Source organism: Lonchura striata, chromosome 10, assembly GCF_050655825.1.
Source record: "Lonchura striata isolate lonStrDom1 chromosome 10, ASM5065582v1, whole genome shotgun sequence".
Taxonomy (NCBI): domain Eukaryota; kingdom Metazoa; phylum Chordata; class Aves; order Passeriformes; family Estrildidae; genus Lonchura; species Lonchura striata.
In genome coordinates, this window is record NC_140712.1 from 14,820,100 (window position 1) to 14,936,235 (window position 116,136).

Sequence of the window (116,136 nt, forward strand, 5' to 3'; positions counted from 1 at the left end):
ACTTGACACCAAAGAAAACTGGAGAAGGCAACAAGGGGAGACCACTGAGTTCACTTAGTGCTAATGTTGGGTAGTTTTTAAAACATTTTTCCTATTCTTTAAATGAATGTCATTCCTATAGCAAGTACAAGTTCAAGAACCCTGGGGAAAACAACTGAGTAAGCACATGCTGGGCAGTGGCACTTCTTTCCTGCAGTGCCTGGTGCAAGTGCCTCCTTTGTTTGAAGGTCACCTCTAGACACTTCTAGTCAGTTTGGGGCATGTCAGCTCAGGAAAATTTACCCTGATTAAATCTAGTTTAGCTAGATTTACTTTGGAACTATGCTAATCAAGATAATTGAAAATCTGTATTGGTAGTTAACAAAGGCTTACTGCAAATTTACCTAATTTATATCAAGTTTAAACTTTTGTTTGCAAGAGTCAGGAGCAGACAAACAACAGCCTGGATATCAGTTGTTGCCATTCACAGAGGTTGAGCGTGGTGCCAGTTGATACGGGTAAGATAACTCACCTTGTTTGCAGCTTCCCTAAGAAAACAGAAATTACAAGCAGTTGTTGTATGTTAGTAGTTCCCCCCCTTGACTTGAGCTTGAACTGGCAGCCTCAGAATACAGTGGTCATCTTCTGTTTTATTTAACTGGCTTTTCATAATAAATTAAAGCATACCTCAGTGTTTTAATTGCAGACTGAAAATGTGTCTTCTGATGTGTTATGCTCTTTGACAAGCCCAGTATCTGCCAAAGTTCAGTGGTTTTGAAGAAGTTTCTGGAAATTCCTGGAGCAGATAAAGAAGTCATAACTCATTTAAAATCATGTACAATTGAAAGCCCTCAGAAGCTTCACAAACCTATGTAAGATGACTTCTTTGTCTCTTTGAAATTTTCCACATGGAGGATTTATTAAATTTTCAGCTATAAGTGATAATGGAATTAGTATAAATAAAAAAGACCTTTGGCAACATAAGTGTATTCAGCAGCTGTCTGTGGAAGCTCTGTCTTGTTCTGTGCCTAATAATACTCCATGCCTGATCATGCCTGAGGTTTCACACATGTGTTGCCATTTAGTGGGATGTAAACTAACTTTTTTTCTTTCAAATGCTTAGGTGCTTTGTTTACAAAAACTATGAATGGAGTTTAAAATTTTATATAAATAGTAGGTTAGTATTGACTACTGAAATGAGGTTTTTTAAGTTCAGTAGAACTGATTGCAACACTTCTAGCAATTTTGAATGTTTTTAATATTAAATTTGGTTGAGCTAAACACTGTTAAAAGCCTTGTTAGTCATACTTTAATAGAAAAATCTTACTACCTTTTCATTGTATGTTTACTGACAACAGCCCCCTTCCTTATGACTCTTAAGTTATCACCTTAAAAATGTTATTAATAAATGTTACTTGGAAAAAAATAGTTGTGTAATTGCTTTGTTCTAACTCATCCTTTTCCTACTGTGAATGTTCATGGTAAAACAACACTTCATAATATCAAGTAAATTAAAAATCCATAATGTGCCCCCATGAAGATGTAGTTGCAGTTTTTCTCAATGTATCAAAGTTATTATGCCACTTGCAAGTACCTGTGTGATGAGTTTGGTATATTACTTTCCTCTGTTTTTTTTTCTCCTGGTATGAAGAGGGTGGAACTGAAGTGAATTGAGCTACATCATTTTTCCTGGTGTGACTCAGGAAATGCTTGTTTTACAGCTGCTAGTGCTGAGGGTCTGTGCAAGTACACCTGAGAAACAGTGAGCTGGAAACTTCACAGCTGCAAACTTCCTGCTGGGAACAAGCTTCCTGCAGTCAGCCAGGAAATGTGCTGCAGAGGCCTCGTTCAGCTGAAGGTGCTTAGCCATGAGAGCAGGAAACGGCCAAGCCCCAAACTTGAAACCCAGGCTGGGTTGAAGTGTTGGCAGGTAAAAGAAAAAATCACTGAACCTGAGTGCACTTGATAGGTGATCCTTGAGCATCCCTACAGCCCTGTGATACAGTGTTTTGGATGTAACATGTTCTTAGGTATTTTAAGTCCATTTTGCTTCTACACTGGAGGTTCCAGTAACTTTGAGTCACAGTAATGGAGTGCTTAATGGGGAGAGAACCCTCCAAAATGCTCTTTGGATTTACTTATTTTAAAGAGTAGAAGTTAAGGACACAGCTGTAATCAGCCAACTTGTTTTCACTCTCTGTTCCCCATGGCATCTATTATTAAGGCTGCTCCATTTGACACACTGGCTAAACTGTAAATCTCAAAATTGCAAGTAAAAGAGGCAGTTTCTTCTAAGGAAGGGAATGCTTGACACTTTAGATCAGTCTAATCTTTACAATACAATTCCATTTAGACACAAAAATAAGTTTTTCCCTGTGAGTTTGGTCAAGCAGTGGCACAGGTTGCACACAGAGGTGGTAGAGTCTCCATCCTTGGAGAAAGACAAAATACAAGTGGCCACAGGCCAGGCAATCTGCCCTGAGTAGGGGGGCTGGAACTGGGCAACCTACAGAGGAGCATTCTACCTTCACTGGTCTGGTTATGAAACTGGGTTTTTTTGCTTGTTTTCCAGCTCAAATGATCTGCATTTTTTTTTTTTTGTTAATGAAAAAATTCAAATTTTATCACTCCAACATGAGTTTGATTTTTATTTCATTTGGAATAATTTCAGATGAAATTTGGAATAATGTCAGATTGAAATATATTTAAAAGCTGAGTTTGGATTTCTAATGCTTTCAGAAGCTGAAGCACTGTTTTGTTTTCTAGTAGCCCATACAGCACATTTTCTGGGTGAATGCTTTATCTCTACGGTTTTTGAGGAAAGAAGAAGGGCAACTCAGACTGTTATCCTTTTTGTCAGTGGTGAGAAAAGTTCAAGGTTTTGTGTTCTTGAGAGAGGTGGATGGTGGAAGCTCAGGTATCTCTGGAATTCCTGTTACTGATAAAGAATGTGCAAGATCCTGTTTCCCTGAATACTGAGGACATCAAATAGCTGAGAATAGGTTTTTGCTTGCAGCTCAAAGACTTTTTAACCAAGAAGGTGCTTAGATCAAAGAGCTTTTAGCTTTTTGTAGGGGTGTGTTCAGGAGTACTCTGCTGTCTGGTTTCTGTTCTCTCTCCTTGTCCATGAACATAGAACCTCCTTTCTTTCCTCTTTTCTATTTGGAGCAGTACCAGCTGGATTGGAAGTGACTTTGCACATTATCTTGGACAATAATATGTTCCTCTGTTCCAGTATGGAGACCATTATTGAGGAGGTTTAATCTTCTGGACTCTATGAAAACAAACACAGCCATCATGCCCACCAGCTCAAGCCACCAGCAACAGGAACTTTAAACAAGCTGATCTTCTTCATCCTTGTCTGTGTGATGGTCCCACTGACTTTCTGGGCTTGCATTAATGGTGGTGTAACTGCCAGGCTTAGATTTGGAAACAAAAAAAGTTAAGGTTTTTGCAGTTTCAGCAGAGGCTGAAATGTGCTCATGCTGGTTCTCTCCATGTTTTGCAGAAAGGCTGCCAGAATTTGTGAACTTGGGTATTGTACACACTTCGAAATACAAGGAAATTTGACAGGATTGGTACATTTAAAAGTTCAACAGTAGTTCAGTTAATTTCATTTCCACCTTTGTCAAAGCTACAAGAAAAATGGTCTCCTTTTGATTAAATATTTCTTTCAAAAGGTAGTGGAAACTTATGCTGGAGAATTGATCCTCGTGGATTTAAAGCAACTCACTACAGAAAGTTACCAAATAGATACTTATCTAGTAGATTAGTATTTCTGTGGTAGCTGACTTAAAAAGTAAATTTAAGTAAATTTACATTATAATAACAATGGAACCAAGAGCAGATGCATGCCTACTGGTACCTCCTTCTCTAAGAAATGGAGGAGCAAGCTTCTGCAGGACAAAGTGACATTTTTGTCATGGTCACTATCACGTAAGAATTTTGAACTGTACAATTAAGACCTGTCCCATATATAGAGTCACCTAAAATTTTATGGTTTGATTATAAGTTACCTACCCCTGGATTTTAAAAAAAAACCCAAACCATCAAGATGCAGAGCTCTGTGAACTTTCTCTGGTTGGTAAAATTCAGGTACCTTCAGCTGCTGTTTCAAGCTGGTTCAAGCAGCACAGTCCTGGAAGGAGATGCTGCACCTCAGTTTCGTGCACCTGGATCATCTCTGTGCAAAGACCACATCACTGCCTGACCATCTGCTCAGCTGCCAACAAATGAAAACAAATGAAAAGACTTTGTGGCCCCAAAGACTGCAGCAGAAACAGTTTTCACAGGGAAGCTTTTTTAAAAAGCTAGAGGGAGGAGAAAGTTCAGAAGGAACGAACCTGAGATAAAGTCATTTTAGTTATATTTTTAAAGACAGGCACTGATAAAATCTTGCAAAGGGTCACCATTATGTTGTAAATGCACCCATACAGTTCCTGGTAGCTACTGATTTTACACATCTAAATAGAGATGTGTGGAGACACACCCTTGGCAGTTTTGTGCAAGACTGTGGCCTGTGTTGGTTAAGCTCTCACTGTTTTCTGAGCAGGAAGTAACATATCATATTCCCAAATACAGGATATGCTTACATTCTTCTTTAGATGATGGGTTGGGTAATGTATCTCTTTTTGTGCACTCATGGAGCACATAAAAGAACATTCTGAATTGCATGTGCTCAATTACCTCATTAACTTGATATCCCTTGCTATTACCATGGAATATCTTTAATGCAGATTGTAAAACTGGAAAACCCACACTCTCTCTTTCCTAATTTGGATGTGATGAGTCCTAGCACAAAGTTGAACTGGAGTTACTGGTTTTGCACTCTGGGCTTGGTGTGCTTGGTCATTGAGCCCTTTGTGCTGCATCAGAAAGCCACCCTCTAGTCCCTTCCTAGCATTTGGGGATTTGCCATTCCCAGCAAAGCACTGAAAAACTGAGAAGCCTCACATGCCATTCCCTGCATCTGTGTTTTTAAGTCAATGGCTGACTTTGCTTTATACTCTGACACTTAGTTAACACTTAAATGCAGTTGTTAGAGAGGAGCTGAATTGTACTGGTGGCCTTCAGGTGATAGCAGATCAGCTCTCTTATCTCCAAAGCCATGCCCCCCTCTCTGGGGCTGTGTGGTACAGAGATGCCAAAGTTATTTCATCGATTTTAATACCTGAGCAGTTTTGTTACCTGAATTTAAAGACATCCATTGTCTGTGAGATTGGAATCTAAATCAGTCACAGGGAATAATTTGTTTCATGACTGCTAAATATGCAAAATTAACTTTCTGTACATTATTCTCCTGGCATATCTTGAATTTACCATAGGATTTTATGACCTATTTCTGTATGCTTGTTTCTTTTGAGCGAATACATCTCAGCTGTTAAGCTAATACATTGCTTAGCCTAACTACTTTTTGCCTTTAAGGAACCTTGATATAATGTAAAAAGATTATCAAAACTTTGGGACCTCTTCAGAAGATTTGTGACTCTGAGTTGTACCACAAACCAACAAAGTAACCAAAATTACTAAACCATTTAAAAATTGTGAAGTTACAAGTTACAAATTTTCTAAGTTTTATTTTCCCTAGTTTCAATGGCAAGAAGCCTCGTCCTAGCTGTTTCTACTTAATCTCATTCTGAAACAGTGTATTTTGAATTGGTGCCAAGTTATGTGATTGTAATTTTATTTGGCATGTTATATGAAAGGTATTGGACAAATGTTGTCACAAAAATTCAGCAACATCAGCATTAGAAAATCTTCCACAAATAATAGAGGGGACTTAAAGATCCCATTAACCAGTGTCATTGTATATTTTTTGCCTTACCTGACAAATTTTAAACTTCCATGTGTAAAAAAAAAAGCTATCTTCAGTTTTTAGGAGTAGCAGGCTGAATGTAAACTGCTGAGGTGCCACTACAGCTGTAGCTGGAGAAATTATTTACTTGAGTAAATCAGAAAAGAACCAACCTGTGGCCAAAGAAAAAATAAGGCATTTGGGAGAATTCACCCCCGTTTCAAAAATAAGAAAAATGAACAAATAATAACTCTTTTTTTGCCACACATTACTTCACTGTGGGACAAAAAAAAAAAATGTTTTTCTACAGATAATCTGTTTGGCTTTGAGTGGGACATTAACTAGATTTTCTTATCAGTTAGCATTTGCAACTTATTTAGCTACTTGAACTCTAGCACTTATTTTGAACTGCTGCAGAATAACAGCACATATTTGGTAAAACTTTTTATAGTGTCAAACAAAACCAAAACCAGGTCACTTTCATTTAATGGTAACTCACTCAGTTTCTCCTCAAGAGGAATGCTGTGGGTTTTTTTCCTAAGCATGAGTCAGTGCATCCTGAGCATCAGTCAGCTCATCCATGTGAGGGTGAGCAATCAAACAGCAGCATCTTGGCTACTGGATATTGCAATATTGAGAGAAGACCTTCCTAAGAAAGGTTTCTTATCCTTTAGCACTTACATTGAGATCAAGTTACAGTTGGTTTAATGGAATGTAAAACCTATTGGGGTTGACATCACTGACTTTAATAGGTCTAGTGATGATTATATAATAAATGTGTCAAAGACAGACTGATAGCTTGATTTGAAATATAAAAATGAGATATGGGAACCACATAACAAATGGAGTTTTTTTAAAAACCAGTTATATTCAATCTGAGATAGTAGGAGCTTGCTTCAGGTTAAAGGTCCTTAAATGCCATAAGGTATAAAATAATGCTTCCTTATTTCATTGTCATTCACAGCTGACAGGTGTTAATTTGGAAGGAGATAGCAGAGGAATTTTGAGTTGACTTTTGGTGTGAATGAAAGGTAACAGCATGACAAGTAGCAAATATTTATCCTACAGTGCAGTAATTGACTAAATTTAACATCTGAATGTACAAGAATTCACCTTTTGGATGACTAACTGCTAGTTTAGGGTCAAATCATGCCATGTTCAGGGAGTAGGAGCTGATCAAGGTAGTAAGAGGATATAAGGTGACTTCCTTAGGCATGTGCCTCCCTGCCAGGTCCCAGGGATGTTTCACTCTGGTGCTGGGTCCGTGCCTCCACTACATGACACGGAAGGTTCATGCTCCCCCAGACAGCACGAAGCAGAGGATGTTGATGACTCATTTTCCTTTCATTTTCATCCCAAGCTGGTCCTGAAACAATATGCTCTTTTCAACTAAGCTTATCACAGCTGAACTCTGAAACAGTTTGATGTTGATCTCTACAGTTTTGCAGGATCAATAGGAAAACAAGGTATGGATATTCCTCACCTTATACACATTCTCCTAAACTAATAGCTTGTACCAGGGAAGAAGACTCATGCCCAGGTTGATACTTTTCCCTAATTTCCTTGCTTCTTATAGCTCTTGGATTTACAAATATGAAACTTTGAGGCCAACATGATAATCATGAGAATCAAGTCAGTATAGCCCAAGTATTGCTGTGAGATGAGGTGAAGGATCTAGTTGCAGAAGAACTGACTCATTAATCTAATGTGGGATATGAGCTTTAGGTCAATTAATTAGAAAGGGAAGAAGAGGGAGAAAGGAAGAAGGAATGAGATAATTTCTGAGATATGCTTTATGGTGTCACCTGAAGAATTCAAAAATTCCCCATTTTCTCTACTTTGGAAGGTTCTTGAAGCATTTCCCAAAAAATTCTACTGGGCTTCCGCTGCTCCTTCTGTTCCTGCTCCCTAAGCCAAGAACTAGCACATGGGAATCTGGGCAGGAACAAGTAGGGCAGATCAGCAGGCTCGGGGTTTCTACACAGTACAGAATTAATGGAACCTCTTTGTTGTGTGATGTTGTGCTCAAAACTCATTTAAGTTTTTCCTGGAAAAGCCTAATTTTCCATTTCTATGGAAATTGAGAGTCCCAAGAGCCTAATTTTCCTATCTATGTAAGCTAGCAGGAATTCTTCTGAAGTTAACTTAAAGCAATCATTAGGAGCTCCCCTGCAGCTGAGGAACTCCCTTGAACTCTCTAATTCAAGCTGGATGCCTCAGTTGCTGGGTCTTCCCAAATTTGCACCTATTGTCCGCAGCAAAGGTGTTCTGACAGAATTTACAACTGGATGTGACCTGCTAAATGGCTTTTAATGAAAGAACGTTTTGTTTCTTGTTATCTACAGTTCTGTTAAAAACAAGAAAAGAAAAACACAAAAGTGGCTGCTGCAAGTTAATGCTTGATTTGATTTCTGATGGTGCCTGTCTGATCATTGGACTGGACTCTGTTACCCTGTGATGCACCAGCCCAGGATCCAGGTGTCAGCTCAGCCTAACACTAATACTGGCATTTTGCAGTAAGGCAAGAGATGATAAACTCACAACAGCTGACAAGTTTTAAATTACTTTGAATAAGTTTGGATTGAGTTTATATATAATTACTGCTCTTGTATGGCCATGGTATTGAGATTTTTCTTGATCTCTTTTTCTAATTTAAGGAACACAAATAATTTAAGCCAAACCAAATCTCTCATTCTTCCCTTACAAACGCTGTTTACTGTAGCACAGAGGTTGTTGCAAAAGCTATATAATGACATATGTAATAGAAATTATTGTATGAGGCTTTCCATTTGTGGTACTGATTCTCCAAGTTTGCAGATTGCATACAGGGACAAAAGAAGACAACGTTCCTCCTCTGGGCAGCTCCTAATCTAAACTGTAAACTGAGTTGACTGAAGTGGAAGAAATGCATCCTCGTTTTTTCCTCCAAAACGAAATTTCCTCCAGTTTGTCTCAGGCCTGTTAGAAGATGCCTCCGACGCGGTGCTAATGGCGGCACTGCCATGTGCGAGCAGGGCTGGCAAGAAAACCGCGAACTAATCCGAGCTACGGCTGCTGGCTGCCCCGAGGCTCTAACAGGGAGCGGGGCCGGTCCCTGTGCGGGGCAGGAGCCGGCTCGGGTGGAGCCGGGCTGAGCCGGCCCCGCGCCCTCGGGGACGCCGCGGGGCCCTCTCGAACCGCGCCTTCCTGCAGCCGGGCTTCTCTCCCGGGGAGCTCCATCTGTAACACCTCCGCCTTCCCCTCCCCGGCAGCCACTGACGCGTTCTGCGGGTATCGGAACTCGTGAGGAGAGGCCAGGCAGCCCCTCAGGGCCCGCCCCGAGGGGAGCCGGGCGGCAGCCCCGCCCCGGCCGCCCCCTCCCCTCCCCTCGTCCGGGGGCGGTGCGCGCTGACGCGGCAGCGCCGCGGCTCCTCCGCCGGCCGAGTCGCACAATTATGAGAAAGAGGCGCCGGGCCGAGACCGCCGCCAGCCCTGAGTCCCGGTGCGGAGCCGAACCAGCGCCGTCCTCCGCGTCCCGCGCCTCCCTTCGTCCCCGGAGCGTCGTCCTCGCCCGGCCGCTCCCCACCCAGCCCTCCGCTGCCGCCGAGCCCAGCCCCGATAGATGGAGACAGGCCCCGCCACCGCCGACGCCGAACCACGAGCAGGAGCTGCCCGGCGGGAGGAGAACCAGAGTCGGCGCCGAGACCCAGCCCGGCCCTGAGGAGAATGGTGAGAGCCGCGGGGCGCGGGGGTGGCGGGGCCGGGCGCGCCCGGCGGGGAGGGGGCAGGGACGGGGCCGCCGGATCAGACCTGTCCCAGCCGGCCGCCGCGGGTCCCGGCCGCCCGCGCCGCCGGGGCCGCCTCCCGCCGCGGCTCGGGCTCCGCGCTGCCGGCGCCGCTCGCTCCGGGCCGCCCCGAGCTGCCGGCCGGGAGTGCCCCGCGCCTCGGGGCCGCCTCCCGCCGCGGCCCGGGCTCCGCGCTGCCGGCGCCGCTCGCCCCGGGCCGCTCCGAGCTGCCGGCCGGGAGTGCCCCGCGCCGCCGGGCGCGCTCTGCGCGGCCCCTCCGCGCCCCGCGGACACACGGCTCCCCGCGAGTGCTGCTCGTGCGGCACGGCGGTCCGCTCTGAAACCGCAATTCGCACGGCGTAGTGCTCAAGGCTGCAGCAGTTCTTCCCTTCTGGTCTTGACACCTATGCGATTTTTGCAGTTTCAACGTGTTGTGCATGAGGGAGCATATGTATACCTAGACTTGTATGAGTGTCCGCAAAGAAAACACTGTTTCAAATCCGGCTCTATATTCTGACCGTTAAACGGTTCTTCATCCGGATAAGTTTATTCCTTAATATTTAAAGAATTTAGGGTGACTTATCGCATCAAGTGCTTTCAAGTAATTTTGCAAGTATAAGTGTAAAGTCTGAATATATGGATTTCTACAGTCTGTTTGAACTTCTAGTAAAATGCTTTGTTTTATTTCACGGTGTTTTCTTAAAAAACACGGGAATTGGTGCCCATGAATCTTTGATTTCTGAGTACATCTGTGAGCAGTGTGGAAATGTGGGCTGTGTTGTTCTAGAAACTGCAAATCCAGCACTCCTCTAGGAATAAGCTGAAAATACAACCTTGCATTCTGACTTGAGTGCTTGGCATCTGCCACTTGCGTGGTACTTGCTCTTCTCACCTGAAGTGGTTTGGTGTTGGGTTTAGTTTTGAGGAGTGTGGGATTTGCGTTCTTTTATTTAATTTTTTTAAATTTAGCTCTGGTGGGTGGTTTTCTTGGTGCTGACATAGCCTAGAAACGTAGATTGGTTTTAACCATCATAGTTCTGTAAATCTGAGACTCAACAGCCTTTCTGGCAGTATAGTGTGTTTGCAGTGTTTTATATTTGCTGTGTGTTTATCAAATGTTTTGAAACCTCTGTTAAACAGGTCTTTTGGTTGAGATGAATATAGGACATTTTATGCGAGCTCATTTTGCTAAAAATTTCCCTGCTGCTCCATGACTATTTAGCAACTTTGAATAATTGCTGGATGGTGTCCAATATTAAATCAGGAATTATTCTAAGGAGTGAGTTGTTCAATGTGGCAATTCCGGCTGTTCAGTCTTTTTTTAAAAATGTGTCTGTGTGGGTGAGATAAGTGTCTGCTAGATCATCCTTCATACCTTCTGGTAGGAGGCCATTCTTGACTTTGCTATTTCAAGGCAGGATGGGGGAAACCTTTGTACATGTGGAGCATTTTAGGCTGAATTTGGACTGTTTGTACTTTAGTTTCCTGATGTTGTACTTTGATACTTTTTTGCTTGCTTGAGCTCAGCAGTGGAAGGGTAATGTTCACTTGTCATACAAAGGCACCTTGAAACATCACCTTGCAGTGACAGTTATCTCACACTATCTTTATCAGATCATCTATCTCCCCACGTGGATTATCTTGGAGAGAGTTACTTCATTGTGTTTTAAACTTTCATTTATTTTCTTGTCCCTTGAGGCTTTGCCTAACTAGTCTTGCTGCATTACCATTTTGTCTTGCCCCATCAGCCCAGCTTTCCCGCTCTGCTGGTGATAGACTGCAGCATCCAAAGTCCTTTCTTTTTCTCATCGTTATCTTTGCCACTTGCTGTGCTTCCCTTTCCTGGAAACGTTGGACCAACACCCAAATTTTTCATGCTTCTGTTTCACGGCCCATTCAGGAGGTGCATTTCTGTTAACCATTCAATCCTCGTGGACAGTCATGACAGATGAGCTGTTTCTGAACAGAACAGTATTTTTTGAACTTCAATAACTGACTCTGACACCATAGAGTTCAGCTATACTGGTTTGTGCTTTGACATCAGAAATGTTGCAAATAAATCTTTAAGAGGACTTGTCAAAAATCGTGTGTGAAGAGAGATACTTGATAGAATTTTTCAGTCTTGAAAGACTTGAGAATGAATTTCTATGTTGTAAGGTTTTGAAATACCAAGACAATATGAAATGGTACTTTTCATGCCAAAATATTTAACCTGAAAAACATGTCTGTTTCTTTAACCGATATTTCTTTCTTTTGGAATTCCAAGTTTCTTTCAGCAGTGTCTATGTTGGCTGTGATATTTACATGCCCTGTTTATTTCCTGAAATAAACAACATTAGTTCTGTTTATTTTCCCCACTTTTTTAAGGGCAGACTGATAGTAAAATCAGTGTGTGTGTTTTTCAGAAATGAAGTTTTGGTTTTGAGATGATGTTTCTTGTGTCTCTAAGTAATTCTGTCTTGGTGCATTTTACCTTTAGTGGTTGAAATTTCAGCAGCTGACTTTTCATCAGATAAATTACTGAATAATCTCATTCTCTCTGTGTATTTGGGCAAGATACTTACATAATTATTATAGCCATGTCATCACTTTTTAGCTCTGATACTGACAAATAGCGGTGGCCCCTGACGAGTGAATCTGTGCTTCATTGGTTCTACAAGAAATAGTCCACTTGACCTGTGGTAAACTTGAACTTTTGTTGCACACTTTCTTTGTATTCTCTGGCCTGAAGCCCTCTTTCCTCTATTGTAGTCTCTGCAGTCTTGTTATTGTCTTTTTTTTTTTTTTAATTTAATCCCTTTGCTTTCCTCACATAATGAGAACGTTCAGGTGATGGTGTCATATATCGTGATACAGCCAGCACTGAAAGTGGTCTACCTAGTCTTTGGTTTCTGTTATTTTTATTATGAGAAGCTTGGCTTTTCTCATGCTTAAATGATGGGTGTTTTTGTGTTTTAAGTAATAGAAAACTAATCTAACAAAAGAACAGAAAAAGTAAACTCCCAAAACCTTAGTGTTGGCCAGCTTTGCTCCCAGTCCTGGCTCAGCACAGGATTAGCTGGGCATCCCTGCTGCTGTGCAGGAGGGCAGGGAGGATGTGCAGGAGGGGATTTGTCTTTTTGGTAGCAGCCGACCAGCTGCACCTTAACTGGGTGGGACCTGAGCAGCAGTGGGGATTCCAAGAGCAATCTCCATCACAGCTGTTCACTGATGGAAGGAGCTCTAGTTTTCTTGATGAGTGGTGAGTGTATTTCAGCCTTTACACTTGTATTTTGCTTAGCATGTAGAATGTGAGCCACTTTTAGTGCCAGGTGTGCTGGACCCACAGAACAGCCTGAGTTTGGTTTTTTTCTCCCCAGCTATTATAACTTCTGCACAGAAGAAAGGACCACGCAGGTCTAACTGCTGTTAGGTGAGCAGAGGACAGTTCTTACTCCTGTGGTCTTTCCAAGAAGGAAATGCCAGTGAGCTTCTGATGGGACAATGAAATGCAAAAAAACAAGAGAGAAACTGTATATGACTTTTTTTTTCCTTCCCAAAAATTGGGTGAAGTGTGTCCGGAATACAGGGAATAAAATAACTGTATTGCTAATCGTGGTGCTGCTAGTTCTGAAAAGCTGCTTTATGGAAGGGCAGAATATTTAACTGTGGCAAGTGGTTTGACAGCATATGGTATAAGGATGTTGCAGGATTAGTCTGTAAGATAGATGTGATTGATTGCCAAGGAGAACTTAAAGTATGGTATCAAACTGACAGCACATTAAAGCTTGATTTTTTAACTTACGCGTTTTTTGCCCCCTAAACTAAAGCAAAGTTCCAATGCTACTGAAATGGTAGGCTTGGATAGAACCTTAATTATGGGGATTTATGTGTTTTGTAAATGCTAAGAGTTGCATTACAGTTAGTTTATTTAATCTTTATATTATTTAGAGCAGTATAAGTTTTTTTTTCCCTGAAGATTTGTACAAACTCATTCTAACTTAAGCTAGTTCATGCATTTGTTGTCACATTTTCTGAAATGTTGGAACACTTTGTATTGCAAATGTGCAATTGCTGAGTTAATATACGTCAATGTTTCATTTGTTCTCAGCTCAAAAAGAATGGAATAAGATTTGTGTGATAACATATCTGTTGATTTTTCTACAGCTGCAAAATCAGAATTGTAGAGGCTGAATCAGTAATCCAGGTAGTACACTGCTGCATGTAGTTGGACAACTGATGTTTTTAGGTCATCCAACTCCAGAAACAGCTATTGTAAATCCTCTGTGAAGCTTTTATGGGACTTCAGCCTGTCTGTGGAGAGCCCTAATTTACATCATATACAGTCCAACACCAAGTGCTTATTTTGTTTAAATGCACATCATGTGTTTTGCAATGAGCATGCACCAGGCCAATACACAGTTTCAATGAGTGCAGTTGTGTGCTTATGGTTTGTGAAAATTATACACATGTGAGTCTTACCAAAGTGTACACTTACTGATAGTAATTCAATAGCAAGAATTTGAGGCCTCTTTTTGATTTGGAGAGCATTGGACCTCTTTTTCAAGATCTGTAACAGCCTGGTCAAGCTTTTTGTTTCTTTGTCATGATTCCCAAAGCCTGGTCTGGATGACTCCCAGTGCTATTGGATTCTGCCTTTAATTGTTTACTGCTAAACTGAGCAGATGTAAGGAAAAAAAATAAAAATGGAAAGAAGTTGTAATTTTGAGAATTGGCATATTAAGTTCTGGTTTGCTGATTTTAATTTTTTGGTTTGATTTTTTTACTGACAACCTTTTGGTTGATTGATGAAGTATATTTTTGCTGTGTTACACTAAATCATTCTTGCTCGAAAATACTTTCTCAGTTACAACTCTAAATGAGATTCATCTAGGTGTTCAGCCTTTCACCATAACTCTGTAATCCTCAAAGCCTGGGAAGGTGTCTGTTACAGCTTAGTCGGTGGTAGCACAATGGTTTTTGTAATTGAATCCCAGCTTTTCTTCCCTGCTTTGTTTCCACTTACCTCTACTTATTTTCTTTACCTTATCTACTTGATTCTTGTCACCTCTGTTAAGAATTTTCACTTTGTAGTCCTAGTCCCCTGACTTATGCTGGGTTGAATTTTGCAAGGTGTCCTTGGTTTATGGTTCTTATCCAAATGTCTGCTAATTTTTTGTCTAATGCTGCAGTTTTTGTGAGACATGGACTTGAAAAACTTGGCTCTAAAAGTTTAAGTTTATTAAATAAATCTACATTTATGCCTTCTGCAAATGGATTTCCAGATGCTTTGTTAGGAGAACTTAATTTCACAAGCACATATTACTTAAAAATTTCTAGGGTTGTGCTCTCTTAGAGGTAGTGTTATTTAGCAGTCCAGTCCTTCCCACTCTTACTCATTTTATTGACAATAACTTTTCTGACTGACCTGGAGTGCTTGAGATGTGTTGCAGGGTAATTACCTCAGGTTAAGGGTTGCTGTTCAAGCCCTTTGCTAGCTGTTCCGAAAGCTCTTCTTAAAGGTGTGTTGTAATCCACTCAAAACTCCTATAAAAACCTGGCTGTCTCCCTTTCAGCTGTCCCTTTGTGCTTCCTTGTGCTCAGTCACTGGGGTTCTGAATTGAGTAAACTTCCCTTCACCTCCTGTTTTTTTTTTTTGGGGCGGGGGGATTATTTTGTTGGTCATTTCCCTGAACCAGCTTCCACGTGACTGCATAAATGCTGGTGCTGGTATGAGATAGGTTGGGATCATGTGCAGAGGCTTAGGAAAATGGGATTGTGGCACCCTGGACTTGACAGGAGCTGTGAAGCTGGATTGGAAGCTTGCTCCAAGGTGCCCGAGGTTTGGTTTGTGCTATTGCATTAGGAAGTATTCCGTTACTCTGTGCATCACCCATGGACCATGAATGTTTTCTGGCTCTCACAGGCATGGATGGAGCTGTGCCAACACAAGTCAGGTTCCATGGCCTTTCAAAGTATAAAGCAAATTGCTTTGTAGCCTTGTCTAATTGTACTGCAAGCACATGGTGACTATTCTTGAATACTCCTGTATCTAAATTCTTCTTCACAGAGGATGTTTTTCTTGACCTGCTTTTCTGAATGTGTGCTAACAGATTCAAGATCACTTGTTTTTACCAGATGTGCTGTTCTCCAGTCTGTCTCAGAACTGAGCTGCACAAAGATGAGTTTGATCCCTCCCATTAGGTTTTTTCTGTTGGCAAGTGATTCACTGCTGGTAACTTGTCTCATGTAACAGAATATTGCTGGGATTTTTTTTCCTCAGTGTTCTTAGCATGCAGCATATTTGCTTTTTAGTGCTGTTCCCATTCTTGTTTGACTTTCTCAGGAAGCTGAACCTGTTTCTTTGAGTTAGGAGAAACCAAAGCTGCATTCTACTAATGTATGTGCCAGAGCTCAGCACAGCAGCCATGTGGACAGGTTCAAAGACAGGCATGCTGCTGTACAGCATTGCTAAAATTGCATGTAGATTGGCTTTGTGCTTTTAGTGTAATGCAGGATTCTAGTTAGTTAAACAGTTTCCTTTCAAAGCCTGTCCCTGGTGCTGCTGCAGGCCATGCAAGTCTTTAGGCATAACTTCAGTCACCTGGATAGGTTAAATTATGCATGTGCTTAAGTGACACATGATTAGAGCCTAAAAATACCAGTTGTGTAATTACAGAATTGTTAATTAGCTTTCTCTTCAATTATAAAAATCAGTTAATCTGCAAGAGTAGGTGCAGTTAATGATGTTTTAAATGTCAAAATCTTACCAGTTTCACCTGTGTTCTCTGGCTGCATTATTGTCTGTAGTTTGCAGAAACCTGTTAAACAGAAAGTTTAATAAAACTGCATCTGAAGGCATTAGAACAGTTATGTGGCTGAAGATGATCTTCTGGATGAAGAGTTTGAGAGAGATTCATGTTGAAGGAACTCCTGCTCACGGTAGTAACCTTGCATTAGGGAGAGAATAATAAATCCCTGGTACCTTAGCTGACAAATATCCCAGAGAACTGTCTAGGAATGGGGCATTGTCTGGTGTGGCAGTGGCTCTGGCTGCAGAGCTGCTTGGAAGAGGCTCAGTCCTGCTTTCACAGGCTCCACTGCTGACCCCGCTGCTGCTGCTGAGGGTGCTCCTGGCTTTGCTGTGGTCCTGGGGACAGCCCTGTGAGCACTCACCTGGCCCCAGCCAGGGCCACTAAGCACAGATGTGGAGGTTGGGATGGACTTTTACCTCTTAAACTGGCATCAGCTGGCTTTGCAGCCAGAGGCATTGAAAAACAGAAATAACCACTTAAATAACCTTTGCCCTTCTAATTTGTGCAACTTCAGAAATGCTCTTGGTGAGGATTTGTGCCTTTGCCTCATTAAGCAATTGTTCTTAGTCTTGGATTCTTTTATAAAAGTCTTATGGAGAAAAATGATTGTTTAATTTTCAGCTGTAGAAAACCCACGGTTTGTCTGCATGCCGTTTTCAGTATAAATTTTATTTTACTGCTCCATGTGCAACTCTGTGACTCTTCAACATTAATTTCTCTGTAATTGTTTCAAATGCTTTAGTGAAACAACGTAGCCTTTTATGCTGCTTATATAGGGAAAGAGGGCAGAAACCTCTCATCACCCTTGTCCTGGTTTGGGCTGCCAGCTTGTGTTACAGGTGAGGGCTGCTAACAAACGAGTCCTTGTGTGAATGAATGTATCCTCTGGTTGTGCTTGGTGCTTCCTGGCCCTCAAGAGAAATATTTGGTACTGGTATAATCACAGCACTCTGCTGGACAGCATGGTGCACTAAACTTTGGGCTGTGCTTTCTTCCTGATGTAGAAAATGTGCAAGACCAAAGCTTTTCTGCCTTCAGAGAAATCCTGCTCTCAGGCTGTAGAAGGATGTTTTCTGGTCATGGGCAAGCTGCAGAATACAGGTAGACTTTGCAGAGGGGGGCAGGATTATTCACTGGAGCTAATTAGGCAAAGTCCCCAGGCTTGCTCAGTGGAGACCAAGGGGGTTTCAGAACAGCTCTTTTCTCTCTGCAAAGAGGATGTAGAAAAATTAGCACAACTGAGATAAGGTTAATCATTTTGACTATCCTCTTGGGTGTCATTACTGAGTTTTTGGGAGTTTTCTGGCAAATATAAAGATCTTGCATGTAGGACAAGAAAAATCTTTGGTAATTAATGTATTAGGAGTTGAATGTTAATTATACCATGAATTAGAACAATTCTTGAGTGCCAGATGAGAATGGTATTCTTAAACACAGGGTATCTGCCCCTCCAAAATGTGACCTTAGGCAATATGGTCTTGCTTCACTGGCAGCTCTCTGAGAAATAAAGAAATACATTCTCAACTTCCTTTCCTTCCTGAATATCAGGATGTGTGTGCATTGAAAAAAATAAGTCGTTTTGTGTGATAGATCTGTAGTCTTTCCCTGGGTGCCTAGAGCCTGTGTGCTTTTGGGGATTATTTTGATGTACCTTGGCAATATGCTTAGATCAGCTCAGCTCTTCTGCTAACCCAGTATCTTTCTGCTTCCAAAGGGGATGTCCTACTTCCCTTCTTCCCACCCTGATCATGGCCATGTGATTCTTTCTTGTGCTTTAGCTTTCTGTCCAGTTTACATCAGAATCTGTTCATTCTGATACTAAAGTTGCCTACTTTTATTTTTTCCCTGAGGGTAATTTGCTGGTTTAGGGAGCTCAGTCAGTTTCCCAGAGGGCAAATGGACAACTGCAGGTGGAGGAGAAATAGCAGCACAATGGGTGGGAGGACAGAATAGGAACTTGTCTTCTCTGACTGCACCCTCGCTTTATCATTTGAAGAACTGCATCTCTGAAAGCCAATATTTCTCCTGTGTTTCTTGGCTTTGCCAGGACCTCCACCTCCCTGCTGGTGTCTTTTGTTTCTCCAGGATGATTGTCTTCACTCTTCTCCCAGCAGGCCAGGGAGGAGCCTGTCCCAGGTATTAGTGCAGTACAGCTCAGACAGGCCTTTGTGCCACATACCACTCAGCACTGGTTTTAGTATGCTGGAAGAAATTACCATAAATAGAAAACATTTTCCATGTGAAATCATGTTGTGGTCTGTCAATATTATTTAATTAGTTGTTTCCCCTGCTCTGAGAAAAAAAACCCAAAACCAACACAAAATCAAAAAAACCCAACAAACAAACAAAAAAAAAGAGGGTACTTTATTTCTAAAAATAATATATTTAGTTTCTGAGTAATTATTTAGACTTGTGGTATTTAACATAGAAGAGCCTCTGAAAGCATAGAAAGCTCAAACAACCCTCAAAAACAGGGTGGAAATTTTTAAAAGTGCCTAAATAAACATTGTATATTATTTCAGACAGTAATTAGCTGCTGCTTTCACATTTCCTTAACAAACCCAGTTAAGTTTCTTCTTTGCACTTATTCTAGTACAGAAAGCACAAAGTACTTGAATAGTTTTAGTGGAAAACTTTATCTTCTGGTAAGAGTTGAGGTACACGGATGTCTCCTGAATGCTGTCAGGGTTCTTGTACCCCGAGGTGGGGCTGTAGTCAGCCCTGAGCAGCTGCAGGCTGAGCTGGCTGTGAGGAGAGCTGCTGCTTTGTCTTGACAGACACTGCAAGTGTAACTGAATCCAGTAGCTCTTTTTTATGAGCTGTAGTTAAAAATGCTTAAGTCTTTGTAATTTGGCAGTAGGTGAACTATAGCAAATTCTTGTTTTGGCTTGCTTTTATGCCAGCTCATCCTACTTTCTCCAGTCTGTTCTAGTTGCTCAAGAAGTTTGATCACTCTAGAGCTGAACAAAACGTTTGCTTCCCCTGCTGTGCCTAACAAATACTGGCACATTGGTGTGCACATGTGTACAGGCAGGGAGAATCCAAACTTCCAGATCTGTTTCAGTGGGTCTTTGGTTGTGTGTTTGGAGATGGGCCTCTTTCCTTGTTTCAGTAGTTTTGATTATAAAAATAAAGTTGTTTTCCCAGATACTCTGTCTAAACACATGTTCTGTGAAATTTCATCATCCTTAGCAGTGATCTGGTGCTGTCTCCTATTTCATGTGCCCAATAGTGTGTTCTGTTGCTCTTCCTTCTCACTCATGCTATTCAGAGCAATATTATTGATCTGCCATAATTAATATGGGCAAAGGCTTTCTTGGGTTTTTTTTAAATATATATTCAAAGAGTTGTCTGAGGCCAGCTATGTCAAAAATTCCTTTGTGATAAAAAGTTTCCTTTGCTCTAGTGAGTTAATAATAGCCTGCTTAAGTCAGGAGGCACCAGAATCTTTGCTGTGATGATAGAGAAGTGTCTTTCTTTGTACGACATGAAAAATAAGTTAGATCTGTAAATTGAACAGGCTAAGAAAGTGGTAGAGCAGGACAAACAGCATCCACCCTTCCAGTTTGCTTTTGTAGTTGTAATGTGCTTCAGCACATACTGAATTAATCAGATGTTCATGCACTTCATGAACTAGAAAGGGAGGACTTCCCTTAAATCTGCAGCTCAAATATTGCTGCAGTCCATCCTTGCACGAGGTGAGGGGTTTGCAGCCTGTGAAGCTGTCTAGGAACAGTGGCTGCCAGGGCTGAGGTTTCTCATCAGGGAACAAAGCGGAAACAAATTGAGGGCAGGATTAATTATTTGGCTGGTCACATGCACCCTTTCCCACTGCTTTATTTCCAGAGGTGGCCACCACTGCCTCCTTTCTTGCATCTGTGACTTGTATTCCCTGTGTGAATGTGGAAGGGACTGGAGGTTTCTTGAGGAGGACAGCAACCACGTGCCAACTGTGTGAGTTGCTTTACTGCTGAAACCATGCCCCAGGCCTCATTCCTTCCAAAAATAAATCCAGAGTTTATAGGATTGTCTGTTCATACACCCTCTGTGGCACGTGCAAGGTAAGCCCAGCACTTGCCAGAAATGTGAGGTATGAGCTGAAGGAATCCTTTCATGTAGATCTGGTGAGCCAGGAAGCTCAGGGCTTTCAGCAGCCAGCACAGTGTGTCCCATCTGTCCCTGCAGAAAGGACCAGGGAGAGGCAGCAGCCCTCATAGCCACAGAGATGTTTTGACCGACTTAAAAAGACTTGGCATCATTCTGTGTGTGTGGTGAGTAGGAATGCTGACTCTACCTTCCTGCTGGTCCTATTTAAGAGAATGTGTAGGCTTGCAGTCTGCATCTGGTAGGATCAGAATGGCCAGAGACTGCAGCAAAATCTCTGGTGCTGCGGGAGTTGCAGAGGATGCAGGCTGTACAATTGTATCACTGTGGATAAGGAAGGGAAGGGAGGCTGGATGGTTGAAAATGCAAGAGATTTGAGGTTGGTTTATACGGGTCATTCAACATAATTAAAAGTGGATTTCAGGTGAGGAACCCTATGAGAAAAAAGCAAAGACTGTATGACAGGCTTGCAGACATTCCGAAGTACTTTGCCACGATTTTTTTGTTTGGCTTTTATTTTGTTTTAATCTCATTTGAACAAAGTGAATATTAAGAGTGAAAATGTTGGCTGAAAAGTTGTAGCTATATTTCTTCTAGTTACAACTACACACTCTTTCTCTATCCTTTTCTTTCATCCATGGAGCTAAGTTTTAAAGAATAAAGAATTATTTTCATCTCCTTTGAAAACACACTAGTTGGTTGCTTCTAGGTCATAACTTCACTATATGCTTTGAAATACTTTATGGAATGCATCAAAATGCACTTGGTCTGTGAACTCAGAGGAAGTAATTTATAGATTCTTTAGCAGGGGTAAAATTTTCTAGCGTGGTATTTCATTGGTTGGGAAGACTGTGAATGTGAACTATTTCAAAATCAATTGATTTCAGCTCACAAAAATGAAACTGGTTTATCTTCTGCAGTATTTTTTTTTTCCTACCAATATTCAAAATTCTGTCAATGAAAGTTGGAAAATAAAAATTAAAATGCATTTCTCTCCTTACTTCCCCTCAGCTTTTCTGAAGGCATGTTCAGGAACAGCTTGCCATCTGCTGTGCTGACACAGTCTCAGGGAGTCTCTGGTTTTGGCAAGTTTAATTACTGTATCTGGTATAGCTGGGCACTTAACTCGGAAGGTGTTTATTGTTATATCAGCTGAGAAAAGCCAGTTTGAAATTACACCAGTGGGTGATTGTCTTCTGAAATCAATTGATGGTTCATTCCATAGTGACCTGAGCTATCTCATACTGTAGAATCAGTTGTGAAATATTTTCTAGGTGCATATTAATATTTATGCCTTTTGGGGATGGTGTATGCATTTTCAAATGTAATACTTTCTGAAAAAGAGGAGTAGTTTTATGGCTGGTCTAATTGCAGAACAGCAGAGACCTTAACCTATTAATTAAATTTTTTTTTTCAAAATATGCTGCATTTACTCTGAATTTTCCACTGAAGGACCTGCATTGAAGTTAGAAGTTAACTTTCCCAATGATATGGATGAAGTAGATTGAGTTTGAATGTAATAAAAATATACCAAAAATATTAGGTCTGTGGATTCTATTCTGGTGCATCAGGGTTAAAAGTCACCACTTCATAATGCTAAATTCTGTTCATTAATTTAGGGTATTCTTAATTAAATGAATCTGCAGAAAAAAAAAAATCCCTAAACAACTGAATTATGTGCTTTGTAGTTGTACAGTGAAATAATTCTCTCAAAACCAGCCTGTTCTCCAAATAGCAGATTGGAATGATTTTCATCAAGTTTGAGAGAGCTGTAAAAATCCCTTTTGACAAATCCTGATTACCCTTTGCATCCAAAACTGCACGTGGATTCAGGGACTTCTGTGGTGGCTTCATTACATCAGAGAAGAGCTTGATAAAACAATAGCTGCTCTGTTACAGACCTGGATTGCTGTGAAATCTGTTCAGAGCAAATCTCCTGAACTGTTTAATAAAAACTAGGATTGTTGAAGGTTTGTTTTCAGCACTAAGGGAGCCATTGAGAGGAAGATTCTTATCTTTGCTCTCTGGCTCACTTGAGATCTGCTTCCCATGTGCAGAATTGACAGAGGGTTTTCTCTGACTGCCCATCTTTTCTTACTTGCTTCAACAGTTTTTATTTAATGCGAACCCAGTAATTTTTTTGCTGTCAGACAATCTATTTTCAGGACTTCAGCAATATTTTCACTAGAAAAGAACCAACTTCTTGTCGATGAAGCTGGTTGTTGTTTTAGACTAATAAGTAATCCTGATGCAGCAGGTAAAATATCCTCGAAAAAATTTTCATTTGTAGTGGATTAAACAACAATTAAGATTAAAGCACAGTCCTTGTCATTTAGAGTGACATTCTTCACAGGGATGCATTAAAGCACTGCATAAATATCTTCTGGCTTTGGGATAATGTCTGAGCCTCTGTCTTTTGAGTATTGCACATATGTGTACTTCCTATGGAAGTCAGTACAAAAAACGGAGGTTGACTGATATTATAGATACTGATTCAATCACAAGTTTTGTAGGTGCTCTGTGTGTGTTATCTGGACAGACAGCACTGTTATTCTGTGTCAAAGAGTCTTTTAAATATAGTTCATAATACTAGCTGGCTAAATGCTTTGTTTTCCCTCCCTCTTTTAAAAAAGAAAACAAAACCCCCCAAACTAGAATTATAGAAGTATGTAACTTGAAATTGAAGGGAAAACTAGTAAATTAAATGCCTGGGGTTTGACAGAGCCAAGAGTTTAAAACAAATGGTAGCAAATATATGGCATTAAACTACCTAACTTTTTTATCCCTTCCATCTGCTTACTTAGCTGAAGTTTTGAAAAGTTTCCTTGAATGATAAGTATTTCCTTGAGGAATTGAGGTGTGCTCTGCTGGTATTTTTAATACGAAATTTTAAGTGTTTTCTTTGGTAGATAGATGTAACTTTCTTTCAGCCAGCTCTCAACCCCATGCACAATGGCTTAGTTACTCAGCTCATCCTGGGGTGCACATTTACAGTATAATTCAGTTAATTTGTCCTAAAACCAAGTCCAGGTGTTTTACTTTGAGTGTGGTTCTTACTGCCTTAAAGATTTGAAGCACTTTCTAGAAATCTTTTCAGTCACCTATTGATGTAGAGGGGGCCCTGTAACATTATTAAAACATACTTAAAACTTTTCATTTAGTGCATTTTATTTATGTCTCCTCTTCCCACAAGAAGCTTTGTGAATTCTAAACTACTTGGTATGCATTAATCTAATTGGATATTGTATTTATCACAGTTGTTTGGCTTTATTCAATGTATGTAGCATAAAAGCAATAAGATAGAGGTTTGTCTGGGATTTCTGCCTTTCAGCTATAGCTGCAGGAGCCCAGTGCCTGGCTAGGGCTGGTTGTCTGGGCAGGGATCACAGGTCAGTCCCATGGTGTAGCACGTGTTTGGATAATGGAGCGGGTTTCTCAGATAAGAGATCCTCTGGTAAGTCACGAAGAGTGTGTGGGGTATGTATAGTTACATAAGAAGCAGTAACTTCAAGTTGGAACAATGTCATTGGACAATTCCTTGAATAGACAAGCTAAAGGACATTGTTAGTACACTATGTCTCTTAGAAATGTTTTGAATTTATCTTGTTGGCTCTAAGTGACCCAGACAGATAGGAGTGCTCTGCGGCAGCGCTAGCATGACTATTCCTGCTGCATGTAGTTTCCACTCTGTCTTCTTGTTTTCAGGCTTGCTGAAGCTTTCCTGTATTTTCTTCTGTCCAGATGGAAAATAAATGTTTTGGAAAATTTAAGGCAGTGGAGAAAGAATATAGAGTCTGTATTAATTTTTAAATAAAGGACAGATAAAATTGGCAGATCTTTTCCTTGAGAAAGTATTGCATGTATTGAATTGCCATATGGTGTAAGTAGAGATTTGAAAGATGAAATATGAGACTGTGTAGAAAGTGATATGATTTCTAAATTTGAAGCTCAGTCTATGCTGTCACTAACTGAAATCCCCATTATCAGCCCTCCACAAAGGTCACAGTTTAGCAAATTATTTATTAATTCAGGTCAGTTTTCTGATTCAGTGGGGAGCTTTGTTGAAAAATTGTCGGGAGAGATGTTGGGTTGGTGTGCACTGTTGCAGGCTCCAGGTCAATATAGTTGGGAAAAAGGCAAATTTTAGTTTTGTAACAAATGTTGTTACAATATTGTAAATTATTATCTTACAACAGTATACAGTATCACAAAAGAGTTGACAAAATAAACTGGGATCCCTTTGTGCATGAAGAAGTTCAGGATTGACAGCTACAAATATTATTTATACCTGCTGTATTTAAGTTATTTGGAAGTCATGAAAATAATTTTGAGATCTTGCCAAACAGGCAGGCTTACTTTCTATAGAGAAAATAATTCAGACTAAACTTGTTTAATAAACTTAGAGAATTTCACAATTGCTTGATAAGGCTTTGCCATATTGCTGTGCATCAGTTGCTAGAACTTAATTGTCTTCTTTTTTAAATATGTTGAATGAGAGGCTCTTAAAATACGTGGGCTAAGGGGGGAGAGTAGTAGGGGGTTGTTTTTTATTTCTGAGACTTGATCTCGTACTGTACTTTGGTGATGGTTTCTTTTTTTAAGTTTTCTTTTTTCACCTGCTATATACAAAACCTGAAATGATAATTTGTGATAAAAACTTTAATTCTGCAAAGAGACTTGCTGAAGTTATCCAGTGTGAATTTCAATAAAGATAACATATAAATCTTGAGTAGGTACATTTAAATGATCTCATTATTGGAGCTTTGGAGTGCTAATGTTATTGCTGAGTCAAACATAGTTAATATTAAAATGGCTATGGAAAAACTTCCACCTGTTACAAAAGGCCATTGGATTATCTTGGCATTTAGATGCTTCCAGAAGTCAGCAATAATTGGGCATGTTCTCTTGAGTTTGTAGTTCAGCAAGTACTTGTGTAAGTTTTGTTTCAAATAGCAATTAGAATTATTTTAGCATTGGTGAAACTGTTGGGAGAGGACATAGTTATTTAAAGTAGTGTGAAGTATTTATTTTAATCATGATCCCAGAGTGAATCATCTCTTCTAGATGACTGAATCAAATCTATGTGCTTTCTGCTTCTTCATGTTCTTCCAGAAGTACTGGAAGACACAGTCGACTTTGCTCAGAAATCAGTACAACCAGAATGAGGTATCTTGTGAAACCTACAGTTTAAAGTCTGTGCAAAAACCTTGTTGGCCTCTTTGGGATGAGGAGTTAGTAGTTACTGTAGCAGCTCTTCCAAAAAGGTAAAAATTAAGAATTTTTATCTCAATAGACAGTATCCGCCCAGCTGAGAGGTCTTAATGTAGTGAAACTTTCATAGACTCACCTGAAGAGAAAAATGAAGATAGTTCAGGAATAATATAAATTGTATTACAATTTTTCTTCTAAGTCTTAAATTTTATTTAGCTTGAGAGATTGAGAATACATAGGAAAGAATATGGGAAACAAAGTTTTTTTTCTTCCACAATTTTGAAAAGAAAGAAAGTAAACAGTTGAAAAGTAGATCTCTATATGTTGGTGCTGCTTGTGCCTTTTGCTAAAAGGCTCCTGACCCGTGTTACCCATAACCATGGTGTAAAGTGCATCTTCTAAAAATACACTGGGAAAACAGAGCACTTGGAGCAGCAGGAGCTGCCTGTTACTGGAAACAGAGTTTAGGGGGTGGAGCTGTGTATCCTGTTCAGATGATGAAAAAGCTTTAATGAGAGTAGGCAATTTTTCTTAAACAGTCTGATAATTTGCCTATTGATTTTTGACTTCTGACTGAACCTCCTATATTAACTTGATCTTTAGCTGATGAAGGAGTATTTCTTGGAGGTAACTGCTATGACTGATTTATACTCAACAGCTCTTCCTCATAGCTTCTTCCTTTTTCTGGTCTTCACAGGAACATTATGCAATAATTCTTCTTATTTACATGGAATACATCCTTCATTTTTAATGTGATTTTTTTACCCATTTATGGGAATTGTCTTTCACTCGGTTCTCTTCTCTTCTTGGTTTGTATTTTTTTTTTTTTCCTTTTTTTTTCTTTTCCCCTCTCAAAAGAAAACCAAACTCTGGAATTAGCAAATTCTTTATAAAATCTTCTGCAGTAAAGATTGTTTAGCATACAGGCATGCTTCTAGAGAGGGTCTAATTTTACTAAGAACTTCCAAGTATGTTTTAGTAACATTACAGAACTGCTTCTGCGTAAATAACTGGCTTGGGATGACTGATAAAATGTGGTGATATGTGCTGAAAATATTTGCACTGTTGAAAAATTGAGAGAAATCCTTGATAAGGGGTTAAAACTACATTCTTTAAGAGAAAAAAATGATGAATGGTTAGTTGTTTTGTTTTAGGGGCTTTTTTTTTTCTTCTTTTTTTTTCTGTTAATGGGATGTGTTTATTATGAAAAGTGCTGTTGCACATTGTGAGCCAGTGTTCCTTGTCCCCAGCTTTGATCACCACTTAATAATAAAACAATATTGCGTGGAGCAATTGACGCAATTGCTTGTGGTTTATATTCTTTGGATTTTAACATCTAGTGTGTTATGCCTGTGATCTCTTGCTTCAAGGTGTGGTTTTAGCCAGCTGGCTGAAACATCTAAGTATTAAATTACTGTTCTGTATCTTTTTATATTCTACAGGATCTGCAGAGTTAAGCTTAAACTACTGTAGTGTTAAAGTAATGCTCAGTTTTAAGAAATTAATTATAAAAATTCTCATGTAAACAGTGGGGACTCAGGCAGGAGAAAGTAGCTTCCAGAACTGGGATTTGTCTCACAAAGGCTAAAGCTTAATAGTGCTTAAAAAAACCTTAACAAGGAGCTAAAATTTTGACTACTTACTATACGTAAAATACACATTTAGTATGATATAGGTATAAATGTACATATAAACATATATCAAGTTTATTTTTGTAACAGTGCTAATCATCTGGTAAAGGTAGAGAAGAGAGAGAGCTGTTTTATGCCCAGCTCTTGTAAGGCAAAGGTGTCCTAGGAAATACTCAGCTCCTTTGTGGTGGATGGTGCACTTTCCTTGCTAAGGAACTGAGGAGATGCTGCTAAAAGATGAATTCTGAGGACAGCAGAGGAAGAGATCTCTTTCTTTCACATGCCTCTTAGGGGACAGTTACTTGGTTCTGCTTCAAAGGAGAATGAAAAGAAAACACACCAAAAAAATCCCCAATGAACAAAAGAAAAAAAAAAAAGGAAAAGGACCATAAATGGAATGGTGTATTGGAATCCTCCATAACACTGTATTTGCATATAATGTTTAATATCCTGCTTTTCCCTTGCCAGGCCTTCCTTCTCCTTTGCTACAGCATGCATTCCTATCTGTAGGGGAAGGAGCTAGGACAGTAGCAAATGGTGACCTTGGCTATTTAATTTATTCCAGGTGTGTAAAGGATTAGTTTAAATGTGAAATGCACAGTGTGAGTGCTCATTCTGTTGTCCTGCTTTTCCTTCCATGATTCTTTGCTGTGGATTGTGCATCTTTTCTCCTTCTTTCTATCTCCAGAAGTGCCTTTGCTCTGCAATTTTCCTTACTCCTGGGAAGAGTAAAGGCCTCCTTAATGTGGAGACAGACTCTGAAGCAGCAGTTTGTTGCTGTCTTGATAAATTCATCATCAAAGTTCACTAAAGCAACATATTGGAAGGTGATAATGATGAATAATGTAGGAAAGAGCTGCTGAGTCTGGGAAATGTTTTGAAAGAGGGTGAGCAGTTCAGGAGCAGTTTGTTGAGGGTCTTTATTAAAATTAGCTGCTACATTCTTAGTTGTAATAATGTCTCCATATTATCTTAAATGGATGTTGAAGTTGCAGTGAGTGAAAAATGCATCCATCCTAAACTTCTCTTATAATCTAAAAAAAACAAAAAAAAAAATCTCAATTTCTTCATCACTTTTGCAGACCTCTGATTAGATACCTGTGAATAATATCCATCAGTCTTTTTTTCCCCTTCTTGTAAAATAAAACAGTGTAAAATTTATGAAATTTTTCTAAAGGTAAAATGTAAATGTAGCACATTGCTGTTAGCAATGAAGTAATTTTAATGTAATCTCAGTGAAGATTTAAAATAATGTTGCATAAGATGCAAATTAACATTCCAAGATTTTTGTCATGTTTTTAATTTCTAAAAGCCCTGTCTGAATTTCTTTCCCAATGTGTTGCTGAAACATGACATAGGTGTTATGCATTGTGATGTTGTTCAACAACTAACTTAAGATTATTATGTAAGATAATGTTCATGTGGTTGTTTAAAGCAACTGAACGAAATTATGTCCAGTGATTAGAATAGGAAGCATTTGAAGTAGTGAGCATCCTTAATTTCATGTTTCAGAACATGTTTCAAATTTAACCTTAGAACACAGTTCAGAGATCCCAATTAATTTTATTTACTGAAAAGTATCTTGATGAAGAACAAAGGTTATGACCTATTTATTGCTAGTTGAAAAGCTTGCCAGTGTTGTTAGAAAGCTTCCTTACTCACAATTCCAAGATGAAAATTTTACTTAATTAAAGAGGGAAACAGATGAAATTAGTATAATCTCAGTTTAGTGTGGGTAATTAAAAAAAAAATTACATTATATTTTTTCTTAACAAGATATGGTAATAGTATATCTTAAAATTGTTTATGGGGTGTTTTTTGGGTACATATTTTCGTACATATTAAAATTTTTGCTATTGGAATGTTAGCTTTGAAAAATATTACTTCTATTTTTAAGTGATTTTTATATAAATTACATAATGATTCTGGTTAGCTCAACCTTTGGAGAGATGTATGAGACTCTTTTATAAGGTCATACACGGTTTTGTTAGTTTTTGAGAGAGCAAACTCCTCATATTCTAACTCTTCTTTCCTTAAAAATATTTTTTCATTGCGAAGGTATGTGATTTTGTATTTTATAATACTATTAATTTTTTTGTTTTTCAGTCCCAGAAATCCTGGATAGAAAATACTTTCACGAAGAGGGAGTGTGTGTATATTATACCCAGTTCAAAAGACCCCCACAGGTAAATGAGAAATTATGCAAAACTTCATTGCTGCTCTTTAATGTTAAAAAAAGTCAGTATTCTCATGAGTGTTAGACTGGCTTTTTGTATGAAATACTGTCTTGGGTTTGTGCTTTGGTGACTGGACATTGTTGCTCTGTGAATTTGTTAGAGATTTCTGCAATGCCAAAGTACTTTCAGAAAAAGAAAAAGAAAATCCAAATGTTCCCCTGTTCTCTTTACTGCTTCTTACCACTCCTCCTACTGATGGCTATGATCTGTTTATAGTGAGGGGGGTGTGAAAAAGAAATTTCTGAAGTCAGAAAGTCTCATAGAAATGACCTCTACTGGAATTTAAAAAGCATTGTAAGTGTAGGGTGAAGTGTGAAAATCAACCTGACAGTGTAGAAAAAAGGGGTGAAGAATTCATAGAAGAATAAACAAAACCAAGAACTGGTGTGGGGAAAAATATTACAAAAAAACCCCCCAAAAACCAAAAAAAAACAGCTGAAGAAGTACTTGCTTCTAGGGAAAACAGATAAATGGGAACTGTGCAGATTTCATGCTATGTGTAATAATATTTCATCCTTAAGTTCTGAAAGTTAAAAAAAAAACCTAGGCTGAAAAATGGGGAAATGTTTCTAGAGGGGAGGCTGAGGCCAAGAATATTTAGCATATCTCACAGGCTGTTTTTACCTTGTCTTAAATTAGAGGTGTGAAATCAAGCAAGTTAATGGTAACTAGTGTATATTTAGCTGACTTTCAGCGAGTGTTGCAGGTATAATTTAAGAGTTCCTACAATGATTGAGTTTGATGTATATTATCATGACATTTCTGTCACAGATAAAATAAAGTTGAACTGGAAATAGATTTAAAATTGGTATTTTTAAGGCAGTTTTGTCTCCCCATAATATTTACTATTATAATTATGGATTTTAGATCACCATTTTTTTCTTAAGCTTCATATATGTGACAGCAGCTGAGAAACCTTTTCTTCTGAGGTTGAGAAAACTTCTATTTCACTCTTTTCCTTAAAAAACACTTATAAATCTCTTTTGTTATACTGGGACAGTTTACTGTTTTTCATTTAAGTACTTTGTTTTTAAACAGAAAAAGAACTAAAGGCTGTAGAATTTTCAAATGATTGTAAATAATTCACCACATTCCGTGAAGTCATGTGACATGAGAAGCTTTTAGAATTTATAGCCACAATTGCAGCACATGGAAAATTTGCAAATGCAAATGAAGTAATTAGAAAGCTGTTAAAATTTCCAGAGCATTTAACAAGGAACAGAATGGTCTTCAACACTTGCCCTTTCAGTTTAAGCTATTTGTAGTTACAGTGGACTTTACAACTTTCCCACCACAATTTGTCCTTCAGTTTCTAAGAATGGCCTCTGGTTGTTTGGTTTTTTTTTTTTTTTGTTTTTTTTTTTTTTAATTGCTCACTGCTGTGTGTGAATTGTGTGAGAAGTTTAATCATAACTTTAAATATTTCTTACAGATGCCTTCCAGGATGTCAGATTTGTCAGCAACTTGTCAGGTAAAAGTTCTTTGTAATTACAATATTTATGAATACTTTCTCATTAAGCGCTTTCATAATAGGGTTTTCAAAAGTTTTGCTCAATATTATGAGTGACAAGTTGGTGAAAGGTTAGATATAAAATAAATATAGCTAATGTTTAAAGAACTGTCTGCAATAAGTAGGTCATGGAGTTATAAATGTTATATAAATTACTTGGCTTCAAAGAAGCAATTTCTCCTGGCCTCCAGCTTGCTGCCTTAGTTAGCTTCAGTATTTTGCATAATAATATGTATTGTATTCGACTATTGCTGTAAATATTTATGACAACAAGGCTTGCTCTGGAAAAGATGTTTTTGTAATATCTAGAATCTTTGCTTTCTAAATCTATTCTGTTTCTGTTATGGATAAAGGCAGTTCTTTTCTCTTCCAATGGTAGTATTTACCAAAGCATTCTCGCTGCTCTGGGTGCAGGTGCTGCTGTGGCCGCTTGGTCAGACAACATGCTTGTTTCACTGCCAGTCTGGCTATGAAATACTCCGATGTGAAGCTGGGTGAAAACTGCAATCAGGAAACAGAAGAATGGTCAGTGGAAAAACACACAGAACAGACCTCTACTGATGCTTATGGTGTCATCAACTTTCAAGGTGGCTCTCATTCTTACAGGGCTAAGGCATGTATGATGTTTTGTTGTTTCTTTTTTTCTTACTCTCACCATGTTGGTGCTGATTACTTCATTCAAATTCTGAAATTGAAAGCTGAAAATATTAGCACCTCTACTGTGACAAGCCAGTGCCCTCTTCTGTTCTAGCATTTTTGTTGTGATTCGAATTATTTCTAATTTCTATTTGTAGAAGATTTTAAATTATGGTAGAAATAATTTAAAGCTTATGCAGTTACAGGCTACAGGGGGTGCTTGTACAGTGTGACTTCTGTGGTCAAACCAAAGTGCTTGAGTGAGGGAGCTGTGTTCTTTATGCTGCTGGCAGAAGCCCTAAGGCCAGTCCAGTATTCCAGGTCAGATCATCTCTGTGAGAGAAGGGCCCTTGGCACAGTTCTTTCATGTTCTTAATAGCAGTGTGTGGGTTCCTTTGTACTTAGTGTAGCTTAAAATTGCTGAACCCTTTTCTGGGAGCACAGAAGCACCAGGCTGCCCACTTGTTTCTGCTTCCTTCTTCAGAGTGCAAGTGGGGTTGTTCAAACCTGTTTAATGGAGTAGTGTTGTTTTGTTATTTAGAACTGTATTCAGAAAGGGTTCAATTTCTGCCTACTGTCCCCTCTATTCAGTAGCTCATTCTGAAGGTGTGGCAGCATTGTAGCTGATCAACCATCTACCTAATCTTATGCTGTTAAACATAGAGTGTTGAAAAGCTGCCAGTTTTGAAGTTTTCTGTTGAAAAATGTAGGTTTCCTTCCCACCAGGAACAGGGAAGGAAAACCAAGCAATTGTAAAACTCTTTGCAGGGGACACAACACCAAATGACAGAGCTTTTACAGATACTTCTGAATTTCATCTAATTTAGAGATCATTGAGTGCTTTCATAGAGTCATTTTCTAGCTCGCTATGCCAGTAGGATGGAATACCATGATCTTTCTGTAGTTTCCTTTCCAAAACTTGCTTTCAGAACTGTCGTATCTGGGCTATAGAGGATATAAAGGAAGCTTGTTCATTTATTGCATCTGCTGTGTTTTGAGAAAGTGAATTACAGTTTCCATAGCTGGGAGTAGGATAATATATCCTGAAATACATCCTAGTTCTTCTTTTGACACATTTGAACCTTTTAACTCTGTTCTTGTGCCTGCAGTATGTGCGACTGTCATATGACACTAAGCCTGAAGCTATTCTGCAACTTATGCTCAAAGAATGGCAGATGGAGTTGCCAAAGCTTGTTATATCTGTCCATGGGGGCATGCAGAAATTTGAACTTCACCCACGCATCAAACAATTGCTTGGCAAAGGTCTTATCAAAGCTGCAGTGACCACAGGAGCCTGGATTATAACTGGAGGAGTGAACACAGGTAAGGAGCTAGCAAAGAATGTGCACAATTAACTGGATTGCAATTTTACAAGAGCCAAAAGATTTAATGTATGGATGCATTGCTGCATCCTAAAACAAAGACATTTGAATGAGTTGGGTCAAATGAAATTAAAATAATGCATTTTGAACATATGTATTTGAAAGCGAGCTACTGTTTTGTATTGAAAAGAGAAATAACATATAATGGGGTTGGATTTTGGGCTTTGTTTTGTTTGGGTGGTTGTTTTCTGGGTTTTGTTTTTGAAACAAGGAAGAGCGTAATGTGATTAAAAAGAAGTACAGTAATGTGCTGGAAAGTCTTTAGTTCTTGCTAGCCAATATTTATTTTGTTGAATGATTTTGTTTCTTCCTAGTAGATGTAGCACAGTGCCTTTTCTTTGGTTGTGTGTAAGTTTCCAGCTCCTTAAAGGCCTGGCTATCTAAATAAAACAGTTAAAGACCTAAATAAATGTTTGTATTCTTAGTAATATGTAGCATTCAATGCACTGGAATCTTTTTTATGTGTGAACAGGTGTTGCAAAACATGTTGGTGATGCTCTAAGAGAACACGCTTCCAGATCATCTCGAAAGATTTGCACTATTGGGATTGCTCCATGGGGAGTGATTGAAAACAGAAACGACCTTGTTGGAAGAGATGTAAGGATGAATTACCTAACTGAAATAATGATTTACCTCATTTACTTTTGACACATCTGCTCAAGCATGTTTTCCCCTTGCTTTGCATCATTGGAATACTTGCTTTACTGTGAAGATACACTCACATCTGTGACTTATGCAAGATCATTACTGTAAACAAGTTGCAAAATGCAAATGTGCTACAGGAGGAGCTTGTTCTGACGTACAATCCTTTTTCCTCCCTCACTGATGCCATTGAATCAAATAACAAAAATGCTGAAGTATTACAGAGAATTGACATTTAGAAAGGATTATAAGTTGAAAAATTTCAATGTGGAGTCTTCAGTGCTGCTGTTTACCAGAGAAAACGCAATTTTTCCCCAAAGACACCTTTTCAAAGGATCTTTGTTACCCTTCAGAACAGCATCCTTTAGTGATACAATTATCTTCTTCCCTGTACAAAGTTCAGAGCTGCAGCTGTTGGTGTATCCTGATCCAACGCATGCTTATATGTGTCAGTGCTTCTTGTTGAGCCACCAGTTCTTGTGTCTAGTTAAATTTCACAGAAACAAGTGTGAATCATTGCAAGTAAAAGACATTGTTGTGTGCTTGCATTTAGGTGGTTGCTCCATATCAGACCTTGTTAAATCCATTAAGTAAATTAAACGTCCTAAATAACCTCCATTCCCATTTCATTCTGGTGGATGATGGAACAGTTGGGAAGTATGGAGCAGAAGTTAAACTGCGAAGAGAACTGGAAAAAACTATTAATTTGCAACGGATCCATGCAAGTAAGTATTTCTGGTGCCTGAGGGCTGTTACTATGGGTTCATGAGAAAGGTGTTTGCACCAAACATCTGAGTGACAAAATAAAGTAAATAAAACCTTTTGTTTATACTTCAAGTCTAAAATTGCAAATTTAAGCAGCTGCTCTGGACCCTAGTTATTGCTGGTAGATTTATGATATCTCTAGGACTCAGAGGAATCCTTTACGAATAAAGTTGTCTATTTACTTTGTAAGAACAAATCTAAATCACTTCAGGTCTTGGTCTGTTGTCACCACGTCCTGATTGGTGTGATTAATTAATGGTTTTGGCACGGATCACTGGCAGTTTCACAGTTTGCAGTATGGTGTTTTTCCAGTTGTGGAGCAACACATGTATTTTGACCCTTACAGGAATGTTCTTGCAATATTTCTAATCAGTGGAGAGTTCCTATGTACCTATGTTCAAACTGTGTATGTGCTGTCACGTTTGGAAACTACTGGGGGAAGTTAAAAGAGGAGATTCAAAAAGAAAAATTCTTCAGTTTTCTGCGCTAGTTCTTCAATGTTTCCTTGAGGAATCTTTTCTGTTTTGTAGACTGTATCCTGTTGTATTGACCAGCTTGGCAGTGTCCCAGCCCAGAATGTAAAGTGCTTGAAACTGTGCTTTACCAACAGTTAATGTCTGGCAGACAGTTTTTAATGTTGATTTTAATGTTGATTCAATAGAAAGAACAAACCTGATTTTTTTAATTATGTAAAACTGGCCTTAGCATTCAATATACACTTACAGCATTGTCTAGATTTTATCTTTGTTTGCCATTTTCCAGGAATTGGCCAAGGTGTGCCTGTGGTGGCACTTGTGTTTGAAGGTGGCCCCAATGTCATCCTCACAGTTCTAGACTTCCTTCAGGAGAGCCCTCCGGTGCCTGTGGTGGTGTGTGAAGGAACTGGCAGAGCTGCAGACATCCTGGCCTATGTTCACAAGCAAACAGAGGAGGGGGGGTAAGTGCCAGCAGTGCCAGACTGTGGCAGAGCCACTGAATGGGTCAGGTTGGAAGGGGCCACAGTGGGTCATCCCGGAGCACATGGCACAGGTTGTGTCCAGACAGTTCTTGTCATACACAGATAAATGACAAGATGTACAGATGTGTGGCATCCATGTATGTCTGTCACCCACAGATGAGCTTTGAGACCATTTCTTCATGAATCTATACAAAAGCTTTTTCTGTTTAGTGCAGAAGACACTTGCCTGTTTTAAGTGTACCTTCAAATAATAAAAGGGATGTGCTTGGGCTCCACAGGATTTGGTGATTGTCAGTTGTCCCTGTTGCAGGGGCTGCCTCTGAGCCTTGGGAGGCAGGGATTTAATGTAGCTGTAAACCAAACAGTTTTGTCTGGGCTAAGATTACAAATGTGTCTTACTCAGAGGAGAGACTGCTTATTATTTTGTGTCAAAACCTTCTGGTTGAGAATATCTCAGAACTCCGTATGGGAAGGAAAGGGAGAGAGAGTTGAGTTGCTTTTAGGAGGCAGTAGTATTGAATTGTAGGTTAAGTAACATGTAGTTCTTTCTAAAGGTTACCCAAGGTTTTGCCACAGCAACAGTAAGAAGCTTATAGATAGCAGGACTTTGAATGGACATGTTGAAACTAATTAAATGCATTGTTGTTATTACTGTTCATCTAAAACAATTGTTTTCCTGTTTGTTTGTTTCAATCTCAGGAATGTTCCTGAGGGTGCTGAGCCTGAAATCATTTCAACCATCAAAAAGACATTTAACTTTGGTCAAAGTGAAGCAGTTCATTTGTTTCAGACACTGCTGGAATGCATGAAAAAAAAAGAACTTGTAAGTAGATCTTGCCATAATATTTTCTATGCAACATGCATGTATTTATGGAAATACATGTTTTTTTTTTCTTTTTTCTTGGATCTTTTAGTTATGACTACTAATAAGGGTATAGTATCACTGCATGCTTAAAGCAAAACTACTTCATAGAGGTTATGTGTAGCCCGAGTTCAGGGACTGGTGTCTCATTTGGACATCTCATTTTGCTCTTCTGAGATACAAAATTGCCTTATTCAGCTAACCATGTTTGCTGGCAGGTTAATCTCATCATCTTTAATGGGCTGGAGAGGTAAACAGGATACTGTGTTACAGAGAACAGTGAATTGTAATCATAGGAGGAAAAGAAGTTAAAATGAATTGAAAATTCCCACTTAGGACAAAACAGAATGCACACTAAAAGTTTGAATTGAGCAGACAGGCTTCCGGTTGCATTGACGACGAGGTGTCTTTTATGTCAGGAATTGAAAAAGATTTAAAAGCCAATAACCTTTGCCTGAAAATAACTTTTATATATGTTTTCCCCGTTTTGCCATTTTGGACAGATTACGGTTTTTCATATTGGATCAGATGAACATCAGGACATTGATGTTGCAATACTTACAGCATTGTTAAAAGGTGAGACTTAATTTTTTAAGAATGTTTGGAACCTATTATTGATTAGTGTTTATATGATGAATTATTTATAAAATACCAACAGGAATTGTAAGTTTTTAAACAAATAGGTATTTGTGTTCTCATTGTATAATGCTATAACATGACATAAATGATGACCTATACAGCATAATTCTGTGGTGGATTGCTTAATTTGGCCCTTTCAGGAAGCAAGAATATTTATTATCCTGTATTACAATTAATTTTTCATTTTCTTCATTGTGTTTGCTTCTTAAGGCACGAATGCATCCGCATTTGACCAGCTTGTTCTTACACTTGCGTGGGACAGGGTTGACATAGCCAAAAATCATGTTTTTGTTTATGGGCAACAATGGCTGGTATGTATGTAATGGTCTGGGTTAAGCAGAATGATAATTCCCAATAGAGAGAAGCACAATTTACTGTAAAGGATGAATCTTGACTTTTGTAGGGAGAGACTTTGGAATATTGACACATTTATTTTGAGACAGTAATTTGGGTGTATGGCATAACCTTAAAGCTGTTCTGTTATTATGTATTTGAAAATGGTCGAAAAATTTTAGAAATGTGCTAACTGTTCTGAATAACTAGCAGAGAAAACACATTACAAAGGTGAAAGCTGAATTCATGTTAGTCAGATGCTCTTTCTTTGTTACAGTTGCATGACCCTAGAAAGTTCTTTAGAAGCATCTGGTAAAATGCACTGTTGGCAGCACTGCAGTGTCTTTTGAGGGAGGGACAAAATGTCTGGTTTTTGTAGTTTGAAAATCAGTTTAAGAACTACCTGGTGGCTCTTGCCTTTTCTGCCTAGTAGTATAAAAATAAAACATTACCTTATTGCGTGTGTAAGGCTTGTTGATTGCCATGGTGGTTCTGACATCTTTGAAACAAACTGTGCTTTAGATATTTTAAATCTTTTTTTGTGTTATCCAACAGCAACTTATGAGAACACCTCAATTAGTTAAACCAAATGTCTCCTTAGTCCCACTGTCTCAGTAGGCAGGACCTACAGAGCAGTTCAAGTCTTCAGGGTATTCTGCCATCCTGTAACTGTGTGAAGCTCAGGGGATATTCTGAACAGAGGGAGACATCTTTATAGACATGTAAGGTTTTTCCAGCCCTCTAAATGAAGGAGGTTGATACAGTATCTAAGTTCACTTTTTTGCTGGCTCTCTCTAGGCTCCACCTTTTTGCTTATTTGTTGTAGGTTGGCTCTCTGGAACAGGCTATGCTGGATGCCCTTGTGATGGACAGAGTTGCATTTGTCAAACTTCTGATTGAAAATGGAGTAAGCATGCACAAATTTCTTACAATTCCCAGGCTGGAAGAACTTTATAACACAGTAAGTAAATGATTGCTTTTTCAGCTGCTTTTAGAACAGTTTTTTAGTTGCTCAGCCTGTTGTGTCCTAGCTGGTGTGCAGCAGTCTGGGGGTTGTGGGGTGTTGGTAGGGAAGGCTCCTGGGCGTGAGGTTGGAGTTGGGAAGTGGATGCTGTTGGCTGCTGTGCACAGCCCCACCAGTACCAAAATTGTGTGTCAGTAGGGTGTTCATCTGTGTGTGATGGTGGGGTTTGAGACTAAAGGGAAAATTGCAGCTCTGTGGACACACAAAGTGTGCAAAGCACAGTGGAAAAGAGAATGAGAGAAAGTCACATGGGTGAAGCTTGTGCCCAGAATCTGAGATCTATAGGGCTTCATAGGACGGATTCTGTCTGTAGCAGTTAACATCATAGTAGTTTTAGGAAGAATTTAATTTGTCAACCTGTATGGTTATAATTATTACTTAGAAAAATTTTGTTGCTGTAGGTGTTGATCTTAGAATTCCAAGGTGATTTTGATAACAGTATCCAAAGACAGAACAAAGAACCTTCCACCAAAAATTAGCTGATGTGAGTAGTACACAAATATGGCTTAGGTTTGTGTTAACAGTCTCAGTATCTGCTTTTGACAAAAAAAGAAAAAAGAATTAATTCTTTAGCTAATAAAGCCGTGTAGAGAAGCCTTCTTGAGAAGTTTATTTATTGTATTTATTTATATTTTAATATATTTTTATATTCTAAATTAGTTTTTAAAATTAACCTTTTATGGTGCTGCTGTTGCATGCTAACTTCTCATTCCAAGTTTTCCTTCTCTTCTGTTGTAAAGAAACAAGGCCCAACTAACCCAACACTCTTTCATCTTGTTCGGGACGTCAAACAGGTATGCTGTCCAAGTAAAAATCTGTCAAACTAGCAGTTGTTTTTTTGTTAATTTCTTGTATTTGACTATCAGTTTGATCCGCAATTAATTAATTTAATTTTATTTTAAGTATTAAGCTACCTCTGTAGACATTTTGGTAGCTTTCAATATTTCTGTTGTATGCTTGGTGCCCTGTTGCATAAAAGATGTTTAAACTGTTATAATTAAACTGTTGTATTTCATTTTTCTTTTGATTGTTTTCCTTCTTGGGGGCATTGGAAGCTGATGCTTCCAGCATGGAGAAATTTTGGTTGTTAAAACAATGGACAAAAACCCTCTGGTGCCTCCCCCACCAATGGAATGAGTATCTGTTCTGTTAGGAGAGTTCATGTAGACCTGGTTATTCTTTAAAATTAATAACTTGAGTAATGTAGATGCTATTTGGGTTTTGTGTTGGAGGGTTTTTTATTGTGAAAGCTTTTTTTTTTAAATTGTCATTTAGAGTTGTGATAAAACATGTAGAAACACTCTAATACCTTTTGTATTCCTAGGGAAATCTTCCTCCAGGATATAAAATCAACCTGATTGATGTGGGCCTGGTTATTGAATATCTGATGGGAGGAACCTACAGATGCACCTATACAAGGAAACGCTTCAGAGCAATATACAACAGTCTCAGCGGGAACAATCGGGTACGTGCACTTGGGTAACAGCCCCTTTGTTCTCAGCTGGAAAAACCCAAACCTTTGTGTTTTGTACAATGATGGAATCCATGTTGGTTTGTTGTTCTTGTCAATGGACTGGTTATTTTAAATGCAGTAGTAAGGACTATGAGGACAGCTGAGAGCTGTCCTGGGATTGAGGGCCAACAACAGGTTTTGTTCTCCTCAACCTTATTCTAGCATATCCTAATTCCTTCTCTGTGGTTCCCTCTTTTCTTACTCATAGGGGAAGAAAGGACACTACACATGCAGATTCACCAGGGCTTGGGATGCAGATATTTTAGCTTCTTGTGCAAGCTACACTAACCAACAAGTGCAACTGCCCATTTAGTGACTTCTTAAAAACAACGGAAACAAACAGTTTGTTAAATATCCAGTGAGAATTCTGGTTTTGCTGTTTGAGTTCATTCATGTTTCAGTAACCAAACCCTTTTTCCTTGTTGCAGAGATCTGGGCGAAATCCTTCAAGTACCACTCCTCAGATGTGTAAAAGCCATGAGTCTTTTGGTAACAGGGCAGACAAGAAAGAAAAAATGCGCCATAATCATTTCATCAAAACAGCGCAGCCGTACAAACCAAAGGTGAGGCTGCGAGGGGAACGTGATGAGGTTTATTTCAGGTAGCTGAGTGTGAGTAGCAGCAATTGCATTGACTTTGGTAAAGCTGGAATTTTAACCTTGCTTTTGTACTCGTTTCTAAACTGCAGCTTTTTAATAGGATTCTGTAAAGAGTGTTTCTATTTCTGTATACTAGTCTTGTGGATAGGCTTTAATATGTTAGGGACCAAAAAGTTTCTTTGACAGAGTTCTGGTAATGAAGGTAGGACTCACATGGCTTGGTAGATGGAGCAAGATTTGGCCATGTGTTACTACTATAAGCAGTTTCCATTATTTTTTTTTTATTTGTATGTATATATATTAGTTACAGCTGTTCTTTGATCTATAATTCAAATTAATTCAGTCTCAGAGTTATTAAAATGAATTGTACACAACTGAAGTTTTTGAAAAAAATTTTCTGCCGCTTTTCAAATCCTCAAAATTTTTCTTTTTATAATTATTTATAACCTGGTATTGGATCACTCAGCATTTTATTTAAATTTACATAATGACCAAATACAGCGACTTAAAATGTGACTTTGCGATTTTATCTTACAGATTGACACTGGTGCAGAAGAGGGAAGAAAGAAAAGAACCAAAGATGAAATAGTTGATATAGATGATCCTGAAACGAGACGTTTTGCTTATCCTCTGAACGAGCTGTTGCTGTGGGCAGTGCTGATGAAGAGGCAGAAGATGGCCCTTTTCTTCTGGCAGCACGGCGAGGAGTCCATGGCCAAAGCTTTGGTGGCTTGCAAAGTCTATCGGTCCATGGCGTATGAGGCGAAACAAAGTGACCTTGTTGATGATACTTCAGAAGAACTGAAACAGTATTCCAAGTAAATTACATTCCTATTGTTCAAAATATTTTCTTGACCTCTGCAATAAACGTAGTGGGCTACTATGAACAAAACACAAATTGTGTTAGCACGCTTGGAAACAATTATGTTTTGCAAAAAGGTTTAAGTGGAACTCTAGTAGAAGCTTTATATTAGATATTGCTCTTTCTTGAGGTCTGTTAAAAGTCATAATTTATAGTCAAATTAAAAGGAGACTCGGTGTGCCATTTTCTTCTGTGTAATTTCTGTGTGTTTTTCATAGCTGTTTTAGCATGCATACGTTTTTAACACAGATTAAGTGTTAAGTCACAGATTGGTGCATTGTGGTTATAAATTACAGTGTATCTGTACAGAAGGGGCAAATAATAGTCACTTCAAGTTATGCAAGCTGGGAATTTGTGCAGCAAAATCCTTGCTAAACTCATGGCCATTTCTATAGATACTATATTTTGTTTTGTTTTTTCTTCATTTTAGTGAGTTTGGTCAGCTGGCAGTTGAGCTGTTAGAGCAGTCCTTCCGACAAGATGAAACTATGGCCATGAAATTACTGACTTATGAACTTAAAAACTGGAGCAACTCCACTTGTCTGAAGCTGGCAGTGTCATCCAGGCTCCGTCCATTTGTAGCTCACACTTGCACACAGATGTTGTTATCAGATATGTGGATGGGAAGGCTGAACATGAGGAAGAATTCATGGTACAAAGTAAGCACTGTTGCAGTTCATTAATGTAAAAAGGGTCAATGGAGTTTATGTTTAAAGGGAATCAAAGTGTGTGTTTTAATGCTGTTAATGTAAAGCTTTCACAACTATAGCTTTTATTAATAAATCCTGAAAACCAGTCTCCTGTAACATAATCAAAACTGGAATATTTGTTGTAAACGCTTCTTTTGACACTCTATTATCTTTTCAAATAAGGTACAGAAATATAGGAGGCCAAAACCAGGCAAGTAGCCTTTAATCAGAGGCTTAAAGAGATCATGTGAATACTAATCCACTACTAAAAACATAGTAGTAACAATCCTTAACAGATGGAAAACCTGTTGCAAGACTGTAGTTTCGTGCATTTTGGCTTTTTACAGGTAGCACATAAAACTTGATGTAAAAAAGCTTTGTGGATATCCTATTTTGGAGGAACTGAGCAAAAGCAGGGCACAGAATGAAACAAGGGTAGGCAAATTTGGGACAGGTTTTCCAGTGGTGCCCTTTGTGTGATATAGATCAGTTATGATCTAGACAGAGATAATTGATGTAGATCAGTTGAACCAAAATGGGAGTTGCCTATTTCTGTGAGAAATTAGGTATCAAAACCTAATTGTTGCTAGAAATAAAATGAAATAAAACTTTCCTACAAAATACCTACAAGCATCATTTAACTTGTGACCTACTAAAATCCTCTTTGATAACTGATTAACTGTTTGCTTGCTTACTTTGTAGTAGATTAATGACAGTAAATAGCTTTCACTTACTCTCTTCATCTATACCTTAGCTCATTTTTTTACCATAAGTTGAAGAAAAAAGAACCCAAACAAAACATACACCACTCCCACCCTCCCCCCACAAACCACAACCTCGTATATGCTTTTAAAATACACTAACAATACACAGTTCCAAAGCTTCTGGGAGCAGACTAAATAGCAGAATGTGAACAGAACATCTCTACGTGCTTGGAGCACATTCTTTCTAGTAGCTTTGAATTTTGGAATTTGTTGGTTTTTCCCATTTCCTATGTCTTGGAGTCAAGAAACAGTCTGTATATGTGATCCTAAGCTCTTAAGTGTATATACAAGTAATAACAACTAATTATTTTCCCCCTCAATAGCAAGCAATTGAAATTTAGATAATATCTTTTCAAAGTCTATTCTGTGTGTTGGTGTATTCTGATGCTTTGATGTAGTTGTGAACTATTTACACTTAGTCTTCATCTTTTCCAGGTGATACTGAGTATTCTACTCCCTCCGGCTATACTGCTGTTGGAATATAAGACCAAGGCTGAAATGTCACATATTCCTCAGTCTCAAGATGCACATCAAATGGCAATGGATGACAGTGAGAACAACTTCCAGACTGCAGCAGATGAAATACCTATGGTAATGTGGGGCAGAGGGAGATGTTAAAAACAATATTCCTCACGTAAATAATTTCATTTTTAAGTTAAAGAAGTGAAATTTAGTGCCAGAAAGCATATACTTTTGCGGGGGAAGTTAACAGTTTTTTTTATTTTAGGAGGTTTTTAAAGAAGTGAGGATCTTGGACAGTCCTTTTGAAAAGCATGACATGGAGACTCCAGCAAAACCTAAAAGACTCCCAATTACACAGAAGTTTTATGCGTTTTATCATGCTCCAATTGTGAAGTTTTGGTTTAATACGGTGAGGTTTTTTTCTGTGTAGTGTGTATTTTATTTGGAAATGTAGGACAGATTTTTGGGGTATGTTCCCAACATGTATCTCTGATTGAATCAAAGTTAAGCACTATCCAAAAAGCAGACAGAAAACCCCTTGCCTTTCTGAGCTGGAAATGAGAAATACTTCATTTCATAAAACTACATAAGCACATGCTGTGCCCTGTGGTTTGGGTTTTTTTTCAGTCTGTTCTAAGTAATTCTCTTCATCAGTTGCTAGTAGGGGTTCTATAAGCATGTATTAATCTCAAGTGCATGCACAGCTTCATTTCAATCACTATAATAGAAATACCAGAATTTTGTACTAAAGAAAAATAGCTGTAATAAGAGCAAAGCTTTACTAACAAAAAATAGATTATTACAGCTGTCTATTTAAAATGGTAAATGTAGTCTTGTAATCCTACTTGAAGCTTTTATTGTATACCACATCAAAAGATTCCATGTATGTCTTTAAAGGAACCTTCAGTAATTGTATGTATATGTTTTATTTGTTTTTTTAGTTGGCATACTTAGGATTCCTCATGCTCTACACATTTGTGGTTCTTGTAAAAATGGAAGAATTACCATCTGTTCAGGAGTGGATTGTTATTGCTTACATTTTCACATCAGCAATTGAGAAAATTCGTGAGGTATGCCTGTAACAATCTGGGATTTTAGCCTTTTTTTTTGTCAGTTAAAACAGTATGCATTAAACGATTATTCTGTAAACAAGAAAAGTGAAGACACTTCAAGCATCAGAGTACATTATTGAATATCTTCATCTTAAAGCTTGGTATAGGTTGCTGGATGGAGGCCTTGTAAAATGTGTATTTATTTGTCAGGCAGGCTGTGCCACTGTGCTACGACCAAGATATCAAAAAACAAAAGCTTTAGTGACACAGAAGAGCCATCATAACTACAGTGTTCCTGGAGTTCTTTAATAATTTTTAAATGGGAAAGATGAAGTTGGTCTCTTAACCTGGTACATGAGGCTCAACTGAAGGGCAGATAGGATTATTTTTTGTCAAAGTAACTGCCTCAAAAGAAATAAAAACATCACCAAAACCCACTAATTCCAAAATGCCTTAATGGATTGTTTAGACAATCCTCCTTTCCTTGTTGTGAAGCTGACACAGTTAAAACTGGTTTTGATTGCTCAGCATTTAAAGATTCTTCATTTTAATCGCTATTATATTTTTACAAGTATAAAAATGCTAGTGATTCACATATATTACTGTTGGTCCCTGTGCAATAAATATGAGCTGTTTTGACCTTAATGTCTTTTACAGATTTTTATGTCAGAGGCTGGGAAGATTAATCAGAAGATCAAAGTGTGGTTCAGTGATTACTTCAATATCAGTGACACAGTTGCCATTGTCACTTTCTTCATCGGATTTGCATTAAGATTTGGAGCCAAGGGGAATTTTGGAGAAAACACTTACAGGGAGAATTATGTCTTTGTTGCTGGAAGAATAACATACTGTCTCAATATAATTTTTTGGTATGTGCGATTACTGGATTTTCTAGCTGTAAATCAACAGGCTGGCCCTTATGTTATGATGATTGGGAAAATGGTAAGTACTATGTTTGTTACTGATTTTTTTTTTCCCCCAACTGCATCCTTTTACAACTTCTCTCAATAGTTTTATTTAGTTAGAAGTTTTTTATCCTGCTGTAAAAGGAAAGTTGGTGTACCAAAATAGCTAGCTGGAATATAACTTAAAGGATTTCAAAAGAAGCACTGATTAGAAGGCTTCCTTTATGGAACTATTTCTGTTACATAAATGTAAAAAAATGGCAGAACTTCCTTCTCTGGCCTATTTTGTTCTCAGATGTCAGAGACCTAAATGAATTTGATGAAGCCTTTGTCTTGATTCAGCTTTCCATTTAGGTCTGAAATTTATAGCCTTTTTGTGTTCTTTAGTCAAAACTTTTAACTTGTTTAGTGTCCTGAAGCACCTTTGTGGTTTTGTGCTATGGAAACAAAATCTATGGGAATAGATTATGCTTCTTGTCATCTCACACAAAAAATACTAAAATTGTTTAAACTTAAAATTAAATAACCTATCTCTACTATCAGTAGCTATTCTAAATGTTAAAAAACATTTTAAGGCGTGATAGCTGTATGTATGAATATGGAAGAGGCTTTTGTGTTTCTTCCCTCTATAAAATGGTTCTTAGAAAATTTAACCTTGTCATTCCTTAAAAAAAAGGGCATAAAGTTGCTCATTTCTCACTTTGATTTCTTTCAAGAGGCATAGGTTCTGTGTTCCTGCCCTTGGAAAACTACCTCTATTTTGTGCAGCTATTGAGTACCTTTAGGAAGGAATATTTCTCTTTGTCAGCTGCTCTTTGTGTACCTAATTGTATTCAAGTTGAAAGGGAAATACGCTCAGTTGCCTTTGGCCAAGGGTACTAAATACATTCTAAGAAAGGACAGGGAAAATTTGGGGTTTTTTATAGGGCTTGTTATTTAACAGAATTTGCTGAGTGAAATATTTGTGTCCTGGACTCTTTTCCTTGTATAATACATAGAATTTCTCAAGTGTACACTGTCACTGTAGAAGTTTTTAGAGTTGTGAGATCACATTTATGACCTTGTGAGTTAACTGACTTTTTTGTGTTAATAGGTGGCCAACATGTTTTACATTGTGGTGATTATGGCGCTTGTACTACTTAGTTTTGGTGTTCCCAGGAAGGCAATACTTTATCCTGATGAGGCACCCTCTTGGACTCTTGCTAGAGATATTGTGTTTCATCCATACTGGATGATTTTTGGTGAAGTCTATGCCTATGAAATTGATGGTAAGATACTGCTAGTATATAGCAAGTAAAGAGAAAACTTACTCTGATAAGGTCTTACCAAAATCTTATGAAATTCCAATTTTATGGAAGTCCCAGTACTATTGGCATTGATCCCTTTTGTGGGTTGCAGCTGTAAAACAATGGGACCTGATTCTTCATTTTCTTTTCTAAAACTTGTTTGGCTTAGAATGGAAACTACATAATTACAATTTCTCTCATGGCTATTCCTAGCAAGATTTGGGAATTCTGCCCCACAGCTATCATGACAAAATTTTGGCCGTGGTGATGTACTATGCTTTTTTTTAAAAGCCAAAAATATGATTACAGCACAGTATCAGCCAGAAACATTGTCTCTGGTATTTTTCTACCATGTTCCTAAATGCATGGAGAGTATTTGAAACTGCAGAACCAGTGCATCATAGGTGGTTGTTGCAAACTGTAAGTGACTTTTTTTTTCGGGGGGGGGGGGGGGGGGGGTGTTTAAATTGTGTCTGTACCTGCTGGGAGTTCTAAAAGATGTACATGTCCTCTCTGTATCTCTTTTTTCCCCACCACAGTTTGTGCAAATAATTCTGATGAAAAGGTTGCTCATCTCTGTGGCCCAGGAACATGGTTGACCCCGTTTCTTCAAGCTGTCTACCTCTTTGTACAGTACATAATCATGGTTAATCTCCTGATTGCATTTTTCAAGTAAGTATGTAGGTATAAGGTAGTTTTTGCTAATAATTGGACAAGTGTTTATTCATTGCAATAAGATGACAAGATAAGAACTGATGCCAGATCAAAGCAATCCCATTTTCTGGAAGTTTTTTCAGGTTCTAAGGCAGTTCTAAGGTCTTTATTTCTTCCTCACTGCAAGGCCATGACTAAGTTAGAGAAGTGTGTGATGTGACTGGTTCACATCACATCTGTGAGGTCAGGGAATCAAAAGTTCAAGGAAAACTACTCTTTGTCAGAAAACAAGCAAACCAAAATTATTTCTTTGTCTTTATTGACTGTTGTTCCTAAATTCATTTAATGTTTTTCAGTTGGTTGGGTTCAGTTGTAGTAAGTTCTCTGCAAGTATTTGATTTATGGGCATAAACAGCTCACGAACACTGAAGAAGGCAAACTGCAAGATTAATGTGGTGTGATATAAAATTCTGGGTTTAGTTAGAAACAATTAAATTTTATGTTCAGCAAACTTGAAATTTGATCTCAGTGTAATTTATTTCTGAGTAAAAATACTGATAGGAGATAGTTACCTGATAGGAGAATTTCTTTAGCCCTCTCCTTGCTCTGGATCATGGTGTTCTCTTGAATGCGTTTCCAACTTCCACAAAAATAATTTTGTAGCAGAAAACAAATCTATGCTTCGTCTCTTACTTAACTGGCTTCAGAATTCAAGATTGTTATCAAAGTGCTAAAAACCAAACAATCTAACAACAACTAAAAAACACCAACAACTCCCCACCACCCCAAAAAACACCTTGATGTGTTAATATTGTTCTGTTCCCTTTCAGCAACGTGTATTTACAAGTCAAGGCAATTTCCAACATCGTGTGGAAGTATCAGCGCTATCATTTCATTATGGCCTACCATGAAAAACCTGTTCTGCCTCCACCACTGATCATTCTTAGCCACATGGCTTCCCTCTTCTGCTGTATATGTAAAAGAAGAAAGACAGACAAGACTTCAGATGGGCCAAGTATGAAGTTATCAAAAAAAATTGCAGTAATGTTTTTGATATGGTTGAAGCAAACTGTCAGACAAGCGCCATGTTCTTGGTTATAATGTGTATTGTGAAGAAAGTCAAAGTGGGTCCTACTTTTATGTGTTTTCAATATTCATAATTCTTTTGAAAATCACCATGCTTTTCTCAAGAGTTTAATGGCAGCCCCTAGAAAACCTCCAGTAAAATAACCTATCACACAAATGAATATATTAAATTTATTGTTATTGCTAATGGAGAGGATTTTTTTTTCTTTCTGTAAGACTTCTTTGAAACTTTAAACAAAATCAAATCCAGCTAAGAAATCTAGCTTCTGCCTCAAAGGAATTAAAGAGTAGGATTGCAAGGAATGATAATATTGTGTGCAGATCCTCTCAGAATTACTATTTTAATTTTATTGTCCGTCTTATTAAACTTTTTTTTTTGCAATGAGAAAGGAAGGGTCTTGAGTGGCCCTCTGATAGGATTTTTTGTTTGTTTTTGTTTTTATTGTAGTGTTTTATTGTTAACATTCTTTATAGACTTATGACTATTAGTTTTCAGCACCTGTACCACTTCACTACATGTGTCATCTTAAATGTTGATCTCTCTTTAGAACTCTTCCTGACAGAAGAAGATCAGAAGAAACTTCATGATTTTGAAGAGCTGTGTGTTGAGATGTACTTCAATGAAAAGGATGATAAATTTCATTCTGGAAGTGAGGAGAGGATTCGAGTCACATTCGAACGGTAGAATATTTACAATTAAAATTTCTGAATAGAAAATTAGAACTTTTACAGGTTATTTAAAATGTACTTTAAAGGGGGAGAAATGCAGCTCGAGAACATGAAGTATTTATGCAAATTTTATATGGTATCTTTCCATTACTGTGTGGAAACTGATAATGTGATTGATGCTTCTTGATCTATAGGAGCACTCAGTAAACTGAGTTAATCATATTATTTAGTTTCCCATTATGTTTTAAGAAGCTGATAGATTTCAGAAGTATGTACAAATGTTGCATTACAAAACAGTCCAATGCTATTGTATTACTGTGACATTTCAAATTTGTTTTTCCCCCTGATTAAATGGACAGAAAGGTTATAATCTAGGGTTTTTTGCATATTGAGAAAAATACCTTTCATATCTACTTCATAATTTGATTTTTCTTAGGGTGGAGCAAATGTGCATTCAGATAAAGGAAGTTGGTGATCGTGTCAACTACATTAAAAGGTCATTACAGTCTTTAGATTCACAGATTGGCCACCTCCAGGATCTGTCTGCTCTAACTGTGGATACTCTGAAAACACTGACTGCGCAGAAAGCTTCAGAAGCCAGCAAGGTTCATAATGAAATCACCCGGGAGTTGAGCATTTCAAAACATTTGGCACAAAATCTCATTGAAGATGGCTCTCTCAGATCATCTGTGTGGAAAAAGCACAGCATTGGAAATGTCTTTGGTTCTTTTCCACAAGGAGGCCTTGAGAGTAACAGCCCTTTGCTCTGTAACATTTCTCTCCGTGATGACAAAGAAGTCCAGCATAGGACAATTGGTCAGGAGTTGGCTCTGGTTCCTCGAAGAGAAGAAAAAAACTTCCAAGAGGCAGGTTCCTCAGGCAGTGCCTTATTTTCAAATGCTGTTTCCCCTCCAGAACTTCGCCAACGAATACATGCTGCAGAGATCTCAAAATCCACTAGTAAAAGTAAAAAATTAGGCAACTCATCCAACAGCATGCCACATGTAACATCCTCAACAACAAAGTTTTTTGTTAGCACTCCATCTCGACCCAGTTGCAAAAGTCAGCTGGATTCTTCAGCAAAGCACGAAGAGACTGTTTTCTCTAAGGCTACAGAAGGAGATAATAATGTAGAATTTGGTGCATTTGTGGGTAAGTATAACAAAGTAGATTCTGAATGTCCTGAAGTCATTATTAGCTGCTCTTATCCTCTTGCTTCTGGCTCTGCTTGCCTTGCTTTCACCCAACCTTGTGTTGAAAATGGAGGATACGTTAATTGTGGTTTTATTCATGATGAGAGTGACACTAATGATAACTACAGCTGCAGAGTTGACAAATGTGCTCACCAGTCCCCTCTCAAGTTAGTGAAGAACAAGCCCCAAACGAAGTTCTCTTTGTCAACGGGCAACTTGATGTCAACACTCAACTGTGGCGGCTCGCATGGAAAATTGAGTGTTAAAGATGAACTTTCCAAAAGTCAGCATGTCCATGCAATGGAACTGCAAACCCGAGATTTATGTTCTAACATCCTTATGGGACTACTTCATAAACTGTGGACCAAATCTAAGCCACAAGGTTTGACTTATCAAGAATTGTATGGTATTTTGGGTGTATTCCGGTTGCAGGTGACTTTATTCTACCATTTTGCTCTGCTTTTTTTGCATTTAACATCTCTAATTTCCCTTTGTTGCTTGAATGTTTTTTTAACTGAAATGATAATTTCTCCATAATTCTGTCACATAGACAATATTTTTCTGAAAAACATTATGCAGTTGTTGAGTATAGCAGTTTTGGGCAATTAGCAACTGTACAACTTGGTATGGGCACTGTAGACAAACCTTTTGTGGCTCATTATAAAGCTCCTACTTTCTGATTGCATAAATCAAAAATATTGTCTATTTCTTGACGTAATTACAGAACACTACTCAGGCTGATGGAGTCCTGGACAAATATCTTCATGGTATCTGTGTCAAGCTGAGGGTTCCTCCTATACTATATCTCTAAACACTGTTACAGCTGGGATCTTCCACTGTTGCCTAGGCTAACTTGTGTTGGGGCTCTCATTTTGGAAGCTTCCAAAGTCCTTTAATTCAATACAACATTTTGCCTCCCCTCAAATTCTGCTTAACAGTAAAAAGGTGGATGGTTTTGGTTAGTTACCTACGTATTTGAATGATAAAACAGTGGCAGATTCATTGCAAAACACAGGTGTGGGTTTACTAACTGATCCCAGTAAAGTCGATAATGCTTTAAGTATGCTTCGTGTTTAGTAGAAGATTGTAATCTGGAATTGTCGGGTTGCCTGCAGAGGTGTTGTCTTGCTATAGTTGTTTAGGGATATCTCAGTGTTTTCCAGAGATTTGCTGAGGTTGTATAAATTTAAATCTCTAGAGAAGAGTTTATCCTTACTGCTGTGAAACTTGGAGTTCTAAGAAGTTACCTATGTTAGCTATTAATGTATAAGTGCCTCATGGTTGAAAAAAGAAAGCAAGGCTAAAGAAAAATTATGGACAGTGATTGTACAACTCTTATCTAATCTTTAAATGTACTTCACCACTAATAACTTTGAATACTAACTATACTTATTTACTGAAGCCAGATTTTTTTTGTATATGGTTCTCTGACATCTCTAGCATTTAGAACATACCCTTCATTCTTACTGTCCACAGTTTACACCACTTGTGATTCCATGCAGGTTTCAATTGTGAAGCCAAGTAGGTTTTCATTCATTATAAAGCCACATGATTGGGAACATTCTGGAAAGTATTTCTGGCAACTGGGAGGATGAAGGGTATATTGTAAAAGCTACCTCCAGGAAACTGTCTACTTTCCCTTCATTTGTCAAGCATACATAAAAGTACTGTAGTCCAGGCCTTGTTCCTTTCCTGTGAGGAGCATACACTTGAGTAAAAATTTAAAATATTAGATTTACTTTTTGAATCGTGGTGCTCCACACCTCAGTGCGGGAAAGACAATAGTTTGATATTGTTACACTGATCTTCACTTTAGCATGTTTGTGATGTCTTTCCTAGTGCAAACAGGCACACAGACCCTTAGGAGGTTTGTAACCCTTTGCTATGGTGATGCAGACTATTGGCATGGTCAGAGCATTGGAGGTTGCCTTTGATTTTGAATACTCTTTTTGAATTCACTGTGTCAAAGGTCACAGAGACAGCATGGACCTACAGCGGTTCAAAGAGGCAGCCAGCAAAATGAGGGAAAGAAGTGCTGATATTGAGGTGAGCATGAAGGCCTTTGTCAAATATGTTAATGGGGATCATTTTCTTTTAAACTCTAACCTCACAGTTTGGAAAAAGTCTAAGACCAAATATAATAAACAAACATACACATTCATTGTAGACTGCAATTTGCATTTGTTTCATAATTAAAAAATCCGGTGAAAACTCACGTAACCTTAACTGCCATCAAGTCCTGTTGCTTCATAATAAGATACTAATGAAATAAACAAGCTCTGAGGTTATGAAAGCTAAGATGACTACAACTGTGAATCGAGATAAAATTAAGTATCCCATAATCAGTGTTAAACTAAATATTTTACACTTATAAATTTCATGATCAGCCTTTAGGAAGACGAGGGTAATTTGCATTATAATTTATAGAGCAAGATGACAGTATATATCATTTTCAAAAGTGACAAAATTTGTTCATTATGCTTCCAAGAAGAAAAAGCTTTTTAATAAACTTGTCATAAAGTAAAATGAATAATTTCAATTTCCTTAAAGAAATTTCCTTAGAGAATAATAAAAATTAGTAAAATTAAAAAGTGATTAATCATAAACCTGCGTTCCAAATATTATAATGTGTGTATATGCGAGTGTATGTATTTATGTATATGAATACTAGTTTTTTCCATGTAGCTGTTGAATTAGCACATTCAAATTACTGTTTGCAGTTATCATGCATTCAGGGGTGAATACACCTCAGAATTGCATTATGACCATTTGCAATGCTTCTGTTCTGCTGAGTTGCATGTTCTGAAACTTTTGATGAGTATAATGTGTGACCAAAAATATTTTTGTATGTGTTTTTGACACAGTTTTTTTGGTGTTATTGTCAGCAATTTACTTTGTTTCTTTGATAGGAGCAGCAGGAAGACTTCAAAAAAGCTATATTGGAGGGTATAGAGACAACCAGACTTCAAGTAAGTAAAGAAAGTTTTCATTTATTAGGAATGTTATTTTCAAAAGTTACTAAAAGTATTCTTTTCAGTAAAGACCTGGGTCTCTATTCTTATCTCATTATCTGTAAACTGGCTGTCTCCTTGACCTAGGTCTAAAACATTCTAGTGTTTAGGGATGTAAAGAAATAGGTTTTTATGCACACAGCCACACATCAGATAGACATTTTGGACACACACACAGGCCTGGGTATGTTTATGTGTCTGGGGTGTATTCTGTAAGAGGGAAGGGTGAAAAAGGGTGTTAACTGTAACAATTTTAGGAATCAAAAGCAGGTCACAATGAATTTTTGCATTTTATTCAGGTAACCACTGGAGTTAATAAGTAAGCCCTATTCCACTCTACACATAGTCCTAGTTTGAGATGAAACCACCTTTCTCCTTTTTTACAAAAGAAATATTTTGTTGTCAAAAGTTGACCAGCTCAGTACATATTCCAACAATGTGTAATTGCTTTGAAGGAGTATGTCCATATGGAAATTGCTGTCATAACCAACCCATAGATTTTTACATGACAGGAGTTTACTACATTTTATTGCTATTTTAAGTGGATGCAAATTGAAATTTAGTTTCTGCCAGACCCACATTCTTATATAAAAACTGATAGCCAACAAAGGCATGAAACAGATGAGCTGAACATGGTGCTTGTGGGATCCAGTGTAATCCTCTTGTAACAGTCCCTTGCAAGGAACTCTTGGTGTGGGTCAGGAGTCTTAATGTTTGCATGAAAATGATACAGCTGGTGGCTACTGTGAGAAGAGCATTTTAATTGTGCATGCACAATTAAGTTAATGTACTCAACCTGTACATTTCAATGCAGTGAGGTATTTGAAGTACATCCAGAAATTTTGAAGAGTCCTGGCCAGTCCTAAAATGAAAACTGGGCAGATTGTGTTCCAAGAGTAGTAGTTGAAAGCAATAATGGTAATGATAACTGATGGTAAATGTAATTTTTTTTTTTTTTGTAGGCTCTTCAAACTGACAGTGATCTACAACAATCCAGTTCTTGTGGTGGGTTCACTGACCCTCTGACAGCCCACTCAGGGCAGCGTGAGTCTGGGCTCTGTTCAGGTGCCCTAATGTTGTCTCTAACTTGCCTTGCTAGTTGGTATCCTAAGAAGATGAAAAGGAAACACAAATGGTTAAATAATCTTGGATTATTTTCATGTTTTGTAGTACTTGAATCTTGTGGTTCTTTTAGCCATGCCAGGTCAGTTTTGTTACATTGGATTTGCCACAGACAGCCAGAGTTGTAAAAAGTGAAGTGATCTGGTTAGGACTGCAAACTTCTTTTAAAGTTGTGGGTCAGGCTTGTTTCATGAGAGCTATGTTAAGCTGTCTGTTTGTTCACTATTAGGAAACAGGTGACAGTGACAGCTGCCATTCTTTGTCCAGTTACAAATCTCCTTCATTTGTAGTGTACAGCAAGAGCAGAAGAGCATCGAGTGAAGACATGCAGCCAGTCGACTCTAAAGCAGCCTTGCTGACGGTTTGTATCAACCTTTTGTGACATTCTTGAGCAGAAGTAGAAGCTGAACAAATAAAGGAGAATAAACAGATAAAGAGTAATACTGATTTGTGGACTTGCTTGTTCTAGGAGGCAACAGGAGACCCGTTTTCACTAAGGGAAGAAGTTGTGTATGTTCTCACTATGAAAATCTGTGCTGTTTTCTGTTTGTAGAAATAAAATCAAAATTCTTTAAGGAAAATAATGACTTTTATAATCCATAAACAGTAGTGAATATAGACCCTTATTTATTCTTTTAATTGTAGTTACCATTTCTCAGTGGTATTTGAGACTCTCCATTCAACTGCAGTTCAGTACAGCCTGGTTTATTTCCAATAAACAGACTGTACTCCAAGAGCTTAAAGCACGTTACCACCCCACCTCCAACTGAATAAACTGTGCTTTCCTTACAAAACTGAAGCCCTCTTTGTTTTCCATCTCCTTTGTTTTAAAGGATTGGCTACAAGGCAGACCTTCAAATAGCAGTCAAATGTAAGTAAGCTTTCTATTAATGGAGCAAGCTTATTGCTCTGTATTTTGATCGGTTTTTCTTTTTGGTTGCCTTTGGCTATAGTTGTATTAGTTGCATTTAATGAGGAAAAAAACCCCAAAAACATGAAGTTTGATTTTTTTTTTTCTTCTAATAAATAAGTAAATGTATTCACTAGAATCATGGAATTGTCATAGAATGGTTTGGGTTGAAAGGCTCCAGCCTGTCTCTGGAGCAGAGGGGTTCCAGCCCTCTGAGTATCTTTGTGGCCTCCTGGGTTCTCTCCAGCAGGTCCTTCTTACCTTGGGGGCCCAGAGATGGCCACAGTGCTCCAGCTGGGGTCTCTTGCAGAATCACCCCTCAGCCTGTGGTCACTCCTCCTGGGACGCAGCCAGGACTGGGGTGGGTGCTCATGGTGGGTCAGGTTGAGCTCTCACCGTGCTTTTACAGTTCTGTTTAGATTAATGGTGTCACACGTTGGAGGGCAAAACATGAAAATGTGTTGGCACATAGTGGTAAAGGTCTTTGCCCAGCCTTTCAAACTGTAACCACCTCTGAAATTATGCAGACATTGCTCTTGTTAGCAATTACCCCTGAGCTAACTGTTAAAGCCATTACCTTATTTATCTGATAACAGAAGGCTAAGCTGTTGTGAACAAGTTTTAATTAAAGCACCTCTGTGGGAACGAGCTCTTGTGATGCAAACTTTACATAATGTTGTGCATGACTTGGAGGTATTTAAAGCGTAGCTCTAAAAACATGAGATTACTTAACAGCTTTCCATTAGTATTTTGTAATTAAGAAACCTGTACTGCCCTTGAAAAATAGGATAACAGGATAAAAGTGGTACTGTGAGGTTAACAAGGTGACCTAGGATGATGTGTCAAAATCAGGGAATAACAGTAAGTTTTGAAGGTGACTGTTGTTTTTGTGGCATTTGACAGGCCATCAGAAGAAGATGCATTAAATGGTAAGTTTTCTTTCTGCTCTGGAGGTGAGAGATTTTTATATGTAACCAACTGTTTGGGTCTTGTATAGGAACTTAATTGATGACAATTTGGAATTTACTAGACACACAACACTGTGATTTTTAAAAATATTTAAAAAATCTTTTAAATAAACAACTAATCATTAAGCTCTACATTTTTTTTTCCCTGAGGTACTAAAGACTTAAGTGCAATATTTAATTATCTTCACAGCAGATCCTTTTCAAACTGTAGTATTTGGCAGTGGATCTTAGTGTGTGGTATTTTAGTACATAAATTAGTAGCTTAGAGTAGCTCTTTTTTTCTTCTTTTTTCTCCTTAATCTCTTTTCAGGTATTGCTTCTCCTTTCAAGCCCATCATGGATATCAATTACTATTACTCAGGTCAGTCCCTCTTATGAACTAATGCTTATTTTTTAATTGACATTTATAAGATCCTTAAACTTCAACAAATGCTGTAATTTTCCTCTAGCTGTAGAAAGAAATAACCTGATGAGATTATCACAGAGCATTCCATTCACTCCTGTGCCTCCAAGAGGTAAGCATTGTATTTCTTGTTGCTGCTTCTCTGTTGCCTTTAGGGGAAGAAAAGCAAACCTTATATGGATTCTAATTTGGTTTGATCCTTCTAATATAGAAGGATCAAGGCAAAGTTCACAGTTTCTCACAGCAAGTGTGAAACTGAAGTCTTAATGAACTAAAAGAAGTCTGTCTTAGAACACTCAGAAATATATGTGAGTATGACACCTTTTCTAGGGCAACTCACTTGATTATGAAATGTAGATGTAATTATAGTTGTCCTTAGAAATGGTGTTACAGTGATGGTAGTATTGTACTAACAGTTTTATAACAAACTATTCTGGAAGGTCTCCTTTAAGTTGTCTTCACTTGTTTAAACTGTAAACAAACATTTATTCAGTGTTCTTAGTGCTGTTTGAACAGTGTCATTAATAGGTCTAAATAGGAGGAAAAATTTCGCAGCTCTGTGAAACAAGCTGCAGAGGCGTCATCCCACTGGGCAGTTTAAATTTTTTGTTAATTCAAGATGTTTGTAATAAGTTAAAACTGCATGTTGTTGTAAGAAATGGTGTGTCTTCAGTGCTTTTTATTTCAAACTTGGAAAATTCAGTTGGGTGATTGCTCTTGTGCTGCTCTGCAGGTGAACCAGTCACTGTGTATCGCCTTGAAGAAAGTTCTCCCAGCATCCTGAACAACAGCATGTCCTCCTGGTCACAGCTGGGGCTCTGTGCTAAAATTGAATTTTTAAGTAAAGAGGAGATGGGAGGAGGTTTACGCCGAGCTCTCAAAGTTGTATGCACGTGGTCAGAATATGATATCCTGAAATCAGGACATCTTTATATCATCAAGTCCTTTCTTCCCGAAGTTGTGAATACTTGGTCAAGCATTTATAAGGAGGACACTGTGTTGCATTTGTGCTTGAGAGTAAGTTCTATCTTTGTCAATTATTAAACATGGACAGGCATTATATGTTAAACAGGAATTATTTTCCCACGTGTAAACTAGGATATACTTACTAGAATAGGAAAAAAAGTTAGTCTGGGGTTCTGTATGAGCAAAAGGGTTAAAAACTCTGCTCCAGGATGGCTTATTTAAACAAAGAGCTCAAATTCTTAAAATATAGATATAATTTAAAAAGCAAGTCATCTGTTACCCTGTCTTGGGGGAATAGACACTGTTCCCACTGCCTGCTTAGCTCTCTGCTGTTCGCTGTTCTGATAAGCAGCTAATGAGGTGTGGGTTTGACTCACAGGAAATTCAGCAGCAGAGAGCAGCACAGAAACTCACCTTTGCATTCAACCAGATGAAGCCCAAATCCATCCCATACTCTCCAAGGTGAGTGTATTTAAACTCCATTATACTGCATGCTTTTGGCTTAGGGGAATGCCTGCAGGTTATTAACAGATGCATCAAATATATTGAGATACTCGTGTATATATTCATATGAGGCATATATTCATATGAGGATATGTCTTGGTATATTGCTGTGAATGTGGCAAGCAGAATTGTCCTTGGCAGTATTTTCCACTGGTATTTTCTGCACTGATTCTAATCTAGTGTGATAATGGCTTTGTATAATAGTTTAAAAATATTTAAATTGTTAGTAAATCAAATAAAAATGTAATAGTAATTATAGATCTCTGTTTTAATTATCATTATATTAATTAAGTGTATTTTTTTACTAGGTTCTTGGAAGTTTTCCTGTTATATTGCCACTCTGCTGGCCAGTGGTTTGCAGTCGAAGAGTGCATGACTGGAGAGTTTAGAAAATATAATAACAATAATGGTGATGAAATAATTCCGACTAACATGCTGGAGGAGGTTATGCTGGCTTTCAGCCACTGGACATATGAGTATACAAGAGGAGAACTGTTGGTATTAGATCTGCAAGGTAGTGCCCTGACTTTGAAACTTGGATTGGGGCCAAGGTCTATGTGGGTTTTTCTTTTGATAGCATTTTGTTAAGAATTTGTACATTTGTAATAAACAACAAGCATTATTTAGCGCTTCTTCTTCTAGTTAGTTAGGGTATGTGATTTTGTTATTTAATCATATGGTAAAGATTGGGAAGGACCTCTAAGATCACTGAGTCCAACTTTACCCAGCACTGCCAAATCCAACACACTCCATGTGCCCAGGGGATGCCCCTAAACAGCTTTTAAATCCCTGCAGGGATGGTGACTGCACCACTTCCCTGGGCAGCTGCTCCAGTGCTTGGCAACCTTTTCAGTGAATGTATTTTGCCTCATATCCAACCTAAACTTCCCCATGTGCAACTTCAGGCCATTTTTTTGTCCTACTCCTGGGGACCAACCCCCACCTGTCTGCAGTGTCCTTGCCAGTAGTTCTAGACAGGGATGAGGTCTCTCCTGAGCCTCCTCTTCCCCAGGAGAAACACCCCCAGCTCTCTCATCTGGTCCTCACAGGACCTGTGCTCCAGACCCTTCACCAGCTGTTAGTTCTAATATGGTATTAAATCTTACAGCAACTGACAATATAAATATATACATCTTTTCCTAATGAAATGTGGCATTAAAAATGCTATTTTTGGCACATTTGTGTAGTGCCAATGTGGTAAGCTGGTTTTATCCTGAACTCTTGTGCCAGATATTCTGGCAGTGAGAACTGTATAGGAGATTTTTCTCATGGGTGAAAACTCAAGCTAGGAAATGCAAAAAATAGATGGAAGAAATCTGAGAAGTACAAAGTGCTTGCTTAGGAGCAATTTTCTAAGGGTAGAGAATCAGGTGTACTTTGGGTTGTGTTTGTTGTGGGTTTTTTTCTGGTTTTATTCTTGGAAAAGCTGAGAAGTCATAGCTAAGGATTCCAAGGCTTTTTAATATTAATATATTTATGTAATCAGAAGTGTATGAGATTTAACTTTTTCTTCATGTGCTGTCCGAAGGTGTTGGTGAAAATTTGACAGATCCCTCTGTGATAAAAGCCGGGGAAAAAAGGTAAGGGTAAAGGAAGACCTAAAGTATTATGAAATTTTCACTGGAAAGAGAACACATCCAAGCAATGTTTATGTGCACTTTGTTTCTAAGGTCATACGATATGGTGTTCGGCCCGGCCAATCTGGGAGAGGATGCAATAAAAAACTTCAGAGCAAAGCACCACTGTAATTCCTGCTGCAGGAAACTGAAACTTCCTGGTAAGAGCTCCAGGACCCTTCTTCTGAGCCACTGATGTCATGAGATGTTGTATGATACCTAATGAAATAGTCAAGGCATGCTGTGAAAGTGCAATTTTGTAATTTGACTTTGGGCTGCTGATTGCAGCTCTGATAAAAACATCCCTGTTTTGACAGTGCTTATCCTGGAATTAATCTTTATAAGTGCATTTGCATATCCAATTCTTTGCTAGATGTTTATGCCCCATTGATTCTACTAGCTCAATAAATAGTAATCATTATGACTTTGTTCTGTTTGTACAGATCTGAAGAGGAATGACTACACACCTGACAAGATGATATTTCCTCAGGATGATGCCCCTGAATTGACAATTCAGCCTGGAAGCTGCACCAAAGATTCTGATCCGGCCAATTCGATTCGTCTGATGCTCTGATGATGTGACCAACTCAGTGGCTTTGTTCAAACTTCGTGGAACCTCACAAAGTTGTCACTTACCTTTTCCTCATAATAATGAAAAGAAAGACTTGTCAAAACAAGGATTACTGTCTTATAAGTGGAATTTTGGCTGGTCCATAATCGAATGATTTTACGACTTGTGAAAACCATATACAGAGCAGCATGGCAGCTGATCATTCTAAAGGTGGAATAATGACAAGTATTTAAGATGTGTTTTTAAAGGGGCTTTTTAAGCAGAAAGTTTTATTTTTATTTTATTTTGGTTTAGTGGAGGATTTTCTTCCTGTAGTCCTGTGGTGGGAAATATGCCTTCCACCAAAAGGATTTTGGTAGTTGATGTTTTAAGGTAAAGCATTTGTCTTTTTGGCATTTGTCTTACTGTCAATGAGCAAAACCAGGAGAAAGCACCTACCTCTGTAATGCCAGAGTATTCTTAGAGTGTTTTCAGAAGTGTTCCACTAATATTTTCTCACCAGGTGTCTTTTAATCTAGCCTTTTGAAGAGGACAGAGCCAGATGAGGTGTACATAGGATGCCAATAGACTGAAGTTGAAGGTAGGAACTTGATCTGTTCCAAAAGAGAGAGAGGGTCTCCTGAATCAGGATTCTTTCAGCTTCATGACTGTAAAACTGGGCTTGGTTGTTTTTATTTTTGTGAAATAGAGCCTGAATTGTGCATAATGAAATTCCTTGTTTTACACATTTCAATTTTATCAAGTCATTGTCAAATAGTAACAAAGCCATGATAGACTGGTATAATCATATTTAATAGAAGAATTAGTTTGTGCTGGTCCAAATAAGTTGCCTTGTAAGAACACGAGTTGGAAGTGCTTTCCCTTGTACGTATGTAGTGACTGCTTCAGAAGTTCTGCCTTCCAAAGATCTCCTAAACCAGTATATCAAAACCGAATGTACACAGAACTTGTAAATGTATTTAAATTCGTGTAGGAAACATCTTTAATGTTATGTTATTTGTGGTACTTACTTAAGAGAGACTAGGGTTGGATTAGTATTGTGTAAAGTACGGGAGATTGCAATGCACCTTCATGCCAATAAAATGTAATTTAACTGTCCCAAATATTGTTGAGCATTCAGCAAGAAAAGAACCTGTTGTCCAACTGAAGTTTCATGCTGCGATTTTTTTTTTGTTACATAGGTACTAATTTGTAATTTTTAATTAAAAGGGCAGTATATAGCTCTATAAATTTTTTATTCAGTAGTGTATCTTATAGATACAGACCTAAGGCACGAACACAATAGTTGTTTAAATGGTGTTTTATGTTTGATGGGGAAAGGTAAAATGTTATAAGGATATAATACTGTATACATTTTGTATATCATTAAATCTTTAAAGAATCTAAAATAAATTTATTCTTGTTTACAGACTTCTGCTCTTGTCTCAATCTGAAAGGTTATTTTGGTGCATTTAAGTAACTCTTTATGCGGAAAAGTAGAGTTTGCCATGCTGGATCAGAGTAGCTGTTAGCTTTGAGGTATCACAGTTTTGGCCAACACCAGAAACTAGGGAGGTAAAAAAGTGAAAACTGTCATAGTTGCTAAACACATGTGAGGGGATTAATGAGTAAACGAGTCAAAAATAGCTCTTCACAATATTTAATTAGGAGCTGCTTCTTAGAGATGCCTGACTGCATCACCTCCTGTTGCTGGGAGGGAATGGGCAGGTATTTGAGATATACCTGCACCTTTCTAATGCCAAGTAACAGCAGCACTGAGTCTGTAAGTGTGACTGGCTCTGCAAATTGAGAGATTTCTAGAGGAGTCTCTAGTGTATTGAAAATGTGACCAAATTACAGGGTATGAAAGAAGAAAAACATTCTGAGAAAATTGTAAGTTAAAGCTGGGGAACTTTGTTTCTTGACAAATACTTAACTAGGCAGTTATTTTTTAGCTGTGCTACTGCTCGGCAGTTCTGCTTGTGACTCATTTCTTAGCAAAATAAACAGATGTGACCACCTTGTGATGGGTGTGAGTGATCAAGGGGAGTGTTCTTGCTCAGTTTTGCAGTGACTCAGGCTCTGAACTTTTTCAAGACCAAAAGGGAAGAATGTGGTTGGGAAATGCCTGTAAGATTTGGAGTGGTTACCACTGTTCATATTTCTGTACATCTGCCTAGCATAAGCAGTAGCTTACTCTGTGTGACTTACAGCTTGAATTACATGAGAAGTGCATGTCTAAACTGAGGGGGGAGAAATGTGCAAGTTTCAGAAGTGGTCTGCTTCATACTTGCAGGGGAAGAAAAATCATCCGTGTTAAATACCCTTTAGGGAAGGAATGGGAAGTGTGGTGGCAAAGGACAAAAACAAGTTGGCTTGAAAAAGAAGCCTGACTCTTGTTTGGACAGTGCCACATCCTGCTGACGTTGGGCAGTAAGGAACAGGAAAACTATTCCATGAAATTCAATTTGTTTGAGAACAGCAAGTGTCACTACTCTGCTGAAACCTCATCAGTCTTGAAATGCTCTATAAATAGGGAGGAGTTGTGATCCTTTAGCTTTTAAATTTACTTTACATTACCAAAAAGGAGGAAAGTGATGCAACTGGAACTTCTGATAACTATTCAAGAACTAAAGTATTGGCATATCTTCTTAGAACCTAGCTTTTAAATAGGAATATAATTCAAACCCTCTCTAATTATTTTTTAGTCAAAATCTGAAATGCTTCAATTTCCTACTAAGATGGTATTTAAAACAGTATTTGTCATATAGGGAAATAATTAAACTACATAATTTGGACTTTTAATTAATCCACCGAAGTAATTGTTGACCGCTTTCTTGTAGTATTTAGGTGGTGAAACATTTCAGAGAAAACCAGTCCCAAATGCATTGTGGCAAAATATATACAACTGGCTCCTGGGGAGCTGGTTTTTAGCTGCTGCTCAGCAGCCTTGTGATTTGGAAAAGGAGGGGTTTGGTTTTTAAGCCTGACAGTGATTTCCTACATGTTAAATCTTTGAGGTTGCATCTCACTTAATGCCATAACTCTTAACACTGCAGGAATTTGGAGAGGGAAAAAGACTACAGCTGGAGACTTGGTAGTAACAGTTCATATTAAATGTTCCTAAAAGACCAGTTGGGAAAAAATAGGACTTTTTAATATGTAACAAGGCCTCTGAAAAAAGTAATTATGTTTTAATGTTTCATTTCTCGATTAACACTTTTCCTTGCAATAATCTACTTTGTGGTAAGAGTAATGGGAAGTTAATTCTCAGCCCCAGAGCTTGCAGTTGGTAGCACCCATGTGAATTTGTGTATCATGTTACATCAAAATAGTAAGTCAAAGTCTTGATTCAGTGGGAAATAAACATATCCAGTTCCATTTACAGAACAAAACCAGATTTTGAGGGGTCAATATCAGTGACAGCTGTCCCGGGAGTGCCAGAGACATCCTTTGCTTGAAGTTTAACAAGTAAGATGATTAGGAGGTTTTTTACATCACTTCATTGCTCTCGTCTGGGTACTTGCTACTTTCCAAGTTGTCTGTTAAATAGGGAAAAACTGCTGCTCTTCAGTGGCATATGGAATTTAGAGATGAACTGCATTAACATAGCTAATTAAAAGCCATCTGCCATACCTTTTTTCTTTCCCTCAGGAAAATCTTCAGAACACCAAGAAACTAATTCAGTATGATGTTTTGAGGTAGCTCCATCCTTTTATGGTCAACACCCTCGGTCATCACTGCCCTTCCAGCAGAGCATGGCAATAATAAATCCTAATCCAAGTGAGCAAACATGGATAAAGGTGTGTGGGGCCAAAGCTCCCTGCTCAGTGGAGTGGGGTGCGTGCCCCTCTCTTCCCAAAGCTTCCTGTTCTGGCTGGTGCATGGAAGGAGTTGGAGGCAGGTCTGGCCAGGTCTGTGTTCCCTGGCCAGTGTTACCAGGTGACATCACAAGGGGCAGGACAGGGGAAGCTGGGGTGGCAGGATGGAACACGGGACTGAACACACGGGGTACTGCTCGTCTTTGCTCTACGGAGATTGCTGTGGTTTTAGAATTCTCTGCCCTGCCTCAGAATAGAACATCAGCCTCCAAAAAGCAACATTGGTGGGTGGTGTAGGGTCTGTGTTCAGCATCTCAACTGTCTGACTGGGGATGGGGATACTTTGGTCCAGGACAGACTTATGCAGCCAGAAAACAAACCTACTAAAATTTTCCTAACATGAATGAAGTAAAATTTTATAGCAAAAATCTGAACAACCTGTTTATAATAGCATCTGAACTGTAATGTATGGTTTTAGAAAATAGGTGAGTACTGTACCTGAGGAAATGAAATACAATGTAATATGCCCTCTTAAGCATTTTGCCCTAAAGATGGCTATTCACAAGTGGTTGTAGTTTTTGAATAACTCTGTATGGAGTAAAAGACTGAATGGAATTTTAGGAATAACTCTAAAACTTCAGGCGTTTAAATAATACCTCATAATATCTTACCATATTAGGAAGAGCTTAGTGGGAAAGACGAAGAGTCTTCACACCTATAAACCCGGTGAAAATAAATGTGAATGTAATCTTTAAATAAGAAACTGCAGCATTTTAGATTTCCACTGTTGTGGATTTTTTTCGTAGTAGGTGGAAGGATGGCATGGAAATGGAAGTATTCCTTCAAGGAACAGCTGGAGGATATGAGCAGCCTGCACCCAGGCCTGACGGGGCTGCAGAACCTGGAGAACACGTGCTACATGAACGCGGTGCTGCAGTGCCTCTGCAGCCTGACCCCGCTCGTGCAGTATTTCCTCTCAGGGAAGTGGAACGCAGCCCTGCACGAGTGAGTTGGTTTCTTCACAAAGGGCTTTCTGCTTGGCAATATTTTCCTACCAAAGAATACATGTTGCCATGAAAATGTCCAAGGCACCTGCTGGCTTCCCTCAGGCAGTTCCAGTCAGATTGGCCATCAGCTGGTTTCTTTCTCCTTTGAGAGCCCAGCTTGTTTCCTTGCTGGTCCTTCTGCATGATACTTTTCTTCCCATCTTGATGGAAATACTCGTTACTGCTGTCTTGATGAAGATTGTTTTCTAAATTTCTTTACTGTACTCCCACTTGATGGCAGACACTTTTTTTTCATGCATCACCTGAAACTCTCCCCTTTTTTCCAAGGGAGATTGGAGAGTCTGCAACTGCCTTTGGCTGTTTGGTGTCTGACATGTGGCTTGGAAAGTTTGACTATGTCTCCCCTGAGGCTTTTCATCGTATCTTTGGGAAGCGGTACCCAGCTTTTAGCAGGAGGACTCAGCATGATGCACAGGAGTTCCTCATCTGTGTGCTGGATGACCTCCACGAGGCTTTCAAGGAGGTGAGAGCCCAGCTGTGGTGTTTCAGGAACTACAGCTGTTTCCTCATAATTTCATGACTTAGCATTCCATATAATAATTGCCTATCACCCTCTTCTGAATTCTGTGATGGGGCCACTAATAACTTTCCTTTTCTACCTTTATTTCATACATGTGGACACCCAAATATTAATTTGCTTCTTGTCTAATGCTCCATCAAATTGCAGCCCCCATCTAAATGACAATGCTGATGTAGCTTCACTGTCCTAACCTCTCCCTCTCCTTGCTCCTTCCAGTTAGTGTTCTTCCACTTTCTCATCTGCCTGAAAACTTCACGTCTGCCATGCCCCCAATGTCTTTCTCCCCTCCAGAGCCACTGATAAAAAAGCTTTTCAAGCAACTAGTGCTATCAAATGTCTGAATTGTTGTATTTTTGTTACTTTTCTCTAAGAAAAAGAATCAATCTTACTCTGCATGTATGAACCATCAAGTAAAGTAACAGCATTTTAAAGCCAAGTTCTGTGGCAAGACTAACAACTGATCAACCCAGGGAGTGGGCAGCACTTACTAAAACCCAGTGAAGGCACTTCTGAAGACAATTGTTTATCTACATTTTGTTTATTTTTTTCCTTCTGTATAGCCAAGCCAAGAAAGACAGAGCCCTGCTGCGGGAGCAAGCACAAGGAGTAGCAGTGGCACATCTATTATAACACACTTGTTTGAGGGACAGCTCAGTTATGGGATCAGGTGTCTGACGTGCAAAGCCCTCAGTGACAGACCCGAGAGCTTCACCGTCCTCTCCCTGCCCATCCCTTCCACCAGAGTGTGCTCTCTGCAGGTACAAGAGCCAGCACATTCTGCTGGTTTCTGCTTCATCTGGGAGTAGAGGCTTACACTAATAGGTGTTATTGGAAAAATGCAGGGGTTTAGTTACTTTGGTCTCCTGGGCACTAGTAGATAGTCTTGGATCTGGTCCCTAGAGAAGTGGGGTGTCTTTACTGGTCTCAGAACCATGAAGTCTGGTAAGGTTACAGGAGCAATGCTCACAAGTTGCCAGGGGACGAGGGATATTAAGATCACTTAATAGCAGCTATGAAGGTTTCTTCCAGTCATCCAAGTATTTCCCGCCTTGGTGGGGAGAATGGAAGCCAATGTTGGCTGCTTCGTCTTGTGAATTTGTAGTGTCAGCCTTGCTGCATCATACTTCAGTTAGGAGGAGCAAATTAATCTCTTACGTTGCTTAGCGCCTTCAGGGGTGGAGGGAGATCTGTTCAATCAAGTGATATTTGTTTTTTTTATCTCTGACAGGACTGCCTGGAATGCTTTTTTCAGCCAGACACACTGACTCGGAACAACCAAATCCACTGTTACCGGTGTGGAAGCAACCAAGATGCAACAGTAAAAGCCTCCATAACCAAGGCACCACAGATCATCATTTTTCATCTAAAGAGGTACAGTCTAAGTGGGGCAAAACAGCCAGTTCCTGGGTAATGTGAGTCATGAAGGACAGTCACTTATGTTTGACTGAAAGGAAAAAAATCACTGCAAATAAGTTGGTTTAGTACTTTAGATACCTGAAAGCTAAAAGGGCATTTACAGAAATACAGCTGTCAAACATGCAAGTTGCATTCCTGAATTTCATGTATGGTGTTCTGTCTGTATCCTGCAGCCCAACAAATTTGGGCTCTGCTCTCCAAAGGGAGGAGAACTCCACCAAGCAGTGACTGATTACAGCCCAGTGCAGTGGCTCATTCAGTCTCTGTATGATCCTTGTGAATCAGTTCCTGTGGCTTGGGTTCCAAAACCAGGACTGACACAGTGTTTTACTTGCTGGTACTGCAGTTGAGGCACTCTGGTTTTATTTATCCCTTTACTAAATCAGGCCTAAGAAGAGTAGTCCATCAGCAAAGGAGCAACTGGGTTAGCAGATTTCACTAACCACACATAGCCAGATGCTGAATTTATTCTAAAGAATTTTTTTTTTTCTGAATAACTTTCCACCTATAAACAAAACTACTCTGGGATGATTTAGCTTTCCAGAACTGTTATTTGAGTTCTTATTTGATTTTTCCATTCAGCATCTGCTTTTCTGAACATTCTCAAAGGACATGTGGTCCCCAGCTGCAGCTCTTGGCCGCACTGTAAATGTTTAAAAGTGCAGTGATGTACTCAAAGTTACAGAGGGAACAGGGATGAAATCTGGCATGAGAGAAGAGCTGATGCTGGCACTGCAGTCCAGTCCATAATGTTTAGGACACATAGTGATGCAAAGATATGACTTCAGGCTTTGACTGAAGGATCAGGAAGCAAGATCTTTGCTTTTCTTGCTGGACATGTCATGTGGGTTTAGTGCATTTTCTGTCGGTGTACTGCAATACACAACATTAACAGAGATCCTTCTTTCAAATGCTGGGTAGTCAGTTGTTGGTTTTCCCTCCTCCTAGGAAAGTCAGCTAACCAATGACCACAACACAAACAGAAGCTGAGGGTCATTTAAAATAATTCAAAAATTCATTTCAGGTTTGCCTGGCAGGACAAGCACAGAAGGAAACTCTCAACCACTGTCTGCTATCCATTCAGTCATCTGGATCTCTCTCCCTACATCTCCACATCGTGTCACAACAACACAGAGTACAGCTTGTGTGCTGTAGTGGTAAGCTTTGCCCTTCCTGCTTTATTGGGAAGGCCCTGCCTCATGGAGCAGGTGAAACCCGTGTTGGTTTGGACTTCACATATAATGATTTATAATTTAATGTATGTTGTGTTGTACACTTTTTTCTACCAGCCATGGACATAATCCAGTAACAGTATGTAACTGAAGGACAGAGACATTATTTCTCCTTCTTCCCCAGCATCCCAATTTTAAAAGAATGCACTCCTGGCACATAATGCTTCTTCAGAGTAAATTTGCAGGCTGATTCTGCATGAATCCTGTTTTTAAATAAGGACATGGCTCACAACAAGTGGGGCCATCATATAGTGACCTGCATCAGGGCTAACAGTTGGGTTGCAAATGGAATTGCAAAATAAATAAGCATGATCATCATCCATTTACTCTGTTTGAAAGATTTATTTGAATTAACATTCCCTGCCTTAGGCCAAAAGGGGCTAGAACCCTCTGTGCCATCTTTTCCAAGTGCACACAAAAAACAATTGCCAGTTCCTAGCTTTGCCTGTAAGGAGACAGAACAGGAGTCTGCTTTTAACAGACTGTGTTGTTTGTTACAGAACCATGCTGGAGATCTGGATTATGGCCACTACACGGCCTTCTGCAAGCACTCAATCACCAAACACTGGTACAGCTTTGATGATGCCCAGGTCACCAAGATCCCAGACTCTGCAGTGCAGGCTGACACAGCTTACCTCCTCTTCTACATCTCCCAAGGCTACTGACACCCTGTTATTCTTGAAAATGAACACTGAGTAGGGCAGCACCTAGAATTCACCAGCAGCATTAGCCAACTCCTGTTTTATCAATAAAATAGAGCATGTGTACCACTGATCAGCTGTTGTCTCAGGAAGTGATTCCTAGAAAGGTCATTTCCAGCCTCCAAGACATGAAGGAATGTGCATCTGCTCCACTGCACAAGGGCTGGGGATGGTTGTTTTCCATAACAAGCTTCTTGCACCCCTCAAAACAACATGTATGTTGAACACACAGATGCACTTACCTGGAAATTCTGGGTTTTCTGTTGGTTAAGTATAGAAGGTTGTTCTAAGCTGCCTTTCAGGAACTAACAGAAGAATACCAAAATGAAAGCACACAACCAGACCAGACTGTGCTACAGAAGAGAGGATGGAGTGACCATTCATATATAAGAAAGAAAAAGGCATTGCTCTAGTGATGTCATTGAAGTGCTGGAGAAACAAAAAACTTGTTTGCAGCTTGCAAGCTTCTGGAAAACAATCAGTATTGGTCTTAATTCCCATCAGGAAGACAGACAGAGACAGGTAAAAGCTCAGAATGTAAGACTTTTGAATGCCAACCTTATCAGAAAAGGAAAACTAATCCTAATCCAGAGCAGAGAAATATGTAAGATGCAACTAAAACAAGTTTTTAAACTAATCAGCTCTATGCAAAACAATATTTTTTTTTATCTGGAGAACATTTAAACTGTGTGAGTGTGAGTCAGACTGTTATTATGTACAATCCTGAGCATTACATAACAAACTGAGAATGAAAAACCAAACCCAAACATACATTTAACAGGATATATTTTTAAATAATTTCTTCATTAAGGTCTTTAATGCATGTGTACATGAAAATTTATATTAAAAAATTAAAAAGGAAAATCTTGTTTGTTTAGAATAACTCTGAAGTGCACAAATATTGACAAAAGCTAACAGAAAAAATGATACAGCTCTGCTTTTTTTATTAAGTAGTGTTGCAATTACTTAGAGCTGGCAAATAAATGCAATCCTCTGAGTTTTAGAGATTCTCACAAAAAAGACAACATTTTATTATATACATAATTCTGATGTGCAAGTATGCAATCAATATATACACTTACATTCCTAACTGTTTACATCGTTCTAGAGTATTCACAGTAGAGTTAAGCTTAAGGTTAGAAATGTGAAAAGGCCATTAACAGTGAAAGAAAAAATGAAACCAAGATATGCCTTGGGAGTTTAAGACATTTTAAACTACTTGTTAATAGATTTCAGATGACTAAGCTAGAATTTAATTTTGGAGCAGACTAAAAATATAGTTCTTTTTAAAATAAACAGTAATGCAAGTAATGCTCATAAATGGTTTCACGGATGGCAGTATGACCACAAGCGTTACCATCAGTCTGACTGTTAAGCACTGCTATGGCCCCAGTGAGCCCTGCTGGCAGCCCTGCTCCTCCCACTCCTCCAGTGACTATGTCTGCTGTACTTTTGCATATTTATATGCATTCCCAGGCCTACTCTGCTCTTGAAGAAAGAAAACCAGTTTCCTTAAGCCACATTCCTTTACGTGGCCATATCTACTGCTCGCTGTTCATAGGAAGTATAAAAGAGAATGTAAGCAGCTGAGGACTTCACCGAGGACGCCGAGATCTCAGACACTTCATGGTCATCAAACTTAAACCAGCGCTGTTTTGAAGCATTTTTGCAGTAGGCTGTGTAGTGCCCCCCGTCCAGCCCACCGTAATGATTCTGTGAACGTAAGGCAAGGATTAGTGGCCTTCAAAGCTGCCATTTCTTCCCTGGTTATGGAAATAATCTAGAACTTGAAATTTTTACTAAATCCCAATTGTTCTTTTGAGAATGCAACTTACTCTGCAACTACAATGCAGCCTGGCTGAATCACACAGGCCACCCTGAGTCCTGCATAAAGTGCAGCTGGATTTTGAAATGTGACACTGTTACTCACCGATACTGAGAACAGATTGTATCTCTTCAAGGAAGTCTTTGGACCAATAACATACTGAGAGAGGTCAAGAGTTTCCAGTGGAAAATCTACTGAAGTTTGAAGCTTTTGTTTCCATCTTCCATCATAGGAAAATCTAAAGAATTAAAAAGCATAATGAAAAGCTGCAGGTTGTTCACAAGCTATTCCATTGTATTAAGCATGTTTGTTTTCCCTGATTTAACCATGATGTGATCTCAACTGAAGCTCCCAGTCCTGTTAATGTTTGCTTGTGTATTTCTTAGCAAAAATAACAATAGGTCACTTGTGAGAGTGCCTTGGGAATTACAGCCTTATAAAAGGACCATCAGATAAAAATCAAATTCTTGCAACATTACAATTAGTAATGTATCTGTGACCTTCTCTAAGTAAAAATGCTCATCTACTGCAGTGGAACAATCCAGTTCCATCAAAGCCTGATCATTTCATCCTAATTAATATTCACCAATCACCATTTCCTTACCGTTTCAAGTGCACAAGAAGAACAGGTGGTAATTTCCAAATTTCTATTTTTTTCAAAGAATCCCTTCGAGTTTTGCAATGGCTACAGTAAAATCTATTGTTATCAGTGAGCTTTTCTTCTTTGGAGAACAATCTAAGGCATTCCTAAAACAAAATAGAGAGATTGCAAATGGTAGGCATTTATGGAAACATAACAAAAATGTTTATTTCCCATTTGGTTGTTAACTTGCATCAGTTACCTGCATCCTACATCTCAGTGAGGAAAAGTGACTTAAATCTATATGTGGAAGCAAGATTTACTGCAGATATTAACTAGCATCCTTCAAAATATACAATGTTTTGTTTAAAAACACAGAATACTTACATTGTGACCTACCAAAGCAAGTAATATACATGCTGCTATTGCATCTTCAGTATTTAAGGGATAACCTATTTCTTTAAACTTTAGAAGAACTTTAAAAAATGCAGATTCAGATCTGTTCATGTTTCAGGTCAATGCAATTAAGCAGAATTCTGACCAACCCCTTCAAGCAGAGGGTGAGCAGAAGCAGCATCATAATGAAGTGCCAGAGGAATGTGCACTCCTGGAGCTGTTTCTCTCCAGGTCCCCATACCTGCAGAGTGCATTTGCTGGAGGATGCAAGTGGCAATGACAGATACATGAAAGCCTCGAAGGTTCGGGACCTCTTGTGACACGTCAGACACTGCACGGTGGATTTGAACTGGCCTTGGAAGAGTGCCACGATGATGGACTCGTTGAGCTGTTTGTGTTTGTGCCAGGCTATTTCTGCTGCACTCGAGTCATCAAGGTGATCGTTATTTTCTTCCTTGTATCTTTTCCTGTTGTCAGCCTGGATAGCAGAAGTTTAAATACCACAGCAATATATTAACATATACATAAGTAAGAAGTCTCATCTGTAATACAAACATATGATTGAATATTCACAAGAATATTTAAACATATCACTGTAGCCATCCAGTTCTTGTCTAGTGAGGCTTCTTCTGTGACTCCCTCCACTACCTTATACCTACTACTTCAGAATTCCTACTTTAATTCTGAATAATCATATTTTGTTCTATACAAGGTTGCAGTAATATAATTATCTTATGGAATAAGAAAGTGTTTTAAAAACTTATTTCTCTTGATCATCCAACAGATATATAATTTGTTTTAAGTGTATTGCTTACTTTATTTAGGTCTTCATGCAAGCCATCCATTAGAAAGAGAAGCAATTCTTGGGAGTCCTGTTGGCTGTATCCTGAAAATTGGTCATTAATCTTCCCAATTGTAATTTTGAAGTCTTTTGGACTGATATATTTATACTGTCCTGCCCATAAAGCTTTCATTATTACACCAAACTCTTCAGCCACTTCACCTTTATGCCCCAAGAAATTTGACCTATAAAATAAGAGACAAAACCAATCTGAGCCATTCAAATAACTGGGTTTTAGTATTAATATTTTTAATTCAAGACATGATCCCAATTTTAAAATAATTTCTTTAGACAAAGGAAAACTGGCTGTTAGACTGAGTTAAATTTTATATATTTCAGCCCTGTAATTTGGTTCCATATTCTGGACAGAAGGTACAGCTGTTTTCAGCATGTTTTGTGAACTATTTAAATATTCAGTTTAGTTTTAAGAGACTCTAGTACACATGTATTTTATGAACATGATGACCATAATTTAATTATCACTGTCCAGTAAAACCTATTTAGTGACACACATGAATTTTGAAAATGTCAAGGTGCCTAAAAGTTACCGTTTGCCTCCTACTTAAAAAAACAAACAGCCCCACTAAGTGATCTTCTTGAATTGGCAAGTATAAAGGCAGATGAGAGATTGTCACCTGTTAATATCAGCTTGATACAAGTTTCTGTTGAAATACTCAGCCAGGTGAGGTGCATTGCACAGACACTGTAATATGGAATTCATGTAGCAAGTGTTCCCTAGATTCCGAAGTCCTGTCAGAGCTGGTCCTGATCCCCCAAACACAGGATTAAGATTTCGAATCTGCGATGCAGAGAGCCTGGAAATTTCTGCTTTAGTGTAACAGGTAGGTCTATAAGCAAGAAATTATTTGTTTAGGAGTCTCAGATTTCACAAAGTTGTTCACATAAACCAAAAGACACCACACCTCACCCCACCACCCACAGGGCTTGGACCATTCTGGCACCAAATAGCGTAATTTAGGATATTCAAAACCAGCCAATGCAACAGTGAGAAATCCATATACACTGGCCTCATATAATGAGGCTGACTTTTAGGCACCATCACTTGGGAGATTTATATTTTTTTTCCTTTATTTCTTTAATTCACAGATGAAGAATTGGCTGTTTAATACAGTTTAAAATCTGAACACTTGCATTTCACAAACTGTCAGAAGATAGTCTTTTACTATGTTAATACAAATAACAGAACTTAAAGAGCAAAACTGTCATCGAATTAATAGACTGTGAACTCTGAAATTCCTGCTAATACATAACTATTATATTGATTTCTCAAAGAGAACTGCTCTATACGTTGAACTTCTAGCAATGAAATTTCAGTCTATTACTCTTGCATCCTTTCAAACCCACTTAGAAAATAGCAATGAATTTCAGTCAGTTAAACACAAAGAAAGTCCTTTGTGCTGCCATACTGCCTGGGTTGTGATCTAACTTATCAAACAAACATACTTATTGTCACGATTGACTGCAGGAGTTACAGGAACTCTTTTCTTGTCTTCCTCCTGAATGGCTTGGGTTATATCTGGGGACGAGTAGGAGCGCTTCAGCTTGGAGTGCTCTCTCTCCCGCTCAGCAGTCACCTTTGGCTTGGCTTTCCGACTGGGAGGGGTTGATGGAGGAGTGGCTGGAGGAGCCATTTCTGGTGGGTACATCTGAACAGTGTTTGTTGGTGAGTGGTAGTAACGATAGGTTCCAGTGATGTCATCCAGGAACTTGGGGGGAAAAAAATAAATAGTTTCAAACCCAAGTGAAAATCCATCATTAACTTACCTATTACTGTAAGAACAGCATGAGTTTTCCAGACACTGGGATATTAAGTTGTGACTAGCCTCAACATTCAATGGATTAAATTTAGTAGAAGGGAGAACTTTCACCAAAATGCCTATTAAACAGCAAAAATCAGGACTAGCAGATGAAATGTCCTAGTTCCTTTACAAATAATATTAAAATTCAGAAAGTAACTGCATGTAAGTTAAAGAGGAGTAAAAAAAAAAAAGAAGAAACAAGATCTAACATAGAAGTAAGACACTGAAATACAGGACAAAACTACACAAACAGTTTGATTTTAATTTCAGGAGAAGAGTTACCTTTACCCAACCTGCAGGCAGCCCTGGGACTATCCTTCCCATTTCCTCACTTCGTGCTCTTATTAATGGCTCCCGCTGGGACTAATAAACAAAAAGAAAAGTAAGGTATGTAGAGTTATCTGTGCAGAGCAACAAGCTGCCTGTGACTTCTCTATGGAGTTACATGATTCAGTGCAAACAGTACAATAAATCCTTGATTACAGATAGAAATAAAATGTATTGTAATGGTAATTTGGTACTTTCTATTGCTCAATCTAAACAAAAATATTGGAATCTAAACAAAACATTTGTTGACACATTCCAGAACAAAAAAAAAAAAAAAAAAAAAAAAAAAAAACAACAAAAAAAAACCAACCACTTAGTCTCATGAAAGTCATGAAACTCAATTTTTTCCCTGAGGAATCAGGAAATGGTAGGAGTATGTGCTTCTGTTAAACACATAGGGTTGAGCTTTTTTCCCTCTTGTAAGTAGCACTTGAAGGTGTATGCATGAGATGACAAATGCATGGAGAATGCTTGTCCATGCCACCAGAAATGCATCAAGACTTCTAATGGAAGTTTCAAGTATTTTTCATATGAATATGACAAATGAAAAAAAGGAAACAAACACTGTGAACATGGCATAGTCTTTTCTTAAGATGATGGCTTTAAAAATTGAAATGAAATTGAGTTTAACATAATATAATAATCATAAAGCATCTGTGCTTGATTATTTTGGCTACATACAATACATTTGTATTTACTTTAAGTCTTTCAGTATCTTGTTCAGAATCCTCTCTAAGGGGTCCTGGCTTTTGAGCTTCACTGTCTGGTTGTCCTTTAACCCCCATCTGCTGCAAAAGATTTTGAAACAAGGCTTTAATTTTAATCTGGCATGTAAAGAATGCTGATAAAGCAGAGTTATACTTTCTTTTTTGATTGTTAAATGCATGTACCACAACAAAGTGGTTAAAGCAGGTAATTTTTATTCTTTCTACATACTATAGGCAATTTACTGGAATAGGTTTTGAAACTGAATGTTGTATTACTGCTAGTTCTATAATACTGTTTGTTCTGTTCAGAAATAAAGTACAGAAGTTCCACCTACACTACTTTCTACCCTAAAATTTGTGGGGTTTATAATTTATTGTTAAACTTCAGGTTTTTTTCCCTTTCACTCATCACTTATCAAACCTCTCCATGGAAAAGGCAAACTGTGAAGCCAACATGAATTTGATTGATCACAGGCCATCATTTTGGGATTATGTGAAGTTGCTCTGTCAGTCAAAAGCTCATGAATGACTGTGCTAAATTTGCACAGGAAGATTTATTTTTGCTTTCTTGTGCATTTGGATTAAACAAACATCAGAATATGATCAAATCAAACTGCAATTACAGAAGCAGAGAAAAATATCCTAATTCAAGTTCTTGAGAAATGGTTTTAAAGACATCTGTTTGATTGTTAGCTTTGCAAGTGGCTCCTATTTTATGATCAGATGATTCGTACATTGAGAAATTTTGCAATTTTTTTCAAGAATGAGGAAAGAAAGAACTGTGACACTCTTCCCTCCCCGCCAAAGTTCGGAACCGGACTATTTTCAGCAAAAATCCTAGATGAGGATGTTGCTTTGCTTCCTGTGGCAGGTAACAAAATCCTGTTCTGTCAGTGTTTCTACACCTGGGGGCACTAAAGGGTTCCTTATGACACCATCGTGTTGTAAGTACATAGTACAGTACCAAGCTGGTACAAGAGATAAAATACCACCAGGCTTCTATTTCTGAAACAGAGGGTTGCAGTCTAAGAACCATCATCCCTTCTAGCTCCATGTGAGTGGGAAATTTTATTATTTATTTTATTATTTATTATTTTATTATTATGGGGATTTCATGCTGCCCACCTACAAGAAAGAAGTAAGCTTGTCTTGGGAAAAAAAATCTATTTGTGTCTTGGTTTTAACTCTCTCCTCTACTTTTATGTAAAATGTGGTCTAAATAAACATCCAATTATGTATTTCAAATTGCTAGATTAAAACTAGACTATTCAGAATTATTTAAGTGCATATCACATTTGATGGTGATTTTTCTTTTTCACTAACCTTGCCTGGAACAGTCACAAAGGTCTGAGATGCATCACCCAGTGCTCGTTTCTGTGTTTCTGGTGTTCGAGATCCCTTTTCTCTTTCTTCCATGGGTATTTTGTCAACCTCAATTCTTTTTGCACCAATGTTTTCTGGTTCATTTTTATTTTGCTTTTTTGCTTCTACTGTTTCTCTGTGTCCTCTTTCTTGTTCCTTTTCCTCCTGCTCTCTTTTTATTTGTTCATCCCTCTCCTTCTGCTCTCTGTCCTCTTTTGATTGGTGTAGCTTTTCTTTGCGTTCCTTTTCCTTCTGTTCATCTTTTGCCTTTTGTTCCTGTTCCTTTTCTTTTAGTTCTTGTTCTTCTTTTTCTCTCTTGAGCCTCTCTTTCTGTTCCTGTTGTTGCCTCTCCCGCAGTTCCTTTTCCCGTCTGTTTTTCTCTAACAAAGCAGCGGTTTCCGCATGGACCCGACTTTTTTCTTCTTCTGTCAGAGTGCTCCTTCCATCATGCATGGGCTTTGTGGAGCGGTCTGGAACTATTCTTCCACTCTCACCAGAGTGGCTGTCACTGATTGTACTTGGAGGTTTTGCTCTGTTATCACCAAGGATTTTTAGTGAAGGCTTTTTAGAACGATCGACCTGTAACACAGGCAGAGAACACAGAGTGTAGGACAATTCACTACAGCTATTACTACTCTCTTTACTAAGCTCTTCCTAAGTGAGATTTGTAAGAGAATAAAGATGACATCAAGATGACTTCTGCCGGAGAGAGATCTTTCAATTTCATTAAATCTTCTCTTTCAAATTGCTTGTTAGTAAAATTAGGTATTCATTCCAGGTGTGAACTAATAAGTGCTAAAGAATCATAAGGACAGCATTATGCACTAATTACCACAGTGCTCTATTTCTGAGCTTTCAAAGGTGAACATTTTAGGGCAATCAGGCAGCCTAATTTGGGCTTGGCTCTCTCAATCATGTGACAAAGCACATGTTTAAGGCAGATCTGCTTGATGGGAAGGGGTATTTAGGAATGGCTTAGGAGTTAGCTGTTTGCCAGAAGGTTGTTTTTGATGCTGGAGTGACTGTTCTGAATAAATAAAAGCTCATCTGGTTCAGGGACAAACAGAAATAAGGTCTCTAAATTTTACAGTATAGGGTCTCTTGAATGAAATCTATATTCAAGACTGCATATAGAAGGTTGTAAATGAAGAGCTTTTAGCCTTGTCTCCTAAAGAAAGAATTAATTTACTGTAAGAACTCTGCTTTGTAAAGTCTTATTCACAAGAAAGGAAGAAACAAATTCATATACTTTCACTACTGGGCCCAGAGAGACAAAACACCTAAATGTTTTATTATTTGAATGAAGATACAGTGGCTGGAAATCAGACCAGTGGAATAGCCAAGGTAAGCCATGGTTTAACTGTCCTCTCTGTATTTCATCATATGTGCTTTAAGTAGAAAGACTACTTATGAACTTTCTGAATTAGCGATCAATTGCTGACCTTTAATTTCTCCCATGCTCACATAAAAACATTTATGAACAGTTCGGCTATTCTGTTAAGTGTATTTAGTTTCATAGAATTCTGTAGATCAGTTACCACAGCTTCACAGATCACCGAGAGTCTCTGTAGCAATATACTCATTGTAAGGCTTAAATAAAAGTATCGAGTATGTTTACTTGTGCATTTAGAGTTCTGGGTGTGGTGGGTCTCTAACACATTAATCATATACACTACCTGAAAAAAAGGAACAGGTCAAAAAGCTTACCTCAGGGATACTTCTTGTAATTGACATGGGATTAACTACAAAGGAACTGTCAGCTTTTGGAACAGCAGCATCCTGTACGTTTGGCCTGTTAAGTGATTTTAGTCTCTCTTCCAAATTATCTCCCATTTCTTCATTTTCAGCAACAACAGGTGGCATAGGAGCAGGCTCTTCCAGAGATGGATATGTAAAATCCACTGCAGGAGAGGGGACAGGAGGGAACCATAAGATAATTCTCAAAACAAAACCACAAAAGTAAAATAAACCCCTCATTCCAACTCAAAATTTAGTTTTTAGCTAGAACAAGACTTTCCTAAATACATCTGAATGAATGAAAGACTCATCCAGTAACTACAACTGCTTGGTGGGGTGTTATCCTTTATACTTACAAGAAACAGTCACTGCTTCAGTCCTGCCATGCTGGGGTGGAGTTACTCTAGCATTTGTTGTATACTGGGGAAAACAAAGGAGCCAGTTTTCATAACCTCCCTCTAGAATTAAAGGTTCATTCTGCAGGATGGTTTTGCTTTCCCACTGTATGGAAAAATAGTTTAATGTTAATTGATTTAAAAATAGAAATGAACTTTTACAGCTTAATTGCCGCGCTTGGCTAGACACCTCAGGGGAGGATTGACACGTGGGGTAGGGCGGGAAAACCAGGGATAAACCAAATAGAACATGGGGGTACAGAGGAGCAAGCCATTATATAATAAAACTTATAATAACACAACTCCACACTTAATAATGTTGTTGAAATTCCTATGCCTAGTCATTAAATTGAGAGATTGATTTTTAAATTTTTAAACAAGAATTAGAGGTTTCAAAAATAGGGATCCTTTCTGTTTAGAGAATGCACAGCACAGTTAAGTTCCTGGCTCTGCCTACAACAGGGTGTGAATATTTCCAGTACAGAAAGAACCACTTACTGCTACTTCACATAACAATCCTCCACACAGAAAAGTATTTTTATTACAGTATTTGCTTCAGTTTCTTATCTGGTATGTTTGCTGAGGGATTAGTGATTTAGAAAGCATAACATTGACTTTCTGAAACCCCTTGAGAGTTCAGGGTTCAGACTACCCTCCTCGGTATTATTAGATGAACAAGACACAGTTTAGAGAACAGTCTGTAAAACAATCAAGAGGGAGAACTGCTGAACTATCTCTGAACCCCAGTCCTGAATGTCAAGGTAACAGAAAGATTTGCAATCTTTCACAAGAGCCACCACTGTACAGAGAAGGGACAACACAGCCACAGAGAGTTTGACTTGAAAATGTTGGGCATCTGCTCACTGTGGAGTCTATAAGCTTCCTGCACTGATGAAACTCAAATTTAAATTAATGTTTGCCTAAAAGTTTTATTCAAAAATGCAGAAAAGTTAACGGTGTTGAAAATATTTCTGGAGCTTCCTTCACTGCAGCCCCTCCACTGTAGGAACTACCTAGCTGATAGGACTGCAAAGTAGGTGGCCAACCAGTTTCCAGGGATAAGGAATTACTGTTGCTAATACAGGAGAGAGGGTGACTGTTCCTGGGAAACAAGACTAAAAGTACTTTTCCAAATAACTGTCAGCAGAGAACTCTAAGTTGATGAGCTCCTTGGTGAGGAAGTGAGTTGAAACATTCTCCTGTTTACCTGTTTAATAAATGATACCGTCCTCTGCTAGAGTATAGTGTGAAACTTCAAACTATACTTCTGCTATCAAAACAAGCAAGCTTTGAAAACTCAACTGTCAGCAAAGCCTCCATATGCACATCATGTAAATGCTTCAAGACCTTATTTACAATAAAGATGAATTAGAAGATTAAATTTGCCAACCTTAAAAAGTGCATCTTTCAGGCTCTGTAGAGTTGTTCCCAACTTTAAGTCTTCAGCAGAACTAAACCAATCTAGCAGTATAACATAATGGAACTGTCCTCTCCTCTTCCATGGATCCCTAGACTCCTCTGGGAGTCTAGCTTCAATCAGATAAGCAGTATCTCTGAAATGCATTAACATGCATTTAAAGAGTCATGCACAAGTAACATTTTGTCCAACAATATATAATGCATAGATATTTATGTGCTTGGATTAAATAAATATGCATTGTGTTGAAGTCAGTGCATGGAAGAATAGAGCTGTGCAGATACATCTTGCCCACTGGTACACAGCAGGGATTCTGACACTAGGTATACAAGCATGTATTGTAATGTATTGTAAAAAATGCATGTATTTTTTTTAGAAAATTAAATATTTCACTCTCATTGAACATCATGTCTTACCCAGGATGGATAGCTTCTTCTGGGACGCTGATGGATTTTGGAATACAAGATTCCTGATAATCCTTTGATCTTCGAGCATCCATTATAAGCAATTCAATATTTTTGTCTGACATCATTGCAAACAGTTTCTCAGGTGTGACTGCTCCTTGAAAGAGAGAAGCAATTACATGTAAGAAACTACATTATAAATGAAGATGGCTAGGAATGGCTATGGTATCTGAGTGGTGCAATCAAGACTACAAACAGATGAAACAGAACTAATAAGTCCCACAGAGTCATGGAGGTGAGACATTACAGTGTGGACCTTTTGCTCCCACTGCTGTAGGGATCAGTACCTGACCTGAACTTACCACTGAATAGTTCAGTGATAAGTTTAACTTCATCCTTGCCTATCAGCAGTACAGCTGTTTTTCTTTCTAACCTGATCACTTCAGGACTAGTTCAACTTTAATTACCGAACAGTTGAAAAACTAACTACAGATCTCTATGAGAAGTAATGAAGGCTTTAATACAGAGCTTACTTAATTACTGATTTGTTATAACTGAAATGCAGGATACTAGAATTTCATCAAAATATTTTAACAGTGAAATAACTCCTGAGAAGGACTGCAGCTGAGAAGTGATTAGTGCACAGTCATACAGAAACCTTTTTCACATTTGTGTGAGCATTGCATCTCTTACCACTCAGGCTATCAGACTGATCTTTTCTTTCCAGTGAATGCTTTGTCTCACCATTAATCTGTATAAAGGGAAAAAAAAAAGTTTAGCATGTAACACTCAGAACTAAGGCGGCCAACAGAGAATGATTCTCACAGAGCCTGAAGGAAACTTGTCAGACAGGCCACAGGAACAAACAGCACAGGGGAGCTGTTTCTGAAGATGTGCTGACAAATGTACTGAAAAGATACTGAGGCTGCTGCCCTGCCTAGACAGAAAACAGTTAAAAAGGTAATACAGCCTAGGACACCATCATCTACCAGAAGAAATTCTTGAAGTATTTGTCACGAATGAAGTGTTAATTAGTGTTTCCACACTACTGCTAGAAAGTCAACCTTCCCCTAAAATGGAGACATGTTATCCTTAATATCAGTTTGTCACCATTGGGTTTCTTGATGTGATTCTCGCACTAATTTTAGCATAAAACAGAATTTGACTTAACCATAAAGCTCAGTCTATGTTATACAAGGCCTGGAGGCTGCTAGGACTTGAAGTATTCCAAAGAAATGTCAAAAAAGGTTATGGAGAGTGTAAATTAATAAAAAAAAACCCACCTTGATTCTGAACTTGAAATACCTACTAGTAGAAATAGAGACCAAATTCTAGATTGAAACGATACATTCAGATTGAATTACGAGTTTGTAAACATCTTCACTTACCCTTTGGCTTTTTCCTTTGGAATCTACAGCACTTTCTGAGGAGTTTTTGGCTGAGCTCTTTCCATCATCTTTTGCATCTTGCTTTTTTTGCAGTTCTTGTCTGTCCCTCTCTTCAAGTTTTTTCCGAACTTCAGCTTCCTCATATCTATTAGGGGAAAAAAGTGCCTTTTTTTCAATATTGTGGTTTTGCCTACCATTGGATTATTAATACCAAAATCACTAAGTCTTCAGTTAAAAACTTTAAAGGAAGTATTTAGAATTTTAAAAAGTTACAAGTATTGTCAGGTTTTGTATTCCAAAAAAACTCCATTCTGCTTCCTAACTATGTGGTCTTATTTTTCCCACTTTTGGGTTGGTTTCCTTACTGTTAAATCTTGGTTTGAATCCTGTTACATTGCCACTGATTGTAAAGCTATTTTTTCCTTTACACCTGAGGTCAAGCTTAGCTACAGTATATCTGAATGCTTCTCACTTTCTACAGAAAAGGGTAGGTACTGGTGATTTACAAGTAAACTCCAATATATTGTAACATTCATCCCAGGTATTTTAGTTCATTTGCAACAGAGCCAGTGAAGAGTAAGTTAGCTCGGTTACCTAAATTTGATTTTCCTGGGATGTTGGATCAGAACTACTTATACAGTAATCACCTTCAGAATGTAAGCTGACTCTGTGATGTGCCCACCTGTGTGCCTGGTGCCTGTTTCAAACACTGGGCCTACAGGGAAGCCAATGCAAGAACTGTTCACTCAGGAGTTTTGGGAGATGAGGTCTTGCATACAGCTGTCCTTTTCATAAAGCCTCAGATTTGAAAATTACCCTCCCAGCCTTTCACCACTGAAAGGACAATCATGGTATTGTAAGCCAGTGATCTCCAAACTACAGTCTTCAGATCACCCACTGGAGGTTTGTACAGTCACATCATTGTTCAATAGTATTCACTGACATTTAATACAACTGAGAAGTTTAAGGGTTACTAGTATCATAAAACAAAAAAAAGAATGTTTGTCCTAACAATTTGGATGACTGAACCAAGAAGTAGAACATGAACTCAGAACTGTGTTATTAAATGCTCATTTTGACCAGATGTTGTATGATTAGGGTTAAAATAACAATGACAATACAGCTGTATTTCAGTTCAGAAGTACTGTGTTAATAACCTAGATCATTCAATCAAATTCCACCTCCAAGTCTACTGCACTAATTGCCCACTAAGAGGAAAGAGGCAAGAAGTCTGTAATTTTATTTTTAAACAGGTTTCTTGATTTGGTACAGGCATTGTAAGTTAGAACTGAGCATTTTGTTACCACTTGGAGTTATGACACTGAAGCATATTTCAGATTTTAATTTGGTCAGTATGAAATATTTACCCATCAATTTCCTATTTACTATTTATACTTCTAAAGCACATAGTTGGTCATTCATGTAAGCATTCCTGCTCCTATACAAGTTTCAGCAGCTCTACTTTTAGTTAACAATTAACATTCAAACTATTTGCTGGCCTACTGCCTGGGGAAGAAATTATACAAATAATTTCCTTGCAACTACTTCTGTAGTTACACAGGAGTCATGTTTCATTTGTTGCCTTTAAATATTTACACATTTTACCAGAGTAGTTAAAAGTTACTGTGCCAACTTCAAAACTGTTCCTTTCATAAAAAGACATAAGTTATTTAAACATGTCTCTACATTTTAGTTTTCTCTGATTCTATCGATGTTTACTCTTAGAGTGAATTTGTAGCTGTATTTAAGACTCACCTAAACAAAAAAAATCTAAAGATTGTTTCATACACAGTGTCATGAAATCTTTGCGAAGTCACTCTTCACATATATGTAGCTACACTCACAGTTCACCTAAATTAACTTTACAGATTTAGCACTTTGGAGGGCATAAAATACACTTTCACGAGAATACTTGGGAGGAGGGGGGTGGGACATGACACTTGTGAAGGGAAATGTGCCCAGCTGCAGAGAGAGTTAAAAGAGTGAGAAAAAATCGCTAAGGATGCATGAAGCAGAGAAGGCTGGAAATAAGAACTCCTGTGCTAAATCACCTAAAGATAGACCCTACCTTACAGCTTCTTACTAACACAGTTTCATGGCTTATGGCACAAAGATGTAACTTGACAGCTGTCAATCAGGTACCCAAAAGTCCATTAGCATCTGCTCATTTACTAACTGGCAGAACTGTGCATTCCATACACAAATGGCAGAGGAAAGGTGTGGCTAAAGAATCAAAACTTGGCACTTCTTAGTGTAAACTACATCCAGACTAGGGAGACTTTTAGCATATCTGATTATTAGGAATATTCATTAATATATTTGTGCTAAGATGATTAAAAGGTTGAGGAGGAAATTGCTCTTGATCATCTCCCCTGTATATGTTCTTCAGACCTTGTTGTTTCTATTTATTAGTTAACAAAGCTAGGAGACACTGTCAACAAACCAAAGTTACTAGGAGTCAGCAGACAGTGTACAAAATAACAAGTTATTGGAGTGTATGGCAGTGAAAATTGTCTCTAGTGAAAGACTTCTGGAAATAAATTTAAGCTCTCAAGAGTTTCAGGTTTACTCAAGTGCAATTGCTTTCTACTAAATGGCATGAAAATCTGCACTTGGCACAGCTAAAGGCTTGAGGTATAAGGAACAATGTCTTAGCCATCAACTGTGTTACATACCTGAGTTTAAGGCTGTCTGACAGTATTTCAGCTTCATCAAGAGCTTTTTTTAAATTTGTAGGTCCCAGAATTGAATGAAAATAATCCTAAAATGACAAGCATCATATCATATAAATATACAGTTTAACAATGCCTACTCCTATACATGTCAAGAGTCACTAATGTATGGAGAGTTGATATTATAATGATATTAATGCCAAAAAACACAACTGGTTTGAATCAAAATATTTTCCATTCAGTTATGAGTTTTGTTTTATGGCACTAATAAATTAATAACTTGCTAGACAAGGCAACTTCACCAAAAAAGTCTGACTGGTAAAAATTATGAGAATACCTTTCCATGAAAAAATATTGACAGGTCTGACAATTTGTATAGTTCATATATAAAAACAAAACTGAAAAAAAATTAACACCAGACTTGTCGAAAAACAAGAAAGAAAAAATAGCACCATAAGTGAGAGTTTAATATCAGTGTGATCCTTTGAATGTGCATTAGTGTAATTCTCTGTACTTCTCATTCTTTGACCAATGCAGAAGAGATCAGTCAGAAAGCTTTTATACCTGCTGCTGCTTAAAATCAGGTCTCTTTCTAATAAGGTTATAAACAGCCACATATTTCATATAGAGGATGTAAGCTTTTTCTTCATCTCCGTCCAGTCTGCTTTCCTCTGCAGCCTTGAAAATCTTAAGGGCACTCTGCACATAACTGAAACCAAAAAGAGTAGAGCACAGATTTGTTGACTTGTCCCCAAACACCTTTTCATTACAAGATACCATCTTAAGTGTTTACAGACTTCACCCATATATTACGCATTTGATTTTACCACCTTAATACAAAGCTTTCATTAAATATGAATTGCAATCATGTTCCTCCAAATAATGTTTATCTTTGCTAGTTTGTTTACCAGACTTAATTAAAGTATTCCATAATTAAATACCATAGTGAGATATGGGAAAAGATACTCTTCCTTCTAAGAATAACATTTTTTCTAGGTAAAACTAAGTCATAGTAAGACAAAGTTAAATCATCGATTGTCTAAAAATGCTAGAGGCAAAGACACTTGCTAAAAGTTTTATAATTTTTACAGATTTGCATTCATGTAGCCTTTCCTCTAAGTATGCAGATTTTCATGGGCATTGTGCTCTGTCCAAGTCATGCTTTGGCAGTATGCCATGTGACCTTCTGAAGGCTGTAAGTATAACCAATGTGACAGTAGAGAGCTATATTGAAGATTTTGTATCTAGCAGAAATAATGAAAGAAATTTAGATCCACAACAAATTTTGTATTTTAAGTACTAATTCAAAGTAAATTATATGTACCTTTTTGTACTGGTCTTTTCAGGTTTTACTTCTGTCTTCTTGTTGAGATCTTTCAATGAAGTAGAGAGGTATAGCTCCTTAGGTACAGACGCCACAGCAGGCATGTTAATATTGTTACTTATGTCCCTTCTAGGATGTTACAGCTTCTTAAAAGTCTTTATCAATATTTTTCTGGAGGAGGAAAAGAGGGTAGGAAGAGCCAAATTATATTCCAACTACTTTTAGTACAGTAGTTATAGTTACCTGTGTAGGTTTATTACCTTATTTATCTCACCTTACATGAGCTAGCAAACAGAGTGTCTGAACAATTAATAGCATAAATTAATCCTCCCAAAGTAACAGAATTATTTGAAATCACTTCAGGTAATTGATCAAGAATGTCCAGCAATAAGGTGCTAACAGAAAAAAAAAAAAAGCTGACTCATGAATGTTCAAAATCGTCATATCCAGCAAATTTATACCACTGAAATGCCAGCAAGTATACTATCAAAAAATAGCTGACTCCTCTGTACTCTGCAAATGCACACTACCCCCTTTGAAAAATGACTTCTAATGTCTTGCTAAGAGATAAGCTGAGAACAGGAATGCTGCTACCATTAAAGTCTACTGAAATGTCTTGGACATTCTGTAGGTCTTCAACTCCTTGGTGTCATTGACAGTTTACTTTCATTTGAAAGTGCTCTCCAGGTAGCCATGAAATACTTAAGTAGATTTGGTCACAAGGGACTGTTACATCATGTTATCTGAGATAGGGAAGTCCCTGAAGTCTCCTGCAGACTGTCTAACTAAAACTCTTTGCATCCAGTACACAGTGAGCCATTTTAGCCTTAGGGGCAGCAGGGGAGGAACTGAGCTCCCTCACCAGCATGAGGTAAGACATTAATATGTGAGTGATATTGAGAGACTTAAAGGGGACTCTTTAGAAGACAGACACTCAAATTATATCAGCAAATAAGTTATTTCCTAGTAGAGAAAGGCCACGTGGCTTTTGACAAGATAAAGGTAGAGCATTTTTCTTTCACTCTCAATGTGATCAGCATCAAGTGCGACCAAGAAAACCAGATGGTGACCTCAGAGGGAAGTTTCACCTGACCAAATTGATCAGTAGCTGATTGCCACTCAATGAGCTAGTCCCAATTTCCCTCCCTCTTTCTCATGCTGGTCTGGTACTTCTCCAACCTCTTACTGAGCCAATTCACCCTACTGAAGAAGCAGAAAGGCTACACACACCTTGTGCAAGGGCAGGAGTTGGCATGTGCAGTCAAGAATGAGAAGCTAAGGTGGGAATGGGATCCCTTCCCAAGGCTCATCACTGTTGTACTCCTTGAAGTATTACTGCAGAGTATTGCTAGCTTGACTATTGTTGGTCTATGAACTGGTTATCAAACAAAGACATAAAGTTAACACAAACCTTTGGTTTAAGGTCTAGTATGCCAAGGACAGATTAAACAATATCTAGCAAAATAACTTACTGCTTGAACACAGATGCTGTACTTGCTAGTTTCTTTGATAAGTCGGTATCAGCTTTTTACAACTGAAAAATTTGTTTAAAAACCTCTCTTAGTAGACTAATTTCCAAATAATTCTATAAAGTACTGAAGTCCCCAAATACTATCTTTAATACATAGAAATAAAAATATATCCCATACCTCACTCATCTTAAAACACTGTCTTTTCTATATGATACGTCATACATTCAATTGTAACTTTCAGGGAGATTAGGAGCATAAAACAAGGCAGATAAATCATTAAAACTGCATGCAGTAGAAACACAACACAGACACTCCCTGCCCCAAAGAAGACCTTTCCAGTATAAAATCATTTAACCTAAAACAAAGACATACTTTTTGCAACCTCATAAAGAGAAGCTTCATTCTTATTAAGATTTTAGTATTGCTTGTCTCATTCTACCTTCAGAGCATGTCTTTACCTGGCTTTTTTCTCTCCATGGAACCGTAAATAGAATTTTCCTTTGAAGCCTTTAAGTCCTTTCCAAATATATCTTCAATGTTTGCTCTGTTATGTAACCAGTATTTTCTTAATCTTAAGTGGCAGCATTTGGTTGTGTTCTGACAGAATATTGTAACTAAATACGCAGTCTGAATAAGATATGCACATAGCATTAGAGTTTTGTGTGCATATGAGCAAAAAAGCTCAAGATTATGTGGAAGATGAACTATTTAATGATGTCAGTAAATTCTCAAGTGTTGCTGACACACCTTGAAAAGGGCAGATCTTCTGGAACATCATCTAAATGCAGAACTAGTAAATAAAAGCCACCTCTGAGCTTTGGCCTGAAACAAAAATTGTCTTTCCACATTTTCCTATGATTCCTAAGTTATAACTGCAGGTCTTTAAACTGCCATGCAAATTCACTGCTGAACTTTTATTTTCCAATTAAAATAAATTTCTATACCTTTTTTAAAGCATGAGCTTCTAACCACAGTATCTGATTAATGAGGTATTATATTACCCTTTGACCTCCCACAGCACCACAATTCATACAATATGTTGCAGTGAAATGAGTAAGAATGGATAAGGAATATTTTCTAAACTTTTTAAAAAATCAAATTCTCAACCACACACTTAATTGAAATACACACAGCATATGTCATAAGTTAATATGAGATTTCAGTTGCAGTTTCTAAGACATTTTTCTACACAGAATCTTAATTTTGGATCTGTAACATTTTCAGGTTTACGCATCAGAAATGCTCTAACTGGATTTTAATTACTACAGACTGACCATTGTTGACTGCTCAGTTTTAGCTTGTAAGGACCCTTACAATTTTTTAAGCTTCTACTAAATTTTAAGATGTGCATTACCTTAGTTTTTCCTCATACTCAAATGAACATGGTTTATCTCCTTCATTTTTGAGCAAGCTTTGGAAAGACTATAATTTCAGAGTCCAAATCAACTCCTTCATTGATAACTACTGCCATCTGATTTTGAACACAGTATTTGCAAATATCAGATTCCTAACTGGCCTAGTCTCAGTGGAGGAATCCAGCAAAATCCAGCTGCACAAATACAGCCTGGAATTAATCAGCATCAAAGAAAGCTGGATCACAAAACCATGATTACAAGGGACTGAAGAAGTTGTAATAGCTAAATCTACTATTAGTCAATCCTGTGAGGAAGAAGAAACAACTTATTCCAGGCTTGTCAACTTTTATCTTAAAAATTAAGATCAAACCCAAAGCCTGAGACCTTTTCTACCCCCACCTGGAGTATTATCTCTGGCTCCTTTTTCATACCTACGAGTGCTGAAAACAAGGCCACTATCCCAAAATATAAGTGAAGCCATACTTGTATGATTATAGGCATTTGACATACTTAGAATGGATAGTTTTACCCTGACAGGGAAACATACCTGTTGGTAACAGGTATTTCAACATCTAATTATCAGGCCAGTTTTACTAAGGATATGAGTAAGCTTTAAGTGGAATGACTACAGAAAGAATGATGCACTGAAGCAGTTACACTGCAAGCAGTGCACACACGAACACATTGTGAAACACTGACACAAGTAATGTGCATCACCAATTCAGATATGTAATAAAGTATTATTCACTTATTTTTCTCTCCAGCATTTGAACAAATGAGAAATGGATTTCTCATGAGCATTAAGTTACTCAGTTTTCTCAGAATTAAGTTTTACTGTCTGCACTTAGTACACAAGAGTTGGTTTTGTTAAGATTATCAGTGTGAGTCTAGAGACTGAGAATTTTTCAATTATTGAACTACACAATCAATCCGCATATTTACATCTGTGAGTCCTCTAGCTCTCTTCCAGGCTCTGTTATTGTTAGTACTACAGACCTTAGTCCTGTAACCTAATGTGCATAGGATGATTATAACCACTGGGGCTTCTTATGGCAAGTTCATTATGCTCACAGATTACCAAAACTTTCACCATTCTTCTGACTGCCACCAGTCACCAGGGCAGTAACACACCACGGGTCTCTCTCCGGCCACGTACCCTGCTGAAACCTGCACTGCCAAGCCTCGCATGGACTCTCTCCACACAGTGAGAAAACCCTTTGACAGGCAACCATCCAACAGTTTCACTGATACCGAGGGGGAAGAAAGACACTATAAAGTTTCTTAAATACACTGAATTTTCTGCAAGAAGTTTGGAAGTTATTCTAAGCAACACCACAAATAGTTCCGCTTGTTATTTAGATAAATGAACATTTGCAAGGCGTAGGCAAACAGCAGAGGTGATAAGAGGCTGGGGAGGTGGCAGAGAGGCAGAAAACTCCAAGTTTCTAAGCGGGCGGTCAGCAGCGCTGCGGCGGCCCGGCCGGGCTGTGGCGATCTCCATGACACCGCAGCTCGCCGGCCGCGGGAGTGCGGCACTCTGGGAGGCGCCGCTTCCCTGCCACCTTCCTCCGGCCGCTCTCGGGCTCGCTCCTCACCCTGGCCGGGCTAAGGCTGGGAGACTGCGGGCTGCCCAAGGTCACAGCGCCGGCTCCCCGCCGGGCCAGGCCCGATTCTCCCCGTGCGGCCCGGACCGGCTCCCCCGGCCCCCGCAGCCCCTCGAGGGCCGCTCCCCCGCACAGCGGGGCTGGGCCCGGGGATCCCTCCAAGGGCGCCCGCCCCTCCCGTCACTGCCGGAGTCCCCCTGCCCCGCAGGCCTCGCTCCCCGCCGGGCCAGGGCCGCCCGGCCGCGCACTCACCGCCGCGGGGACTCGCTGCTCCGCCCGCCGGCCCGGGGCAGGCCCATGTCCGAGCGCGGCTGCCGAGGAGACGCTACGCGGCCATGGCTGCTAGGGCGGAACTCGGCGGCGTCCCTCCTTCCCCGCTTCCCTGCCTCCTGCCGGGCCTCCGCTCCCCGCGGGGGCGGGGACTGCCACGGCCCTATCCGTGCGGCGGGGCCGGCTCGCCCTGCTGCCGTCCCGCGGGCGCTGCGGGCCGCGGCAGCCCCGGGCCGGGCGGGGGACGCGGACCCGCACCCGCCGCGGAGCTGGGGCGGCTCCGGGAGCGGTGTGAGGGCAGAGAGACGCGGTGACCTCGCCCAACACCACCCGCCGGCCCTGGAGAGCGCTCCCAGGGAGCGCGAGGTTACCTGCCGTGCCCTGCCAGCCTCCCTGGGCTGCTGCCCCGCCCGACAGGGCTCTCGGGAATTAGATTTGTTACTGTGGCCAAGGCACTAAGAGAGGGCTCTGGAGGCTGTCCCATTCTGTAGGACATCCCAGCGTTTGTATAGGCTGTTAAACTGCTGCACTGTGCAATCTGGTGTGGGAACGAGAGACACTTCTATAAAAATATCCTATTTTTAGTTTAGAGAAAGTTGGATTGATAGGGGACACTCCCAAGTTTTTTGTTGATGAGTGTTTTCTGTGCACCTTCTGTTACTACAAGCATTGTATCTCAGGGTTGGCAGCTATGTGTGGACTTGCTGGTAGAGTCATGCCGTGGAGATCTTAGACAAATGGATCTTAGAGCATCTCCACGCCCTGTGCTGCCACAATCCTGCCTGCATCCTAACTGTGTTGGAGGGTGAGAGGATTCAACAACTACATTTCAACCTGGTACTCAGTTTTGCCAGTGGAAATTCTCGAGAGCTGGAGCAGTTTCCATCAGTGATTTAGAAAACAGGGAGGCCATGGAGCCTAAACAGGGAAGTTTAGAAAACATGGAGATGCCTGTCCCTGTGTAGCCTTCTAAAATACTTCTAATTCCTTGCCCAGGAAGCTGAACTATATTACAGCACCTAGAGGTACAGTAACATTGGTTGGCACTGGGCACATGAAAGGCTCAGACAATTTATCCATCTGTAGTTTGCAGTGTGAGTGCTCACATCTGTGAAAGGTTCTGGGAGAAATGAGAATGGTGCTATGTCCTCTATATAGTGCAGAAAAGTGAACACAAAGTAAGTCAATAGAATCCAACAACTCTAAGCTGAACTGAATATAACACCACACTCTTGTAAGTGCCTTTTTCAGACCTGCTCTATGTGTTTTAGCCAGGGTGAGTGATGCCAGAAGGTTATGACAAGATGGAAGGGGTAAGTTCACTGATACCAGAGCTTGGGATGTGTACAAATTAATGTTGACACTCATACTCACTGCTGTCCAAACTGGACTCAGAGAACCTCTTTATTGTTTCTCTTATATGAAAAAATTGCATGATACAATCTTTGGTTTTACTTGTATGGGCAAACCCCAGCCATATTAGAAAAGTGTTTGGGGAGGAGTTGCCTGTGCAATTAGCTTTACCCCACTCCAGAGCTTGTTAAAACATGCTAATGATGTTGATTATGTTATAACATGCTGTGGTTGCCTCAGGTTAGAACACATTTTCCTATCAGCACATATGTTCTTGTGTAGCAGTACTAAATAAATAAAATAATTTTAGTAGAAATTGGTGTGCTTTTAGATTAGTTAGCTAAAAAAAAAAAAAGAGTACCATCTTCTAAAGCAGGGTAAAGTAGAAACCATACTTTACAGATGTGAAATGTGTTCTGAGTTGCCTACATCTAACATACAATGTCTCTCTCTTACATGTTTTGGTGAATCCTGTAAAAAAACTAGACATGATTATTTTGTGATCATATTAATGAAAATTGATATACAGTGCTAATGGACCAAATGCATTCTTCACCTTTATGAAAGATTGTCAGTAATATGGAAATTTTGGCTTTTCTGTAGCACTTCTGCTAACACCAGTCTTCCTGTTTTATTGGCACACGCCTGTGAGCACACTGTAACATTTTTTGTGTCTACCACTACTGCATAAATGAAAAGCCATACCTGACATGCTAATTCCTTGTTGAGAGACACAGACACTTGCCAACAAGGAACGTGCTGAAGGTTGGATGTAAGGTTTCCATGACCTGAGTGACCAGTGGCAGCCCCGAGGTATTTGGAATTGTTCCATACTGCCGCCTTTTGGCTCAGCACGCCCAGAAAAACCAGTCCACAGGTGACAGAAAGAAACGGTTACCTTGGAATTTTGTTATTGGTATTTTGTACAAAGCTGCATTAGATAGGTCAAAGGCAAATAATAATGGCTCTGTAAACTGTGTTATAACAAGTATTCCTCTAATTATCTAGTGGGTATTATAATCTCCAAAATAACAGACTGGAATTTTGTCATTGGTATGTTTTCCTGTAAGATGAGAATTATGAGATCCATGCTTCACAGTAGCAGATGTAGGGCTTGGAGCAGCTTTGGGGAAATTGTGAGCACAACTATTTTGGATTGTTGAAACAAAACTACGAGAAAAATGTTTCAGGGCCTGGGCTGTCAGGTTCAGTACCAGCCTGGGACTGAAGGCCAGAGCCCTCTGAAGGAGCAGCAACATCTGAAGACTATTTTGGAGCTGTCATCCTGTCAAGTCCTATTTCTATGATCCCAAAGTGTAGCTTCCTCAGATTTGCAACTGGTGAGGCCAGACCTTGAATACTGCATCCAGTTCTCAGACCCTTAAGGAGGACATTTTGGGGCTGGAGCAGGTCCAGAGAAAGGCAATGAAGCTGGTAAGGGACCTGGAACACAAGTCCTATGAGGAGCAGCTGAGGGAGCTGGGGGTTCAGCCTGGAGGAGGCTCAGGGGTGACTTTATCACCCTCTACAACTCCCAGATAAGAGGTTGTAGCTACGTGGGAAGGAATTTGTCTCTCCCAGGTTACCTATGCAAGAACAAGAGAACATAGTTTTGAGTTCCACCAAGGAAGGTTTAGGTTGGACATTAAGAATTTCTTCACAGGGTGATTAGACATTGGAATGAGATGCCCAGGGAGGCGGTCCGTCCCTGGGGGTGTAGAGCTGGCACGCAGTGCCATTGCTCTAAGCTGACACGATAGTGTGGAATCACACGCTGGACTCTTATGATCTCTGACGCCTTCTCCAACCGATTTGGTTCCGTGGTTATCTCTAAAGCCCTGCCGCAGACAGGCAAGACAGAGAAGTCCATGCTCAGACAGCACACCCTCACGTGGGAGCACAAGCAGAGCCCCGCAGCCAAGAGGCGGGAAACTCAAGCCCCACCATTCTGTGCCACAGAGTAACCCGTGATAGCGACCCCTATCTTCATTCCACAAGCTGCCTCTAGGGAGGCCACCCGGGCCTGCCGAGAGCGCGGGGCCGGCCCTGCCCCCGCCGGGCGGGCAGCGGAACGGAACATGGCGGGGCCCCTCCAGCCCGCGCTTCCCCGCCTTTCCCCGCGGCGGCGCGCATGCGCGCTGCGCGGCGCTGAGGCCGTATCCCTCCGCGCGCCCCTTTTCCCTCGATGTCTGTGTTAATAAGGTAATTCCCGCGCCCATGGTAAGTGCCGGGCGCCCCTCCGGGCCCGCCCGGGGCGCCCCGCGCCGCCTCGCGCCCGCCCGCGCGCCCGCGGCGGGGCAGAGCCGCGCGGAGCCGCGCCACTCCCCTCCGCCCGCCGTGTCCCTCCGCCGGGCGCGGCGCGGACTCTCGTGTGGGGCTGTCGGCCTGCGGAGCCCCGGGTCGGTGCGGCGGCGGCGGCGGCGGCCGGGCCGGCAGCACGGTAAGGGCCCGTCCCCGCGCCCCGTCTCTCCCTCACCCCCCCCGGGCCGGCCAAGCTTTTCCAGGTCAGTCTGCGCCTTTGTATAGGGCCCTGTTACCGGATGTGGAAGTTGATCTCTTCGCTGGTAAAAAATAATTCCACTTCCCCCGGAACCCGGCGCCGCGGCTCCCTCCGCAGCGCCCAGCCCAGCCAGGATTTCCTGTCGGGGAGAGCGGGCGGCCGGCCGGCCTTCCGGGGACCCCGCCGCGCGGGGGGCGCGGGCGGCGCGCTGGGCCGCGGCGGCGGCCTGGGCGGCCCGCGGGGCGCGGGCGAGCGCGACGCGCCCGGCGAGGGAGCCGGCAGCTGAGGGGCAGAGCGGGGCTCGGCTCGTCCCGCGGGTTTCTCCGCCGGGCAGCGCGGTGTGGGCCGCGTGGGCACGGTCCCGAGCCCCGCGTGGGCCGGGGGGCCCGGCGGGGCCGCGGCCCGGGCTGCTGAGGCGGCGGGGCTGCGTGCGCGAGCTTGGCGCCAAAGGTGCCCTGGGGAGAGGCGGCTCGGGCGGGAAGGGAGCGGCTTCCCCTCCGCAGTGCCCCTCGCCCGCAGTCTGTAACTCTCGCTTTGCACTCTTAATAAAGCCTATGATGGGAGCATAAAAGTGGGATACGATATGTTAGTGCGCATTGTCGTTTTTTTCTGATTTCCCCAAATAGTCAAAGTAGTTTCCGTTGGTGGGACGCTGGTGGCACGTCGGTGAAATCCCCTGTAGGAAGTCGCCTGTGGTAGTTCTTAAGGCGTTTGTGTATTTTCCTTTAACCTGCTAGCTAAGGTGGCTTTGATTTAACGGTGAATGCTTCATAGTAGAGTTAAATATGCTCAGAGTTGTGAATGCATACCCTGTAGTTCTTCAGCCTATTTTAATTTACTCGTTACTTCTGAATTATTAGTAAGACTGTGCAGTTGGCTGGATTTTGTGTGCAGTACAAATATTTGTAGGGGAACATAACTGTGCCATGTGAGTAAAGTTAAGAGTATATGTGGCAGATCAGAATATTCTAAATAGAGACTTGTTCATGACCTACTTTCTTTGCTGAAAACACTTTGTTTTCTAGTTGGATTTTTTTTTTTTTAGACAGAAACTGTCGAGGAAGATTCCTCATGGTAAAATGGATGTTGTAGGTAGGAGGTGGATGAATTTTATTTGGTGATATTTTCAAGCTTAATCAACCTGAGATGGTCTCCTGAGGCTGTGGTACAGTTCAAAAGCTGCATCACAAGCCCTTGGATTCTTTATGTCAATCACAGCTGCTGCAAATTAACGTTTTTGGTATCTAGTGCCAAATTTATTTGTGAAAACTGTGTAGCTTGTTGGCAGTGACAGTCCAAATCTGGGTGTCAATGGTTCACCCTTTTTGCATAACACTCTTTAGATGTTACAGATCATGGACAAATCTGTGCTCTCCTTTATAAAAAAAGATGTAGAAAAACCTTTTTTTATTTGAGTTGAGTTCATTGTTGATTGGTGCTTTTTTAAGTTAATGTATGAGCCTAATAGGAGAACAGACCTGCATTAATAACAGGCCTGGCTGTCTTTGCCACTAAGCTATGCAACAATGTTTGCTTTTCTCAGATCAGGTATTTTCATCTGATGCATGTCTGACATGAAGGTCATATTACTGTTCAAGCAAACTAGAGAGAATTTAATTACAAATACAACAGTCAGGAAAGCAGAAAGCGCAGGAATTAAAGCTGACTGCAATTTACATATTAGTGTCATTTTCACTATCATGATAGAAATGTGGATAGTCTAAGCCTATTATATTAATATTTGAAGTATTGCTTGTGAAATCATTGTCAAAAGATGTTTGATTCACATACAAAACCAGACATGAACTTTTTGAGTTTATCCATGTAAGTTGCTATAATCACTGGCAATTGTCATGTATGTAAAATGATTCCAAAGTGTTCATGAGATGCTATATACTCTATTCTGTACTTCAAAATATTATTGATCTTGGTATGGACAGGCACATAAAATTAGCTAGAAATGGCTATTCTGAATTTCTAGCAATACTGTGAGATGTTAAAACCAGTAGGGTGGTAGCATTTTCGAAGGTCAGTTCTGGGGAAGCAGGTTAAATTGGTTTTTCCTTAAGTACTGGGAAGAAAAAGACTTTCTGAAAGGACGTTATTTTTCCAGATGTAATGGATGTGAGAGATGATGGGTCTCTAGCCATCTTCTAAGTGCAATTCTGCCATCTGTCACTTGAGCAGGGAAAAGTGTTTAATGAGCCTTTAATGGAGCTGTGTGATTTGACATCCTTACCAGAGACACAGTGTGTATTGACTGGAGTACCTTTGGTAAGTTGCACTGCTGCAGTCCATGCTCCTCCAGAATAAGGATGTCCCTTTCAGGAGTGCACCCTGGGACAAATGCTGGGCTGGAAGGTCTCCATGCTGCCAGATGTTCTGCCACAGCTGTTTTGGGCCTGTTGATCTTGACCAGCTGATGCTCAGCACTGCGGTGATAGAGAAGGAGCAGGTCTGGGTTCTTGGGGGCAGGACACCACTCGGAGAGATGGTGCAACATTTTAAGCCAAACTTGATTTTAATTTGGACTGCAGTGTCTGCTGCTCTATTGTCCGTAGACTGTGGTGTGGTAGCCAGGTGTCCCAAGTTGCCAGGTTTTTAGCTCCACTTGCTTCCCACAAAGCCTATTTCACACACAGTTCCACCTAAACTGTTGAGTGGCATTCTACACCCTGCTGGTAACACTGTGATCTTCAGAGATTAATAGAGTGTATAAAAACCTAAATCTAAGATGGATATGAAAAAGTAGTATAATTTTCCTTTGAACATAAGTAAAATAGCAATAATAATTTGATGTTATTTTAAATTACCGGTTAGTTGTGGCATCTGGCTAATGATACTGTGCAGAATACATTGCAGTAATGTGGAAGTTCAGGAGCTGATTAAACCAGAGAAGTCTAAACCCAGCAGAAGCTCTTCCCTATTTACTCAGTTATAGACCAAACCCTCTCTTCACACGTTTGTGTAGGAGCTCTTAGAAGTCTGAAAACATTATCACATTGCCATAAGAGTAACTCCAACAGTCTCAAGTCTTTATTTCAGAGCCACTGATGTTTTTATTCTCCAAAAAAGTCCTCATGCAAAGTGTTACACAGCTGTCATACTTAGCAGAGCTTGATGGAAATGACACAGTGAAGAGAACCCTCCAACACTGTTCAGCAGAGTTGATTTTAGCACTGTGGAGTAGCAGCAGACTGGTCTTTGAAATAGCAATCTCATTTCAATTTTAAATGTATTATTGTATCTTGCTTGTGATAGTATCACTGCACTATTGTAGTGTTGCTGAGCGATCTTGAGAGAGCAGCTGGAAAGGTTTTCTGGAATGGGAGGTTGTGACTCTGCAGACCCTTTTTGCTCTGTCCCAGGACTGCGATGAGTAGTGGGGAAGTTGGGTATGTTGTCACTGGGGGCTTTCCTACAATGCCAGTCCTTGGAATGGGCTCCAAGTGGAAATCAGCTTTGGGTTGACTATTCAGAAATTTTGTGAGTGCTAGTATTTATTGGTTAAAAGTGACTAAACGTGCATGAGTTTGTTGGAAATGCCTCTCTGTTTGCTGCTGTTAGTGCATTAGTGACGTAATGGGATTTTTATTATTTTAGTTGAACAGTGGAAATTTGTGGGTTTTTTTTTCTTTTTTCCACTAGATGGCCCAAGCATGCTTCCAAGTACTCCATGAGAACTGAAACATAATTAATTTCTCTTTTAACTGAAGTAAAAACTACATTGTGAGGCATATACCAACCTGTGTGATGCTTTGTGCTTGTTTAAAATACAAACACCTTATAGCAACCAAGACAGTGTTGGTTAATGTAAGGAATATGTGGTAATGAAAGGTTATTTTTTTCCTTGATTAGAACATTTTTTTATCAAGTGTAGTATAAAGCTATTTAGTTTTGCATTGAGCAGAGAACTGGATCATTGATTGTGCTCCACAGTAATTCAGGGAGTTCAGGGAGGCTCTTGAAAAGGTGTTGATCTGAAGTTGGTCCCTAACATCTCCTGGGGAGTGAGACTGGTATTTTGCAGGCCACCATAATTTATTTTTTTTTGGGGGGAGTGGCTTGAGTTTTGCTGCAGAGGGTTTTCATAACAGCTTTGCAGTTCATTTCAGTGTATAGATGTGGGCAGTGGGTTCTGAATAGGGTGTTAAATGTACAGACTAATTTAATTCAGTTTAACAGACATCAAGTATAACTTGTTATCATGAGTGTCTTTTTGGTTAGTGGAGGAAGATGAATATATACTGAAGTCAGCTCTTCTATGAGGGTGGTTGGACACTGAAATGAAGCTAAAGAAGTGGTAGGATGTTCATAGAGAGACATTCAAAACTCAGCAGGACTGAGCCCTGGGCCAGCTCTGACTGGGATATTGAACTACGTGACCTTGAAAGGTCTACTTCAGCCTTAATTATTCAGCAGTTCCAAATAAGATTTTATTAGTTCCTTTGTCCAACTGCTGTTTAAACCAAAAATAAATGGAAAATGGATAGCTGTCTTTCTGAGCTAGTTGTAACCTCAGTATTTTGCATTATCCGGCTTTCCTTTGCTTCTGAGGGCCTTGATGTGGTGGTATTAGACCACCAGAAAAAGGATGTTTGTCTGTGAGCATACTTTTCCTCCTTAACTTGCAAGCCCCACTGGGAAAAAAAAGCCATTTAAAGGGAGTGCTGTACTCCTTAATTTCATTGCTGCACTTGCCAAGTGCCATTTCTTGCCTTATGTTTGGTATTATTACTTCTAGTGTCTCTTTTTAAAAGGTATGACAGATTTTCTCTTATTCCATTTCTTAGGATCTTTCCTAGATTTTCTCTTTTGCTCTTTTTCTTTATGGAAAAGAGACAGTTGTTGTCCCTTCCTCTGCATCTGACTATATTCCTTTTTTCCTTCCTTTTCCCATTGTTAGTATTTGTCCTGTCCTGCCACCTTCCTGCTTCTCTTCCCTTTTCTGGCTGGAGACAAATCAATGTGTTCACATGTACCAGAAGGATGGACTTAATGGAGTATTTTGGTGGCAGGCATATTGCTGCCTGTAGTCAGTTCTGTAGACAGAGGTAATCTGCTCTAGTTCACAGCCCTGCTGATATGTGTTCAGTACTGCATTTGCAGTATTTTGGTCTCCTTTCTAGTTTCTTCCAATGTCAACAGCTTTCAGTTTATTGAGCAATGTGCCAGTTGAGCCAGGTACAGAGAAATTTCTAAAGATACTGTTTTTGTGATAGACTTGTATGTTAATGGATTTCTTTCCTGGACTGATATACTCTTCACTTTGTGTAGGACATTGTCTGCATGGCCTCACAACTGCTGTTATTAGTAATACAGGCTTAAATTTGTTTGTGACTGGAAATAAAACTGATAAAAACAATTCCATTTTTAGCATCCTGGTAGTGTAAAACATAGCTATAGGTGTACCAAAATGTTAGTAGTAGTATTTTTTTGTTAGTAGCATAAGTTATGGTTTAGTTCAAATTTTTTTACCAAACAAATTTAATAGCAAGTACAAAATGGTGCAAGTTTAAAAAGTTGTGTTTCTAGCACATCTTTGATGCAACAGAAACAGGTGTAATTTGTCTACATATATTATTGCAAGTATTATATGGAACCTTGGTGTAAAAGGTACCAATCAAGGTTAGCCAATCATGATGTGAAGGTTTTTCAGCTAGTATCTCAGTCATGTCTCAAAACTTTTTACTTCACATGTTTTTAGTAACTGTAGACAGTTAAAGCAGAAGGTAATATTTGTTTTCTGGCAAAGGTTTTATTTAATGTATCTGTTGTATAATATGCTTATTGTGTCATTTTGCATCTGGGGGTACAGAAATTAGGGTGAACAAAAATAGTGATGGACAAGATGTTAGAAAGGTGTTGTATTTCATACCTATCTCAGTGCATTTACATAGCGGTACCTCCTAAATACATGTAGGCATTTTGGATAAGTGTATATAGTGCCCTTGGATGCATGATGTAGCAGCCATGATGTAGAACCATTTGAAAGCTGGACAAAGCTGCAGAAGGCTGCAGTATCAGGTGAGAGCTTTGAAACCACCTTCTGCTATAAGAAATGTTCATCCAGTTCAATTTAAATTTTGTTTAGCTTTACAGCTACAGTTGTTGTAGCATTGTCATACCAAAATCTTCACACCCATATTGAGTTCTGTTTGACTGGCAAAAGTAATTCTAACATCAGACTGCTTATTGCAATCAATAAAGTTTGTTCTCATGGCTAAAATAACCAACTCCAGTTTCTGAACTTCTCAGAGTAGTTCAGAAATAATAATTGAAAAAAAAAAGAAGATAACATGTATGTATTTAAAATATTGTTAATTGTTATTATTTTGTCTTTATATTCCTTTATGTTCTTCACTAGATGTCACTAGTAGATTTGGGAAAGAAACTTTTAGAAGCTGCACGAGCAGGTCAAGATGATGAAGTTCGCATTTTGATGGCAAACGGAGCACCTTTTACCACAGACTGGGTAATGAAAACTTGCAGTGGAGAAAGTAAATCATCTTACTCTCCTCACCTGAAGAAAGAAATACTACTCTTACAATTTAGGATTTATATTACAGTTCTTCTTGGAATTCTGCATTCACATAATATAATGTCTAATTCAAAATTAAACTTGCCTGTTTCTTCATATGACCTCTTACTCATTTTAGTAACAGACTGTAAATGAACTCATTCTGGTGACTGTCAGGATGAATTTTGGAATGGTTAATGGGAAAAAGCAGTAATCATCCTCCTAGTTACTGTGTTTATACACTTAGTATAGTAAGAGGTCTGAATTATGAAAACAGTCCTAACCACCTAATATGTGCAGCTGAGAGTTCCCTGATATACGGGTACTGAGTTGTCTTTTGGAGATGCTGATTTTTGAGTAGCTTGTAGAGACAGGTCAGGTACCCAAAATTCCTAGGGCATTTACAAGCTCTTAAGAGCCTTAATCTGCTTAGTGACCTAACTTCCAAATAAACTCTGTTTTGAGCACAAGTTTGGACTTAATTGATTTCCAGAGGTCCCTGTTGACCAACACTAAAAATGGGGTTAGGCCCCCTTGAAATGTTACATGCCAAAAAGAAAGAAAAAAGAGTAAAAAAAAAAAAAACAAAACCAAATTCCCTCCCCCATTCATATTCTGTAGAAGCCACAACAGCTCCTCTCCTTGAGACTGCAAGGGAAAATGGTTTTGAATTGGCGGCTTGACACCTGGTTTGGTATCTTCAGAGTAAGAAGAAATGCTTTGTTCTGACATCAGTTAGATCTGCATGTTTTGTGTTCCATTACAGTTGGGAACATCTCCACTTCATCTAGCAGCACAGTATGGACATTACTCCACCACGGAAGTGTTGCTGCGAGCAGGGGTGAGTCGGGATGCCAGAACCAAAGTGGACAGAACTCCATTGCATATGGCAGCATCAGAAGGCCATGCCAGCATAGTAGAAGTATTACTTAAGGTACGAAGTGCTGAAACAAGTCTGAAGTGGGGTTGGGGTTATTGCAATGGTTTATGATCAGATACTTGCAATTTGCTTTTAGTCATGAAACCAGTATTAAAATTACATGAATAGTTAAACTGTGTGCATTGAGAGCTTTGTTTTCCAGTTGAATTGAAATCTATTTTACATTAAAATCATCATGATTTCAGGTGAATTATTTACTGCTGTTTCAAGTAAAGATGTGCTTTAAGGAATCTGTAATCCTTTTGAGGTAGATAATGTATTTGGTAGATAGATTGGATTACTTTTAATAAATATGTAAATGTAAGATATCAGGGCATTCCTCATGGAGAAGAACAATTTAGGGCTTCATTCTGTGACCAGCATTACTTAATTTAGATGTTTCTAATGACATAATTTATGCCATGATCTTGTTTGTAGCATGGTGCTGATGTCAATGCCAAGGACATGCTCAAAATGACTGCACTTCACTGGGCTACTGAACATCACCATCAAGAAGTTGTAGAACTCTTGATAAAGTATGGAGCAGATGTTCATGCTCAGAGTAAATTTTGCAAAACGGCATTAGATATTGCAGTAGACAATGGAAATGAAGACATTGCAGAAATATTACAGGTAACTTTTAATTCCTCATGTTAAGGGACTTACAGCAAAGTACTTGATTACACATTTTAAACTAAGCTTTTCCTGTAGCACCTGTGACACCATATATTGTTAATGCCACACTCCAGTCTAGTTCATTACATGAAATGAGATTAATGTTAGTAAACATTACTTGGTCAAAGAATATTTTCACCACCTACAAAGTCAAGGATAAATATTTTTTATTTTTTTAAATTTGAGTGATGTAATACACAGAGGTAGGTGGAGTCCTTACAACTGAGGTGTAAAAAAATAAGCCCCTTCTCTGACAGTCAGTATATTCTGACTATCCCCTAGTATTCAGTTAGCTTCATATATGCATATTAATTTCCTAGTTGGAGTTCAGACAGGACAGAAGAGATGCCAATTTTTCCAGAATTAGAAAAGCTAAGATTGAAATGCTGGAGAATTGATTTTAATAGATAATTCCATGGAAATGTGTGCTCCCTGTTCCATAGTGTTGTTAAAGGCAAATTAAGTGATAAATCTTAAAAGAATGCAAAGCAAATGAAAAATATCATTATGCCACTGTATAAATCTGTAGCCTCCCTATGTCTTTATATGTCTGAACTTCTGGTGTGTTCCTTTAGCCTTCTCCTGATTGCAGAAAGCGTGTAGTAAACAGAAGTTAGTAGTAATTCATAGGAAGACAAAATGACTGCCGCATCCAATTCGGGGCAATTGCAAAGCTGTCAGAGTAGCTTCTCATGACATCTGCCCCAGCAGTCTTGGTTCTTCAGACTTCCTCTTTTAGATAAGTGAGCTGGCATATCTGCAAAAGAGCCTTGTCCTCATTGTTTACATAACTGGTAGGGAGAAGTAGTGGTGTGTTGTTAAACTCTTTGGACTCCAGTAGACTTTCTGTCTTCAGATTTCAACCAAAAGAAAAAGTTCCTTATGTACTTGGAGGTAGGACACAATGTATATGTATTGCATGAGTGTAATGAGGGTGAGCCCCCTTGTTTGTGTGAAGCATGCAAGAATTCTAGCTCTTAGACAAGGTCAACAACTCCTTTATACCTGCAGTTGGAATGACGTTGTTACCTTTGTGTCCCAGATTGCAATGCAGAACCAAATCAACACGAATCCCGAGAGCCCAGACACTGTGACGATACACGCAGCCACACCGCAGTTCATCATCGGACCTGGAGGGGTGGTGAACCTAACAGGTCTGGTATCTTCTGCAAATACCTCCAATAGAACAGGCATTTAGATGCCTAAAGGATAGCTACTGGGATTTTATACTTCCAGTGATTTTCACCATTTAGTGAAAAGATGTGAGGAAAAACAGTGGTAAGACTAGTTACCATATTTCTCATCAGTGTTTTTTGTGTGCTGTAAATATGTATATACCTAAAACAACAATCTTCACAGACATAAATTATCAGAAGTTCTATTTGCTTAACAAACTTCACTTTAGAATAGCACTTCTTCAGAATGCTGCTGAAAATGGAGTGTGTGCTAGAAGTTTCAGTACAATAAAAATAGAAAAAGGGACTTTGCTAGTTTTAAATTTTTCAGCTAATTTTTTTTTCATCCTTCTAGATGAAACAGGAGTGTCTGCTGTACAGTTTGGAAATTCATCAACATCAGTATTAGCTACGTTGGCAGCTTTAGCAGAAGCATCAGCTCCACTGTCTAATTCTTCAGAAACGCCAGGTTAGCAAGCTAAGTCATTTAGACTAATTGAATAAATTTAAAGTACATAACTTCAAGTTTCCTTCAGCACGTGAAGTACTGCAGTAAATAGTGATGTTATGGGTATAGATAAGGAAGGAGAGCAAGGAAGGAGTAGTGACCATATTTATGGGGCTATTTTTTTCCTTTTATATAGAATAGCTTCTTTTTAGACAAAATCTTCCCTTTTCTTTCAAAGTTTGAAGAAGTTCTAGCAATGTTTCCTTCCAGAACTAAAACCCAACACTGAGTTTGACACTGAAAGATCAGAGCTATTTGGACTTTTTTGTGACAGTGGTCTTTCTTACTGCTGAGCCTATACTTGGAAGCCAAATCAAGTTTAATACAACACCACTTATTCATGTAGGAGTTGCTGTTCTGATTTCCTGAATAAACACTCTGTGAATATTTAAGCAGTGTTATAGGACAGTAATCTCTAAACATAAAGATCTTCAGAAGACAATGTCTGCAATCATTATTTCAACTACAGAGTGATTTTTCTGTGTATGTTATATTGTAATTAACTTAAAAGATGAAAGCTTCCAAGTTTCATCTACCTTCTATCATCTTGAACATCACAACACAGTCTATAGGGTTTTAATTTCATCTCTGTAGATAGAGAACACTCTAATGTCTGTTATTTAAATCAAAGGCTTTGCTTTTACCCTGAAAAATTGAAAATAAAATACTGTTGGATGGTAGCACAATACTCCATTTGCAGCATACAGTGCAAGCTGGGGTATGTGCTGTAGTTCTGAATGCAGGCTTTCCTTGTCCTACCTGGATTTGTGGAAGTGATACAGAACTGTGAGAGTTCACTGTTTTATACTCATTGAATCATGAATATGAAGTAGCTAAGCTGGAATTTTTCACTTTTACCTGTAAAATTATATACATACAAGGTTTGTTTTACTTCTTAAGCTTTGTCTTTCTTTTTCAAAGTTGTAAAAGTGTCAGTTCTGCAGAAATTTTCCTTTAGTCTTGTTGAATACTTTGTGTAAGAAATAAAGTTGTTTGAAGTACTCATGGAGTACAGACAAAACTTAAGATTCTCTAGGGGTCCTTTAATCTGTTAGCATCTTGAAGACCATTTTATTAAGTAGAGAAATCTAAGCTGAGTCCTGACATGCAGTGGCAAGGCATTGGTTGAGAAGTATCTTCAAGGTAGTATTCCAAGTTAATTTTTTTTTTATTCTGCTATTAGTGTAACTTAGTCCAGCTTGTGTACAATGCAGAAGTTCTTTGTATTCTTAAAAGCAGCTGCTGTTCTTGCTGACCTGTTAACACTGACCCCAAAGCATCAATTTTAAGTGGGGTGTATCAATATTATTATATTGCGCAAGGATGGTGTTGCATGTATATGTCAAAATGTGACTGCTTTATGTTGGCCAGATGAAAGACTCTATTTGAAATATAATATATAGTAAAGTATTAATGGAATAAATGTTTTCTCAGCTGTATGAAAATTCATTTGAAATCATAAAAGTTTCATTTATTAGTTAATTCCTTTACTAATCTGTTGCTAGTTGTGGCCACAGAAGAAGTTGTGACTGCAGAATCTGTGGATGGAGCCATTCAACAAGTGGTCAGTTCTGGAGGTCAGCAGGTTATTACCATAGTTACGGATGGCATTCAGCTGGGTAACCTGCATTCCATTCCTACCAGTGGGATAGGGCAACCCATCATTGTGACCATGCCAGATGGGCAGCAAGGTAAGTGCATACCTGTATGATTCCAGCTTGAGGAACTGTTTTAGCTACAGTAATAATAGTAATACTAATAACTTTTTAGGTGCAAATAGCTTGGACCATTTTGTGTACATATATGAGTTCTTATATTAGAGAAGGCTCGGACACAAGCCTCTGCAGTTCAGTGGGTTAACATGTCAGCTGAGCCTCTGCTTTAGGAGAGAGAATAGAAGAGTTACTGAACTATGGAGGAGACATGGGACATTTAAGAGAAAAGTGTTAGCTACTTGCTTTGCCTTCAGTGAGTTTGATTGCAAACTTGTTACAGAAACTAGACAATGGAGTAAAACAAAAACTTTCTTCTAATTCTTACACTATTGCATTGCTGGAAGTACTGTGGGGAGGTGAGGCTTGGATTTAGAAATCTGATGCATTAAGCAATCTGTGTGAGTCCATGGAGTGTCAGTACACTGACACACTGACACTGAAAAATGTCAGGTCTTACATGCTTGAAGTTTTAGAGCAACACTGACAGAACCAGTGAAACCAGAGTGACACAAATTCTTTTGGGCCATATGTAGTTTGTAGAAGCTGATAGTGTGATAAATACTTTTTTGTGATGTGTATGCTTTGGGTGGTTTCTTTTAAAGATCCCCTGGCACTATTGAGATAAAAATAATCCCTTCTCTGGTTTCTTCATGAGGATTCCCAGTGTGAAGCTCGAAGAGTTGTACACAGGAGGAAAATTATTTGGTTCACAGCCTGCCTGATCTAGTACACCTTGTTATCATTATAGGTGAATGGCTGTAGATAGCAACTGAGGTGACAGTTGTTTCTTATTCATGGCTAATAACTACTGGATTTTTAGACTAGTTTATGTGTATTAAAACAAAAGCAAGGTTTGTATTTAGTGTTTAGTCAAGAAATATTATATAAATGGTCTGCTACATAAGTTAGAGTTGACAGGCTGGTGACTCTGCTGCAGTTCTCTGTCATGTCTGTTTACTCTGTGAAAAATGCCAGTGATATTCCAGAGCTAATTACTGTAGGCTTCAATAATGAGGAATTTTAAAGTTCTTAAGTAGCATACAAGCAACTAAAGTTTTTAGTAGATTTTCACTGAGTTTATTGTGCACTTTTTTATATAGATGTGTTTTCACAAGCAAAAGTATCTGCATTCTTTACTGTTAATAAAATTACTTAAATAATACGAGTTTTATGTAGTGCAAATATTGTTCAAAGTAAATGTATTTACACATACAAATACATTTTCAGTGTTAACAGTTCCAGCAACAGACATTGCTGAAGAAACTGTAATAAGTGAAGAACCACCAGTGAAGAGACAGTGCATTGAGATTGTTGAAAATCGTGTGGAGTCTGCAGAAATAGAAGTAAGGAGTATATTACGTGATCTGTGTTGAACAGTGTTCAGGACTGAGTATCTGGTTATGGTTTTTGTATTGATCAGGAGATTAATTTCCATGTTACCACAGAATGAAGTGCGTGAATAATTTAATTTGTTCAGTCTCTCCTGTAACTGAAATTCATCTTTTACAAAGTTGTTGTAAAAAGAAAATAGGAGGGCTGTTTGTTTGATCCTGTGATCATGTAAAAGTGACACTTGTTCAGGTATATGAGAACATTTTTTTTGTTTTTCTTGAAGATCCTAGCTGGTTTTTAAAACTGGGTGCTGATACGTTATTGAGTGACTTGACTCTTTCTGCCAGGAGTGAATGAGAGCACTGTACCCTCATCTTTCTGTTACAGCCACATGCTCTGATTGTGAGATCATTTTTAGCAATGTTTCCTTTCCATTCATGGTATCTAGATAACTGTTGATGGAAGTGTGAAACAGTAAGATTCTGTGTTTGTTAACTTTTATCTGTGTGGTGTCCTCCGCCTTTTTTTTTAATTCTGAAGAAGCAGTTTATTATTACACAACTTTGCACCATCCATTTTTTTTAAACTCTACTGCAAAAGACCTAAAGATGTTGAGAGCTCTTTCCTTTTTATATGATAAATGAATGTAGTTGTTCAGTTTAAAATTGTAGCTTTTTTTATACTAGCGACAAAAGGTCAACCATTTCATTCCTTTTCTTGTTACTTCTAACTGTGCTGACCAGTTTTGGTCAAAAGTTTATGAAAATTGCTGTCTGCTTTGACTAGACTGTAACTTCTCATTTTGTCAACTCCATGATATTTATCAAAGGTTGTATTCTCCAACTTCTGTTTATATTATCAAATTGTGCCTAATTGAATACTTTTTGTTGTACAGTATGTGCTTTATGTTATCCATGTCCAATAACAATAATTACCACCTCTCATCATTGACTTTCCGTGTCCCTGAGTTATTGCATCAAATACTTTTGGCCTTTGCAGCTTTGTGGTCATTACAGATTATCCTGACAGTTGAAATTTTCTTGCTGCATTTTTTTAAATGTATGACTGTTACAATAAAAGCATTTCTTTTGTTCACACTTTAAAAAATCTGCCTGAATTATTAATAAAGGAAATTACATTTCCTTAAGTATTTTAGTAATTCTGTAAATTAATTATTAAAAAATCCAGATTGGTTAGGGGATAAATTTACCTGTTCTTAATTACAGATAATTGGTATAAAAATACCAAGAATTCTTTTAAGGGGATTACTAGTTTTATTTATATATGTGAAACACATTTCTCAAATATTGAAAGAAGTTGATTTAGATGAGTTTTTTGGTCTGTTACTTTTAAGTGGAAGTTTTGATGACTTTCTTGTGCCTGCCTGTACAACTGGAAATGCACACGCAAACCTCTGCCTCTGTGTGAAGGCCAGTTGTCTTTAAGGGCCTTGTTGTGGTTCACAGGAGTATGGTACTACCTTACTTTAGTAGCAGTGGATACTGTTACTAAAGAAGTGCACACCAAGTTGGTTCACTTCAAATTTCTTCATTACAGAGAGTGGTAGATACTTAAATTTGGAGTGGGACCCTTCCCCTCATTAAAATATTTTAAAATATTTTACAATGTGGAAATACAGAAAACACTTGTTTGTTTTCTTTGCCTCGCTCTAATTCATTCCTTTATTTTATTATAAAGGTTGATTCAAGGCTTAATGCTTTTTGTTCTCCTGTTTTAAGTTCATTGTGTGTGAACAGTTTACTGTAGTTTGAAAGTTTTTGTAGCTGAAAATCCTCCCATCATGTGAGGTGACAACCTTTCCTGTGAAAGTACTGTGGAACAACTAAAGCTGTAGTGGTGTTTTTAAATTTTCTATTCTGGGTCTGTTAAGCTAAAACATTTCAGCTCATTTTGTAGATTGACAGCACTTTTCCTAAGCAATTTGATATTTTAAGCATGGCATGGCAGCAAAAAAACCCTGTCACACTGATACTCTGTTTTTCATTTTCATGCATAATTCATTAACACATAATGATCTTTATTTTCATTCTTTAATTTGACTGTTTCTCCCATGTTCCATGTTTGAAAGGTGACATGCATTAGAACCAGGAAAATAATTTGATTATACTAAAAAATAATCATAATTGTAAACTAATTACATTCATAGATTCATATCCTGTGTCTTTGTGTTGTTTAAAAGAGTGGTTGGTTATTTTAGTTATTGGTGTTCCTGTTGTCAATGAAAAGTTACATGTATGAAGAAAATTCCCTGGTAAAATGGAAGATTTCTTTAGAGCACTGAGCATCCTGTAATTTGTTTTTTATCTGGGTAGGTGATGCAGAAGGACTCCAGATCTCTAGAACACATCTGGTTGTGTTCTAAAGAATGTCCCAAGAACATTTTCTGGGTTTGATTAAATTGGTAGATGAGATAATGTCCTCTCTATTCTAGATGTCAAAGTCAGAGAACCAGTTTTGACCACTGAGTTCACAGTAGATATGTGTTGCTCCTCTAGAAGTATTGGATTCTTTCCACTGCCTAGTCACACAGAGTAGTTGGCTTCATCTCCTGAACTCATTCTGTTTGTTTGGACTGTGACAGTCTAAAAACTACACCTGTTAGCTGCTGGGCTAACCCATGTGCTTTGAATTGCTAGTCTTTCTAGTAGATACTGGTTTTATCTTCTGGCCCTGCCTTGGAGACTTGGGTTTTTTCCATTTTTTTTTTTTTTACAGTTTCCTTAATGTGCTGTGCTGCTTTTGGGTAGGCAGCTCTAGTTCTCTCTTCTGTGGGAAATACTCTTAAAATGTTCAAGAACCTCCCACCCTCAAAATGTTTGCAGTGTGCACACTCCACAGCAGTGATTCCATCCCCAAATGTTTGCAGTGTGTACACTCTACAGCAGTGATTCCATCCCTGAATGTTTGCACACATTCCATAGCAGGGATAGCCCCTTACTGTTTGTAGTGCACCACAGGACTTCTTGCCAGTGAACTACCAAGGTCCTTATTTCTGCTCAGGACAGCAGATAGAGCAGCTTTGCTTCTTGACAGTATTAGGTTTTTGATGATTTTTATGAGACCAGTTCATGGGATTGATAATGCCCAGCTCAGTACATCTCAGCCTTCAAAAAGGAAAGACTCCTTTCCCTGTATGGAGGGATCAACTGTTTTGACCAACTCCCTGGGAATTGTAGCTCTGTTCACCAAGGCTTTAATCTGTGAAGCTGTTTTACATAAGCTGTTGGTCCCCTCATACTACAGAGAGAACTTTAGCTGAGCTGGTGCTGGGGGATCATTGGTGTGTTTCAGATCCTCTGAGGTGCAGGCTCAGCTGTTTATTTTTCATCTGCCAGGCTAGTTGCTACATGGGCTGACCATCCTTAAAGTTGCCTTAAAAGCAGAATCCAATTTTTCATAGGTGGAAGCCTAACTTTTTAAATAAGTAAGCAAAATCAGATGAGCTCTCATTTTACTAGCATATGCTCCAAATGAAGCAAACCCCCTAGCCTCCAGCTCTTAAAGCCTCTTGGAAAATCAAGTTGCACTTACAGGAGTTTGTTCTGTGTTTCAGCTAGTCTCTTTATAACCTGTTAATATAATCTCCTGTTGTTTTTGCTGTTCAGGTGCTGCTCTTAGCAATGATCTGACCACCTCTGTCATTGTATTTAATCACATTCAGCTGACATGTGACTGCTGAATGTGACAGTGACAAATACTGAGAACAGTATCAAGTAGAAGGGAGGCAGAGTATTTTTGTATTTTTCTGACCACGAAAATAAATGAATGCATCAGAGGAGAAGAATAAGGATGCTCTTAGGGGATTGTGGGGGGCTGAAACTTCTAACAGCTGTTAGAGGTATTAAATGGGAATGTGATATTGAACTGCTTGGATGGGAATATGGTGAAAAGACAACTTGCTTTCACTGGACCTCAGTTTTTTGACAAGTTGTTTCTCTGGGAGATGGCTTGTTTCTCTGGCAACCATCCTTACTGTTCCTACTTAACTACAGTGGAAAGAATTACTTTAAATCCAATACTACCTTACTCATAAAAGTATGATGCACTTCAATGAAATGGTATTTGATTGAATATTTGATCAAAACAAAACTATTTCTCAAGCAAATTGCTTTTTCAATTGGGCTCAGAGCAACATCAGACAAAATGACAGTACCTACATCACTGGAGATGGAAATACGTTCTCCTTAGTTCCTAAGGCAACTTCAGAGGATATGGCATTTCCCATACCATTTTGCTTGGAAACCATTTGATATCCACCCCCAGCAAACTTGTATGAAGGATTGCTGCAGTTACTTAAGAATTTCTTTACTAGCTGCTTTTAAAAGGAAAAAAGCTTATCTGGCTAATTGCCTGTTGATTCATAAAGGTACGGTGTCCTTGGGGATGTAATTAGACCTCTGGATTGCAGAGTATCAGTCCCTGTTTAGAAACAGTTAGGTTTATGCTTTGGTCAGTGGGCAGCTGACACTCTCCAGTGCAGATGGTAACAGCTTGTCATTTTTATTGTCTGATTAGATATACAACAGCAAGGAAAAAGCCTGTTAGATTGAATGATTGGAGATATGTTAATATATTCTGTATTTAATCACCATGCTTCCGCTTTTTTCATTCAGCTCTTTTTTGGTGAAGATTTACATGGTACTTTTGCAGCTCAGTAGACTCGGGCTTACTGTGTCCACACTTCCAGCCCTGTGTGGGGAGTTGTCTCCTTGTTAATTGGGGTCTAATTTGCACAGCAGCATTCATACAAGGTTTGCCCGAGTAAGAACTGAACAGCTTCTCCATGATACCCTTGATAACACTTGAACTGCATATAAAGGAAAAGTATTTGCCATTTTAGCTTGTATTGATACTTATTTGACAAAATATTGCTGGTTCTGTTTCTGATAGGAAAGAGAAACTCTTCAGAAACAGCTGGATGAGGCAAACAGAGAAGCACAAAAGTATCGTCAGCAGCTTCTAAAGAAGGAACAAGAAGCAGAGGCCTATCGGCAGAAGTTAGAGGCAATGAACCGCCTCCAGACTAATAAAGAAGCTGTTTAATAAAAAATGAACCAACTGCAAAGCCTGTTACTTTCAAAAACCTGCAGTACAATCTTGAACTGTACACTTTATAGGTGCAGCCATGGGATTTCATGATAGAGAAGATGCTACAAGTTGATAACTGGACTTAAGCCGTGAGCTCTGATTGATTTCTTGTAACATAAAAACTCTGAATTTAGAAATTGTGAAAAGTATTTAAAATTAAATACTGTAAATAGTTGGTTTTTTTACAGTTTCAAAATGAGTTGATAAATCTTTTTGAAGGGATCCAGAAACATGAAAAGCCAATGTTTTTGTGAAATTTTTGATTTTAGTATGAATCTAACTTCTGAAAAACAGAACAGTTTTAAGGGTGATGTTGATTTAAGCTGACAATTTGAAATTTGATTATGTGACAAAATTAATTAACAGTTATTTCTACATGATATCAGCTCAGCTTCTCTGAATAAGACATTTCCAGGTGGAAATCTTTGTACAGCTTTAAGTAGTTGTCTCAGATTCTCTGAAAACCATTTTTGGTTTTTTTTTTTTATTTTAGGTGGTGAAATTTTTATATTTAATTTCAGATATATCCAAGTAGATTTACATGTATATGAAGCTAATATTTTTTAAACTTTTCAGTTTGTACATATGCTGCATGTTTTTATAATTTCTACACATACATCTTGCATAGGTATTTTTCAGCAAAGATGAGAAAAATCATGAGAAAAATGTTTAGCCTATAGGTCATTTGAAGTAAGCTAGCAGCCAGTTTTACTGTGGATGATATATTTCTTGGAAGAATGTAATTTGTAATTAAGAAGAACAAAAAAGTATCTTAATTTACATATTAAGAGGCAAAATTTGGTAGTGGAGGCATTGAAACTTCACTTTGTGTGTCTTATGATTTTCCTGTACAAACATTTTAAAGTTCAGTAATGAATAGAAAAGAATGTCTCCACTGGAACACAAATACTAGCTATTTTAGAATATCCCTATTGGTCTCCCTCTTCCCCAATAGCCTTGAAATTACTTCAGTGATACATTTTTTTAACGGACTTTTGCATTTTAATTACGCAATTGGACGAGTAATTTTTTTATGTTGTAGTGATGCTCTTCCTAGCCAGCATCATTGTTCCTCACTGTGATACTGTGTGTTTGTGTCTGTGCAGTGATCTATTATGCTTAAAATTTCTATGGCACGTTACATCTTCAGAGCATTGTAAAATCTTTTAAAGAACCCTTACTGCTCTGCCTGAGGCAGGTAAGTGAGTGTTACTGTCTCAATTTTATAACTGGTTTAAGTGCAACATGAGGGATGTTAAATGACTGGCTTGCACCACGTGAACCTGTGGTCACCTGGGAATGGATCTCAGGAGTTCCTGGCTTTAGTCCTGTGCTTAGACTGAGCTGCCTTAAGATTGTTCAGTGCTGTGTTACATTAAATTTTGAACTACTGTGCAGATCCGTTTTTTGTAAGATAAAACTCTTTGTGCTTTGCTTTGTTGTTCCATGTTCACTGCTTTTATGAAATTGTTTATATAAACTTAAGCAAAAAGTCTGGTTTATCTATACTGTACACGGAAGAATTACCCTTAAAACTGTACTCTGGCCTACTTTTTCTATTTTACAATTAAATATCTTTTCCACATATATATAGTGTAGAATTGATTCAGTTGGTTTGTGTGTGAATGAGAAGGTCAAAGCTATTCTGTGTTAGACATCTGGAAAATCATGAAAAAACAGTTTTGGGTATAAAATGGCCTTAAATGGTAGGAGGGAGGAATGGGGAAATAATTGCATTGTACTGTACAAAACTTTTCAAACTGATCAAAATTTGACTTGGATTTATAGATTTGGCAGGTAGGAAAAATTCTAAATATCTTTTTATTTTTATATATTTGGTAAGTTTGATTTTGATTGGCAAATTCAGACTAAAAATAATCAAAATATAAAAATGGGAAATCTGTAGTGGTGAAGAAGAATTATTAGAATAATTATTTTCAAGGACATCATCAGGCTAGTACTAGGGCTTGAAGCAAACCCTGTGCAGTGGTTAACTGGAAATTGCTCTATTTTAGGGATTTTTTCAGGAACTCTCCATTTTGTCATTAGCAGATTGAGGAACCAGTTAGCCAAGGGAAATGTGTTGCTTAGGCATTGCTCCAATGAATTATTTTGTGATCAAAATAATGTTTGTGTCCTCACATCCCACAGATTTAACAATGGTGTAATCTCTGTGATTTCTTAATAATGATAAGAGTGGCAATGTTTGAGTGGTGATAGTGGCAACATCCAAGTGGAGAGTTTCCCACGGTTGTGACAGCAGATGTTGGCAGCACACAATGAAATGAACCTTTTCTATTAATTCTGTTTCCTGTGAGCAAATATTCTATTTCTCATTGTCCATAGCAAAACCCTTCTGAGTGCAGTGTAGCTATAACAAACCCTTATTTATCACCAGCAATATTTACCCTACCTGTAATCCACTATCAGCTATTTTATTTTAGTTCCAAACAGGACTTGCTGTTTGTTCTCTTCTGCACAGAAAAAGAGAGGAACTCAATGCAACTGTCACCTTTGAGCTGAAGTGCAGGGTATACGTTACATGAAATATATATTACATAGTTTAGCTCTGAAAACATTGTTAAAAATATTGTTCTTTATTTGCTGTTTTAAATTAAAAATATAAATGCAATTAGCTACCATCTGTTTCTTTCAACAGATGTCTATATATATATTAGCATATTAATCACTTGTCATGAGCTAAAATCAGGATTTTTGCGAACTTCGGACTTGCTTGGAGTTGTGCTTGATGCCAGTCACTTCTTAGCCTGTTCCCTTTTATGGGGTCATTTACAGTACAGCCAAGAGTTGTTCATTAATTCCTATTAAATATGTGGGCAGCTTGTTACTTTTTTCCTAATGTTTCCAGAGCAATATGAGATAAAACAGATGAACATGCATATAGTGTTTCTTTTCACTTCTCTCAATGCCTTTTTATCAATTTGGTGTTTTTTATTTCAGTACGTTAATCTTTTGATGTGTGTGTCAGAGCATCTTTCTCATATCTATAAAACAGTTCCTTCTCGAGTATCTATTTGCAGCAGGAAAAAAGGAAAGGTGTGACACTGTTCTGTAGACAGTGTGTGTGAGAACAATGTAAAAACTTTCTAGAATTATGTAAGTGGTTGTGCTGCATTAAAGTACCTGGGGCAGAGAATCAAAGCTGCTCTGGCAGCCAGTTCTGTCTTGTAGGAGAACAGCAGAACTGCTGGGAGGTATCAGACACAGCATCTGCCTAGCCTGGCATCCTGCCTCCAGCAGGGCCAGCCCCAGGCAGGAGCCTAGGGTATGGCAGAAATGTGTTGTATGGGAAATAATTTCCCTTTCTGGTGCTAAGTCCATGAGTCCTGCCTCTCTCTTTTCCCAGGGCTGCCTGGTGCAGTGTGGAGCAAGTGAAGATGGATAAGGATTCCACACTGAGTAGTGTCAAAGGTTGTGCTGCCAGAGCGAGGTCAGGATGTGTTTTCAGGTCCTAAAACTGGAACAAGAGGCAATCTATAAGGCTGTTCTTTCAAACTGAGAACAATCCAGGTGGAGGACTTGGAGGGATTCTGGAGAGACAAGACTAAATCCCAGTGCTTATGTGTATCATAAAGGAGAAAAGAAAGCACAGTGAGGGGAAAGGTAC

The 116,136-nt window shown here is 38.8% G+C and overlaps 4 protein-coding genes across 18 annotated transcripts; 3 read left to right on the forward strand and 1 right to left on the reverse strand.

Annotated features, from left to right (window-relative positions):
- Positions 1-9,181: 9,181 nt before the first annotated feature.
- Positions 9,182-61,480, forward strand: LOC110474258 (transient receptor potential cation channel subfamily M member 7). 8 transcript variants are annotated; one of them, XM_085588784.1, is made up of 40 exons: positions 9,182-9,481; positions 29,384-29,463; positions 30,947-30,985; positions 31,439-31,637; positions 32,770-32,983; positions 33,515-33,639; positions 34,238-34,409; positions 35,212-35,386; positions 36,107-36,230; positions 36,773-36,845; positions 37,119-37,219; positions 38,068-38,202; positions 39,006-39,059; positions 39,590-39,730; positions 40,207-40,341; positions 40,915-41,195; positions 41,670-41,898; positions 43,128-43,283; positions 43,420-43,563; positions 44,096-44,224; positions 44,864-45,148; positions 46,205-46,379; positions 46,937-47,069; positions 47,882-48,066; positions 48,686-48,818; positions 49,243-50,381; positions 51,969-52,045; positions 52,909-52,968; positions 53,973-54,075; positions 54,423-54,493; positions 54,966-55,003; positions 55,946-55,971; positions 56,321-56,371; positions 56,460-56,525; positions 57,147-57,430; positions 57,759-57,841; positions 58,192-58,397; positions 59,412-59,463; positions 59,554-59,660; positions 59,943-61,480. In XM_085588784.1, exons 1-40 carry the CDS (start codon positions 9,479-9,481, stop codon positions 60,071-60,073), a joined length of 6,114 nt encoding a protein of 2,037 aa, XP_085444910.1. In that variant the 5' UTR covers positions 9,182-9,478; the 3' UTR covers positions 60,074-61,480. The 8 variants fall into 8 exon arrangements, with proteins under 8 accessions (XP_085444910.1, XP_085444906.1, XP_085444908.1 ...); XM_085588780.1 differs by lacking the exon at positions 9,182-9,481 and adding an exon at positions 23,720-23,889; XM_085588782.1 differs by lacking the exon at positions 9,182-9,481 and adding an exon at positions 23,720-23,889 and having other exon boundaries at positions 53,973-54,054.
- Positions 61,481-64,541: 3,061 nt separating this feature from the next.
- On the forward strand, positions 64,542-68,920 carry LOC110474261 (ubiquitin carboxyl-terminal hydrolase 50). The gene is made up of 6 exons (XM_021537541.4): positions 64,542-64,875; positions 65,205-65,400; positions 66,018-66,215; positions 66,686-66,828; positions 67,898-68,030; positions 68,606-68,920. The coding sequence occupies exons 1-6, from the start codon at positions 64,688-64,690 to the stop codon at positions 68,768-68,770; spliced, it is 1,023 nt and encodes a 340-aa protein (XP_021393216.2). The 5' UTR covers positions 64,542-64,687; the 3' UTR covers positions 68,771-68,920.
- Positions 68,921-69,575: 655 nt separating this feature from the next.
- On the reverse strand, positions 69,576-94,698 carry USP8 (ubiquitin specific peptidase 8). Of its 4 annotated transcripts, none has more exons than XM_021537532.4 (20): positions 94,593-94,698; positions 86,002-86,172; positions 85,242-85,386; positions 84,681-84,766; positions 82,006-82,150; positions 81,311-81,368; positions 80,630-80,774; positions 80,187-80,349; positions 78,758-78,902; positions 78,372-78,565; positions 76,626-77,243; positions 75,294-75,383; positions 74,551-74,631; positions 73,913-74,175; positions 73,084-73,296; positions 72,423-72,633; positions 71,849-72,085; positions 71,236-71,378; positions 70,737-70,869; positions 69,576-70,519 (listed from the first exon to the last, which is right to left on the reverse strand). In XM_021537532.4, the coding sequence occupies exons 2-20, from the start codon at positions 86,103-86,105 to the stop codon at positions 70,334-70,336; spliced, it is 3,360 nt and encodes a 1,119-aa protein (XP_021393207.3). In that variant the 5' UTR covers positions 86,106-86,172; positions 94,593-94,698; the 3' UTR covers positions 69,576-70,333. The 4 variants fall into 4 exon arrangements, with proteins under 4 accessions (XP_021393207.3, XP_021393209.3, XP_021393206.3 ...); XM_021537534.4 differs by lacking the exon at positions 94,593-94,698 and adding an exon at positions 90,685-90,788 and having other exon boundaries at positions 75,294-75,380; XM_021537531.4 differs by lacking the exon at positions 94,593-94,698 and adding an exon at positions 90,685-90,788.
- GABPB1 (GA binding protein transcription factor subunit beta 1) lies at positions 94,196-114,095 on the forward strand. Of its 5 annotated transcripts, none has more exons than XM_085588796.1 (9): positions 94,196-94,275; positions 100,923-101,030; positions 101,842-102,009; positions 102,433-102,627; positions 103,712-103,823; positions 104,200-104,313; positions 105,858-106,043; positions 107,295-107,410; positions 112,311-114,095. In XM_085588796.1, exons 1-9 carry the CDS (start codon positions 94,273-94,275, stop codon positions 112,461-112,463), a joined length of 1,155 nt encoding a protein of 384 aa, XP_085444922.1. In that variant the 5' UTR covers positions 94,196-94,272; the 3' UTR covers positions 112,464-114,095. The 5 variants fall into 5 exon arrangements, with proteins under 5 accessions (XP_085444922.1, XP_085444924.1, XP_085444925.1 ...); XM_085588798.1 differs by having other exon boundaries at positions 94,196-94,257; XM_085588799.1 differs by lacking the exon at positions 94,196-94,275 and adding an exon at positions 94,406-94,559.
- The last annotated feature ends 2,041 nt before the right edge of the window (positions 114,096-116,136 follow it).

Bases quoted from the DNA above. Each gene is read 5' to 3' on its own strand.
- LOC110474258 (XM_085588780.1), top strand. From the start codon at position 23,857: ATGGAGCGGGTTTCTCAGATAAGAGATCCTCTG. The intron at 34,410-35,211 runs GTAAGTATTTCT...GCCATTTTCCAG, and splicing joins TTTGCAACGGATCCATGCAA to GAATTGGCCAAGGTGTGCCT. The intron at 48,819-49,242 runs GTAGAATATTTA...GATTTTTCTTAG, and splicing joins ATTCGAGTCACATTCGAACG to GGTGGAGCAAATGTGCATTC.
- LOC110474261 (XM_021537541.4), top strand. From the start codon at position 64,688: ATGGCATGGAAATGGAAGTATTCCTTCAAGGAACAGCTGGAGGATATG. The intron at 66,216-66,685 runs GTACAAGAGCCA...TATCTCTGACAG, and splicing joins CCAGAGTGTGCTCTCTGCAG to GACTGCCTGGAATGCTTTTT. The intron at 66,829-67,897 runs GTACAGTCTAAG...AATTCATTTCAG, and splicing joins ATCATTTTTCATCTAAAGAG to GTTTGCCTGGCAGGACAAGC.
- USP8 (XM_021537532.4), bottom strand. From the start codon at position 86,105: ATGCCTGCTGTGGCGTCTGTACCTAAGGAGCTATACCTCTCTACTTCA. The intron at 74,632-75,293 runs GTAAATACAAAT...TTTGTTTATTAG, and splicing joins AAGATACTGAAAGACTTAAA to TCCCAGCGGGAGCCATTAAT. The intron at 70,870-71,235 runs GTAAGGAAATGG...TTAATTCTTTAG, and splicing joins CTTCTTGTGCACTTGAAACG to ATTTTCCTATGATGGAAGAT.
- GABPB1 (XM_085588795.1), top strand. From the start codon at position 94,596: ATGTGGAAGTTGATCTCTTCGCTG. The intron at 102,628-103,711 runs GTAACTTTTAAT...TTTGTGTCCCAG, and splicing joins ACATTGCAGAAATATTACAG to ATTGCAATGCAGAACCAAAT. The intron at 106,044-107,294 runs GTAAGTGCATAC...ATACATTTTCAG, and splicing joins CATGCCAGATGGGCAGCAAG to TGTTAACAGTTCCAGCAACA.